Source organism: Mobula hypostoma, chromosome 5 (genome assembly GCF_963921235.1).
Source record: "Mobula hypostoma chromosome 5, sMobHyp1.1, whole genome shotgun sequence".
Taxonomy (NCBI): Eukaryota; Metazoa; Chordata; class Chondrichthyes; order Myliobatiformes; family Myliobatidae; genus Mobula; species Mobula hypostoma.
In genome coordinates, this window is record NC_086101.1 from 33,596,926 (window position 1) to 33,741,104 (window position 144,179).

At 45.5% G+C, this 144,179-nt stretch overlaps 3 protein-coding genes across 7 annotated transcripts; 1 reads left to right on the top strand and 2 right to left on the bottom strand.

The window, feature by feature from the left end:
* Nucleotides 1-20,069: 20,069 nt before the first annotated feature.
* Nucleotides 20,070-27,759, bottom strand: ing1 (inhibitor of growth family, member 1). The gene is made up of 2 exons (XM_063047498.1): nt 27,058-27,759; nt 20,070-21,310 (listed from the first exon to the last, which is right to left on the bottom strand). Exons 1-2 carry the CDS (start codon nt 27,191-27,193, stop codon nt 20,616-20,618), a joined length of 831 nt encoding a protein of 276 aa, XP_062903568.1. The 5' UTR covers nt 27,194-27,759; the 3' UTR covers nt 20,070-20,615.
* Nucleotides 27,760-28,380: 621 nt separating this feature from the next.
* On the top strand, nt 28,381-87,676 carry cars2 (cysteinyl-tRNA synthetase 2, mitochondrial). 4 transcript variants are annotated; one of them, XM_063048331.1, is made up of 15 exons: nt 28,381-28,645; nt 30,974-31,024; nt 35,127-35,244; nt 35,324-35,395; nt 38,745-38,850; nt 41,275-41,358; nt 46,918-47,047; nt 48,810-48,943; nt 54,971-55,038; nt 58,160-58,226; nt 58,316-58,454; nt 59,259-59,382; nt 62,763-62,864; nt 79,508-79,762; nt 87,236-87,676. In XM_063048331.1, the coding sequence occupies exons 1-15, from the start codon at nt 28,428-28,430 to the stop codon at nt 87,302-87,304; spliced, it is 1,737 nt and encodes a 578-aa protein (XP_062904401.1). In that variant the 5' UTR covers nt 28,381-28,427; the 3' UTR covers nt 87,305-87,676. The 4 variants fall into 4 exon arrangements, with proteins under 4 accessions (XP_062904401.1, XP_062904402.1, XP_062904403.1 ...); XM_063048332.1 differs by having other exon boundaries at nt 62,766-62,864; XM_063048334.1 differs by lacking the exons at nt 28,381-28,645; nt 30,974-31,024 and adding an exon at nt 31,031-31,177.
* A 1,884-nt stretch (nt 87,677-89,560) lies between these two features.
* Nucleotides 89,561-100,181, bottom strand: naxd (NAD(P)HX dehydratase). 2 transcript variants are annotated; one of them, XM_063047500.1, is made up of 10 exons: nt 100,107-100,181; nt 99,489-99,639; nt 99,093-99,138; nt 96,703-96,791; nt 96,156-96,264; nt 93,975-94,025; nt 93,058-93,162; nt 91,954-92,074; nt 90,492-90,612; nt 89,561-90,024 (listed from the first exon to the last, which is right to left on the bottom strand). In XM_063047500.1, the coding sequence occupies exons 1-10, from the start codon at nt 100,150-100,152 to the stop codon at nt 89,874-89,876; spliced, it is 990 nt and encodes a 329-aa protein (XP_062903570.1). In that variant the 5' UTR covers nt 100,153-100,181; the 3' UTR covers nt 89,561-89,873. The 2 variants fall into 2 exon arrangements, with proteins under 2 accessions (XP_062903570.1, XP_062903569.1); XM_063047499.1 differs by lacking the exon at nt 100,107-100,181 and adding an exon at nt 99,969-100,086.
* Nucleotides 100,182-144,179: the final 43,998 nt, after the last annotated feature.

Genomic DNA, 144,179 nt, shown 5'->3' on the forward strand with positions numbered 1-144,179 from the left:
GTCTCAAAGCTCACCTACATTGCCGTCACCCCTGAACACCCATCACTCCGTCCTTGGGTGTGCAGCATCACCCTCTCGTCCAATTGTCAGAATCCTTTGTCAATTCACTGGCTCTTTGTCCAATCAAAGCTTCAGTCCTTTCTCCTAAAAGTTCTGTAATCTTCTTTAAATAAATGTTTATCTGGCAATCCTTGCATGAAGTGCCTTGGAATCCCTCAACAGTTGCATAAACGATGGCGTTTGGCATATTGAACCAGTCACAGACAAATCCAGCACCTCACCACCCTCAGAGGGGAGTTATTTCTCCCCATCCCGTCTGACTCCTTAATCTGAGACCCTGGTTCTGGACTCCCTTTTCACGATCAAACATCTTCCCTGCGCCGGATATAAATGTTTCTTTGAATCCAATACTGTGCAAAAGTCTTAGGTATCCACCTTTTCCTTCAAGAACGGGATTTCCCTTCCTCCACCATTGGTGCTGCCCTCACCCTCATCTCCTTTCATTTCCCAAACATCCATACTCACCCCATCTTCCCACCACCCTAACACTGGTAGAGTTCTTGACCTACCACCCCATGAGCCTCAGCACCAACACATCATCCTCCGCAACTTTTACCATTTCTAAAGGGATTCTACCACCAAACATGTCTTTACCTACCCCTCCTCCCTCCAGCTTTCTGCAAGAATCACTCCCTCCGCAATTCCCTTGTCCACCCCACTAATCTCCCTCCTGGCACTTATCCATGCAGGCAACCTAAGTGCTACACTTGCCCATTCACCTCCTCCCTCACCTCTATCCAGGGCCCCAAACAGTCCTTCCAAGTGAGGCAACGTTTCACCAGCGAATCTGCTGCGGTCATCTATTATGTCCAGTACTCCCAATGCTGCCTCTTCTACATTGGAGAGACCCATCATAAATTGGGGGACTGCTTCGTTAAGCTCCTCCGCTCCATCCCCCAAAAGCAGAACTTCCCATTGGCCAAACATTTTAATTTCCATTCCCATTCCTGCTCCAACACGTCAGTCCATGGCCTCCTTTCGTGCCAAGAGGAGGCCACTCTGAAGAGTAGCACCTTATATCCTGTCTGGGGAGTCTCCAACCTAATGGCCTGAATATCGATTTCTCCTTCCAGTAATTTTCCTCTCCCCTCCGCTATTCTTCTATTCCCACTCTGGCCTCTTACCTCTTCTCACCTGCATATCACCTTCCCTTCCTCCTACAGTCACCTCTCCTCTCCTATCAGATTCCTTCCTCTCCAACCTTTTATCTTTCCTACCCACCTGGTTTCATCTATCCTCCTTCACCACCCCCCACATTTTTATTCTGACTTCTTCCCCCTTCCATTCCAGTTCTGATGAAGGGTCTTGGCCTGAAACGTCGACTGTTTCGTCATTTCCGCAGATGCTGCCTGACCTGCTGAGTTCCTCCGGCATTTTGTGTGTGTTACCCTAACTATATGGCCGGCTGGTGGCGTAGTGGCATCCGCACTGGACTTCAAGGCAAGTGGTCCCGGGTTCAAATCCAGCCGGCTCCTCGCACACTTTCCAACCGAGCCTGATTGAGCGTTGAGCTAGCCACACGGCTTCATAAAGCACAAACGCTGAGGAAACAGCAGGGTTGTCGCCTGATGCGCCACAAAACATAGAGAGGATCAACAACTACATATATATAATATATATACACACACACACATACATACATACATATATATCTCGGACTTTTGCACAGTACTGTAGTGTTGTACATTCCCAGCCTCCTCATCTCCTGAACAACAAATTCAGGACCAACCCCACCCCCCACCCCCCCCGTCAGACTTGTTCCATTCTGATAAAAGAGTTTTTTTGATGTGTTCCTGCTCCGGCTCCTTTGGAGTCTCTAACTCTGATCCTGACCTGTGGAATATTTGGGTCCTGCTGTAATCCCTGCTCAGGAACGTGTCAGACCCTTACTCTTCCCTCTCTCTCTCTGATAACCTTGGTACACATCATAGAATCATGGAGCACTACACCACAGAAACAGGCCCTTCAGCCCGTCTAGTCTATGCTGAACTATTATTCTGCTTAGTTCCATCAGCCTGTGCCTGGACTATCCATGGCCCTTCCTCCCATCAACGTACTTGTCAAAATGTCTCTTAAATGGTGAAATGAAACCCACATCTACCACTTCCGCTGGCAGCTCATTCCACACTCTGAGTGAAGAAGTTCCCCCTTGGAGGGGAGGGATCATCGACTCAGGCCTAAGAGGCCAGTGTCAGGCATTTTCATGCCTTACAAAAGGCGCGGGATGAAAGACTGTGTGGCGCGCCTCTCCTCACACAGACATAGAGCAATGTACACAGCACGCTGCCTCAGCTGAGGCTCGAACTGGCGACCTTCAGATCACTAGACGAACGCCTTAACCACTTGGCCACGTGCCCTCGGGTTCCCCTCAAATATTTCACCTTTCGCCTTTAGCCAATGATCTTCATTTCTAGCCTCACCCAATCTCAGTGGAAAAAGCCTGCTTGCATTTACCCTATTAAAACCCCTCATAATTGTGTATACCTCTATCAAATCTCCCCTCATTCCCCTACATGTCAGGGAATAAAGTGCTAACCTATTCAACCTCTCCCTATAACTCGGGTCCTCAAGTCCTGGCAACATCTTTGTAAACTTTCTGAGTATTTCAACCTTATTGATGTATTTCCTGTAAGTAGGTGACCAGACTTGTACACAATACTCCAAATTAGGCCTAATCGATGCCTTCTACAACTTCAGCCTAACATCCCAAAAGTTCTCTTTACAATCCTATCCATCTGTGACACCACTCTTGAGGATTTATCTGTATTCCCAGATCCCTGAGTTCCTTGCACTCCTCATTGCACTACAATTCACTGTGTAAGTCCCATCCTGGTGTGTCCTCCCAAAGTGCAATCCTTCACGCTTGTCTGCATTAAGTATCACCTGCCATTTTTCAGCCCATTTCTCCAGCTGGTCCAGATCCCACTGCAAACTTTGATAGTCTTCCTCGCTGTCCACTGTACCCCCAATCTTAGTGTCATCCTCAATTTTGCTGACCTATCTTACCACATTATAATCCAGATCATTGATATAGATGGCAAAGAACAACGGACACAACACCCATGCCTGCGGCACGCCACTAGACCCAGGCCACCAGTCAGGGAGGCAACCTTCTTCTACCTGTCCCTGGCTTCTCCTGTCAGGCCAATATTGAATCCAATTTACAGAACTACCTCATCCTGAATGCCAAGTGACAGAACCTTCTTGACCAGCCTCCCACACGGGACCTCTTTAAAGGTCTTGCAAAGTCCATGCTGACTCGGCCACTGCCTTTCTTTCATCAACTTCCCTGGTGTTTCCTGGTAAACTTGTTGAAAATTTCTGTAAGATTGGTTAGACATAACCTACCATGCACAAAGCCATGTTGACTATACCTGATTTGGCCCTGTCTGTCGAAATATTAATGTATCCAATATCTTCCAATAAATTACATACTACTGACATCAGGCTCACTGGCCTATACTTCCCTGGCTTATCCTTGGAGGCTTTCCTGAACAACATTAGCTCACCCCACTCACGACGAAGGATGTTTTAAATACCTCTGTGGGACCCCTACAATTTCTGCATTAGCCTCCCACAAGATCCTAGGGGGTACCTTGTCAGGTCCTGGGGATTTATCCACCCTAATTTGTCTCAAGCCTTCTGCTCGGTGATCTGTCATTGGTCCATGACCGCTCTGCCGTTTTGCCTCAATTCTAAAAACTCTGTGTCTGTTCCCGAGTAAATATGGGTGCAAAAATATCTGTTAGAAGTTTGCAAAGATTCGGCATGTCATCTAAAGTTTTGACAAACTTCTATAGATGTATTGTGGGCTGGAATGGAAACCAATGCCCTTGAACGGAAAAACATACAAAAAGTAATGGATATGGACCAGTAAAGCCGTCCCCACCACTGAACATGTCTACATGGAACACTGTCATAGGAAAGCAGTATCTGTCTTCAAGGACCCCCGGTAACCAGATCATGTTCTCGGCTTGCTGCTGCCACCAGGTTCAGGAAAAGTTATTACCCCTGAACCATCATCAGGCTGATGAAACCAGAGGGGTAAATTCCCACAGCTTCACTCACCCCATCACCCAATTGTTCCCATGACCTCTGGACTCACTTTCAGGGACTCTTCATCTCATGTTCTTGATATTATTTATTTATTTATTTATTATTTCCCCATTTTCTTTCTAAGTTTGTATAGTTTGTTGTCTTTTGCACATTGGTTGTTTGTCCATTCTGTTGGATACGGTCTTTCATTGATTCTACTGTGTTTCTTGTATTTACTATGAATGCCCACAAGAAAATGACTCTCAGGGTTGTATATGGTGACTTTGATTATAAATTTACTTTGAAATTTGATCTAAGATCTCTCCCCCATCACTTTCAGGTCCATGTATAGGTGACCACGCTGATCTTTAAGGGGACTCATTTTGTCATTTGGCCCACTGAGTCTGCTCTGCTCATGGCTGGTCCAATTTTCCTCTCAGCCCCAATCTCCTGCCTTCTCCCTGCATCCCTTCATTCCCTGACCAAACAAGAATCTATCAACCTCCATCTTAAATGTAGGTAAAGACCTGGCCTCCCCAGCTGCCTGTGGCAAAGAAATACACAGATTCACCACTCTCTGGCTAAAGAAATTCCTCTTCATTTCCATTCTATAAGGATGACCCTCTGTTTTGAGGTTGTGTCATCTGTACTTAGACTCTCCCACCATGGGAAACATCCTCTCCAAGGCCTTTCACCATTCAATAGGTTTCAATGAGGTCACCCCTCATTCTGAATTCCGATGAATACAGGCCCAAAAGCTCTTCATGTGACAAGACATTCAATCCTGGAATCATTTTTGTGAACCACCTTTTTTTAAATTAGATTATGAGGACACTCAGTCCTCATTTATCGTCATTTAGAAATGCATGTATTAAAAAATGATACAACGTTCCTCTAGAATGATGTCAGAAGAAAACACAGGACAAACGAAGACCAAAACTTACAAAACCACATATTTATAACATATAGTTACAACAGTGCAAAGCAATACCATAATTTGATAAAGAGCAGACCAGGGGCACGGTAAAAAACAAATCTCAAAGTCCCGATAGCCCCATCATCTCACGCAGACGGCAGAAGTGAGAAACTCTCCCTGCCATGAACCTCCAAGTGCCGCCAACTTGCCGATGCAGCACCATTGGAAGCACCCGACCGCAGCAGACTCTGAGTCTGTCCGAAAACTTCGAGCCTCGGACCAGCCCCTCCGACATAGCCTCTCTGAGCACCATCCACTGCCGAGCACTTCGACCTCGCCCCGGCCGCCGAACAACAAGCAAAGCCGGGGACTCGGGGCCTTCCCCTCCGGAGATTCTGGATCACACAGTATCAGCGGCAGCAAAGCAGGCATTTCAGAAGTTTCACCAGATGTTCCTCTGTACTCTCACGTCCGTCTCCATCAAATCAGGATTGTGCACGGCACCCTACTTGACAAATAACAGACATCATCACCGGAGTGGCCGCTGCGAGCTGCGTCGCGCCGCCATCTTCTCCTCCCTTTGAACCCTCTCCAACATCAGCACATTCCTTCTAACAGTTCACAATACTCCAAGTGAGGCCTTACCAGTGCCTTATAAAGCCTCAACATTACATCCTTGCTTTTATATTCTAGTCCTCTTGAAATGAATGCTAACATCCATAAAACCATAAGACATAGGAGCAGAATTAGGCCATTCAGCCCAGCAAGTCTGCTCCGCCATTTCATACAAAATGCTGGTGGAATGCGGCAGGACAGGCAGCATCTCTAGGAAGAGCTACAGTTGACATTTTGGGTCGAGACCCTTTGTCAGGACTAACTGAAAGAAGAGATAGTAAGAGATTTGAAAGTGGGAGGGGGAGGGAGTACCCAAAATAATAGGAGAAGACAGGAGGGGGAGGGATGAAGCCAAGAGCTGGGAAGTTGATTGGCAAAAGGGACACAAGGATGAAGAAGGGGGAGTATCATAGGATGGAAGGCCTTGGAAGAAAGAAAGGGGGAGGGGAGCACTATCTCTTTTTTCTGTTAGTCCTGACGAAGGGTCTTGACCCGAAACGTTGACTGTACTTCTTCCTGGAGATGCTGCCTGGCCTGCTACGTTCACCAGCATTTTGTGTGTGTTGCTTGAATTTCCAGCATCTGCAGATTTTCTCGCGTTTCCGCCATTTCATCATGGCTGATCCCAGATCCCACTCAACCCAATACACTTGCCTCTCGCCATATCTTTTAATGCCTTGACGGATCAGGAAACTATCAACTTCCACTTTAAATATACCCACGGAGTTGGCCTCCACCGCAGTCTCTGGCGGAGCATTCCACAGATTCACTACGCCCTGGCTAAAAAATAAAAATTCCTCCTTACATCTGTTCTATAAGGGTCACCCGTCAATTTTCAGGCTGTGCCCTCTAGTTCTGGGTACCCCCACCAGAGAAAACATCCTCTCCACATCCATAAGACCATAAGACATAGGAACATAATTAGGCCATTTGGCCCATCTAGTCTGCTCTGCCAATCATGGCTGATCCTTTTTTCCCTCCTTGGCCTTCTTCTCATAACCTTTGATGTTCTGTTTAATCAAGAACCTATCAAGTGCTCCCTTAAATACACCCAATGACCTGACCTCCACCCCCTACCTGTGGTAATAAATTCCACAAATTCAGCATCCTCTGGCTAAAGAAATTTCTCTGCATCTGTTTTAAACGGACACCCCTCTATCCTGAGGCTGTGCCATGGTGAAGAAAACATCCTTTGTCCATCTACTCTGTCTAGTCCATTCAACATTTGGTAGGTTTCAATGAGATCCCCCCACACTCTTTTAAATTCCAGTGAGTACAGGCACAAAGCTGCCAAACGATCCTCATATGTTAACCTCTTCATTCCTGGAATCATCCTCGTGAACCTCCTCTGGACTGTCTCTAATGACAACACATCATTTCTGAGATATGGGCCCAAAACTGCTGACAGTACCCCAAGTGTGGCCTGACTAGTGTCTTAGAAAGCCTCAGGGTTATCTCCTTGCTTTTATATTCTATTCCCCTTGAAATAAATGCCAACATTGCATTTACCTTCTTTTACCACAGACTCAACCTGTAAATTAACCTTCCAGGAGTCTTGCATGAGGACTCCTAAGTCCCTCTGCACTTCTGATGTTTGAATTTTCTCCCCATTTAGATAATAGTCTGCACTATTGTTCCTTTTACCAAAATACATTATCATACATTTCCCAACACTATATTCCACATGCCACTTTTTTGCCCATTCTTCCAATTTGTCTAAGTCCTGCTGCAATTTTGTTGCTCCCTCAGCACTACCTACCCCTCTACCTGTCTTCGTTTCATCCTCAAACTTTGCCACACAGCCATCAATTCCATTATCTAAATCACTGACAAACAATGTGAAAAGCAGCAGTCCCAATACAGACCCCCGAGGAACATCACTAGTCACTGACAGCCAACCAGAAAAGACCCCTTTTATTCCCACTCGCTGCCTCCTGTCTTTCAACCATTTCTCTATCCAGGCCAGTATCTTTCCTGTAACACCATAGGGTTTTATCTGGTTAAGCAGCCTCATGTGTGGCACATTATCAAATGCCTTCTGAAAATCCAAGTAACTGACATCCACTGCCTCTCCTTTGTCCACCCAACTGGTTACTTCCTCGAAGAACTAAATAGATTTGTCAGGCAAGATTTCCCTTTTACAGAAACCATGCTGATTTTGACTTATTTTATCATTAGTCTCCAAGTACCCTGAAACCTTATCCTTAATAATAGACTCCAACACTTCCCCAATTACTGAGGTTAGGCAAACACCTATAGTTTCCCTTCTTTTGCCTTCCTCACCACAAATTCAACCTGAAAATTAACCTTTAGGGAATCCTGCACATGGACTCCTAAGTCCCTTTGCACCTCAGATTTTTGAATTTTATTGCCATTTAGGAAACAATCTACCCTTTTATTCCTTCTACTAAAGTGCATGACCACACACTTCCCAACACTGTATTCCATTTGTCAAGTCTTCACCCATTCTCCTAATCTGTTTAAGTCCTTCTGTAGTCTCTCTAGTTCCTCAAAACTGCCTGCCCCTTCACCTATCTTCACATCGTCTGCAAGCTTTGCAACAAGCCATCAATCCCGTCATCCAAGACATTGGCATATTATGTAAAAAGTGGTCCCAACACAGATCCCTGTGGAACACCACTCGTCACCGGCTGCCAATTAGAAAAGGCACCCTTTATTCCCACTCTTTGCCTCCTGCCGCTGCTTTATCCATGCTAGTATCTGTAATACCATGGGCTCTTAACTCATTAAACAGCCTCACGAATGCCTTGTCAAAGGCATTCTGAAAATCCAAGTACATAACATCCACCAAATCTCCTTTGTCTATCCTGCTTGTTATTTCCTCAAAGAATTCCAACAGGTTTGTCAGGCAAGATTTTCCCTTGAGGAAACCATGCTGACTACGGCCTATTTTATCATGTGCCTCCAAGCACCCCGAAATCACCTCCATAACAATTGACTCCAACATCTTCCTAACCACTGAGATCCAACTAACTGGCCTATAATTTCCTTTCTTCTGCCTCTTTCCCTTCTTGAACCGTGGAGTGACACTTGCATTTTTCCAGTCCTCTAGAGAACCATTCCAGAATCTAGTGACTCTTGGAAGCTCGAGTTGCAGAGGGGTGGGAACCAGCATGCCAGACCACAGTGGACGGGTTGTGGAGGCAGATCTTGTTAAGAGCTCAAAGTCAGCAATCAAAAGATTGAGTATGGTGCAACTAATATCCTGAGCTGCGTATATTTTAATGCAAGAAGTATCGTAGGAAAGGCAGGTGAGCTCAGGGAATGGATCAATAGCTGGAATTATGATATTGTAGTCATTAGTGAGACTTGGTTGCAGGATTGGCAGCTCAGTATTCTGAGCTCTGTTGTTTTAGATGCGACAGAGTGGGAGAGATTAAAGGAAGTGTGGCGTTACTAGACAGGCAAAATGTCATGGCAGTTCTCAGTCAGGACAGACTGGAGAACTCGTCTAGTGAGGCATTATGATTGGAACTGAGGAATAAGAATGGTATGACCACATTAACGATGCTATATTACAGACCACTCAACAGTGCGTGGGATTTAGAAGAACAACTCTGTAACGAGATCGCAGACTGTTGCAAGAGACATAAGGTTGTTATAGATTTTAACTTTCCACATATTGACAGGGAATCCCATACAGTAAAAGGACTAGATGGGATAGAGTTTGTCCCAAGCACACCTTTGCCAGAAAACGGCCTGTCCCAATCCACACTTGCCAGTTCTTTTCTGATTCCTTCGAAGTTGGCCTTTGAAGTCCCAACTAGGCAGAGTGCAATACTAGTTCTCCTGTTCAAGAATGAGACAGGGCAGGTGACAGAGGTTTGTGTAGGGGAACACTTTACATCTAGTGATCATATTGCCATTAGTTTCAAAGCAAATATGGAAAAAGTAGGCCTGGTCTGTGGGTTGACATTCTAAATTGAAGAAAGGCCAACTTTGAAGGAATCAAAAAAGAACTGGCAGTGTGGATTGGGACAGACTGTTTACTGGCGAAGGTGCACTTGGTAAGTGGGAGGCCTTCGAAAGTCAAATTTTGAGAGTACAAAGCTGGTATATGCCTGTCAGAATAAAAGGTAAACATAACAGGTTTAGGGAACTTCGATTTTCAAGAGATATTGAGGCTCTGGTTATGAAAAATGGAGGCACATAGCAGGTATAGGCAAGTAGAAACAAATAAGGTGCTTATGGAGTATTAAAAAAATGCAAGAGAACACTTAAGAAATAAATCAGGAGGGCTAAAAGAAGGTATGAAGTTGCCCTAGCAGACAAGGTGAAGGAGAATTCTAAGGGATTCCACAGATATGTTAAGAGCAAAACGATTTGAAGGGCCAAAATTGGTCCTCTGGAAGATCAGAATGGTAATCCATGTGTGGAGCCTAAAGATATTGGGAGATATTAAATGGATTTTTTTGCATCTGTATTTACCCAGGAGATAGTCATACAGTCTATAAAAGTGGGGCAAAGCATTATTGACTTCATGGACCCTATACAGATTATAGAGGAGGTGTTTGCTGTCTTGAGGCAAATTAGGGTGGATAAATCCCCAAGGCTTGACAAGGTGTTCTCTCAAGTCCTGTGGGAGGCAAGTGCAGAAATTGCAGGGGCCCTAGCAGAGATATTTAAATCATCCTTGGCCCAGGCTAGGTATTGGAGGATTGGAGTATAGCTAATGTTGTTCTGTTGTTTAAGAAAGGCTCTAAAAACAAACTAGGAAGTATAGGCCGGTGAGCCTGACATCAGTAGTGAGAAAGTTATTGGAAGGATTTATGAGTACTTGGATAGACATGGAATGATTAAGGATAGTCAGCATGGCTCAGTTACTAAAACCCATCCTAATAGCACTGACTTTGCTTTTGAACCTGCAGTATTGCCATCTCCCCATGATACCAGTTTAATTCCTCCGCAGGCCCAAACTGCTCCAGGTTGTGTTTAGATAGCACCCTAAGGTGGTATAGCAATGTAGCAGGTGGAGCTGTTACCTTACAGATCCCGAGACTTGAGTTTGATCCTGACCTTCTGTACTGTCTGTGTGGAGTTTGTATGTTCCCCCTGTGACGTCTGTACTGTCTGTCTGGAGTTTGTACGTTCCCCCTGTGGTGCTGTGCTGTCTGTGTGGAGTTTGTACGTTCCCCCTGTGACGTCTGTGCTGTCTGTGTGGAGTTTGTACATTCCCCTGTGACACTTGTACTGTCTGTGTGGAGTTTGTACGTTCCCCCTGTGACGTCTGTGCTGTCTGTGTGGAGTTTGTACATTCCCCCTGTGCTGTCTGTGTGGAGTTTGTACGTTCCCCCTGTGACGTCTGTGCTGTCTGTGTGGAGTTTGTACGTTCCCCGGTGACATCTGTGTTGTCTATGTGGAGTTGGTACGTTCCCCCTGTGATGTCTGTGCTGTCTGTGTGGAGTTTGTACGTTCCCCCTGTGACGTCTATGCTGTCTGTGTGGAGTTTGTACATTCCCCTGTGACACTTGTACTGTCTGTGTGGAGTTTGTACGTTCCCCCTGTGATGTCCGTACTGTCTGTGTGGAGTTTGTACGTTCTTCCGGGACATCTGTGCTGTCTGTGTGGAGTTTCTATGTTCCTCCCAGGACATCTGTGCTGTCTGTGTGGAGTTTGTACGTTCCCCCTGTGACGTCTGTGCTGTCTGTGTGGAGAATGTACGTTCCCCCTGTGATGTCTGTGCTGTCTGTGTGGAGTTTGTTCGTTCCCCCTGTGACGTCTGTGCTGTCTGTGTGGAGTTTGTACGTTCCACCGGGATGTCTGTACTGTCTATGTGGAGTTTGTACGTTCTTCCGGGACATCTGTGCTGTCTGTGTGGAGTTTGTTCGTTCCCCCTGTGATGTCTGTGCTGTCTGTGTGGAGTTTGTACGTTTCCCCCTGGGACGTCTGTGCTGTCTGTGTGGAGTTTGTACGTTCCCCCTGTGACGTCTGTACTGTCTGTGTGGAGTTTGTATGTTCCCCCGGGACGTCTGTGCTATCTGTATGGAGTTTGTACGTTCCCCCTGTGACGTCTGTGCTAATTGTGCGGAGTTTGTATGTTCCCCCTGTGACGTCTGTGCTGTCTGTGTGGAGTTTGTTCGTTCCCCCTGTGACGTCTGTGCTGTCTGTGTGGAGTTTGTATGTTCCACCGGGACATCTGTACTGTCTATGTGGAGTTTGTACGTTCCTCCGAGACATCTGTGCTGTCTGTGTGGAGTTTGTACGTTCCCCCTGTGACGTCTGTGCTAATTGTGTGGAGTTTGTACGTTCCCCCTGTGGCGTCTGTGTGGAGTTTATACGTCCCCCTGTGCTGTCTGGGTGGAGTTTGTATGTTCCCCCTGTGATGTCTGTGCTTCCTCACAGAGCTCTGGTCTCCTTCCATATCCCACAGATGTGCACGCTGGTAGGTCAGTGATCTATTGTGAATTGCCTGTAATGTACATGTAAATGTTCAAAGTTCAAAGTAAATTTATTAATGGTGCTGCAGCCACAACCTAGCTCTCAACATCAGTAAGACAAAAGAGCTGATTGTGGACTTCAGGAAGGGTAAGACGAAGGAACACACACCAATCCTCATAGAGGGATCAGAAGTGGAGAGAGTGAGCAGCTTCAAGTTCCTGGGTGTCAAGATCTCTGAGGATCTAACCTGGGCCCAACATATCAGTGTAGTTATAAAGAAGGCAAGACAGCGGCTATACTTTATTAGGAGTTTGAAGAGATTGGGTATGTCAACAAATACACTCAAAAACTTCTATAGTTGTACTGTGGAGAGCATTCCAACAGGCTGCGTCACTGTCTGGTATGGAGGGGCTACAGCACAGGGCCGAAAGAAGCTGCAGAAGGTTGTAAATCTAGTCATCTCCATCTTGGGCACTAGCCTACAAAGTACCAGGACATCCTTAGGGAGTAGTGTCTCAGAAAGGCAGCGTCCATTATTTAGGACCCCCAGCACCCAGGGCATGCCTTTTTCTCACTGTTACCATCAGGTAGGAAGTACAGAAGCCTGAAAGCACACACTCAGTGATTCAGAAACAGCTTCTTCCCCTCTGCCATCCGATTCCTAAATGGACATTGAATCTTTGGACACTGCCTCACTTTTTTTTAAATATACAATATTTCTGTTTTTGCATGTTTTTAAAAATCTATTCAATATATGTAATTGATTTACTTGTTTATTTATTATTATTATGTTTTATTTTATTTTTTTTTCTCTGCTAGATTATGTATTGCATTGAACTGCTGCTACTAATTTGACCTGATTCTGATTCTCATTCTGTATATACCACCATATACTATCCTGAGATTCATTCTGTTGGAGGATTCGCAGACGAACGAAGAGATACAACGGAATAGATGAAAAAATTTGGAGTGAGTTGATGGGAATCTGGTGAGAATAGAGACGGATTGGTGTAAATAGTACCTGAATGTTAACACGAGGAAATCTGCAGATGCTGGAATTTCAAGGAACACACATAAAAGTTGCTGGTGAACGCAGCAGGCCAGGCAGCACCTCTAGGAAGAGGTACAGTCGACGTTTGGGGCCGAGACCCTTCGTCAGGACTAACTGAAAGAAGAGCTAGTAAGAGATTTGAAAGTGGGAGGGGGAGGGGGAGATGCAAAATGATAGGAGAAGACAGGAGGGGGAGGGATGAAGCCAAGAGCTGGACAGGTGATTAGCAAAAGGGATATGAGAGGATCATGGGACAGGAGGCCTAGGGAGAAAGAAAAGGGGGAGGGAGGAAGCCCAGAGGATGAGCACGGGGTATAGTGAGAGGGACAGAGGGAGAAAAAGGAGAGAGAGAAAAAGAATGTGTATATATAAATGTGTGTATATAAATAAATAAATAACAGATGGGGTACGAGGGGGAGGTAGGGCATTAGCAGAAGTTAGAGAAGTCAATGTTCATGCCATCAGGTTGGAGGCTACCCAGATGGAATATAAGGTGTTGTTCCTCCATCCTGAGTGTGGCTTCATCTTCACAGTAGAGGAGGCCGTGGATAGACATATCAGAATGGGAATAGGAAGTGGAATTAAAATGTGTGGCATTGGGAGATCTGCTTTCTCTGGCGGACAGAGCGTAGGTGTTCAGCAAAACGGTCTCCCAGTCTGCGTTGGGTCTCGCCAATATATAGAAGGCCACATCGGGAGCACCGGATGCAGTATATCACCCCAGCCGACTCACAGGTGAAGTGTTGCCTCACCTGGAAGGACTGTCTGGGGCCCTGAATGGTGGTGAGGGAGGAAGTGTAAGGGCATGTGTAGCACTTGTTCCGCTTACAAGGGTAAGTGCCAGGAGGGAGATTGGTGGGGAATGATGGGAGGTACGAATGGACAAGGGAGTCACGTAGGGAGCGATCCCTGTGGAAAGCAGAAAGATGGGGGGAGAGAAAGATGTGTTTGGTGGTGGGATCCCGTTGGAGGTGGCGGAAGTTACGGAGAATTATTTGTTGGATCCAGAGGCTGGTGGGGTGGTAGGTGAGGACAAGGGAAACCCTATTCCTAGTGGGGTGGCGGGAGGATGGAGTGAGAGCAGATGTACGTGAAATGTGCATGAATACTAACCTGAATGTTAGTATGATTTGGATGGGCCGAAGGGGCTGTCCTGTGCCGTATGTCTCTGTGACTCTACTTCTCCTGTGTAGGTTTCACCTTCCCCGCTCTCCTATTCCATCTTGTCAGTTCCCTCGTTATCTGCAACATCTCCCCATCCCTGCAGTCACTGGAGAGTCACCCAGGCAGTGTGGCGGAACGCGGAAACCCGCTGATCTCAGCTGTAGCCCGCAGTCTAACAGAGAGGCAGGCGCTAATCCCAGATTCCGAAACAGACCCAGCCGCACAATACAAGAAGGGGCAACAAGGGCAGAGAACCTAAACCCTGACATCGGCAGAACCCTGGGAACAATCACTGAGACATAACCTGGAAAACCCATTCTCACTTAGATAAAACCGATGTGATTTTATGGAGGAAATTGTGATTGACGATTATTATGTTTTGAGGAACAACCGAGAAGATGGAGAAAGAGTTCAAAAGGCACTTGAGGAGGTCTTCACTGAAGGATGTTCCATTAAACAAGGGCCCACCAGGTAACATCAGCACAGGCAGAGTTTGCAGATGAATTGGATTGATTTTATAACTTACATCCTTCGTACACGTGAGGAGTAAAAATCTTTACGTTACTTCTCAATGTCCAATGTGCAATGATAGTAATTTATAATATTTGTTATGTACAACAGGATAGCCAATATAACATAGAAATACAGTTGTGTTAGCATGAATTAATCAGTCTGATGGCCTGGTGGAAGAAGCTATCCCGGAGCCTGCTGGTCCTGGTTTTTATGCTGCAGTACCATTTCCCGGATGGTAGCAACTGGAACAGTTTGTGATTGGGGTGACTTGGGTCCCCATTGATCCTTTAGGCCTTTTTTACACGCCTGTCTTTGTAAATCTCCTGAATAGTGGGAAGTTCACATCTACAGATGCGCTGGGCTGTCTGTACCACTCTCTGCAAAGTCCTGCGATTGAGGGAGGTACAGTTCCCATACCAGGCAGTGATGCAGCCAGTCAGGATGCTCTCAATTGTGCCCCTGTAGAAAGTTCTTAGAATCTGGGGGGGCCATACCAAACTTCCTCAACCGTCTAAGGTGAAAGAGCTGCCTTTTTCACCACAGAGCAGGAATGTACACACCACGTGAGATCCTCAGTGATGTTTGTGCCGAACTTAAAGCTGTTCACCCTCTCAATACCAGATCCATTGGTGTCAATAGGGGTTAGCCTGTATCCATTCCTCCTGTAGTCCACAACCAGCTCCTTTGTTTTTGTGACATTGAGGGAGAGGTTGTTTTCTTGACACCACTGTGTCAGGGTGATAACTTCTCTGCAGGCTGCCTCATTATTACTTGAAATAAGGCCAATCAACGTAGTAACATCTGCAAAGTTAATTAGCAGATTGGAGCTGTGGGTGGCGACAGCGTCATGGGTGTACAGCGAGTAAAGGAGAGGGCTTAGGACACAGCCCTGGGGGGCTCCTGTGTTGAGGGGCTCCCATGTTGAGACCATAAGATATAAGAGCAGAATTAGGCCATTTGGCCTAATGAGTCTGCTCCCCCATTTCATCATGGCTGATCCAATTTTTCTCTCAGCCCCAATCTCCTTCCTTCTCCCCGTATCCCTTCATGTCCTGACTAACCAAGCTGTACCGGTTGGTAGGGTAATTGGTCATTGTAAATCGTCCTGTGATTAGGCTAGGATTGAATTGGGAGTTGCTGGGCAACACGGCTCGAAGGGCCTGTTCCACGCTGTATCTCAAAAAGTAAATGGAACTGAATTCGCTCATTACCCAAGAATGGGCTGTAGTACTGAAAAAGACCAAGTGGCAAGCCTGGAAATTTGAGTATGCCCCGGTAACCGTGCTAAATGGTTGTGAGTCCATGATTAATTAGCGATTCATGGGCACAGGGCAGAAAACAAACGGTTGATGGAGTGATGAAGGAATGAAAGAGTCAGAAGCTGGATGGAGATTGGTGGAGAGAGGAGGGGTTTGCTTAAAAAAATGTTAAATTGGAAATCAGCTTAGTGAACTCCTATGCCAGCTGAGTGACCTATCTCCCATGGGAAACATCACCCCAAGCAGCCCTGAAGCGGATTAGCGTGGGGCTGCAAGAGGAAGAGAGAGGGGGTCCGGCCATTCGAGGATGATTCATAGCTTGAATGCCCATTTCAAGTTTTAGGGATGAGATGAAAACACCCAGAAATGAGTGTGTTGCCATGGTGAATTCATTTGCAACCATAAGACATTGAAATTAATAGTGCTGTGTGATCTGTGGCCTTTATCAATGGGGTGCTGGCAAACTTCAGTGACATCATCTTCACCACAACACCATGAAGACTGCCGGTAGAAACAAAGGTTTTGACAGAATTGCGGGTGAAAGTGATGGAAGAAAACACCACTCAGTTTTACCAGTACACATGTGCTCCTCCATATTAAAAAGCTGATCCCTTAACCCAAAGGTTCCCAACCCTCTGACCCCTTGGTTAATTGTAAGGTCCATGGCATAAAGGTTGGGAAGCCTTGCCTTAACCCCACTTTGTACTGGGGGTGGGGTGGGCAAGGTGGCCTGAAATCCGTGCTGATTCTGGGAAGGGTGGTGGTGCTGTCCTTGGAGAAAGTGAGTGTGTTTACTGGGCTGTGGATGGCTGAGTGTGATCTTGCTGGGACACAGGGTCCCTAGGATTGGGCCAGGGTGGGCGGTGGACACTGCTTCCCTCAATGGAGGGTCAGGTCAGAAAGTGAGAAGCCAAGTGCAATGTTTCTATTCATTTCAGGAGGACTAGGAGCAAGGATGTTATGCTAGGTTTTATAAAACATTAGTCAGACTACACAGAGTTTTGGGCCCCTTATCTAAGAAAAGATGTGCTGCCATTGGAAAGGGTCCAGAGGAGGTTCACGATGATGATCTCAGGAATGAAAGGGTTAACGTATGGCTCTGGGCTTGTACATGCTGAAGTTCAGAAGAATGGGGGGGGGGGGTTCCCATTGAAACAATCGAGTATTGAAAGACCTGTATAGAGTGGATGCTTCCTATAGTGAGGGAGTCTAGGACCAGAGTGCACAGCCTCGCAATAGAAGGACGTCCCTTTTGAACAGAGATAAGGAATTTCTTTAGCCGCAGGGTGGTGAATTTGTGGAATTCATTGCCACAGACGGCTGTGGAGGGAAAGTCATTGGGTACATTTAAAATGGAGGTTGATAGGTTCTTGATTAGTCAGGGTGTCAAAGGTTGAGGGGAGAAGACAGGAGAATGGAGTTGAGTGGGATACTAAGTCAGCCATAGTGGGATTGCAAAGACTTGATGGATTGAATGGCCTAATTCTGCTCCTATTTCTTATGGTGTCAGTCTGAGTCTGAGGCTCAGTACGTCTAAGTTTCAGTCTTTCAGTCACAGAATAAGGATATTACTCCTCGTCATAAGTGATCACAAGCAGATCCTGAGCAGAGCAGTAGGTGGGAAACTCACCAAAAACTCAAAATAAATGAGCGACAAAAAGGCAGCTAAATAACAAGGACAGTTTGGGGACTTATCAAGTTCGACAAATTCAGTCGTTCACCTGCTGACCCATTTCCTGGACATTTTGGAAATCTCACCAACACGGCTCAGACATCTGATGGATTCGTGGCTGGGGGTTGGGGGTTTGGACAGTTCTGGGATTGTGGACTGAGACAGGACCAGAGGAACAGGACCAGCTGTGACTACTGAAAGGCAGAAATGGCCACTCCTGCTCCTATTTGTCCAGGAAATGGGTCAGCAGGTGAACAAGTTAGTTCCCCACCTGCGAGTCCGCTCAGGATCTGCAGGTAGGACTGGGAGGCCATGCTGATCTGTGATAGAGTTACCTGCAACCATTGGTCATGGAGAACAGGCCCAGAGGGTGTGGAAACAAGGGGCTCAGTCTGGATCCTTGCCAAGGTCAAAGTCAAACTGGTGTTTATTGCCACATGCACAAGCACATGTGTACAGGTAGAATGAAATACTTACTTGCCCCAGCATCACAGGCACATACCACATAGCTGGTGCTCTGATGTTAGAGAAGTCCCTGGAACTGATGCACTGGAGAGTTGGTGTTTGCAGGTTTACTCTTGTCCTCTGGCGAATCTTCATTCATTTCCAGCTCTCAGTCTTTCCCAGTTTTGGCTCACACCAAGTCACAGTACATAGAAGAGTAAAGAGCAGGAACAGGCCCTTTGCCACCCCCCAAGTTGTGCCAAAGTAATTAGCCAACATAACCAACCTGACTGACGCATCTCCCACTGCAGCATAGCTCAATTCAATTTGTTTCCTGGCAGAAAGAGAACGTGAAAGGTGCTCTGTAAGTCCGCTTCTCTTTGGTGCCAAGTCGTGGTCCAGACTCCTTGTCCTTGGACAATGAGATGCATTTAGAGCAACACTCACAACATGCTGGAGGAATGCAGCAGGTCCGTGGAAACAATCAGTCAACGTTTTGGGCCGGAACCCTTCGTCAGGACTGAAGAGGGAAGGGGCAGGGGGCCCTATAAAGAAGGTGGGGGGAGAAGGCTGGTAGGTTCCAGGTGAAAAACCAGTAAGGGGAAAGATAAAGGGGTGGGGAAGGGGAGGCAGGGAGGTGATAGGCAGGAAAGGTGAAGAAGGAATGGGGGGAAACACAATGGGTAGTAGAAGGAGGCGGAACCGTGAGGGAGGTGATAGGCAGCTGGGGGAGGGGGCAGAGTGAAATAGGGATAGGGGAAGGGAGGAGCAGGGAATTACTGGAAGTTGGAGAATTCAATGTTCAAACTTTTTCAGGGTCTTTCCCCTCACAACCAGCATTAATTACCCATCCATAACCGTCTCAGAAATGGCGGGGCTGAGCCACCTGCAGTGCTTCTGCTGTGCCTTTGGGGATGGAGTTGCACAGTTTAGACCCGGAGATGCTGCAGGATGGATGATAATTCTCCCAGTTCAGGATAGGAATGGGACTAGGAGAGGGGCCTGAAGGTGGCGGGCCTGCCCATGGCGGGATCTATGTTGGGTCTGGGAGGGGCTCTCCAAGTAACCTTGGCGAGGAATTGCAGTGTTTTGTAGATGGTATGCACATGGGCACGGTGGGAGAGGCCATGTTTACAATGATGGTGGTTGGGATACCACTTCCAGACATTTGTGACATGGATGGAGTCCATCTCCTTCACTGCACTCGTCCAGGAAAAACCGTCTCAGAAATCCACAAGTGGTCAAGGGTCCGTGGTTTTGAGGATATTGTGCTGCTGTGGATATTTTAATCCTGCAGGTAATTAGTTACTCCTGCACACATACACACACACACATACACAGGCACGCGCTCTCACACACATAGCAAAACACACCCACACATACACAGGCACGCGCTCTCACACACATACACACAGGCACGCGCTCTCACACACATAGCAAAACACACCCACACATACACAGGCACGCGCTCTCACACACATACACACAGGCACGCGCTCTCACACACATAGCAAAACACACCCACACATACACAGGCACGCGCTCTCACACACATAGCAAAACACACACACACACACACACACACAAAAACATTTTAAGATTCAAGATTGTTTAATGCCATTTCCTGTACACAAGTGTAAAGGAAATAATTGTTTTACACAGCCACAACAGTACACGCATCACGTATCTGCACTCGCACACAGCCACACATACACATGGTGAGTAAACTTCTGAAGCTTAGGGGCTTCTCCACACGTCCCTAGTCGTTGCTGAGAACCCAGGCAAAGGGGCGGAGTTTCCCACCACAATCACAGACTGTGGAAGCAAAGTTAACGGGGGTGGGGGGGCAGCCAAGTGCATCAGGACAGCAACTGGGACAGAAAACCACAGGAAGGACAGGTGGGAAGCAGAGAACAGTGGCTGGAGAGCAGAATGAGGCACAAATCACACACACAGCTCCTTCCTTCATCCTTTATAATGTATATCACATCTGTACATGTTTCTGTTAAACAAGTAACAATAAAATTATTTCTTACAATCTGGTTAAACCCCAATACTGTGAATCATACACTATACATGGAAAGTTCCTACCTGTACATTTATACAAACTCTTGAGAAACTAAAAAGGCAGCTATTTCTGATAAATATTTTTAATAAAAACCATTTCCTCTTCTTTATTGTTTTTGTCCAGAGAGAGATGTAGATTTTAAAAAAAGGAAATGACAATTGACATTTTTACAATTTTTTTCAAGAAAGTGTTTTTTTTACAAAACAAAAACTAGTCCAGGCACCGGACAAGAAACATAAAAACCTGGGCTCTTTGAGTCCTCACTGTTACTTGGAAAAAAAACCTAGAAACTGGTCTCCAGAACAAATGCCTTCTTTAGAACACTCCCCACTATCCACTCGGCCAGAGAGAGGGGGACGCGTCAGTAATAAATACACAGGGATCTGTTGCTGTACAGAGCGCAGGCACTGACCCTGGAACTACCTGGTATACGCCCTTTCCTTTTTGGATTTCTCCAGTGCTTTGTCCATGGTCTTCTCATTCTCGCCCCTGCACTTGGGGCAGTACCATTTGCCTTTGGGTTTGTGGTGGAGGCTCACACAGGAGAAGTGGAACCACTCGATGGGACATTCATCATTGTCACAGCCGATCATCTCTCCGTAGGAGACCTGGTTGCACAGGCAGTAGGTGGGCTCGTTGGGATCGATGGGGAGGTCGGTGGGAGAAGCTTCCCTCTCCGCCTTGGCCTTGGACCTCTTCTTCTTCTTGGAGGTCTTTGCCTTCTTCTCCTTGGGCATTCCGGCGCTGGTCTCCTCGTGGTCGTGGTTGCTGGAAGTGATCTCCCGGTTCTCATTGTTGCGCTGCCTCCTGGACCTCTTGGCGCTGGCCTTCTCCGCGGGGGCCGTGCCCTCGCTCCTGGACCTGTCCAGCGAGGACTTGCCATTGGCGTCACTGGCGTCGGCACAGTTCTCGAAGAGCTCCACGTGCCCCTCCACCTGCCGGCTCCGGTTCTCCACCTGCTCCACCATCTGGTTGACGATCTGGATCTTCTCATCGCCCAGCTCCTGGCTGCGGATCAGAGCCCGTTGGATGTAGTGCAGGATGCGCCGGCGCTGCACCACGTCCGTCTCCCGCCGATGCTTCTCGTAGTACTCGTCCAGCTCCTTCAGGATGTCTGGAGGGAGAGGGAGAGGGGGAGGGGGAGAGAGAGATGCGTCACACAGGTGTTGACCTGCCACAATGAGCCTGCGTCGCTACCGTTGTCATGAGGGGAACACGGCCGCCATGTCAGCACAGCAAGATCACACAAACTTCAGTACAACAGCGACCGGGTTCCCCGAGACCCTCCCTCCGTATCACCCCTCCCACACTGTGACCCTCCTTCAGTATCACCCCTCGCACAGTGACCCTCCCTCAGTATCACCCCTACCACAGTGTGACCCTCCCTCAGTATCACCCCTCCCACAGTGTGACCCTCCCTCGGTATCACCCCTCCCACAGTGTGACCCTCCCTCGGTATCACCCCTCGCACAATGTGACCCTCCCTCAGTATCACCCCTCCCACAGTGTGACACTCCCTCAGTATCGCCCCCCCCAGTATCACCCCTCCCACAATATGACCCTCCCTCAGTATCACCCCTCTCACAATGTGACCCTCCCTCAGAGTGACCCTCCTGAAGGCACACACTCAGCGATTCAGGAACAGCTTCTTCCCCTCTGCCATCCAATTCCTAAACGGGCATTGAACCCGTGAACACTAACTCACTTTTTAATATATATTATTTCTGTTTTTGCATGATCAATAATCTATTCAATATATGTATACTGTAATTGATTGATTGATTGATTTTTCTTCTTCTATATATGTATTACATTGAACTGCTGCTGCTGTTAACAAATTTCATGTCACATGCCGGTGATAATATACCTGATTCTGATTCAGTATCACCCCCTCACAATGTGACCCTCCCACAGCTGCCTCACACGCCCCCTGCTTCTCAATACCTTTTTCCTTCAGATTCCCTCCATCTATCAATCACTTACCCCTGTCCCCCAGCCCCCCCCATTTACCACACACCACCTGTCTATCATCTCACACCCTCCTCAGTCCTCCCGTCACTTGCAATCCCTTCTTGCTACTCCCATTCTTCAATCTTTGCTGGCCCCCTCACCTCTCCGCTCTCAGTACTGACACAGGCTCTCCGCCCGAAACATCGGCAATCCCCACCCCCCACTGAGTTCCTCCATCGGACTACACGTTCCAGATTCCAGTAGAGGCAGTCTCTTGTGTCTCCAGAACACATTCCATCTGGTGGAAAGGCCACTGGAGTATTATATAGTGATAGCGCCCAGAGGGAGTTCAAATCCCACGTTATCAGACCTGGAAGCACAGAATTAGTAGAGAAAGAAAGATCTGCTGCCCTCTGAGTCTGGGCTGTCCCTCGGTAAAATCATGACTGATTCTCTGCACCAGAAATCCTCAAATTTATCTTGATGGGCAATAAACACAGTAGGAACAGGCCACTCGGCCCCTCTAATCACTGTTTGATAACACACCTTCAACATTACTCTTCAGCTCCCTCTCCGTCTCAGTTCCTTCCCCTGTCCACTCGATCCACTTCTCTCTCCCAGCTGCTTCATCTCCTCCATCCTGGCTCCCTCCCCCTCTCCCCTCCACCACTGCTTCACTGCGCCCTCCTCATCCCCTCCACCCCATCTCCCTTCATCCATGTTCCTTCTCCCTTACCCTATCTCCTGCACCCCTGCTCCATCCACACCTGAAACCTCCTCCTCTGAACCTCCCCACCCCCACTGCAGATTAAATACTGGGGGTAATCCCTGCCTCCACTTCATTCTCCCACAAATGAATTTCTCTTCTCCTTCTTAACCTGGAGATTCCTTGCTCTGAATCTATGTCCTCCCTTGTCTAGATCTCTCCACCATGGGCAATATCCTCTGAGCACCCACCTTGTCAACCCTCTGAATCCCACGGCTGAGTAAGGGATCCACCCTTCCAGTGAGTAACCCCAACTTCCTTAACTTCTCCTCACGCATCAACCCCTCCATCTCAGTGATCTAGCCAGTCAACTTTCTCCGTACTGCGCAAGTATCTTTCAATACAGTGATTAAATCACTACACAATATCCTTATAATCCATGGACTCACAATCCACAGATCTGAGATGTTATTGAGAGTGGAAATTTAAAAAAATAATACTGCAGATGCAGAAAATCTGGAACAGAAACAGCGAGAGAGTGCTGAAAACACTCAGCGGGTCAGGCTGCATCTGTGGCTTGAGAAACAGGGTCAACATTTCAGGTCTGAGATCCTTCTTTGTCCTGAAACAATGACTCTGTCTCCACCACAGATGCTATCTGACCTACGGACCGTTTCCAGCACTGTCTATTTCAGTTAATGGAACCCTGTGCCAGTGTCCAGCTGGAGTTGGGAACTGGATCACTGAAGGTCAGGAACATGAGAGCCAGGACCGCAGTACTACACCCCTCCGACAAGTTGTAAATATCGATATCAGAGTTGATGGTTGTATGTCATTGTGGTGTGAGTTAACTAGTGGACTTAGTGCTCTTCATATGTTTTTGTTGTCTGTTGGAAGACAAGTGTCCTTATCCCTTACAATTAGCAAGGACTTAGTGCACCAGCGATTTATTTGCAATAAACGTGAACATTCTACTACCCTTCCTAATTACCTGCTGTACCTGTATGCTGATTCTGTGTTTAATATACAGGTTCCTGCACACTGCAACTTTTGCAGTCTCACTCCACCCAAGCAAGTCATTTGTTTTTTCCTAACTCCTTCCCAAGTGGGCATCCTCACATTTTTCCAGACTATACCCACATCCTCCTGCAGGCTTCATGTTAATCCTCACAACCCACAGAATCTCCCTTTTACAACTCCGTACCATCAACAAACTTGTCTTTAGTCCTTTCATCAAAGGGTTAATAAAAATTATACATGATTGAAAGTTGAGCATTGACACCTGTGGTTTCACACAAGGTGTATCTTAAACACTTGTCCAAACTCTTGGTCTGATCTAACTTTTTTTACTGGGCTCTGTCGGGTTTCTTTGCTTTGTGGCTGCCTGTAAGGAGACAAACCTCAAGGTTGTATATAGTATTCATTCTTCGATTGTCAATGTACTTTGAACTTTTTCTATTTGCCTCTGGGTTACACTATGTGTGTGAATAAATTAACTGACATTACACTTTTGTGTAGTTCATTTAGAACGGTATCAAATGCCTTCTAGAAATTCAAATATACTGGCCCTTCTTTGTACATTCCATTTGTTGCCCAAAGAACATCAAGGAAATGGACAGAATCTCCCTTTTACAAAACCACTTTGACCTATTTTTGTTGTATCATTTTCTAAATCCCCTGGAATTTTCTTTAAAGTACGAGGCAAGTTTTTTTTTCCCCCAGAGTGGTGGTGGGACTGGAATGTGCTGCCAGCAATGGTGGTGGAGACAAATAAATAACAAGAGATTAGCTTTATTTGTCACACGTACGTTGAAACACAGAGTGATATGCATCGTTAGTGTCAATGACCAACACAGTCCAAGATGTGCTGGGGGCAGCCCGCAAGTGTTGCCATGCTTCCATTTCCAGTGTACGCCCACAACTTTACTCATCCTTTTCGGAATGTGGGAGGAAGCTGGAGCACCTGCACAAAACACATGGTCACGGGGAGAATGTCCTTACAGACAGCTGCAGGAATTGAACTCAGATCTTACTGCTGGCGTCGTAAAGCGTTACACTAAACGCAGGACAGAGACTCAGACCAGCACGTGGACAAGCAGAGGACAGAGAGATATGGATGTTGTGTAGGCGGATGGGATTAGTCTTGTTAAGAATTTTAGTTCAAAGAAAATCTGCAGATGCTGGAAATCTGAACATCACACACAAAACACTGCAGGATCTCAGCAGGCCAGGCAGCATCTACGGAAAAGAGTAAACGGTCCACGTTTCGGGACGAGACCCTTCATCAGGACTGGAAAAAAAGATGAGAAGTTAGATCAAGGTGAGGAAGAAGTACAAGGTCTTCTAATTTATCTTTTTTTCCCCCTCTCCAGTCCTGATGAAGGGTCTCAGCCTGAAACTTCCACTGTTCATTTTATTCCATAGATGCTACCTGGCCTGCTAAGTTTTGTGTGTGTTGCTAGGAATTTTAATTAATTGTGGCTGAAGGGCATGTACTGTTCTATATTATTAACAAATTCCTGCATCTTCCCAGTGACAGTTCGGCAAAATGGCCTATTGTTTCGTGCTTTTGTTTGCCTGCTTTCTTAAATAGCGACCTTACATTTTCCAATTGAATGGGATCTTTCTGGGATGCAGAAAGTTTCAGGGGAAAACTTCCAGACTCGAGGATGCTGGTGATGAGGTCTGCTCAGCATTTACCTCCTTTAATTTGCTGAGGATTTTCCCTCTGTTGAGATAGGTTTAAGTTCGCCAGTAATGTACTGAGATTTTATGTTGCCTCCATTAAAGACTTTTCAAAACAATTTAAAAACTATGACCTCTCTTTATGGCCCGGCTGTAAACCTCCCCCCCCCCCACGAACATTCCCGAAAGGACTAACGTTTATCTAAGCCACACTTCTCACTGTTTGTATTAGTAACTGGTATATTTATAAATAACCCAGGAGCTACCATCCTCTCCCCGGCCCTCCGGGCTCACTCAGTGGGAGAAAGGACCACCACAAGTAACAAGATTCACGTATCCGGCTGCCCACCTTTGGGAAGGCCGACAGGACCATGGGCCCGGGACCCAGAACCGGGAATAAGAGACAGGAGATAACACGCCGAGGCCAGACAACCAGGTTGTTTGATCTAAGCGAAAAGACCTAAAATGGAGAATAAACAAGAGGCCGGCGAAATACACCCACCAGACTGACGGGCATGGCCTTCGACCAATCATTGTCAAGGTCTGCAAAACAGTAGTCAATGAGAAAGCAGAAACCTTCCCGCGGGGCAACTGATTAGCATATACGTCCTCAAATTGCAATCTTCCCCATGATTGGCATTCAGGTTACCCAATCAAAGGACGCTCCGTTGACCGCGCCCCTGAGCCAATGACTGACGGTTGCAACTGCCTCTCGGATGCGCGCATGGGCCGCCTGCGTTTCCTCTGTGTGCAACTGGGTGACTACAGTGACTGACAACCAATACAACCTATCAAAAGCGAATCGTCTCTCTCAGTGACAGGCACAACTGACAGCCTATCACAAACTCGTGCCGTTCAGTTGACCCCACCTCCTTAAAGATCGGCAGCGTCATCTACTTATCAGGAGACAAGCAGCGACCAACAAGGAAACAAGTGGCAGCCAATGAACATGGAGGAGGTGAGTTTATGCTAATAAGGACAGGACTATAACTAAGGCCGCAGCGAGGCGGCTGCTTAGCGCGGCGGCGCCGCTTGGAAGAAGCTGATTCCGCGCTCTGTGCTCGGACCCGTTGCACACACCCAGCTGCCAAGCCACCCCTTCCTACTGCCCGTTATCCGCAACTCTGCGCACACACCCGCCCCCTCCGATAGGCCCCTTTACCATGGAGCAGTTGCCTCGACGCCGGCCGGGGAACTGGATACAGGAGATGGGTCGAGTAGAGGCTGCGATCGTCGCCTGCCGACACTCTTTCAGCCCCGTTCAAGAAGACTCACTGAGGGAGAGCAGCCTTGGGGTCCCAAGCAGAGAAAAGGGGACCCTTCGGTCTCTTCCCCGCCCGCCCGCTGCCCGGCTCCCAAACCCGGTCGAGCTGTCTGTTCACTACTCTCCTGCGTCGCTGACTGTCAGACATTTATTCCTCTTTCTGCCAAAATGGCTGAGTGCTGGAGCGGCTCTTTTGTTCGGCCCGCCCCAGTGCTGCAGCGGTTTGATGGGAACCGGCTCGCACCCCAGTTCCTACCTTGGTATTTAGCATCGATTTCCCTCATCAGAGAAACGTTCCTCTGAAGATCGAAAGGCAGAGACTCGATTGAATCCAGATAGTCCTCCACATAGTTCACAGCGTGCAGCTGCTCCCCGTTCGCAGGACTCAGCATCTTGCAAGCTACATTTGTTATTTGTTGGGGCAATAGGGGAGGGGAACAGACGGACTTTCCTTGGGCCACACTCGTTCGCTCACACGGTGCAAGCCTCAGCCCCTCACTCTCGCTCACTCCGCCTTTCTCTTTTAGGAAAAAATAAACAAGCAAATTTGAAAAGACACTGCCGGGACAGAGCGAGGCGTGGACTGGAGAGCTCTCCCCTTACATCGGCGAGTGTGGGTACAGCCTCCTTGGCCTCAGTGCCCCTCTACCCCTACACAGTCCGATCCCAATCCCGGGGCTTTGAATCCAACGTGGAAACAGCGAACCCAGTTTGAAACACTTGGGAAACACTCGAGAGGACAGCACGCATGCGCGCCGGCGGTCCTCATTTGCATAGTATTGTGACGTCTCTGAGCGCCCGCCACTGCTCGTGCCCATCTGACAATTGTCTTTCCAACTATTTATTTTAGCTGTCACATTTGGCAGGCACATGTTTCGTAAAGTCCTCTGTCAATTGGGATCCAACGTATGTGTTTTCTATTTATCTCCACCGAAGCTCTTGACAGATGCCGCACTTTAATTAGTGATTGGCAGCACCAAACACCCTATTAGCTGTAACCATTGCCGAGTGAAGGGAAGGATTTCACCAATCGGCAGGCGCAGGCGGCGGGAGCTAGGTCTCATTCGGTCCGCCCACGTAAATAGGAGCCGTCAACAGCCGGTGGTATGGAATACGCATGTCTGTCGCAGTGTCATCTGGGAGCTGGAGTCTCAATAACCCAGCGCTCGCTTTCACCCGGAGTACTTGAGACTACAAGTCCAGCAGGCTGTGCGCCACGAGCGGGACACATTTAAAATGTGCGGGCAGAGAGCCGCGGTTGAAAGGTCATTGCTGTATTTTTCCTCCGATCGTGAGGTAGAGGAAGGGCGCCTCCGTTGCTATGGGAGCTGCCGGTTGCTAGAGTTTTGAAATGTTTTCCCGGGACATGACTGCCGATAACTCATAACTCTCAGTGACACAGACTTCCTTAGAAGGCATCCCCACCTCCTTCCCCTCCGACTTCACACCCTTCCCCCTCACGTCCCTACCCCACAGCCCACTGCTTGTCGCAGCCTCCGTCTGTCAGACAGGCTGATTGACACGCGGTGTGGGCGGGGCTACATGGACACACCCATTTCCGCCGGGTTGCCACGCCTTTTCCCGTTTATTGTTCCGCCCCCGCGCGGCCTGATCCGTGGTAGCGCCATGAGGAGCCTGCTTGGTCGTTGGTGTTGGAGCGCTGCACCTAGGCGTCTGCGGTGCTCCGTGAGCGGAGATCCGGCTCGGAGCTCGCAGCAAGAGCGGCCTGGCTCCTGCGGTCGCGGCGGAGCTGAGGACGGCCACCCGGTCGGCCTGCGAGTCTACAACAGCCGAACGGGCAGCAAGCAGCCTTTGGTGCTGTCGGCCCCTGCGACCGCCTCCTGGTACCGCGCTCTCCGACTCCGGTCGCCCCTCACTACCCCGACAGGACACTCGCTCTGTGCCGCCACTCCCGAGTTGCGGCTCTTCCTTACTGCCCTCCCTCACAATGACACTCCCTCGCTGCCGTCCCTCTCACAAGTGTAGTGCTCCCTCAGGACTGCCCCTCCCACAGTCGGACGGTCCCACAGCACTATAAATAGAGGAGCTTTGGCGCATCTCTCTGGGACTGTAGCCAAGACCACACCGGATGTCATCTGTTCAGTTTTGGTCTCTAGGAAAGGATGTGCATTGGAGGAAGTTCAGGGTGACAAGGTTGATGTTTGAAGGGGGGCTGAGCAGATTGTGGTTATACTTAAGTCTGGAAGAAATAGAGGTAATTTTAGTGAGCCTGACAAGTTTCTGGTGGATGGGTGTTGTTGAAACAATACTTCCTCTTGTCTGGACGTTTTTAACTAGAGACAGATTGTAGAGTAAGCAGTCACCCTTTAAGATAAAAATGAGGTTATTTATTCTCTGAAGATGACGAATCTTTGGAATTTGTCAACTGTGGCACTGAAGCATAGCTTTGCAGAAGATCGCGGTTAAATTCCTGCCACTATCTGCAAGGAGTTTGTATGTTCTCCCTGTGACCATTTGGGTTTTCTCCAGCTGTTGCAGTTTCTTGCCACATTTCAGACACGTACAGGTCTGGGTTGGTAAGTTGTGGGCATGCTATGCTGTTGCCGAAAGCACAGCAATGCTTGTGGGCTGCCCCAAGCACATCCTCGGTCTGTGTTGGTCTTTGATGGAAACAGTGCATTCACTGGATGTTTTGATGTACGTGTGACAAATAATGCTGGTCGGTTATGGTGCAAGTCGAGTCATTGAAAAAAGATCATGGTAGAGACTGACACATTGGGTTTGAAAGAAAAGCGGTAAAGGGAGAGGGTAGGAAATTTCTGTTGAGGCAAAGCTGGATTATTCTTGATTGAATGGCAGAGCAGATATGCAGTGCAGTCTGGCTTTCCCTTGAGTTCTTGTGTTTGCTAAGGGGAAACCAGGCATGTTCTACATTTAATGTTAGAAAGTTCTGGTGTTTCGTAAACAAGATCGCGTCTGGAATGGTTGTGCTATAGTGGACTGTGGACACAAACTAGGAAGAAAAGATTGTATTCCAGGTTGACAGGCTGTGACTTGTGAGCTACTGCTAGTCCAGAAGATGAAATCCATCTTGAGCTGTCTAATTGGGCACAGAATTTTGGTGATGCGAATCAGACGGTGGTAGTGGAGGTTTGCTCATATTGCAGTCCTTTGACCAGGGGTCGGTGCTCAGCATCCAGTTTGTCATATATGTTTGAAAGATTTGTTTGATAATAGGTTGTGGATGAAGTAGTGATGTGGTGGACAGTAAAGAAGGTTACAACTAGAGCTGGATCAGCTGCAAAACTGGTCAAAGTAATGGCAGATGGAATTTAACTCGGACAAAGCTGAAGTGAACTCAAACCAGGGTGGGTGGGGCATAGATAGTAAATACCAGGGCCCTGAGAGTGTTTATAGAACAGAAAGATCTGGGAGAACATGTACGTGCTGAAAGTGGTGACGAAGGCCTGTGGCATGTTTGCGTTCATTGGTCAGGGCACTGAGTTAAAAGCATGCCATTGTACAACTACGAGATGCTGACGGGCCCACACCTGAATGGTCATGAGGATGGATTTTGGAGAATGTTGGACTGAAGGGCTTGAGTTGCAAGGAGAGACTGGATAGACCGGGATTCTTGTATTTGGAGCAGTGGTTCCCAACCTGGGGTTCATGGACCCTTTGCTTAATGGGATTGGCCACGGCAGGAAGTGGGTTGGGAACCCCTGGTCTAGAGTGAAAGAGGTGGAAGAGTAACCCTACAGAGGTTTATAAAATCATGAGGGGTATTGTTAGGGTTAATAGTTACTCTTTTTTTTCCAAACCAGAAAAGTATAAAACTAAAGGGTGTAGATTTATGATGAGCATTTAAAGGAAATTAGTGGGATATTGAATGAGCTGCCAGAGATGGGAGCAGTCACAAAAAGATGTGTAGACAAGCTCACGAATGTGAAAGTTTGAGGGTAGGGGTTCCCAACCTGGCATCTGCAGATGCCTTGGTTAATGGCCGGGGTCCATGGTATGAAAAATGTCCGGAGGATTATGAGCCAAATGGAGGAAAATGGGACCAGCCCAGCTAGGTGTCTTGGTCAGCACGGATGTGTTGGGCTGTTCCCGTGCTGTATAATGCCGGCTGCTGTTTGGTTTGTACTGTTTTGCAAGTTATAAATAGTTAAAAGATTGACAGATCTGATGTCTCATTTTTTATTTGACAGGTACAGCTGTGGGCCAACAGTATATGACCATGCTCACCTTGGACATGCAAGGTAAACACCCACAAAAAAAGTCCCGTTTATAGTGGAAATGCAGATCCTCTGTTTCGGAAATCCAGAAGCACAAACCTGGTGGTCAGGAGATTCACTCCAGATGCTGCAACTCTGAAGTGAAAATCAGTATAAAGAGTCAGTATGGAAGGGAAGGTCAGTGATGCATTGCAGTACAGGAGATTTTCAATGATAGTAACAGGTTTGGAAACTGTGAGTAGAGATGGTGGCATTGTCTGGAATTTGAATTTATTTAATTCTTACATCCATTCCACACCACGAGGGAGTAAAAATCTTTGCGTTATGACAGACGTGAATGTGAGCAACTGTTAAGTTGGATTACTAACAGGCCTCCATACTCGAGCTTCCATCCTGGGCCGTTGTTCCTTCAAAACCTGGTTTACTCTAAAATTTACATTTTCACTTTATCATAAGTAAAAAGCCTTTTCCATTTGAAGAACAGGATGTGTGTAACCAATGTAATGGTCCATTCAGAAAAAGAGCAACAAAATCATCCATACTAATCGTGATCTTAATAAAAATTCAGGAAGCTGTTCGTGATGGGTTGAAAAGGCTGTTGACGAGGCTGGAGTAGCTGATTTGTAAAATGTTATGGATGTTTGATAGAATTGGATGTTTTTGTAAACAGCAGGATGTGGTGAACTGTGAACATGGTGTTAATTTCTCACCTTTGTCTGTACCCTACATATAGAAACGATAAATTAAACCATATACAATATTTACTGTGAATCATTTTACTGTCTTTACAAACATTATATTCTCAAACTTACTGTGAGCTCTGCTGGAATTGTTAATGGTAACAAAAATCTTTTTGTGATATATTTGGGGTTTTTCACAAATCCTGTGTCAGGAAAATGTTGAAAAATACACCAAAAAAAATTCTGTCCCAAGTGAATAGGGCAGGGTGGTATGGGGCTGGGGAATTTATCTGGAAGAATTGAAAATTATGGAGGAGCTGGCATGGGAGGGTGGTTTGAGGCCTGGGATAGATCTGCAATTATCATATTGAATGGTGGAGCAGGTTTGATGGGCTGAATGGCTTACTAATCCTATTGTGTTCTTTAATGGGAAAAAATGCCTTGTGCTATATTCTCATAAATAAAATTTCTATTCCATACAGTATACGAAAATAATTTGAGTTAAATTGCAAACAAAAAAACATACATTTCTGGAGTATCTTTCATAACTGAAGTTCATCCCAAAGTCCTCTGCAGCTCAAAAAGTTGCAAAGTGTAGTCACTTTTGGGTATAATAATGTGCTAATGCTTTGAAAATCTCTTAACAGAGGGTTAAGTTTTGACAGCTGGATTTTGGAGATAGCAGACCGACTGTTCTTCACAATAGTGTTCATAGAATTTTGTACACCTGCCAGCAAGCAGGTGAGGTTATGGTTTAACATCTCATCCTAAAACAGCACCTCCAATCCCTCTGATAGTGGAGGAATCTCTTAGCACTGTCTCTCCAAATGTAAGACATTCTCTATGTTTGTAATAGTTAATTTCTAAGTTATAGAGTCATAGAACACTGCAGAGCAGAAGCAGGCCCTTTGGCCCATCTCGTCCGTGCCGCACTATTATTCTGCCCTGTCCCATCAGCCTGCAACTGCACCCGCACCATACCCCTCCTGTCCATGTACCTGTCCAAATTTCTCTTAAACGTTGAACTCAAACCTGCTCGTTCCACACTCTCACCACCCTCTGAGTGAAGAAAATCCCCCATAAACATTTCACCTTTCACCCTGAGTGCATGACCTCTAGTTCTAGTCTCACCTAACCTCAATGGAAAAAGTCTTCTTGCATTTACCCTATCTATACCCCTGATAATTTTGTACACCTCTATCGAATCTCCCCTCATTCTCCTACACTCAGAGAATAAAGTCCTAACCTAGTCAACCTTTCCCTCAAATACCGGCAACATCCTTGTGAAATTTCTCTGCACTCTTTCCTGTAGATGGGTGACGAGAGCTGCACGCAATACTCCAAATTAGGCCTCACTAACGCCTTACTCAATTCCAACGTAATAAGTGTAAAATCAAACTGATGGAAATTCTCATTTTTGGTTGGTGACCGTTGACATCAGATTAACTTGGACTTTGAGTGCTGTGGATTGACTGGAATGGCTCACTTCAAGCAGCAAGTTACAAACCGTTGTGAGGTTTTGAATTGCTCGCAGTTGTGCTTGTGAGTTTATCAGCAGGAAGCTCAGACTCGGTTTGTGCAGCGTGAGTCAGGATTGACAGCCCAAACTCCGTAGAGTGCTGTGTCCTCCAGGTGGAGCCCCAAGCCTGAATTCAAGCTGACTGCAGTGTTGATATCAAGTAAAATTAATTTTGCTGCAAATGTCATACTAATGCACTGTAGTCTATGCAAGATGTGCTGATAACGAGTTGCTTTTGTTGGTGTAACACTTCCTTGGTACTGCCCTGAAGGGTTGGCCTGGACGTCCGTGCTCGTCTCTGGGAACCTCGGACCTGTGGCCATGACTTGGAGGCAATGCTGCCAGCATAAATTTATTAATTCAAGTAAAGCAGCGACCAATTAATATCATGTCTTTCTCCAAAATATGAGTGAGTTGGAGCAGCAGACTGGGGTTCAATGTCAGTATTGCCTGTTGTTTCACTAGTTTCTACAACACTTGCTAACTAAGCAGTCATTAATCCAGGAGTGTCCTGGATCTGCTTCAACTTGCCTACCTTCACAACAGATCAACAGCAGATGCTTTTTCATTGGCCCTTCACTCAGCTCTGGAGCACCTGGACAGTGAAAGTACGTATGTCAGGATGCTCTTCATTGACTGCAGCTCCACACTTGACACTGTCACCCCCTCAAAACACATCACTAAGCTCAAAGACTGGTCCTGCATCCTCACTGACTGACGCCAGTCAGTATAGATTGGCAACAATATGCCTCAGCACTTGCCATCAGCACAGGTTGTGTGCATAGCCCTCTGCTTTACTCACTTCGTATCTGTGATTGTGTGGCTCAGTTCACCTCCAATCCTATAATATATCTGCTGATGACACCACTGTCATTGACCAAATCAAAGATGGTGACTAATCAGCATATAGCAGGGAGGTTGAAAACCTGGTGGAGAAATGTCACAACAACCTCTCAGTCAATGTTGGCAAATTCAAAGAATTTGAAGCCAAGGGTAGAAGTTAAATCAGCCCTGATCGAATGGTGGAGCAGAATAAATGGGCCAAATGGCCTGGTTCTGTTCCTATGTCTTATGGTCTAAGACAGTAGCCATGAGCCAGTTGCCCTTGGGGGACTGGAGTGGAGAGGGTCAGTAACTTTACATTATTTGACGTTATCATATGGGAGGATCTGTCCTGGGACCAGCATGTAAGTGCCATTACAAAAAAGTGCAGGGGAGAGCCTCGACTTTCTTGAGTTTGTGTAGATTTTGCATATCACTAAGACTTTGACAAACTCCTATAGGTGCACAGTGGGGAGTATACTAACTGGTTGCATTATAGCCTAGTATGCCCGGGAATGGAAATGTGGTGGATGCAGCCCAGTTCATCACAGTCAAACCCCTCCCCACCAGTGAGCACATTTACCTGGCGTGCTCCCACAAGAAAGCAGTATTCTTTGTCAAAGACTCCCACCATCCAGGCCATGCTCTCTTCCTGCGACTACAGTCAGGCAGGAGGTACAGAAGCTTTAGGTCTCTCACTACCAGGTTTTGGAACAGTCATTGTCCAATAAGCTCCCGAAGCAGCATGGATAACTTCATTCACCTCCACCCTAATTAGACGCACTTTCAATGCCTCTATACAACTCGTGTTTTCAGTATATGTATAATTTGTCTTTTGTGCTTTCGTTGTTTGATCTTTATTGCTTTTCATAAATACTATTGTAAGTGTCTTGAAGACTATGTACCAAGCAAACTGCAGTATCTGTAGCAAGTTCTAGCTCCTTGATTGAGCCTAGATTAGTACTCAGATTGAGACCAGATACATGTAGCTCCAGCCAGGTCATTCATGGCACATCCTTGTACACAATGTGAAATTTATTTCATGTACAATTGTACACTAAATGGTTTTAACAACTGCTTCTCAGAGCTGTGCTTTTTTTTTTAGCTCATATGTTAGATTTGACATCATAAGAAGAATATTGACCAACATCTTTGGCGTTGATGTCACCATGGTGATGGTTATCACAGATATTGATGACAAAATAATACAGAGATCTAAGGAGGTAAGTAACTCAAAGAACTTGCATTTAAAATCAATCAATTATAACTCAATGCCTGACTCATATTTTTGTTTGATTGCAGTTGAATATTCCCCCGAAAGTACTTACATCCATTTATGAACAAGATTTCAAACAAGATATGGCAAGCTTAAAGGTAACATTTTATTGCAAGTATAACTCAATGTAGTTTTGGGTAGATGCTGACTCTTCATCGATATTTCTAATTTGAGTTCAAGTTGAGAGGCTAGTAAAGTTGGGAGTATTCAGTTCCAGCAGAGCAGATTATTTGGTGATTCAAAAGGTGTTCAAAATTATAAATTTCTTCAATAGAGTAAATAAAAATAAAGTAATTAAATATATTTATAGCTGTAAAGAATTGTGAAAAGACCAGAGCTTGCTTTGAGGCAGGGGTGCAGTGCTAGCCGGAGCGCGTCCGGCGCATCTTAAGAAAAAAGCTGAAATAAACAAGCTCATCAATTAGGTGCCGCCCAGGGTGATTTGAGTATCTCAGAAACTGCTGATCTGCTGGAAATTTTACACACAACAGACTGGAGTTTACAAAGAATGGTGCCAAAAACAAAAAAACATCCAGCGAGTGGATTTAACGATATGTTTTTGCTCACAGACCAGCCACTCACTGGATTTTTTTTGTTTTTGGCACCATTCTTTGTAAACTGTGCGACAGAGGCCCTTTGAGCCTGGCAACCCTAGCCTAATCACAGAACAATTTATAACAACCAGTGAACCTATCAACCAGTAAGTCTTTGGACTGTGGGAGGAAAGCCAAGCGGTCACAGGGAGAACATATAAACGCAGCTGCTGAAATTGAACCTGGGCCGCTGCTACTGTAAAGCATTATGCTAGCCACTACACTACCGAACCTCTGATAAAGGGTCTTGATCAGAAACTCTTTATTCCTCTCCATAGATGGTGCCTGACCTGCAGAGTTCGTCAAGCATTTTGTGTGTATTACCTAGAGATAATTTACTAAAATTGTTGACAAACCGGAAACTGAATCTGGGATCGAGTGTTCGTACAAAAGGTGGAACATCTTCATGTTTCTTCATGATGCACCATTTGAGGATATCTCTGGAGCTTGTGTGCTCCCTCACTGACCCCTCTCACCTCCGCCAAATGGTGTGGTGGTGTGTTTTTCTTGCTTGAGGTCGGGCACTAAACCTGTACGTGCTCTTCTTGGTGTGGCTACCAGGGCACTATGTAATTGAAGCAAGGCATTTCTTATCTTGTTCTCAGATTGTCTTGCAATGAATCCCAATATAATCCTTGCCGCCTTAATTTCTTGCTGAATCTGCGCATTAATCTTCAGTGATTTGTTTGTAGTGACACCAAGTTTCTCTGGATACCAACAGCTTTCAATCTATCTCCATTTAAAAAAAAAATGCTTTCTATATTTTCAGCTTTAATAGGTGATTTTCCACGTATTCTATCTGATATCATCCCTGGTCATTCAAATAGCCTGGGTGTGCCCGCTTGATGCATTCCCTTTGTAGTGCACATTGCCAAATTGTTTTGTATCATCAGCAAACTTTGGTATCTTATTCTTGATCCCACTATCTAACCAGTGGTTCCCAAATTGGGGTCTACAGACTCCTCAGTTAATGGTAAGAGTCAACGGCATAAAGGTTGGGAACCTCTGCTCTAAATCATTGCGAGTCACCCTCCCCAATTCAGGTTTCCCCCACCATCCGAAGGTAGAGTGTTCCTGTGAAACGGTTCGTAAGCCGGAATGTCGTAAAGCGAAGAAGCAATTACCATTTCTTTATATGGAAAAATTTTGTGAGCATTCACAGACCCAAAAATAACCTACCAAATCATACCAAATAACACATAAAACCTAAAATAACAGTAACATATTGTAAAAGCAGGAATGATATGATAAATACACAGCCTATATAAAGTAGAAATACTTTTCCACAATCATTACTGAACTGTTCTCCGTAGCGAAAGTCTCACGCAAGCGCCGTCGGCAGAAAGTCTCACGCAAGCGCCGTCGGCAGAAAATCTCACGCAAGCGCTGTTGGCAAAAACACAGCGCAAGTGCTCTCCAGTAACCTTTAAGCTATGAAGCTGCCAAATCATACCAAATAACACGTAAAAATACACAGCCGATATAAAGTAGAAATAATGTATGTACAGTGTAGTATCACTTACCAGAATTGGGAAAGCGTGGAACACACTCATGATGGTGTGTTAGACTGAGTCGGAGCTTGGGTGGTGCAGTGGCTCCCACCCTCCGGGCCGCCAACAGATACTGATCCGCGAAGCACGCAGGGGTCCAGCGGTAGCCGGGAGGCGCACAGCACGTCTTTAAGAAAAAAGCCGAAATAAACATGCTAATTAATTAGGTGCTGCCCGACACAAATGTTGGCCCAGATCAGTGCCGATTTCCGACTGCGTTGCCTTTGATCTGGGCCGACAATTACGTGTGGAGTGGCACCTAATTAATTAGCATGTTTATTTCGGCTTTTTTCTTAAAGGTGTGCAGTGTGCCTCCCAGCTACCGCTGCATTCTTTGCGAATCAGTACAGTATCTATCCGGGGCCCGGGTGTTGGAGTGGTGGGATACGGGGGTGTCATCTCATCGTCGATCAGGGCAGGCAGCTCATCTTCTCCTATGACTGCCCGCCTCGATGTCGAAGGTCGAGGTTTGTCATCTGCTGTGGCTGATGTGGAAGGCTTGCTTGACTGCTGAGCCTCGTGCATTTTTCTATCACACAGTTCTTTGTAAGGACTCAACCCATCTTGCAAATATCCCCTAAACCTATGTACCGTTTGAAAATTGATGTCGTACTTTTCTGCAATAATTGCAGCGAAAATCTCATGCAGTTGCTTCATGTTCAGTTCCTGGACGACTTCACTTTCGGTCCGTTCGCTACTGCATTCGGTTTCGATTGTTATCCTTTCCTGTTCCAATTGCATCAGCTCTTCATCTATCAGTTCTTGGTCATGGGATGCCAAAACCTCTTCAACATCATCTTTGTCAGCTTCCACAAGCCAAACTCACTTTGCCCTTGCTTCGTTCACCACGATTGAAACGCTTAATTATGTCTAGTTTTACGCTAAGTGTAACGCCCTTACGAGCTCTTTTAGGCTTTTCCAACACCATAGAACTCATCTTGCAAATGACTGCTCACAGGCATGTGATTAAGCGATACCGTTCCGAATCCGGGGAGAGCTGCTGCTCTGGGTGCGTGCTGCTTTTTTTTCATTACAGTGAAAACACCTTCTGAAAGCAAAAACGGTACTAATGTAGGTCTTTCGTAACAGTGAGGTTTCGTAAAGCGAACGTTCGAAAAGTGGGGGATACCTGTATATGTTTATGACCTCTCTCACCGAATATTTTAAGTCAGTGAACGTATTAGTCTTGCTTGTTTCCCATTGCTCATTCATTGCTATCTGTGCTCGTGAAGGTAATGCTGTGTATTTCTGGTGTGTGTCTTTTAGTTTTCTTTTACTGACCAATATTTTCATTGTTACTGCAGGTTCTTCCACCCACAGTATATATGCGAGTAACAGATAACATTCCCCAGATTGTGAAATTCATAGAGAGAATCATCTGCAATGGCCATGCCTATTCTACCTCCAAAGGTGAATGTGAGGATCAGCTGTCATTTCCAGCATCTGCAGAATCTCGTGTTTGTCATTTTCAGACATGCTTTTATTATACGAAGGATGTCTTAATTTGGAATAGACAATATTTTAATTTCATTAATGAACGTAACTCAAATGAATCTTTACATTGATACTAGACTCTTGGGAATGCCAATCTGATTTGATGTGTTTTGCTCAAATAATGCTTTGCTTATGGTATGGTGGGAAAGTAGTTTAAGGGGATGTAGATTATTATGATGTATGATTCATTTCTGATTCACAATGCTAAGCGCATTGTGATTTGAAAACAGGGTTTAGATAGATAAAAATGTTTAAGATAATAGCACTGCCCATCGTCATAGGTTTAATTTACCCTTTACAGCACACTAATAAATAATAATTTCCAGCATCTGCAGAATCTCTGCTATAATTATTGTGTTCTTGTTTTTGTGGAGGGATTTATTACAGTTGATCAAAATTAATGAAGGGTTTGATTGGAGTAAATGGGAAAAGCCAGGTGTGCTGGTACCCAGAGAGCGCAGATTTCAGATGACTGTCAAATCAAATGGACGGTGATCTTTTTCTGGAGAGTTCCTAGCTTTATCAAATTCCTATTCCAGGAGAGCTCTGTGAAAGAACTAGCACATACACTGTGTGCCTAATGGCCACAGCATGTTGTTCAAGGTGATGTTTCTTTACAACGATATGCATTTAAATATCATTTTGTCAAAGTATTACAGTGACATGCAAAAGTTTGGGCACCTCTGGTCAGAATTTCTGTTACTGTGAATAGTTAAGTTGAGTAGAAGATGAACTGATCTCCAAAAGTCATAAAGTTAAAGATTTCAACATTTTAAGCAAGATTAGTGTATTATTTTTGCTTTGTACAATTTTAGAGTGAAAGAAAGGAAAGGAGCACCATGCAAAAGTTTGGGCACCCCAAGAGATTTGAGCTCTCAGATAACTTTTACCAAGGTCTCAGACCTTAATTAGCTTGTTAGGGCTATGGCTTGTTCACAGTCAAGGAAAGGCCAGGTGGTGCAAATTTCAAAGCTTTATAAATACCCTGACGCCTCAAACCTTGTCCCAATAATCAGCAGCCATGGGCTCCTCTAAGCAGCTGCCTGGCACTCTGAAAATTAAAATAAATGATGCTCACAAAGCAGGAGAAGGCTATAAGAAGATAGCAAAGTATTTTCAGGTAGCCGTTTCCTCAGTTTGTAATGTAATTAAGAAATGGCAGTTAACAGAAACGGTGGAGGTCAAGTTGAGGTCTGGAAGACCAAGAAGACTTTCCGAGAGAACTGCTCATAGGATTGCTAGAAAGGCAAATCAAAACCCCCGTTTGACTGCAAAAGACCTTCAGGAAGATTTAGCTGACTCTGGAGTGGTGATGCATTGTTCTACCATGCAGCGACACCTGCACAATTATGACCTTCATGGAAGAGTCATCAGAAGAAAACCTTTCCTGCGCCCTCACCACAAAATTCAGCATCAGAAGTTTGCAAAGCAACAACTAAACAAGCCTGATACATTTTGGAAACAAGTCCTGTGGACTGATAAAGTTAAAATAGAACTTTTTGGCCGTAATGAGCAAAGGTATTTTTTGGAGGAAAAAGCGTGCAGAATTTCATGAAAAGAACACCTCTCTAACTGTTAAGCACGGGGTCGATCAATCATGCTTTGGGCTTGTGTTGCAGCCAGTGGCACGGGGAACATTTCACTGGTAGAGGGAAGAATGAATTCAATTAAATACCAGCAAATTCTGGAAGGAAACTTCATACCGTCTGTAAAAAAGCTGAAGATGAAAAGAGGATGGCTTCTACAACAGGACAATGATCCTAAACACACCTCAAAATCCACAATGGACTACCTCAAGAGGCGCAAGCTGAAGGTTTTGCCATGGCCCTCACAGTCCCCTGACCTAAACATCATCGAGAATCTGTGGATAGACCTCAAAAGAGCAGTGCATGCAAGATGGCCCAAGAATCTCACAGAACCAGATGCCTTTTGTAAGGAAGAATGGGCAAAAATCCCCCAAGCAAGAATTGAAAGACTCTTAGCTGGCTACAGAATGTGTTTACAAGCCGTGATACTTGCCAAAGGGGGTGTTACTGAGTACTCACCACGCAGGATACCCAAACTTTTGCTTTGGGCCCTTTTCCTTTTTTGTTATTTTGAAACTGTAAAAGATGGAAATGAAAAAAGTAATCTTGCTTAAAATATTAAAGAAATGTGTCATCTTTTGGAAATCAGGTCATCTTTTACTCGCTTACCTATTCACAGTAACAGAAATTGTGACCAGGGGTATCCAAACTTTGGCATGCCACTGTAATTAAGTGACTGCAATACAAGGACTCTCATAACCTCACCAGTTGTGTGATTTCAATTTACTAAGAAAATCACTTGATTTTTTTTCAGGAAATGTGTATTTTGACATCCAATCTATTGGTGATCGTTATGGAAAGTTTGCCAAAGTGTGCGATCAAGTCACTGGAGAATTAGGTATGTATTCATTGCATTTCTCTTCGTTAGGATACCAAAATGGACATAGGCAGCTTAAGAGACTCCTCTCTGTGGTAGAGTAATTTAAATTGGGTGAGGTATGGTGAACCGGAGGCTAGAAAGAGGGAAAGGGCTAGAGTGAGGATTTGGGAAGAGTGGTATGAGGACAGTGTTTCCAATAGAATGAAATGGGAAGGATGAGTTGGTGTTCAGAATTTGAGTGAATGAGTAAAGGTTATTCAGGTACCTGATAACTGAAATAGCTTCACTAAAATGTGAATGCAGTTGCAATGTGGAGGAACTATGGTAAGTAAAGAGAGGTCTGTATCAAGCAGATGTTGACCAAGATGATTAAATGGGGCACAGTTCTCAAAGAATATGTGGATTAACTCTGATGCAAACTGCAAGCTTTGTCCGTTGAATGGAAATGGCTTGCTTCAGTGAAAATCTATTTACAAGCATCTGAGGCAGAAAAAAAAATGGTAGATGATGGAAATCTAACAAGGAAACAGAAATGCTAGAAACTCTCAGCAGATCATGGGGGGGGGGTTGATGCTGAGCATATTTTCTGTTGTTTTTGCTTAATTTGTGGTTGATGTTGGTATTGTTGGCAAAGTCCACATTTACACACATCCTTAGTGACCTGTTGGAAGTTGATAGTGCTACCTTAAAGGTGCTACTATCTATGGTTTGGTTAAGACGTTTCAGGAATTTGACTCAAAGATAATGAAACAACAATATATTTCCAGGGAAGAGGATATTAGGAGAGGTGATCAAAATCGAGGCCAGTGAAGTAGAGGCAGAAAGAATGAGGGAGTGAATTCTGCAGGTGAACAAGTTCCATAACCTGTGAGCATGCTACCCTGGTTATTTAAGGTGGTAGAGGTGGTTGCTTTGTGAGGTGCTATTAGGGGAAGCTTGGTCAATTGCTGTAATATCTCATCTTGATGAGTACTGCAGTCATATTGAGATGAGTGACCTTTTAGTGGAGTAACAAGATTTAGAAGTCTATTTGCTTATAAACTTATGGAAGGATGGTAAAGGACAAAGAAAGGTCTGCAATAGAGTAGAGAACAGGATTGCTATTTTCCAGTTGCTTTTATCTGCAAAATACCTTTTTATGGTCTTATGGTCTAAATTCACAATATGAGGTAATAGATTCCTGCAGGTATCATAGTTGTTTCCTTCTCATTTGGAAATGATAAATGAAAATGAGTGGATTGTTGAACTGTGTTCGTTCTCCACAGTCCGTTAACTTGAATCAGTCAAGGTAGATGTGAAAATAATCTGCTATTAATTTGCTCCAAAAACTAAGACCAGGAGTTGTTGTGCTCCAATCTTTCTTTATTTAAATTTGTGGTAATTCAAAAAGAACTTTAAGCATCATAAACGTACTGTAAAACTGAGCTGGACTTCCCACTTATTTGGCTCATTGGCTGATTTGCACTTTTTTGTCTGCACAGCAAGATGTGTTGAGGCCTTTCGTTGTGTCTAAGTGATGACATTGTTAAAGTGGGTTAGAATAGTTTAGTTCACCGATTTGGACTTTAACCTTGTTATTTTTTGTTGGCTTTGTGCTTTTCTGGGTGCCCCTAGTACCACCTTACCTGCTGCTGCCTCATCTCCTCTCCTGGTGATACAGTAGTGTACCCACTTCCCCTTCTTCTGCCCGGCAGCCCTTTGGCTCTTTACCTTCACCATCCCATTCTTGCTGATGCAGGCTGAAGTATAGCTGTCTGTTTCTAAAGTCATCCTGATGTGTTGCTGACAAAGTAACTTTAAATCTCCTCCCATCTATGTCCTCTAGTTTTGTACTCCCCCACACTGGGAATAAACAATTGTGACCATTTACCTTATCGATGACCCCCTCCTCCCCTAGACTATCAATAATGATGGCTAAGGGTTGACATCATTTTTAAAGTATTATCCCTTAGCCTCCTATACTTCAGGGTAAAAACTCACAGTGTATCCAGCCCCTTCTTATAACTCAAGCCCTCAAGTCCTGGTAACATCCTTGTCAATCTTTGCTCTAGTCTTTCCTGCTTAATGACATCCTTTCTATAGCTGGGTGATCAGAACTATGCAGTACACAGTGCCCCACTCTTTAAGTGCATTCTCACCAATGATATGTGCAGTGGCATCAAGACATCCCATCTCATCTACTCAGAGCCCTCACTGATGAAGGCAAGAGTGCCAAACACCGCCTTCAGCACCCTGCCGTTTTCGGAAACTATGTACACTCTCTAGAGCCCTACCAATTACTATGTGAGTCCTGCTCTAGTTTAATTTGAACACTTACCATTCTTTGGCCCACTTCCTCAGATGAACTATATCCCATTGTAATCTTGGATAACCCTCTTCACTGTCCACTATACCACCATTTTAGTGTTAACATAGAATAGTACAGCACAGTACAGGCCCTTCGGCCCACAATGTTGTGCCGACCCTTAAACCCTGCCTCCCATATAACCCCCCACCTTAAATTCCTCCATATACCTGTCTAGTAGTCTCTTAAATTTCACTAGTGTATCTGCCTCCAGCACTGACTCAGACAGTGCATTCCACGCACCAACTACTCTCTGAGTAAAAAAAACCTTCCGCTGATATCCCCCTTGAACTTCCCACCCTTTACCTTAAAGCCATGTCCTCTGTACTGAGCAGTAATGCCCTGGGGAAGAGGTGCTGGCTGTCCACTCTATCTATTTCTCTTAATATCTTGTACACCTCTATCATGTCTCTTCTCATCCTCCTTCTCTCCAAAGAGTAAAGCCCTAGCTCCCTTAATCTCTGATCATAATGCATACTCTCTAAACCAGGCGGCATCCTGGTAAGTCTCCCCTGTACCCTTTCCAATGCTTCCGCATCCTTCCTATAGTGAGGCGACCAGAACTGGACAAAGTACTTCAAGTGTGGCCTAACCAGAGTTTTATAGCACTGCATCATTACCTCGTGACTCTTAAACTCTATCCTTCGACTTATGAAAGCTAACACCCCATAAGCTTTCTTAACTACCCTATCTACCTGTCAGGCAACTTTCAGGGATCTGTGGACGTGTACTCCCAGATCCCTCTGCTCCTCCACACTACCAAGTATCCTGCCATTTACTTTGTACTCTGCCTTGGAGTTTGTCCTTCCAAAGTGTACCACCTCACACTTCTTCGGGTTGGACTCCATCTGCCACTTTTCAGCCCACTTCTGCGTCCTATCAATATCTCTCTGCAATCTTCGACAATCCTCTACACTATCCACAACACCATCAACCTTTGTGTCATCTGCAAACTTGCCAACCCACCCTTCTACCCCCACATCCAGGTCCTTAATAAAAATCATGAAAAGTAGAGGTCCCAAAACCGATCCTTGTGGGACACCACTAGTCACAACCCTCCAATCCGAATGTACTCCTTCCAGCACTACCCTCTGCCTTCTGCAGGCAAGCCAGTTCTGAATCCACCTGGCCAAACTTCCCTGGATCCCATGCCTTCTGTCTTTCTGAATAAGCCTACCACGTGGAACCTTGTCAAATACCTTACTAAAATTTATATAGATCACATCCACTGCACCACCCTCATCTATATGCCTGGTCACCACCTCAAAGAACTCTATCAGGCTTGTTAGACACGATCTGCCCTTCACAAAGCCATGCTGACTGTCCCTGATCAGACCATGATTCTCTAAATGCCCATAGATTCTATCTCAAAGAATCTTTTCCAACAGCTTTCCCACCATAGACTTAAGGCTCACTGGTCTATAATTACCCAGACTATCCCTACTACCTTTTTTGAACAAGGGGACAACATTTGCCTCCCTCCAATCCTCCGGTACCATTGCTGTGGACAACAAGGACATTAAGTTTCTAGCCAGAGGCTCAGCAATCTCTTCTTTCACCTCGTGGAGCAGCCTGGGGAATATTCCGTCAGGCCCTGGGGACGTATCCGTCCTTATGTATTTCAACAACTCCAACACCACCTCTCCCTTAATATCAACATGCTCCAGAACATCAACCTCACTTATATTGTTAGATCTGGCTTTACTCCATGCACTATACTTGCAGTTCTCGCATGACCTTTATGCTCCTCCACCTCACTATCTGCTCTAACACTGTGGTTCCCCTCCCCCTGCAAATCTAGTTTAAACCCCTCCGGAGCAGCTCTAGCAAACCTTCCCTCAAGGATGTTAGTCCCCCTCCAGTTCAGGTGCAACCCATCCCGTCGGAACAGGTCCCACCTTCCCTGGAACAAGGCCCAATTGTCCAGAAACATGAAGCCCTCCCTCCTGCACCAACTCCTTAGCCACGTATTTAGCTGCATTATCTTCCTATTTCTAGCCTCACTAGCACGTGGCGCGGGTAGCAATCCTGAGATTGCAACCCTGGAGGTCCTGTCCTTCAACTTTGCACCTAACTCCCTAAACTCTCTTTGCAGGACCTCCTCCTCCTTCCTATACACGTCATTGGTCCCCACATGGATCACGACATCTGGCTGCTCACCCTCCTTCCTGAGAATACCGAGAACTTGATCCGAGATGTCACGGACCCTGGTACCAGTGAGACAACAGACCATCCGGGATTCTAGATCTCTCCCACAGAACCTTTTATCTGTACCCCTAACTATGGAATGCCCTATCACTACTGCTCTCTTCTTTTCCCTCCTTCCCTTCTGAGCTGAGGGTCCAGTCTCAGTGCCAGAGACGCGACCACTGCAACTTGTTATCTGCAATCATACTTACTATGCCAGCTACATTCTCATCCAAATCGTAAATATATTTGCCGAACAACAGCGGACCTAGCACCAATTCCCTGCAGCACACCACTGGTCACAGGCCTCCAACAACCCACTGTGACTCCTTCCACAAGGAACTGGTCAATTATGTATCTAATTGGCTGGTCTACTCTAAATCTCATGTAATCTAATTGGTACCAGCCCACCATGGGGTTCGTACAGATTAGATTTAAACACCATCCAGCACACCTTCCTAGTCAACCCTCTTTTTTCAGAAAGCTCAATTGGATTTGTGAGATGCTTTCCTACATGCAAATTACGGACTATCCATAATTAGCCCTTGACTTTCCAATTGTAGATGGAGCTTGTCCCTCAAAGTCCCTTCCTGTAACTTTCCCACCACTTCGGCTCGTTGGCCTGGAGCGCTCTGACTTGAATTTTCAGCTGTTTTTAAATAAAAGTACAATATTAGCCACCATTTAGTCTTTCAGTATGTCACCTGTGGCTAAAGATGAAGCAAGTACATCTGTCAGAACTTAGCGATTTCAAGGCTCAGCAAACAAAACACCACCATCAGCTTCATTTATCAAATAGATGTTTGCCCTTTTGTCTCACTGTGCAATTCTGTTGTCACCCCACATACCACCCCACATTTTCCACCCTGACGCTCTTTTTTTGTGGAAAACAGAAACAGGAAGCTGGGGGAGAACAGTGGACAGGAGAAAATTCCCCACAATGTATAAATGTGTAAATGAGTCATATGGCAAAGACTGGAAAAAGAATGTTCTGCAAATAATGAATTATTTCAATTACCTCTTTTTTTTAAATTTGGCATTTCTAGATGAAAGTGATAAAAGGCACAGCAGGGACTTTGCTTTGTGGAAGACATCAAAACCAGAGGAGCCATTTTGGCCATCCCCATGGGGAAATGGTAGACCTGGCTGGCACATTGAGTGTTCGACAGTTGCAAGGTTAGCTTGGCTTGTACACTTGGATGCTACCCCACAATAGCACAAAGCAGAAATAAAGTTGAAGTCAGGTTTATTTACACTTGCACAAGTACATGTATGCACAGGTGCAGTGAAAAAACTCGCTTGCAGTTGTATCACAGGCACATAGCATCATGCAAGCAGTATTCACGAGAAAAATATTAACATAAATGCTGTGGAACTCAGTGGATCAGGCAGCACCAATGAAAAGAAATGAACAGTTGATCTTTTGGGCTGAGAGCTTTCATGAAGCCTTATAAGATAGATAGATATACTTTATTGATCCCGAGGGAAATTAGGTATTATAATTGTGTATATAAAATATAAAAATTGTGTATAACAAATAACAAAAAATTTTGACCAAAAACTAAAGTCAGTTTCAGTATAAATTGATAAACATGGTCATAGTGTTGCTAAACTAGTGACTACAGTTTGCTGGCTGGTTCAAAAACACAGTGGCTGAAGAGATGTAGCTGTTCTTGAACCTGGTGCTGTGGAACTTAAGGCTTCTGCACGTGAACAAAGACAGTTTCCACTATAACATGTATTTTCCAGTTCGATCATATATCTGTCACTGACAGTACTGCCCTGGGACTTTGGCAACCAGAAACTGGTCACAGTTCAAAAAGGAAAGGAGTGAAATTAAATATTGTGGCTGTCAGAAATTGTTTGGGATAATTTCTGGAGCATAAACTTACACTTCCTGCTTCCAGTTGGGACTTCGCATGCTATCATTCAACAAGTTAAGTTTATGTAACACATTTAGGGCAGCACAATAATTAGTGTAGTGCTGTTTCAGCAGCAGTGATCTGGGTTCAATTCTGCCACTATCTGTAAGGAGTTTCTACATTCTCCCCATGACTGTGTGGGATTTTTCAGAGTACTCTAGTTTTCTCCCACATTCCAAAGATGTATAAGTCAGCAGGACTAATTCATTGATTGAGATGGAGCATGGAGCAGGCCCTTCTGGCCCTTCAAGCTGTGCTGCCCCAGCAATCCACTTTGATCATGGCCAAACTGTGGGACAAATTACAGTGACCAATTATCCTATGGACTGGTATGTCTTTGGACTTTGGGAGGAAATAGGAGCACCTGGAGGAAACCCATGTGGTCATGGAGAGAAGGTACAAACTCCTGACAGGCAATGGTGGGTATTGAACCTTGGTCACCTGTACTGTAAAGTGTTGTAACCACTACGCTACTGTATTGCCCTTAATAGATCCTGTCTGTAACTGAGCAGCACAGGCTAGTTGAACCATTGGGTCCTGTTACCATGATGTATCTCTAAGTAAATCAATCTGATGTACTAAATTGGACTAAAGAATTGCACAGAAGTTATAAATAAAGTTTAACACAGAACCACGTGGATTTTTATTTGCTCTAAGGAGTTTAGAGCTGTTAAAGTGGAGAGGGGAGTTCTGAAGGATCTGAAGCTGTAGCCAACAGTGGAAATCAGATCTATGAGTATAGAATTAGAGTCAAGTCATGGTTTTAAATGGTTGTAAGGCTGGAGGTAGTGGAAGGGATAGGCACATGGAGATACTAGAAAGCATTCATGATTGCTTGGCCATGAGCTTTCTTTTGTGCACACTGAGTTATTATTTCTGTCTGACTTCCTAGTAGGCAAAAGCTGTGCTCATCAATATGCTTTTTGAAGTCTGTATCACAGCATGCTGCTGATTGAGAGAATGATTTTGCATTTTCCAGTGTAGCAGATGGTGAGCTAACAATGTGGCATTTACAGCTCTGTTTTTGGAAATCAACTGGACATCCATTCTGGTGGAATAGACCTGGCCTTTCCCCATCATGAGAACGAGGTTGCTCAGTGTGAGGCTTACCACCAGTGTGAGCAATGGGGAGACTACTTCTTACACTCTGGTATGTACCTGATTGGAAATGCAAAGGCAATTGCTGCTAACTGTGAGTGTGCATTTTTGGTATCTCTTTGGGTATTAGTTCAATATAGGGTGGCTGTTTCCAGTGACACACGGGATCGGTTATTTGGAACTGTGTGCACAATCTTCTAACCTTTCATTTTAATCATGAACTACTTACATTTTTAACATGACTTCCAGTGGATGCATATAATTAGAAAAAAAAATCCTTTATCTTTCTAATGAGTTGACAACTTGAGATGTTATTGTAACCAGCAAACACATGCAGGTATCAGATACCACTGACCCCTCTGGCCTGCAAGCCTATCTGTTTGGATGGTTGCATTTTCAGTTTCTGTTCATGTTTCTTGTTGTAGAAGATCATATATGTATAATTATCATTTGTAAATGGGTCACAGGTTCATATGTTTTGAAGTATATGTGACAAATATAGCTAATCTTGAGATCGTAATCTTCAGCCCATCATATCCATGCCTACCTTTATATCCACCTACACTAATTCCAGCATCTACCAGTTTTAGGACTATATCCTTGTCTATTTAAATGTCTGTTAGGATGCCCCGTAACCATAGTGATTGTATCTGGTTCCACTGACGGCTTTGACAGTACATCTTGGATATCAAACACTCATTGTGTAAAAGAAATATACCCTTCATATCCCCTTTAAACACTTCCCTCTCACCGTAAACCTTTGTCCTCTTGTTTTTGATATTTCCATAATGGCAAAACCAATTGAAATCTAGGCTTCTCGTAATCCTATCTGCTTCTATTAGATCACTGCTCAGCTTCCTTCACTCCAGGGAAAACAAGTCCAGTCTATCCACATTCTTTCCATTAAGAAAGTCCTCCAATCCAGGCAACATCCTGGTGAATTTCCTCTTTACTCTTTGCAGCATTTTCTCAGTGAGTAGAATTGACATCAAGAAGTGTATTGAAACTACTGATATGATGGTCTTCCACACTTTTATGTGTTCAATCCAATAGCAATAAAATGTTTACAGATGTGTGATCTCTAATTTTGTCCAAGTGTTTAAACTTACCTTGATCTACATTTGTATAATAGACAATAGGTGCAGGAGTAGGCCATTTTTTCAGCCCTTCGAGCCAGCACCGCCATTCACTGTGATCATGGCTGATCATCCACAATCAGTACCCTTTTCCTGCCTTCTCCCCATATCCCTTCACTCCGCTATGTTTAAGAGCTCTAACTCTTTTTTGAAAGAATCCAGAGAATTGGCCTCCACTGCCTTCTGAGACAGAGCATTCCACAGAACCACAACCCTCTGTGTGAAAAAGTTTTTCCTCAACTCTGTTCTGAATGGTCTACCCCTTATTCTTAAACTGTGGCCTCTGATTCTGGACTCCCCCAACATCGGGAACATGTTTCCTGCCTCTAGCGTGTCTAATCCCTTAATAATCTTGTGTTTCAATCAGATCCCCTCTCATCCTTCTAAATTCCAGTGTATACAAGCCTAGTCACTCCAATCTTTCAACATATGACAGTCTCGCCACCCCGGGAATTAACCTCGTGAACCTATGCTGCACGCCCTCAATAGCTAGAATGTCCTTCCTCAAATTTGGAGACCAAAACTGTACACAATACTCCAGGTGTGGTCTCACCAGGACCCTGTACAACTGCAGAAGGACCTCTTTGCTCCTATACTCAACTCCCCTTGTTATGAAGGCCAACATGCCATTAGCTTTCTTCACTGCCTGCTGTACCTGCATGCTTGCTTTCAGTGACTGATGATGAACAAGGACACCTAGAACTCATTGTACTTCCCCTTTTCCTAACTTGACACCATTCAGATAGTAATCTGCCTTCCTGTTCTTGCCACCAAAGTGGATAACCTCACATTTATCCACATTAAACTGCATCTGCCCACTCACCCAACCTGTTCAAGTCACCCTGCATTCTCATAACATCCTTCTCACATTTCACACTGCCACCCAGCTTTGTGTCATCTGCAAATTTGCTAATGTTACTGTTAATCCCTTCATCTAAATCATTAATGTATATTGTAAATAGCTGCGGTCCCAGCACCGAGCCTTGCGGTACCCCACTAGTCACTGCCTGCCATTCTGAAAAAGACCCATTAATCCCTACTCTTTGTTTCCTGTCTGCCAACGGATTTTTTTCCATCCATGTCAATACCCTACCCCCAATACCATTTGCTCTAATTTTGCCCACTAACCTCCTATGTGGGACCTTACCAAAGGCTTTCTGGAAGTCCAGGTACACTACATCCACTGGATTTCCCATATCCATTTTCATAGAAAATGAAGGTCTCGGCCCGAAACGTCAACTGTACTTCCTATAGATGCTGCCTGGCCCACTGCGTTCCACCAGCATTTTGTGTGTGTTGCCCCATTTTATTTATTCATTCAGTTTATAGCACTTTTATATCTGGATTTAATCTGGGGGAAAAAGATACCACAAATTGTTTCACTTGTGCTGAATTGTTTTTCCCACAGTTCATTTACCTTTGCTTGCTTGTCAGTGATTGGAAAGGATCCTTAGAAAATCAAGAAGTAACATTGGGGGTGAAGAAACAAGATGGAGTAGAAGATATTGGTAGTTGTATATACTGTAGGTTCTCAAACATAAAGAATGCAAGGCACGGTATAGATCAGAAAAGTAGAGTTTTATATAAGCTTGAAAGCGTGCAGAGAACACTTACAAGGACAAAGTAAGGAGGCATGAGATCCAAGGGGACATTGCTTTGTGGATCCAGAACTGGCTTGCCCACAGAAGGCAAAGAGTGGTTGTAGACAGGTCATATTCTGCATGGAGGTCGGTGACCAGTGTTGTGCTTCAGGGATCTGTTCTGGGACCCTTACTCTTCGTGATTTTTATAAGTGACCTGGATGAGGAAGTGGAGGGATGGGTTAGTAAGTTTGCTGATGACACAAAGGTTGGAGGTGTTGTGGATAATGTGGAGGGCTGTCAGAGGTTACAGCGGTACATAGATAGGATGCAAGTCTGGGCTGAGAAGTGGCAGATGGAGTTCAACCCAGTTAAGTGTGAAATGGTTCATTTTGGTAGGTCAAATGTGATGGCAGAATATAGTATTAATTCTCTTGGCATTGTGGAGGATCAGAGGGATCTTGGGGTCCAAGTCCATAGGACACTCAAAGCAGCTGTGCAGGTTGACTCTGTGATTTAGAAGGCATATGGTGTATTGGCCTTCATTAATCGTGGAATTGAATTTAGGAGCCGAGAGGCAATGTTGCAGCTATATAGGACCCAGGTCAGACCACACTTGGAGCACTGTGCTCAGTTCTGGTCGCCTCACTATAGGAAGGATGTGGAAGCTATAGAAAGGGTGCAGAAGAGACTTACAAAGATGTTGCCTGGATTGGGGAGCATGCCTCATGAAAATAGGTTGAGTGAACTTGGCCTTTTCTCCTTGGAGCGACGGAGGATGAGAGGTGACCTGATAGAGATGTATAAGCTGATGAGAGGCATTGATCATGTAGATAGTCAGAGGCTTTTTCCCAGGGCTGAAATGGTTGCCACAAGAGGGCACAGGTTTAAGGTGCTGGGGAGTAGGTACAGAGGAGATGTCAGAGGTAAGTTTTTTACGCAGAAAGTGGTGAGTGCGTGGAATGGGCTGACGGCAGCAGTGGTGGAGGCGGATACAGTAGGGTCTTTTAAGAGACTTTTGGATAGGTACATGGAGCTTAGAAAAACAGAGCTTTGGGTAAGCCTAATAATTTCTAAGGTAGGGACATGTTTGGCACAACTTTGTGCGCCAAAGGGCCTGTATTGTGCTGTAGGGTTTCTGTTTCTAAATGTTGGAGCTTGAGGATCTGAGCTTTGGGAAAGGTTGAACAGCTTAACAATTTATTCCCTGGAGCATAGGATAATAAGGGAACACCTTAGAGGTGCACGAAATTGAGAGGTATGGATAAGATAAATACCTGCAGGCTTTCCCCTTGAGGTTGTGTGAGATTAAAACTAGAACTAAGGTCATAGGTTTGGGTGAACCTGAGGGGAGTGTCTTCACTCAGAGGGTGATGCAAGTGTGGAATAAGCAGCCAGTGGACATGGTAGTTATAGGTTCAATTGCAATGTTTTAGAGAAGTTAGATACGTGGATGAGCAGATATAGAGGGCTCTGGTTTAGGTATGGGTAGATGGGAGTACGCAGAAGAATGGGTTCCCATAGACTACATGGGATGAAGGGCCCTTTTCTGTGCTTTAGTGCTCTATGACTATTAGAGCTGATGTGACAAACGTAATATTTTTATATCTACATATTAACTGAGCAGACTGAATTAACTACATGACATGAGTGTGAATTAATGGTGTGTAAGAGATGGTTTTCTAGATCAGTACGTTGATCAATCAGTTTTGGAAGAATTGTGTAATGGAAAAAAGTTAATCATCTGAGAGACCTTTGAGAAAGTATTATATTACATTAGAATTTTATACAAAGATTGAAAGTAATTTTTAGTTCAATCCAAGACCAGTGTCTTAAATCTAAACAAAGGAAAATATGAAGTCATGAGGCATGAGTGAATTGGTAAGTTAGAATGCTGCGTTAAAGTAAATGAGCATAAGCTATATTCAAAGATTTAACATTTACAACAAATGTATCCCTTTTAATGCACAAAATGGCAGGAAAAGGTGAGGCCGTAGCTTGTGTGAGAACATGGAGATAATAGATCAAAGGCAAGGGCTGGTAATGTCAAAAGAGCAATAATGCTAAGTGTAGAAGAGAAATTGTACAATTCAACAAGGAAGAACCAAGGAATGGGAAAGTACATCATGTTTAAGGTATAAGAACCATTGCCAGGGATGTGGAGTCAGATTCATTTGCATCATTCAGAAGGGAACCAAGGGAAAGAACTTGCCGAGCAGTGGAGAAAGGCTGAGGGAATGGGATAAACTGGATTGTTTTTGCATAGAGCTGGTACAAACTCAATGGGCCAAATGACCGCCTCTGTGTTGGGACATCAGATCAATACTTCCGTTTTACTCAGCTTGCTTCAAATATCAGTGCAAATAAATGATCTGAATGTAAACGCTGCACATTGGCCTTTGATGTGAGAGGAGTTTGCGACAATTTTTTAACAGTATACAGGCTGTTGTGTGTCAGTTTGGTTCCCTTGCCTAGGAAAGAATATAGCAGCACTGGGGACAGTCCAGAGGGGATTTACCAGGTCAATTTCAAAGATGAGGGTTGTCCTATCAGAAGAGACTAGACAGTTTGGTTCTGTATTCCTTGGAGTTTAGAAGAATGAGATGTGACTTTGATCAAATATATAAGATCCTAAGGAGACTTGACAGGGTAGATGTTGGAATGTTTTCATTAGTGGGAGAGGCACAGACTAGCTGATGTAGCTGCAGAATAAGGCTCCAGTGGTTTAAAACTGAAGTATGTAGACATTTTTTCTGAGGATAGTGTCCCCAAAGGTGGTGGAGGCCAAATCATTAGATGTATTTAAGTTGGCGCTAGCTAAATAGTTGAAACATCAACGAAGTTGAGAGTTTTAAATGACCTTCATGCTGGAACTGGCTTGGGACCAAGGGCAGATCAGCCATGATACTAAATGGCGAGTTAGTTGAGTGGTTGCGTGGTCTACTCCTATTTTCTTGTGGTCTTGCTTCTGAATCTTATATTATCTAAAGTTTTTGTAATACTCTTTAGAAATTATCCCATCCCATGGTGGATTTCACATCAGGTTCACTGTGTATGGTCATCCATTCCACAACATAATATGTTCTCTCAAGTATTTCTTCTAATCCTTCCTGCTGTCCATTGAGCATTTAAAATTGGATTGGGCCTTAGTGTTGGCTGTCTTTGACAGTATATTTTTTAAAAATGGATTATAAAGAATCAGCCCTTTCTCAACCCTTTCCCTCTGATGTTCAAGGAAAAAGGAATAGTGTAAATTTAGTAGTGTAACAGTACCATTTGTGATCCATTCTGGTTGCCTTGACTCCAGCTACCTGATTTGGAAAAGAAATTAGCTCTATTGTGTGCATGTTCCTTTTATTTTAGGACATTTGCATTTGAAAGGAAGTGAAGAAAAAATGTCAAAATCTTTGAAAAACTACATCACAATAAAGGTAATGGTGCAGTCCTATCCTCAAACCCTACCATCTATTCCTTGTTTAGAAACAAAGTACTTTTTTCCCCAATTAGAGTAATGAAACCCCATGATTTATGAATATCTCTCAAAGTAGATATTGCCCTGCTCTCACCAGGTCTATTCCACAACTGTTGATTACTTCACAATACACTTGATTCTTTGCAGATTAGGGGAGTGGGAGAGGTGCAATACAAGATGTTACATCATGTCAATGAAGGGGCTCAGTCATCCAGCTCATTGTATATCAAGCAGTAGTAAGTCAAGGCAGCTGGACTTGCCGTGTTGTCTAGAAGACGTTTCGCCACTCACCGGAAGGAGCCCCTCGGATGAGTGGTGAAACATCTTCTAGACAACACAGCAAGTCCAGTTGTCTTGATTTACTATTGCTTGATATCCCAAGAACATCAAATGCTATTGTTTTTACTGTGGATGTCTGTCATACATAGTTATCTTACCATCATCGAATCATGCTCATCAAATTAAAGAACGTGATTGCACTGCAGAGGGTGCAGTGGAGATTTGCCAGGCATTGCCTGGGATAATTTAGCTAGAAAGAGAGATTAGAAAAGTATTTTCCTTGAAACTGAGAGGGCTGAGGGTGACCTGATTGAGTTATACATTATAAGGAAGGGTATGGATAAGGTAGTTAGAATCTTACCCTTTGATATGTATAACCAGAGGATTGAGGTTTAAAGTAAGGCTATGTCCACACTGCGCCGGATAATTTTGAAAACGCCGGTTTTGAGTAAAAATGACAGGCGTCCACACTAAGCGTTTTTCAAAATATCTCCGTCCATGTTAGGCGGATATTTGGGCGAATCTCCTCCTACTGGGCGCGCGCAGGACACACAGAAAACAAGCAAAGAGGAATTGGTGTACTTAGTGCGGGTTTGTCCAGTTACAGACTAGAGAAACTTTAAAGGAATTGCTCTTGGCTCTCGCGCAGGAGGACTGAAAACTTATGAAAAAACGAATACTGGAGCATATGGAGGCAACCAACAGGGAGTCCACGGACAGTATGACCCAGCTGACGATGAACATTGAAAAACTGACTAACTCTGTTGCATTAATAAAGCACCTTGTTAAATGTATAGAATGTCTGCATCAGCGTTATCTTGTATTTCCATACAATGTTACATTAGGCTGTTACACATCTATTGTCGGAGAAGTACTTGCATAAGTAGGTAAACCACCTTCATACAAGCAAGGACAGAAAACAGGGCGAAGTGAGTGTACTTATTTATTCAGTAAGCTATGGGTCAAAGTATTTGGTGAGTACATTTCTAACCCTTCTGGCTTCAGTCTTGTCCGTCTGTTCTGAAATTGTTAGGTGGTGGCGTTCAAGCAAACAACGAACATCTGTTCCGGCACGTCATGACAGCGTTTTTAAATAGTCAAAAAAGCTCACTTTACAATTTAACTCTCTCACGCCGTTCACACCGACTGCGCGTTATAACAGCTTGCGCAGTACCAAGCAAAAGCAGAAAAAAGCATTGTTGTTGTGGTGTTGTCATGACAACGTTTTTAAATCTCTCCGTTTACCCCGTACACACTACGCCGGATATTAAGCGTTTTCAGATTTATTCACTCTGGAGAGTGTTTTCGAAAATCTCCGTTTTCGGGGGCTGAAAACGCCGGCTCAGTGTGAACAGGAGGGCAAAACGAAGAGAAAAAGCTTCGTTTTCAGAATTATCCGGCATAGTGCGGACGTACCCTAAGAGGTCTATTTAGAGGGATTTCATGAATAAATTTTTGTCCAGAAGATTCAAAGCTTGCTGCCTGAAGGAGACTGGGTGGAGTGCTGGAAAATAGGGTTAGTAGATGGTTGGCACAGTGGTCTTAGAGACCTAGTTCTGAACTGTGTGGTTTTATAAAGGTAACACACTTCTTTAAGGTCACTCATGGATAATTGAGAAGTCCTGCTAAGTCAAGTCACCAAGTCAGGTAAACAACTGGTAACAATAAATGAGAGAAACATCTTTTGTGAGCTGCCTTTTACCCAGGCTCTGTGCCCAAGCCCCTCCATCTTTAGGATTGACCATTCACATTGCCATTTCCTGGCGATAGAGGCATTTCTCTGAGTGTGTGTGTGCGTGCTGGGTAATGAATTCCCAATTTCATTAAGACTGGGAACTCTACCCTAAATCTGGTGCATTTGAAAATTTAATTTGGAGGTTGCATAGATTGAATTTTGCAATTGCTGGTGGTTTGTAATATAAGATGCTTTGTTTAATTCAAGTAGTTGTGCTAAGATGAACTAGTTCATCTGCTCTGTTAAATTAATACCTTCATGACTGAATGAATGTTTAAAAGTCATCTTATAGCCCCTAGAGCCTTTACTCTAGTGATGTTGTCCTGGTTTTATAGGTCCTCATCCCTACAAACACCCCCCACCCCCACCCAACATACAACCTCAATCTCCATAATAGAGAGTTGAGAACGTGGTGCCAATGGCTGAGGGGTTGGGTATTGTGGGTACTCCAAACTACATGCCAGGTAGAACCCTACTCTCGCAACACTTTGCAAAACAAGGGACAGGTAGGAGGACCATACCCATCGCAAACTGAAACGTGGTTATTAAGAATGGAAAGCTCTCTACCCTGCTTGATTGGGCACTGTGAATGGTCCTCAAGCCAGCCCTTAGGCTCATCAAGCATTTGGAGCTGCTGCAGGTAAAGGGAGTGATCAGCAGAACATTAATACCTGTGCCACAGTTTGGCTAGGATGATTGCTGGCACGCTGCGTTTCTCTCCATGAGAAAGGAGCCTAGGATAGCCAACCCACAATAGAAAATAGAATAGCCAATGTGTCCTGCTGTCATCTTTCCAGAATTAAGCATAATCCTAGGTACAAAATAAAGCTAAGAGGTAGCTATTTAGGTATTTGAAATACCAAAGATGTACTTGATGAATTTATTGGCTACTGTAAATTACCTGTAGTATAATGGATGTCAGGAGAATGGAGGGTGGTGGGGGGGGGGGAGATTGTTGAGATGCAAGACAGAAATAGAATGATTTGATGTGGGTGTTTTTTTTTAACTTAATTGTACCTTTAATGCCTCAAATGGCAATGTTCCATTTCCTTTGATTGTTTGCCAGGAGTTCTTGGAAAAATTCACTGCAGATCAGTTCCGAATGTTTTGCCTTCTGTCAAAATACAGATCAGGTCAGACTTCCTGAACTTTTAGAAGTTTGAATAACAGTGCTGATACGTGATGTGAACCTTGCTGAATCTGTATTGCCTTTGAATTGTAGCGGTGGAATTCAGTGATGCCAGCATGATGCAAGCTGGAAACCTTCTCCACTCCATTGCAGCTTTTATTCACGACGCCTCTGCTTACATGAGAGGGCAACTGATCTGCTCGTCAGTTGATGAAACCTTGTTATGGGAAAGGTACGTAGAAACAAGCAGCATGTAAAGAATGCTCATTTGGACACAGAACACTGTAAATCACATCACACCAATAAACTTGGTTAAAGTGTAGAAATTGTGGATAATACTCATATCATCTTGAGTGTAGAGTAAATATTAGCCAGAACTTTCCTCCTTTTCAGGTGATGCCATGGGATTTTCTACATTCACATTGTTTCGTGTCTCATCTGAAACACGTGATGGTGTAGGATGCCCACTGTGCTCTCCTTGTGAGGAGCACAAGGTTCCTCACTCTCTTCTCCCCCACCCCCCCACCCCTTCCACTGACAGCATTGTGCCCCTTCTGTATTGAACCTCTGACAGTGCACGTTCATTCAGTACTTGCGAGAGAATAGAACTGTCTCTCCAGTGTGCAGCACTGCCTCGCTGCATTTGAAGATCCTTGGTTTAGATCTTGCGCTCGGGTTTTGGAGTGGGATTAACCCGCACCTTTTGACTAGTGAAAGTACTACCCACAGAATCATTTGTCCTGCCCAGTGTTGTGATCGCTTCAGCATTTCCATTGAGATTTAGGATGTAGCCTCTGTAACCAACCAGGGTGAGGGGAGGGGCAGGTGTAGTGTGATCTGGTGCTCACCACTGGGGGGTCATGTACTCTTGAGTGACTGAATTGTCATCCACAGTAGCATCAGGTATTTTCATTAACTATCATTTTTTTTTATGATGCCTTAGATGTCATATCTCAAGGAAATATTGATTTTTTTTCCTTTCGTGCACGTCTTTCAAAGGTTAAATTGCTCTTTGCTTTCTTTGTTTTACATCCAGGTTAAATGCAACTAAAGCCGATGTGAAGGCTGCCTTCGCTGATGATTTTGACACCCCAGGGGCTACTGATTCAATTATAAATCTTATTCACCATGGCAACAGACAGCTTCAAACTGTTTCCAAGGTAACCTATTAGAATTTTGTGCGTTGGGAGTGCATTATTCAGAGTAATGCCATGATGAGTGTATTACGTTTTATGAAAGCATTATTGTTTGTTGAGATGAGGTGGTGGCTTGTGCTGCGATGGTGTCAGCGTTCCCCTGGGATGTGCCACAGAGACTCTCACACGTTAAGTTTTATTGTGCATCCTAACCCAAGATTACGAATTACTTTTCAAAATTAAAGGCCGTTTTTGGCTGAATGTGATTTGACTAAGGAATGCTGCAATAATCCGATGTTCTCCTCAGTGATATTGACTGTGGGGTGAATACCAGCAGGGGACTAGGGAAGAAATCCTGTGCTCTCCATTGATGTTGTGTCATGAGAACTACACCTGCTGGAGAAAGTAGGCAACCTCAGTTTAACACCTTTTCCATAAGACAATGCTTCTGATGGTGCAATACTTATTTAGTGCTGACCCTTTGACAGTGCCTCATCCTCTCAGCCCTGCTCTGTTAACACTGCTGCACTCCATGTACTGACTACCCAGTAGTATTATGATTATGAAGACACGCAGTCCCCTTTTATTGTCATTTAGTAATGCATGCATTAAGAAATGATAAAATATTTTTCCAGAACGATATCACTAAAAACACATGACAAACAGACTTTAAAAACTAACAAAAACCACATAATTATAATGTATAGTTACGACAGTGCGAAGCAATACCGTAATTTGATAAGAACAGACCATGGCACAGTAAAAGTCTCAAAGTCTCTTGAAAGTTCCGTCATCTCACGTAGACGGTAAACCTTCAGCGCTGCCAACTTGCTGGTGCAGCATCCCAGAAGCATCCAACCACAGTACGACTCTCAGTCCGTCCGAAAAACTCTGAGCCTCTGACCACCTATTCGACACCGAGCACCATCTCTGCCGAGCGTTTCAACCCCGCCCCGGCAAGAGGCAATATGCAAAGCCTTGTATTTGGGGCCTTCGTCTCCAGAGATTCTCGATCGCGCAGTAGCAGCGGCAGTGAAGCAGGCATTTCAGAAGTTACTCCAGATGTTCCTCTGCGCTTCTCACGGCTGTCTCCATCAAATCCGGATTGTGCACAGCCCCTAGTTACACATATGATATCATTCGGAACGGCCGCGCGCGCTGCGTCACGCCGCCATCTCCTCCTCCCTCCTCACTTGGGAGTGTACAGCACTTCGTCAGTACTGCCTCTCTGTTTATACTTCACTCCTTAGGTGCCACGCTTCAGTTATTCCAGTTCTGTAAAAATCATACAGTAATTTACTTTGTTCTTGGATAAAGTGGAGAAGGAGCATTTGGGATGGTATTGATCATCATATACCAAGGCATTGATAGTATGTGCCATGTGCAAATGGCAAAAAGAGTGCATCACCTCACAATCTACCCTGGCTGACTTGTCTGTGTAAAAGTTTGCCGCATTGGCTTCATTGGTTTCTCAAAAACCCACAAAACCAGAACAGAAACAAGTTATACTTTTTCCCTGGGGACTGCTGAGGAAAAAGAGATCGGTACAGCTGCCTAATTCACCCTCATTTTCATGCCTTATATTTCTATATATCTGTTTCTTTTTAGATATATTTATCCACTTTTGAAAACGGAACCAGATTCAGATTTGTTTATCACATGTACATTGAAACATACAATGAACTGCATCATTTCCGTTAACAATTAACACAACTTCAGCATGTGTTGGGACAGCCTGCAAGTGTCACCTCACATTCTGGTAACAACATAACATGCCCACCATGTTCGGCAGAGCCACACAAGCAGAATAACTGTAGTTCTTTGTAAGTCATTTGTGTTTTAATAAACTACAACATTTTTTAAGAAGAATCATTCCCTCCTTTCATGATCATCAGTAGATATTACTGCAGGTTGTGTAGACAGTTCTGAGGGAATAGAAACACTGGAAGAACTCAACCAGTCAACCAGCATCAGCAGAAAGAGAAACCAGTCAATATTCCAGGTCGAAGCTCTCATCAGAATAGCTCATCCTTCAGTACAGAGCTGGCTAGTTTCTATTTCAACTGATGTTATTGGTCTGGTTTTCTTGCAACATTTTCAATTTTTGTTTCAGATTCCAGTAGGCTCAAGGACAGCTTTTAGCCCTCTATTATAAGACTATTGAATGGCTCTCTAGTGCAATAAGGAGGGCTTTTGACGTCACATTCTACATCGTTATAGTCTTGTGCTTATTGTTTACCTGCTCTGCACATTCATGGTAGCTGTTACACTTTATTCTGCGTCGTGTTATTGTTTAACTTTGTGCTGCCTCAGTGGATGGTTATAATGAATTGATGGAATGAATGGTGTGGAAGGCAGTTTTTTTTTACTCTACTGATGTGAGAATAATAAACCAATTTACCAGACTCCAGTGTTTGATGTATGATCCGATGCTGAGTGAAAGCTGCACTGTCAGTGGTGATGTGAAATGGGATGTTAAATCAAGGCTCTCTGTTTTCCCCTTAGGAAAATATAAATGACCATTATTACATAATTTTAAAAAACTTTAGAATCCTGAGAACTGTGGGTTGTTCTGGGATCCTTTCTCAGTGATAACATGTTTTAAATCCTTAATTATCCATCTACAACATCCTTGGTGATTACAAATTAGAAGTATTTATTTAAGATCTCACCTTTGTCACCTGGTTCCCCACACAGTTTGCCATTTTGGTTCCTATTGTGTTCTACTCTTGGCCTTAATACAGCACAGAAACAGGAAGCTCATTTCTGTAAAGTGCTGAGTTGTTTCTGCAACTCTGAAGTTTCCTTAGATAAACTTCCACAGGCCCTGGAGGTGAGGCAGAAGATCAGCTATGATCCTGATGAAAGGTGCTGCAGTCTTGAAGAGCTGAATAGCTTCTTCAGCTCCTGTTCTGAAGTTCATATTTTAGGAGAGAAGGGTCTCTCATGTTAGCAGAGATTCAAAGTCAAAGTTGATTTTTTTGTCACATGAAGAAGTACAGCAGCAGTGCTCTGTAGAAGAATGAGAGGTGATCTTATGTGGTTCAACGGTGCTGTTGCAGGGATGAAGTTCCCCTGGGTAACATGCCTAGAGACCGACTGGGTATCAGAATGGAGTATGGCACTCATTACTGAGAAATTTCTTCATCCAAAGGCTCTGAAACCTTTTGAACTTATTTACTCAATAGAGTTGTAGAGACTCGCGTACTGACTCGATTCAGTATGGTGATTGATGTTAAGGGATTTTGATATTAAGGGAATACAGGAAAACAAGTACAGAGAAATGGTATTGAGGTTAAAGTTCAGCTGTGATCTTATTGATAGGCAGAGCAGGCACGAGGGGGTAAGTGGCCTGCTGCTTGACATTTTTATGTTGTGTATAAATATCTGCCTTTTATTTACAGCAGGAAAGAGATTACCCTCGGAGTCCTGCTGTGTTCGGTGCAATTATTACTTATATCAAACAATTCCTGGATGATGTTGGTATTTCTCTTGATGATGATCAGGTGAGTAAACTTTAAATGGTTTATGTTTCTTTTCAGAGTTGATTTCGCCTTTGTACAACATCAGTTATGGTGAAAGTTAACAAAGATGAATACCTTCCAAAGTTACACTTTACGAAAGATAGTCTGTGCAATAAGTTTCAGCAGTGAGCACACACTAAATATTGAATATTGAGGATTTGTGCGTGGAAGGTCATGTTTGACAAATCTTATTGAATTTTTTGAAGAGGTTACTAGGAAAGTTGACAAGGGTAAAGCAGTGGATGTTGTCTATAGGTTTCCCCCACCATCCGAAGGTAGAGCGTTCCTATGAAACGGTTCGTAAGCCGAAATGTCGTAAAGTGAAGAAGCAATTACCATTTATTTATATGGGAAAATTTTGTGAGCGTTCACAGACCCAAAAATAACCTACCAAATAATGCCAAATAACATATAAAACTTAAAATAACAGTAACATGTAATAAAAGCAGGAATGATATGATAAATACATAGCCTATATAAAGTAGAAATACTTATCCACAATCATTGCCGGCACAGATCTCCGTAGCGAAAATCTCACGCAAGCGCCGTCGGCAGAAAATCTCACGCAAGTGCTGTTGGCAAAAACAGGGCGCAAGCGCTCTCCAGTAATCTCTAAACTACGAAGCTGCCAAATCATACCAAATAACATGTAAAAATACACAGCCGATATAAAGTAGAAATAATGTATGTACAGTGTAGTATCACTTACTGGAATCAGGACAGTGCAGAGCACACTGATGGTGGTGTGTTAGACTGAGTCGTTGCAGACTGGGTGGTGCAGTGGCCCTCATCCTCCGGGCCACCGACCAATACATTGCTGTGAAGCACGCAGGGGTCCAACAGTAGCCGGGACGCACCCAGCACATCTTTAAGAAAAAGGCCAAAATAAACATGCTAATAAATTTACGTGCTGCCTGACACGTAATTGTCGGCCCAGATCAGTGCTGATTGCCGATTGCATCGCCTCTGATCTGGGCGGACAATTACGTGTGGGGCGGCACCTAATTAATCAGCATGTTTATTTCGGCTTTTTTCTTAAAGATCTGCTGTGTGCCTCCCGGCTACTGCTGCATTCTCCACGAATCGGTACAGTATCTGTCTGGGGCTCGGGGGTTGGGGTGGTGGGACATGGGGGTGTCATCTCATCGTCGATCAGGGCAGGCAGCTCATCTTCTCCTATGACTGCCCGCCTCGATGTCGAAGGTCGAGGTTCGTCGACTGCTGTGGAAGGCTTGCTTGACTGCTGAGTCTCGCGCATTTTTCTATCATGCAGTTCTTTGTAAGGACTCAAAGAATCTTGCAAATATCCCCAAAACCTACGTACCCTTTCAAAATTAAAGTCGTACTTTATCATTACTCATTCGGTTTCGATTGTTATCTTTTCCTCTTCCAATTGCATCAGCTCTTCATCTATCAGTTCTTGGTCATGGGATGCCAAAACCTCTTCAACATCATCTTCGTCAACTTCCACAAGGCAAACTCATTTTGTCCTTGCTTCGTTCACCACGATCGAAACGCTTAATTATGTCTAGTTTTACGCTAAGTGTAACAACCACCCTTACGCGCTCTTTCAGGCTTTTCTGACACCATAGAACTCATCTTGCAAACAACTGCTCACAGGCTCGTGTTAAAGCAATGCTGGCGAGAATGCCGTTCCGAATCCAGGAAGAGCGGCTGCTCGGGGTGGGCGCTGATTTTTTTCGCGCGTTGAATTTTTTTCGCAACAATGAAAACAGGGTGCTAATGAAAGCGAAAACAGGGTGCTAATGTAGGTCTTTCGTAACAGTGAGGTTTCGTAAAGCGAACGTTCGAAAAGCAGGGGACGCCTGTATATGGACTTCAGTAAGGCCTTTGACAAGGTTCCACATGGAAGGTTAGTTAGGAAGGTTCAGTCGTTAGGTATTAATATTGAAGTAGTAAAATGGATTCAGCAGTGGCTGGATGGGAAACGCCAGAGAGTAATGGTGGATAACTGTTTGTCAGATTGGAGGCCGGTGTCTAGTGGTGTGCCTCAGGGATCTGTACTTTGTTCACACTGGGGGGGGCCCTCTAACACAGGGTGAAGATAGAGGATATCCCTCTAAGCTGAGGCAGGTGAGTGCTCAGGCCTTACTGTTGGAAGTCGGGGAAATTTTTCAAATGTTCTGTGTTCAAAAATGCCTAGGTTTTGGTTTTGTGTTTGGGTTTACTGTTGAGAAAGGATTGCTTACTGTTTGTTTAGAAAGGGAGAGTGTTTTTTTTCTACTAGAGAAAAACGCAAGTTGAACCTGTAAAAATAATTTCTTATAATGTTAATGGGGTTTTGAATCCAATTAAGAGAAATAAGATTATGCCTAAATTGAAAAAAGAGAGGGCACAAATAGCTTTCCTTCAGGAAACGCACATGAGCTGATCCGAACATGCAAAATTAAAAAGAATGGGCTTTAAGCATGTATTTCATTCATCATATAAACTGAGCCACAAAAGAGGAGTAGCTACTTTAATAGCAAGTGCTCTTAACTATGAACATATTTCAGAGACTAAAGACAAGGATGGACGATTTGTAAAGATCACAGGAAGAATAGAAGGTACTGAGATAACATTGCTGAATGTTTATGCTCCAACATGTAGTGAATGGTCATTCTATAGGCACATTTTTGACCTAAGGACCAGCTCTCAGGGGGTAGTAATCTGCGGAGAGGATTTTAATATTAGGTTAAACCCTGCATTAGATTCTTCAGGAACAGTTATTCAGAACAAACCTCTGACTAGGAAAGTGAAATCATTGATGGAGGAGTTGGGAATAATAGATGTGTGGAGGGAATTACACCCCACTAGTAAAGACTATACATACTACTCTTCCCCCTCATTTAACTTATTCAAGGATAGATTTTTTTTATATATTTAACATAGATTCAAGATAAAAGAGTGTAACGTTGCAACTATTGATTTATCGGTTCATTGCCCAGTCTCTATGTGTCTAATTCTGGAAAGGAAAATGAGGTAAACACTCTGGAGGTTAAATTCACATATACTCAATGATTCGAAAGTAATGGAGAGATTAAGGGGAGAAATCAAAAGAATACCTAGACCTTAATGACATGGGAGAAACATCACCAGTGATCTTGTGGGATACATTGAAAGCTGTACTGAGATGAAAAATTATTTCTATTACTACTCACATGAAAAAATTTAAAGCACAAAAATTAGCAGACCTTCAAGGAAAATTAAAACAACCTCAAGTCGTAGATAGCAATAAAATGAATTCTAATTTAAAACAGGATAAATGGCCTCCAAGTCTTTTTGAATTTAATAGACTTGGAGGCCATTTATTCAACATTCCCATATGATGTAATTTGACCTTTTCCAAACTTATTCTATTTCTTTTTAATATATGTTGAGAGGAACGGCACTAATGGTTCTTTTTTTTTAATGTTACATAACAGCCCATGTCTTTTTTTAGTTTAGTTGGTTAACACTGTTTAGGCTAGTTTTTCTTTTGTGGTACATTTCTATATATTTTTTTTCGTTTCTCATGATTTTTTTTTCTTTTTTTTGTATATTATGTTTGTATCCTGTATGATTGGGAGGTTAAATACCCATGTGTCAACTGGGTTTATACTTAACTATGTTAATCATAACAATGTAATCCCAATAACTTTATATCAGTACTATGGTATATGTATCATTATGAACCAATAAAAAGATTGAAGAAGAAAGAAAGGAAAACAGGAAATTAAGAAATTGCAAAGTGAAATTAATTATATTTACACATTGGAAACTCGAAGAAATTTTCTTTACCTGAGACAAAAGAATTATGAAGTAGGAGGTAAATCAGCTAAATTATTAGCATATAAGTTACGTAAACAACAAGCAGACAATACAATCCATAAAATAAAGAATCCAAAAACAAAGCTTGTTGAGAGTACAATATGGAAAATTCAAGAGAGTTTTGAAATATATTATCGAGAGCTGTACTCTCAACCCCAGGCCTCCAATGAGTCCCATATAGACACATTTCTGAATTCTTTAGAACTACCCAAGCTCTCAGATTTACAAAATGAGTGCCTATTAGAACTAGTAACTGTCAAAAATCTGAATGTGGCCATCTCTAGATTAAAGGCTGGAAAATCTTCAGGTTCTGATGGGTTTACTTCAGAGTGGTACAAATCGCTGAAGTCACAGTTGGCTCCATTATTACTTAACACCTTTAATTGGATCTTACAGAGAGGAGAAATTCCACCTTCCTGGAGAGAGCCGATTATCTCAGTTATTCCTAAAGAGGGAAATATAAACTAGAATGTGGTAATTACTGGCCATCAGTGTCCTTACTTTGGATTATAAATTATTGGGACATCTATATTAGCTCGTAGACTGGAAAAGCTTCTACCTGGCCTCGTCCACTTAGACCAGACTGGATTCATCCAACAAAGACAAACTCAGGACAACATAAGGAGAACTTTACACATACTAGAACAGGTTACTAAGAACGGTAGATGCTGAGAAAGCTTCTGATTCAGTTAGATGGGTACTCCTATATAAAGTGTAAGGAAGATTTGGCTTTCAAGAAAAGTTTATTAAGGTAATCCAGACTTTATATAACAGCCTTACAGCTTGAATTAAGATAAGCAGGGACCTCTCTGACTCTTTTATTTTAGAGAGAAGAACAAGACAGGGATGCCCAATTTTCCCTCTCCTCTTTGCACTATATATTGAACCTCTTGCCCAACTAATAAGACAGAGCGAAATTGTAAAAGGTATCAAGGTGGCAGGGATTGAACAGAAGGTGGTGTTATTCGCAGATGACATCTTGGTGTATTTGAGTGAACCAGAAAAATCATTCATAGGATTGTTTACACTGTTGGATGAGTTCAGGAAAATATCAGGTTATAAAATTAATGTAAAGAAAATGCAGGTTATGTCCCTAAACTATACAGCATCTAATAAAACTACAGCGTACATACGATCTTAAGTGGGAAGCTAAATCATTAAAATATTTAGGAATAACCCTGCCAAAAGGGCTTTCAACGTTGTCACAGATAAACTATGGGCCATTAATTTCAAAGATAAAAGCAGATATACATAGATGGAATCTTATCCCTTTTTTAAGTCTAAATTCAAGGATAAATACCATAAAAATGAATATTCTCCTTTGGTTACATTTTCCCAGACTTTACCTGTGGAGGTAGACGATAATCAATTTAGGGAATGGGACAAATGGATTTCCGGCTTTATCTGGCAAGGAAAGAAACTTGGAATCCAATTTAGCACTTTACTGTTAGGAAAGGAAGGAGGTGGTATGGCACATCCTTGCTTGAGAAACTATTTTTATGCTTCACAGATAACCCCTCTGTTATATTGGTGTAATGGGGAATACAAGGCTAGATGGAAGGAAATAGAATTTGGATTGATTGACAGTTTTCCTGTACAGGCCTCAATTGCAGACAAAGGATTGATGGCACAATTGGAAAAGATTAAAAACAGCTGGATAAATCTCACACTAAAAGTATGGCAGAAAGTGGTTAGTTCATGTGGAATCTACAACATGTTAAAACTTTTCAGATAGTGTGCTTATGATACCAAATTCCTTCCCAGCAGAGGAGATAAAAGATTTGAACTATGGATAAAGAAAGGTCTTGATAAAGAAAGGATAAAGAAAACCTACCTCTCATTCACACACACAGGTGCATTACAAAGTTTTCAATCCTTGCAGGATAAATACGGCTTAGAACACAATGATTTTTTTAGGTGCCTTCAAGTACGACATTACTTTAACCAGAGTTATAGATACACAGACTTATCAACAGCAGAATTAGAATTTTTCAAGATTCTGAAATTGGCTTACAGCTTAATACCAAGTAAATCAAGTTCCCGATTATATAATGCCCTCTCTCATGCCAAAAATGAAAACACATTGTGTATTAAAGAGAAGTGGGAGAAAGAAGCGGGGTTGGTACTTTCAGAGGAGGCTTGGGGGAAAATATGTAGCTTCCAGTGGTCTTCAACTAACTCTTTGGAAAAAACATTGCTGGAAGAATATTATAAGATACTTCAAGACCCCACGCCAGGAGAAATATAAAGACAGAAATGTGGCATGTTGGAGAAGGTGTGGCTCCAAGGAGGCAAATCACTTTCATATTTTTTGGGATTGTCCTAAATTAAGTTTATATTGGAAAGATATACACAGAACATTAGTTAAGGTATTTAAAACTCAGATACCTCTGAATTTGGCGACTCTCTATTTGAGGCATGTATTGTTTTTGGAGTAGAAGAAAGATATAAAGCTGTTGCAGGCCCTTTTAGCAGCAAGTAAGAAATCAATCACCAGAAAGTGGCTAAATCCAACATCACCTACATTAGAAGATTGGCATGAAATTATTTTGGAAATATTTAAAATGGAAAAGTTGACTTACTCTCTGAGAATTCAAAAAGAAAAATTTTATCAAATTAAGAATAAATGGATTGAATTTATAACCCCAATGCGTGCAGACTTTAGATGACTCTCCTTAAGGTTCCTACTGATTTCCTCATCAATATAGTTATAGTGTTAAAGTAGGCTCCCTTGGTTAGAATGTTCACTGTTTTATTTATGGAAAACATGGAATTAATACAAGTAAAGGAAAAGATTGGGAAAAAATTAAAATGAAGTAAATAAGTACACAGGGTTTGGATAAGTATATCTGTGGGTAGGAGCAAACATGAAAGTGTACTTGTGAATGTATAAACATATACAGATTTATACATATAAAAACCTTTTCCATTTTTTTTATGTATGTTAAGAAAAAGTTTGTGTAATACTTGTGAATACCTTTCCCAAATTAAAAAAAAAGAACTGAAGATCTGTCTTCTGGAATATAGGCCATAGGTGTGAGGTCATCCCAACACAGTAAATGGCACTGAAGAACTGAAAATCTGATTTCTGGAATATAGACTTATTAAAACCTCAGGAATATATTCATTCACCAGAATGAACATTACTCTTTGCACTGTCTTTTTCTCAGTACTGGAGAATTAAGAACTAGATCTTGTGCGTTTAAAGGGAGAAATTCAACAGGAATCTAAGGGGCAACATTTTTCAGACAGAAGGTGTGTATATGGAACAAGCTGCCGGGGGGAAAGTTGAGGCAGATATAATAACATTTAAAAGAGACTTGGATAGGAAAGGGTTAGAGGTATCTGACTCAACGTGGCAAATAGGACTGCCTTGGATGGGAACCTTGGTCAGTGTGGACGGGATGGGTTGAAGGGCCTGTTTCCCCGCTGTATGATACTGTGATCTGAGAATGTTTGATAACTGCTATCTTATTGCAAGGCCTGCCCTATGGGTCAGTATGTGCCTCGCACTGACAGGGCAACCCTCCCCCCTAGACTGACCCTCCCACAGAGTTCCCGCTCAATCCCCTAGGCTGACCGTGGTTAGGCGGCACTCCCCCTAGAACAGCCTCGTTTCAGCCCCTACTAATGTCACACAGCCTGCATACACCCCTCACCTTGTGTACAAACATCACAGTGTGATAATGACCAGATCTGCTCATGAAAGTAGGGGAATGTAGATGAATGTATGATCTAGTGATCATAATTCCAATAGTTTCATGATAATTATGGAGAAGAATAGGCCTCGTCCCAAGGTTGAGATTCTAAATTGGAGTAAGGCCGATTTTGATGCAATTAGAAGGAATCTGGCAGGTGTTGATTAAGATAGGATGTTTCTGGCAGAGATGCTTACTAAGTTGATGAGGTGTGAAAATGGGCTGGAACATGGCAGATAGAATTTAATGTAGACAAGTGTGAGTCCTTGCACTCTGGAAGGACAAATCGGAGAATGGTAGGGCACTGAAGTATGTTTATAGAACAAAAGGACCTGAGAATACAGATCCATAATTCCTCGTGAGTAGTATTAGAGGGAGGTGGGGTCATAAAGAGCTTCTAGCACGTTGGCCTTCATAAATCAGGGCATGTGTATGGGGGACGTTATTTTGAAGTTGTAAAAGAAACTGTTGAGACCAAATTTGAAGTGTTGTGGTCATCTACATACAGGAAAGATTGAAAGTGTGCAGAGAAAATTATAAGGATATTGCCAGGACTGGAGAATCTGAGTTATAGGGAAAGGTTGAATAGGTTAAGATTTTATTCCTTGGAGCGCAGGAGAATGAGGGGAGATCTTATAGAAGTATACAAAATTGTGAGGGGTAGAATAGGGAAAAAGCTTGCAGCCTTTTCTCCCTCATGTTGGGTGAGACTAGAACAAAAGGTCATAGGTTTACAGTAAAGGTGAAATATTTAAGGGGAGTGCAATGTGGACCTTTTTCCACTCTGGGTAGTATGAATGTTTAACGAGCTGCCAGCTAAACTGGTAGGTGTGAGTTCAACTGTAATATTTAAGAGATTTGGATAGGTTGATGGATGAGAGAAGTATGGAGGGCTACGGTCTAGATGCAGGTAGATTGGACTAGGCTGGCATGAACTAGTTGGGCCAAAGTGTCTTTCTCTGTTATAATGCTCTATAACTCTTTGACTAGATGATGTAGGCTGAGTGTGAATTAGATCATTGTGGAGTTTGGATGCTCATCTTTCAAATAGTTCAAGTTCAAAATAAAGTTATTGTCAAAGCAGATGAATGTTACCATATATCACTGAGATTCATTTTCTTGCAAACATTTACTGGAAAATAAAACAGAAGAGTTTTACAAAAAAAAATACATAAACAAAAACTGACAAATGACCAATGTGCAAAAGAAGGCAGACTGCAAATAAAAAAAAACTGAGAACATGAGTTGTAAAGAGTCCTTGGTAGTGAGTCTGGAGGTTGTAGAAACTATACAGAGTAATGGTGAATGAAGTTATCGGCACTAGTTCCTGAGCCTGAAGGTTGTAAAGTAATAACTGTTAGTCAGCGTGGTGTGGGACCTGCCTCCTGCCCAACGGTAATGGCAATAAGATGGCATGGCTTGGATGGTGGGGATGTTTGATGGTGGATTCTGTTTTCTTGTGGCAGTGCTCCATGTAAAAGTGCTCAGTAGTGGGGAGTGCTTTGCTTGTGATGGACTGGGCTGCGTCCAGAAGTTTCTGTAGCTTTTTCCACTCCTGGGCATGGTGTTTCCATACCAGGTCATGATGCATGGATGGTCTCCACTGTGAATCTACAGTATACAAGTTTGTAACAAACAACAGGAATTCTGCAGATGCTGGAAATTCAAGCAACACACATCAAAATTGCTGGTGAACGCAGCAGGCCAGGCAGCATCTCTAGGAAGAGGTGCAGTCGACGTTTCAGGCCGAGACCCTTCGTCAGGACTAACTGAAGGAAGAGTGAGTAAGAGATTTGAAAGTTTGAAACCATCTCTCACTGCTCCCCATCTGTAATTTCTTCAGCTCTTCAACTTTTCGATCATTTTGGATCTCCCCCTCCCCCTCCAACTTTCAAATCTCTTACTCACTCTTCCTTCAGTTAGTCCTGACGAAGGGTCTCGGCCTGAAACGTCGACTGTACCTCTTCCTAGAGATGCTGCCTGGCCTGCTGCGTTCACCAGCAACTTTGATGTGTGTTGTATACAAGTTTGTCCAAGTTTTTGGTGACATGCTGAATCTACACAAACTTCTAAGAAAGTGAAGGCACTGATATGCCTTCTTTGTGATGGCACTTGTGTATCATCCTTTGGTATGTTAATGCCAAGGTATTTAAAGTTACTGACCCTCTCCACCTCTGTTCCCCTAATGAAGATTGTTTCTTGGATCTCTGGCTTCTCCCGTAGTCAATAATCAGCTCTTGAGTTCTGCTGACTTTGAGTAAGAGGTGGTTGTTGTGGAACTACTACAACCAGATTTTCAGTCTCCCTCCCATATACCGATTCATCACCACCTTTGATTCAGCCAGCAACAGTGATCGTCAGCAAACCTAAATGTGGCCATGTTTGTATCCACCCGAGAGGATAGAAACGGTTTCAGTTTAACATCCGAAGTTGACTTCTGTTCTGGTAGCAAGTCATTTCATGGTGTGCATTGACTAAACAAGGACATCTGATCTGCCTTCAACATTTGCAGAGTATTTCAGATTCTCATATCTTCATTATTCTATGTTCTGTTGTGTGTTTATAAAAAAAAACCCAAAATCCACCAGATGTAACAGGTACACCAACCTAGTACTGAATACAGTGTTTTAGATGAAGGGCGAGGCAGCTGTAGTGTGAACGAAGCAGAGTTAATCTTTTTTGGCCTCTGGCTGAGAAGAAACATGCCAGAAATATACAAGATCACCAATTACTTTGTTTTCCCAAAAGAACCTAGCAACCAGAACATGGAGCCATTATTCTCCTTCACGCGTCTCTCATGAGCTAGTGAGCATTAACACTGTACCCGTCAGTAGTTTGGCGAGGAATGTGTGAGTTGTTTCCTGTGTTTAGAGGAGTTTGGGCTGTTGGAGTCAGTGATGTCAGAGGCCATTGACCAGATCAGCTGGGCATCTGGGTTGGGAGCTGCTAGTGATCTTGCTGAGTATAGTTTTGAAGTGAAAGCCTCCCAGCAGATGATCTAGCTCTCAATTCTGACTGCTTAGCATTCTCCCTGAGAACTACTGCAGCTGTGTGTGGGTGTAATGTTATGTTGCATTGCATTGTGTTCCACTGAAGAGCTGCACCAGGGCATAGAGGGTGAGATGGGCAAGCAGCTGATGACAGCATGTTCATTCAGTAGAAAACCATGTGTCCTTTAATTTCTAATCATTTTAATTCAGCAAAATACTTTCTCTGGAAGTGTTCTGAAGCAGTTTAGAAACAAATGTGTAAAACAGTTATGGCCCAAACAAAGCTATAATCACAAGGACTTGAATTTATTTAGATGGTTTTAACGTAATGGTAGCATGGATGTTTAGAGATCCTCACCATCCAAGATGTGCTGTCTTCTCATTACTATCATCAGGGAGGGGAGATGGGTCTGAACACTCACGCTCTGTGATTCAGCTTTTCCCCTCCCACCAACAGGTTTCCGAACAATCCACAAACCTATGAGCACTACCTTGCTTATTCCTCTTTTGCACTATTATTTATTTATTTTGTAACTTGGAGTAATTTTTTATGACTTGCACTGTACTGCTGCCACAAAACAACAAATTGCACAATTATTGTCTCGGTGATAATAAACCTGATTCTGATTCTCATGTTACATCAGCAAAAGATATTTAAAGTGCAGCTGGCAGGAAGTGAGAAGGTAAGATCTAGAGAGGGAATTCTGAGGTTAAGGTGTCGGTGAAGGGACAGGTGCTTGATGGAACATAGCCATTGTTATAGTTGGTAAAGGTCACAGAGACAGTGAAGGGCTGGCCCTTGAGCAGTTTGAAGTGTAGCCTAATCAGAGCATTGTGTGTAGGTCACTGAGTCGGGACTAATGTGCACATGGGGCTTGGTGCATCTCAGGGCACAGAGAATGGCAAAAGTGGATGACTTCAGCGCAGTGGAGAATGGAAGCGGGGAAGCCAACTAAAGATGTGGTGGGAATAGTGACTTTCAGCAGCAACTGAGTGGAGAAAGGCCTTGTTATAGAGCTGTAAGTATGCAGTCTTCATAAAGGTGCAAAACTTGTAGTCTGCCACTGCGACCTGGGTCAGGTTTAACTGCAAGGCTGTGAACAGTCTGGTTCAGTTTTGGACACAGGCAGAGAAAGCGGTGAAGCTGGTAACTGTTATTTTGGAGTTGATTTATATTACTACCAACATTTGGAGTTCTGATTTACTACAATGAATTAAATGCATCATTTGGACTGGGAGTAAGTTCAGTGAAGTGTGATATTAGAATGTGTTGAGACCCAGCGTGCAGCATCAGTTATAACTCACTGATATGTGTATTTAATTGTTTTCAGCAGCCTAATACATGTGGAAAAGCTCTACTATTTTTATAATGTACTTGATAATTTCCCTGGCGCAGGCAGTCCTTTCTTAGTCATAACTTTGGCTTGCTTTCTTCCCATTTCTGTCCTGCTTGTATCCTTTTGCACCCTCATTTTTTCTGTTCACCTGTTAGTTTGGCCTGCCTTTCAGTGTTCTACCACTCTTTCTCTTCTACACCAGGCATGTAAGCAAACCACTTGTGTATTCTGACAATAGTTTACACAGCATTTGTTGTAAACATTTGCTGTTTTCTGAGACATTCAGGGGTTGACATTTCTGAGCATTTGGAAAGCCATGGCTTAACTGGGGACAGTCAGCATGCTCCATGCAGGGCAAGTCAAGTCTTAGAAACTTGATTGAATTGTTCAAAGAGGTGATGGAAGTAGAGTTGTGGATTTTGTCTACATGGATTTTAGTAAGGCATTTAACAAGGTTCCCCATAAGAGCCTCATCCAGAAGATTAATATGCAAGAGACTCAATGAATTGGTCATTTGGATTCAGAATTGGCTTACCCATAGGAGACAGGGTAGTAGTCAATGGGGCTTGTTGTGGCTGCCGACTGTCAGTAGTGTTCGGCAGGGATCTATACTGGGACCTCTGCTATTGTGATATATGTAAATGACCTGGATGAAAATGTAGATGGGTGATTTATGTAAATTTGCAGATGATTAAAGATGGCTGATGTGGATAGTGTAGAAGACTGGAAGGATATGGCAGGATATAGATCAGTCGTAAACATTTGGTAGAGAAACGGCAGATGGAATTTAACACAGCCAAATGTGAAGTGCTGCACTTTGGGATATCAAATGGAAAGACACAGTACACTGTTAATACAAGATCTTTAAACAGGGATGTGCAGGACATAGTCCAAGTCCATAGCCCCCTGAAAGTGACTATGCAGGTTGATACGGTGGTAAAGAAGGTACTTGCTGCCTTTACTATCCTATTACTTGCCTTTCATTAGTCAAGGAATTGAGTTCGTAAGTTGAAGTTCTGTTAAGCTTTATGAAACTCTAGATAGTCTACATCTACAGTTTTGCATTCGGGTATGTCTGCACCATTAATATGAAGGATGTTGCGGCTTTGGGGAGGATGCAGAAGAGGTTTACCAGGATGCTGCCTGGATTAGAGGGCATGTACTATAAGAGGTTGAACAAACTTGGGTTGTTTTCTCTGCAGCAGCAGACGCTGAGGGGACACCTGATAGAGGTTTACTTACGAGAGGTAGTGGTAGGGCAAATATGTAGCATCTTTTCACGGGATTGAAGTGTCTAATACCAGAGGGCAGGCATTTTAGATGAGGGGTGTTCAAAGGAGATGTGTAGGGCAAGTTCTTTACACAGAAAATGGTCGGTGCCTGGGGCACCTGTAATAGAGACATTCAACAGACACATTAATGTGCAGCAAATAGAAGCATAAGGACTTTGTTTATGCAGAAGAGTTTAGTTTTGTTGGGTATTTGGTTATTAATTTAGTTTGGCACAACACTGTGAGCCAAAGACCCTGTTCCTGTGTTGTACTGACAGAGCATCAGAGTGGCAGTTCATTGATAACTTTTTATTGGACAAAGGTGTATGGAGCCAGGATGGAAGATGGAGTTGATTTGTGATCCGGTGGGGCTGACTGTCTACCATCTGTTCTGTCATCCCAAATAACTGTTGTAGGCTTTGAAGGAAGTTGCAGCTGTTGAAGCCTGAGTGGTTGATGTAGATAACTGAACAAAATCAAGTTGTTTGACCATGTTTGTTTTTATTTTGTAAGTATGAGTGTAATCTCTGGGATGTGAACTTTTAGGACAGCTGATGTGCAGGCTTTGTAATACTCACAACAAATTATTTATCAACTAAACATAATCCTGGGGAATATATGGCAGGTCAGGTAGCATCTGTGCAGAGAGAAGCAGAATTAAGGTTTCAGGTCAGTAACCCTTCACAGCTCGGGGAAAAAAAAACACCTTGCTTCTTTGAGATGAAAGGTTATTGACTTGAAACATTGATTTCTCTCCACAGACACTACTTAACTGACTGTGTATCTCCAGCATTTTCTTTGTTTATTTCTTTGCCTTTCAAATGTCTGTGCTATTTTGGGGATATTTCTTTGAAGTCATAACTGAACTAGGACCACACTGGCTTTAAAATAGACGGGTGTTGCTTCAGCTCTTCCCAAGAATGGCCAGAATTTAACTTCTGCCTGAACAAGGACCAGGACCTGGACCTGCTGCAATTTGATTGCCACTGTCATTGGCTTTCCACTCAGCTTTGGACCACCTAGACAGCAGCAGAATATAGATCAGGCTGCTGTTTATCAACTGCAGCTCAGGATTCAACACCATCATCCCCTCAGTTCTAACAACCAAAGTTCAAAATCTGGATTTCTGGACCTCCTTCTGCAACTGGATCCTTGACTTATTGGGAGACCAGTCATTGCAGATCAGTAATAATATCTCCTCCTCAGCTGGTTGAGTAGTGTCACAACAGCCTTGTACTCAACATCAGCAAGTCCAAGGAACTGACTGTAGACTTCAGGAAGAGAAAGTGGACAGAACACGTGCCAGTCCTCATTGAGGGGTAAGTTCCTAGGTATCAATATTTCAGAGGATCTGTCCTGGACCCAACATGTTGATGCAGTCATGACGAAGGCATGCCAGTGGCTCTACCTCATTAGGAGTGAGGAGATTTGGTATGTTATCAAACACTTACAAATTTCTATAGATATATTGTACCTTGGCAAGCATTCTGAATGGTTGCATTGCTAATGAACATATGGAGGTGCTAATGGACAGGATCAAAAGAGGCTGTAGTGGGTTGTAGACTTGGGCACAATTCTTCCTGCCATCCATCATGAAGGAGTCGCACCATTGGGATATGCTTTCTTCTCATTACAGTCATCAGAGAGGAGGGACAGGAGCCTGAAAGTTCACACTCAACAGTTGATAACCGCCTTCTTCCATCGGATTCCTGAACAGTCCATGAACACTACCTATTTACTCCTTTACTTTGAACCATTTATATATATAAAAATTTATTAAAATATTTACATCTTTGCACCGTACTGGTGCAAAACAAATTTCCCACCATACATCTGTGATGATAAACCTTATTTTGATTCTGCCTTCCCTCTCCTCCTTGGTGCCCCTGCTGTAATACTTTCTCTGTTCTGAGTGAATGAGATAAACAATCGTGTTTACTGGGAACCCTTGAAGCAGCAGAGTTGGACAGGAAGCCTATTCTTCCTTTAGCCTGCTCTCCTTTCCATTAATCACGAGTCTTACTCCTGTGATGATTGTTAATGGGATAACCTGGTAGCGTGGCGGAATGACTGACTACTATGTTCAGCAAAGCATGAAAAATAATTCTCCCATGTTTTCTGTTTATTGATGAGCAGACCCTGACTTCTGTATTCTTACTACAGTGCACTGTCCTAAATCAAGATTTACTTGAGTGTTCTCCACAATACCTGTCAGATAATATACATAGCATTTAAATAACTGAGCAGATTTCTGAGTGATAGAGATTCGAGGTGTCATGCAGGAATCAGGGTTATAGGTATCTGTGAACAAGCTGTGGCCCACCCAGCCTCCCATCACTGTAACATCATCCTGCTCTCCTCTCCTCTATCCCATCTCTTCTTGCTTTCCATTTGCTGACTGTCAAAGAGCGGTGCTTGTTTGGCGTCAGCCTGTGAGCCTACTACAGATTTATAAAAACACACTCCAATTAAGTTTCCGGTGTTCCTATCAGTTGGGTACATCTGTGCCCTGTCACATTGGGCTTTCAGCATGGCAGCAGTGGGTGGGGAGTGGAAATGCCATGGCACAGGGAAGCCTCCTTCAGCTGATGCCAGCAACAGCAATGTAGATTGGACATGTCCCATTTGTTTATTTCCTTCATTAGCTGAGAAAGGATTTAGTGAAGATTTTAAAATTCAAGAGAGAAATACGAAAGATGTTCCTATCTCCTGTCCATTCAGTTCCAGGGGTGAGACATTTGGAAATACTTGAGGCTGTTGAAAAACTGGAACGTTGTTTACAAGTTGGATCAGGTTCTGAAAAATACTCGGTGGTCACTTTATTAGACGCCTGCTAGTTAATGCAAATATCTAATCAGCCAATCATGTAGAAGCAAGTCAGTGCATATAAACATCACAGGCATGGTCAGTAGGTTCAGCCGTGACTTTGATCATGGAATAATTGTTGGTGCCAGGCGGGGTGGTTTGAGTATCTCAGAAGCTGCTGATCTCTTGGGATTTTCAGGTACCACAGTCTCTGGAGATTACAGGGAATGGTGCAAAAAACAACAAGAAAAAACATCCAGTGAGTGCTGTTTCTGTGGGGGGAGAAATGCCTTGTTAATGAGAGAGGTTAGAAGACATTGGCCAGACTGGTTCAAGCTGACAGAAAGGCAACAGTACCTGAAATAACCACGTACTACAACAGTGGTGTGTAGAAGAGCATCTCGAAATGCCCAATGCATCAAATTTTGAAGTGGGTGGGCTACAGCTGCAGAAGACCACATTGGGTTCCACTCCTGTATCTAATAAAGTGTCCGAGTGTATAAAAAGGGCTCAAATATTGGTATCATTCAGAGACCTAGTTGATGGGACCAAAGTAGCAGATATGTGATGAGCTGAATGGCTACTGTAGCTTCTGTTGTCAGTTTTCTTCCCTTCCTCACGTGGCTGCTGTAACCATAGATTAATTAAGCACACATAGTGTACGTAGAGTATCTTCCCGCTGCCATTTTCCTTGGTTGTCTCCTTGTATTTCAGCTACTGACAGCAGACAGATCTTCAGCCACCCTTCGCACTGTTGCCGAGCAGTTGGTAGCTTTTCGCCAGGAGGTCAGGAACTACGCTCTAGCAGTGGATGAGCAAGAGGCAAGCTGCGGAGGCAGAGAACTGAGCAGGGAAGAGGGAGAGCGACAGAGGGAGCGTAGGAGGCAGCTGAAGATTGAGCGACAGCCTCTCCTGAGAGCCTGTGACTCACTGCGGAAGGATCTCAGTGCCATTGGAATCAACATAAAGGTGAGTGAGAGATGGGTGGGCACAGCAGGGTTTCGCTGAAAAGGAGCAGGAAAAAAAAACTGCCTAATAATATCTGTCGTCCTGGGTACCTCCTACCCATTTCCCTCTTTCCCATCAATGATCTGGCTGGAACTAAAAAGAAAAAGCATTTCCCAGAACTATGGACTTTAGCAAGGCCTTTGACGAAGTTCTGCATGGGAGGCTGATCTAGAAAGTTAGAAGTGAATTTATTATTGAAGTACATATGCTACCATATACTATCGTGGGATTCATTTTCTTGCAGGCATTTACAGGGAAAAAAAATGCAGTAGAATTTTCTGAAAAACTATATGTAAACAAAGGCTGACAGACAACTGATCTCTTTATCGCTAACTGCCGACGGGACATCAACCGTCTCGACTTCACCGCACCTTGTCCCCATTCCAACCTCACTCCTTCGGAACGCTGTGCTCTCCACTCCCTCTGCACTAATCCTAACATTATTATTAAACCCGCCGATAAGGGGGGTGCTGTTGTAGTCTGGCGTACTGACCTCTACCTTGCCAAGGCACAGCGACAACTCGCAGATACCTCCTCTTATTTACCCCTCGATCGTGACCCCACTAAGGAGCACCAGGCCATTGTCTCCCACACCATCACTGACTTTATCCGCTCAGGGGATCTCCCATCCACTGCTACCAACCTTATAGTTCCCACACCTCACACTTCCCGTTTCTACCTCCTACCCAAGATCCACAAACCTGCCTGTCCTGGCCGACCTATTGTCTCAGCTTGCTCCTGCCCCACCGAACTCGTTTCTGCATACCTCAACACGGTTTTATCCCCCCTTGTTCAATCCCTTCCTACCTATGTTCGTGACACTTCTCGCGCTCTTAAACTTTTCGATGATTTTACCATGGATGTCCAGTCCCTATATACTTCCATCCCCCACCAGGAAGGTCTCAAAGCTCTCTGCTTCTTTTTGGATTCCAGACCTAATCAGTTCCCCTCTACCACCACTCTGCTCCGTCTAGCGGAATTAGTCCTTACTCTTAATAATTTCTCCTTTCGCTCCTCCCACTTCCTCCAAACTAAAGGTGTAGCTATGGGCACCCGTATGGGTCCCAGCTATGCCTGCCTTTTTGTTGGGTTTGTGGAACAATCTATGTTCCGTGCCTATTCTGGTATCTGTCCCCCACTTTTCCTTCGCTACATCGACGACTGCATTGGCGCTGCTTCCCGCATGCATGCTGAGCTCATTGACTTTATTAACTTTGCCTCCAACTTTCACCCTGCCCTCAAGTTTACCTGGTCCATTTCCGACACCTCCCTCCCCTTTCTAGATCTTTCTGTCTCTGTCTCTGGAGACAGCTTATCCACTGATGTCTACTATAAGCCTACTGACTCTCACAGCTATCTGGACTATTCCTCTTCTCACCCTGTCTCTTGCAAAAACGCCATCCCCTTCTCGCAATTCCTCCGTCTCCGCCGCATCTGCTCTCAGGATGAGGCTTTTCATTCTAGGACGAGGGAGATGTCTTCCTTTTTTTAAAGAAAGGGGCTTCCCTTGCTCCACTATCAACTCTGTTCTTAAACGCATCTCCCCTATTTCACGTACATCTGCTCTCACTCCATCCTCCCACCACCCCACTAGGAATAGGGTTCCCCTGGTCCTCACCTACCACCCCACCAGCCTCCGGGTCCAACATATTATTCTCCGTAACTTCCGCCACCTCCAACGGGATCCCACCACTAAGCACATCTTTCCCTCTCCCTCTCTCTCTGCATTCCGCAGGGATCGCTCCCTACGCAACTCCCTTGTCCATTCGTCCCCCCCAATCCCTCCCCACTGATCTCCCTCCTGGCACTTATCCGTGTAAGCGGAACAAGTGCTACACATGCCCTTACACTTCCTCCCTTACCACCATTCAGGACCCCAAACAGTCCTTCCAGGTGAGGCAACACTTCACCTGTGAGTCGGCTGGGGTGATATACTGCGTCCGGTGCTCCCGATGTGGCCTTTTATATATTGATGAGACCCAACGCAGACTGGGAGACCGCTTTGCTGAACACCTACGCTCTGTCCACCAGAGAAAGCAGGATCTCCCAGTGGCCACACATTTTAATTCCACATCCCATTCCCATTCTGACATGTCTATCCACGGCCTCCTCTACTGTAAAGATGAAGCCACACTCAGGTTGGAGGAACAACACCTTATATTCCGTCTGGGTAGCCTCCAACCTGATGGCATGAACATCGACTTCTCTAACTTCCGCCAATGCCCCACCTCCCCCTCGTACCCCATCTGTTACTTATTTTTATACACACATTCTTTCTCTCACTCTCCTTTTTCTCCCTCTGTCCCTCTGAATATACCCCTTGCCCATCCTCTGGGTCCACCCCCCCCCTTGTCTTTCTTCCCGGACCTCCTGTCCCATGATCCTCTCATATCCCTTTTGCCTATCACCTGTCCAGCTCTTGGCTCCATCTCTCCCTTTCCTGTCTTCTCCTATCATTTTGGATCTCCTCCTCCCCCTCCAACTTTCAAATCCCTTACTCTTCTTTCAGTTAGTCCTGATGAAGGGTCTCGGCCTGAAACGTCGACTGTACCTCTTCCTAGAGATGCTGCCTGGCCTGCTGCGTTCACCAGCCACTTTGATGAGTGTTGCTTGAATTTCCAGCATCTGCAGAATTCCTGTTGTTTGCGTTTTTAAACTGGATTCAACATTGGCTTATCAGAAGTCAGAGAGTGGTAGAAGATGGTTGCCTCTGACTGGAGGTCTGTGACTAGTAGTGTGCTGCAGGAATCAGTACTGGGTCCATTAGTTATCATCTATATTAATGATTTAGATGACAGTCTTGTAAACTGGATCAGTAAATTTGTGGACGACACCAAGATTGGGGGCGTAGTGGGCAATAAGGAAAGCTATAAAAGCTTGCAGAAGCATCTGGACCAGCTGGAGAAATGGTATATGGAGTTTAATGCAGACAATTGTGCGATGGTGCACTTTGGGGGACAAACCGAGCGAGACTTAAACAGTGAAAGGGAGGGCCCTGAGACGTGTGGCAGAACAGAAGGACCTGGGACCACAGAATCCTAATTCCTTGAAAGTGGCATCACAGGTAGACTGGGTCATAGAGAGCTTTTGGCACGTTGACCTTCAAAAATCAGGGCTTTCAGTACAGTAGTTGAGATGCTACGTTGAAGTTGTGTAAGACACTGGTGAGGCTGAATTTGGAGTATTCTGCATTTCTGACCACCTACCTACAGGAATGATAATCAATAAAGAGTTGTTGGAACTTAAGGGCCTGCATTATAGGAAAAGGCTGAATAGGTTGAGTTAAATCCCTGGAGTGCTGGAGAATGAGGGCATATCTAATGGAGGTATAGATAGGGTGAATGGATTCAGGCTTTTCCCCCTGGGGTTGGAAGAAACTAGAACCAGAGGACATGGGTTTAGGGTGAAAGCTGAAATATCTAAGGGGAATTTAAAGGGGAGCTTCTACACTCAGCGGGTGGTGAGATTGTTGAACAAGCTGCCCACAGAAGTGGTAGGTGCAGGGTCAGTTGTAACATTTAAGAGAAATTTGGATAGTTGGATAGAGGGGCTTGCAGGGATATGATCTGGTGTAGGTAGATGGGACTAGTCAGAATACCAGGAATGCATGGGCTAGATGGGCAGAACGGCCTGTTTCTATGCTGTAGTGCTCTATGACTCAAGTAGATTAGATTAAGTGCATGGGCTTACACAGAGAAGAGTGAACAGATGGAGGTAGTCAAGATGTTAACAGGAATTGGGCAAAGAGAAGCTATTTCCTGTGGAATGTGTGCAGAACAAGGGCAATGTTAAACTTGGAGCTCAGACATTCAGGGCTTTCCTTTATAGGATAGAAATCTGAAGCTCCCTCCTCAAAAAGTTGATGACGCTGGGGATCAGTTAAAAATGCCAGTGCTGAGGTTGAGAGATTTTTGCTGAGCTGGGGTGTTAGTAGTTCCAGAACAGTGGTAGATGGAAGGGGGGTGAAGATGCAGGTGGACTGTGACCTCACTGGAACAGGCAAGAGAGACTAGATGAAACCGACCTATTCCAAAGCTGTGAACTTGCCTTAAATAGAGACGTTTAAGTATACCAAAACAACTCGGAGTACCTCGCACAGGAGGGCTGCAACAGGAAGTGAATTTAAAACAAAGATGATGGTGAAAAGGTAAACTAAACACATGAAAGACTGGGAATTTCCAAGTGGTCAGATGGGGTCTGACTCTTTCTGAAACTATTTTCCACTCATGCTGCTTGACCTGTTGAGTATTTCTGCATTTTCTGTTGGAAGTAACTGTAGCCCTGATGAACAAAACCTCTGTGGTTTGTGATAGATGAGCCACAGTAGTCACACACACACTGCAAACCGTATCACATGCTGCTGACACTTTCTTTAACACTGAACTAGCCAGCGTTGAGTGGCCCATGTCTGCCCTCTGCTGCTCAAAGAATGGATTGCAGCATACCATGCTGCTGTTTACCGACGGGATGAACTCAGAGTAACTCTCTTCCAAAGGGCTGCCTCTCCTAGTCGGAGAAATCTGTGCTTTTATATGTCTGGATTTGGCATGGTTAAGAAGACTAATCTCTTCCAGAAAAGCTTTATTTCTGGATTTTGACCAGAAACCTCAACCACCCCTCTGCCTCCACAGATGCTACCTGACCCACTGTTTCTCCAGCAGTTTTGCTCCTCAGCATCTGCATCTTGCCTTTCTGTCATTCTTTCATGTGTATTTTGTTAAATTAACAATGAACTAGAAGTCAGATAGTTTATTAAAAGCAATTTGCCAGAACATGAAACTTGTGGAATATTCATTTCAAAAGCTGTCACTGGAAGCCGCTTTAAACAGCATATGATGTGTGAGTGTCATCCTGGGAGTATTTACTGAAGGAGTAAGCAGACGTTCAAGCTGGAATTCTTTTTTATTTTAGCCTGAGGCACTTAACTTTTCAAAATTCGTTCTGTGAAATTCTGTGTTTGAAGATTGTGTTTAAACCATGCAGTTTTATACCGCTAGTATATTTTGGGTATTAGCTGGCTGGTGGTGTAGTGACATCAACACCAGACTTCTAGGCGAGTTGTCCCAGGTTCGAATCTGACCGGCTTTCCATCCGTGCTGGATTGAACTTTGAGTTAGCAACTCGGCCTTTTTAAAAAAAAAAACGAGGCTGCCACCCGATGTGCCACAAGGCATGGATAGATAGTTAAGATAATAATAGTTAATATTAATAGTTTAGATTAACATTCGGGAGGAAGTAAGGATATGCAAAGAGAAAATTGATTCCAAATGACAGGTACAGTGTTTGCAGGTGATATAAAAAGCAGCTTTTCTAGTGTTGAGGATCATAGCTGCCCTTTATGTACGTTCAGTCAACAGTAATCTTCACAATATTTGCATATTTGGCTAAGATGGCACTGAACTGAGAAGTCCATTGAGGTAGTGGTTTAGACAGTTGCTTGTTTAGGTTTGTCGAGATGGTTTTGGGGAAAAGCATTGGGAGTTTGGGAAATGTTAGGGTTTAGGGAAAGGGATGAAGGGGAGTTAAAGGTTAGTCCAGGTCAGAGTGCTCAATGCTCAAAGGACAATGATCCCTATGGACGGATATCAGGCTGGTAGGTGCTGTGAATGAAGACCAGTGATTCCTGTGGTGAAATACCAAGGTTAGCAGCACCATGCCTGAGGGCTGATGCCCTTCAGGTCAGTGAATCCCTGGACTGGAGGTCCATGAAGGCAGGAGACACAAGAGCTGGTGACCCATCAGCTTAGCAAGTCCTGGGGTTGGAGGTTTGGACATTGGGGTCTGTGATGGGTGAGTTCTGGGGTCTGTACTGAAGTTGGGAAGTCAGGCACAATGGTTGAATCCTGGGTCAGCATGTCTGGAAGTCAGAGGCTCAATATCTATGAGTTTGCAAGTCTACTGGGGATGTTGGAGGCTGGAGAACCGGAGGCAGCATGGCTGCATAGTGTTTTTGAGGTGCACTCTTCCAGAGAGTTTTGTTTACACTCCTGTCTTGTGCTTTATGGATGCTGGAAAGAACTTGGCTGTTCAGAAATTTAAATTCCTTGGTTGTTCTGCCAAGGGTAGAACTTTCCTCTGGATCTGTGGTTCAGGTCTTTGGTAGGACCAGGTAGAAACCTCGGGTTATTTAATGAATCTCAAACTGAAATCAACTTTCACTGAGCTCAGTTTCACATATTCCCAATGACTGTGTAAGGGCAGTGGAGTACATTGGCTGCTGACAGTGCCCTATGAAATGTGGTCATGAGTGGTGACACTTGCATTGTTTGCCCTCTTGGGACAGTGGGTGAGGCTGGGTGCTGTTACCATTAGGATTGGGAGTGGACCGGTTTCACCAATGGAAGACTGATGGAATAACCAAGTCTGAGCCAGAACCTCAATGGGTATCTAGGGGAAGCCTAGAGCCAGACTGGCAGAGTTGAGGGAACTTTCTGGAGTATGAGAATCAAGGTCAAAGTAGAGTTTATTGTCGGCTAAGTACATGTATACACAGGTGCAATGGAAATCTTACTTGCAACAGCGTCACAGACACACAGCATCATATAAGTAGCTTCCTTAAAAAGTCATAAATTATACATAACATTTTACAAGAAAACAAAATAAAAATCTTGACTTAGAGCAAAGTGGTCAAATTGTTTATAGTGTTGCTAAACTGTAGTGACTTGTGGTTTTGCCAGTTAGTTCAAGAACTGAATGGTTGAAGGGAAGTAGCCTTCCCTTCTTGAACCTGGTGGTGAGGGGCTTGAGGCTTCAGTACCTTCTGCTTGATGTGGCTATGAGATGGCATGGCCTAGATAATGTGGATTTTGGATGATAGATGTGCCCTCTGGAGGGGAGGAGTGTGCCTGTAACGTATTGGGCTGAGTCCTCTACCCTGCAGCTTCTTGCGTTTCTACACATTCAAATTGTTGTACCAGACCATGATGCAACCAGTCAGGATACTTATAAATAGGACTTATTAATGCACAATTCATTTGTAGATTTAATTCTTACTTTCTAGAGTTATTGGGAGTTGTATGTACCACTGTGTTTTACACTAGTCCGGAGAAATGTCTCATTTGACTCCGTACATGTATTTGGTTAAATTGACAATAAACTTGACAATCTGTATGTGTTTGTTAGTGTTCACTGATAACCCATACTCCCTGAGAAACTAGACACTAGTGTGCCACCCTTATGGTTGCATCGGTGTTCACGGTACAGGACAGAATTTAAAGCTGCTGACCATCACCAATTCACCAGTGTAAACTGGTACATGTTCATCCTCCTTCCTCTTCCCAAAGTCAACAATTAGCTCTTCAGTTTTGCTGGTGTTGAGCAAGAAGGCCTGGTGTCCTGTCTCCTGATTCATCACTTGAGATGCTTCATGTGACATGATTTGATCTGTTACAGTACCCCAGAACACACTGTAAACCTTCTTATTGCTTTTCACAGGATAGAGGGATGACTTCATCTTGGGAGATGACCCCGCAACTCGCCAACAGAAACACAGGTGAAACCTGACCACTGACATCTGACCGTAGCGAGACAATGTCGCATAGTGGTCTCTGGATGTTTTTTTTATCCTGCTGTGAACGGATCAGCTGAACTCACCATTAGCCACACAATGACGGGCTGAGCCAGAGGACTGATTCAAGATGATTGCTATCCCAGAACTATAAGCATAAGTTTTCCTAGTCTGAAGCTGGTCTGCAGAGGCTCTGCAAGTTGAAACACTTTGCCAAGCACACTGCTGTCAGGGAAGGAATATTTCCAACCAGGGAACGAACCATCATTGTCATTCAGCGAGACTGTAGAAAGCTCTGTGATCATTGTGGTGCTGTGCATCAATGTATTCATCACTAATAAAAAGAAAGTAATCTTTGAATATGACAAGCTGTGATTAATTCATAGACTGAAGATTTGTACTTGTATAAAGATGCAGCTATTTCTGCGTGTGGCCATCAGGAGTGCCTCAGTCACTGCCGCATTTACCCCAACCCTGCAGTCAAGTTGTCAATCTCTGCTGATAGAGAAAGGGGAGTGAGGTGGAAGAAACTTTTAAACTCTTGTGAAAAGTGATATATAAAATCATGAGGGGCATGGATAAGGTGAATGGTCAGCCTTCCTGGGTAGGGGAATCCATAACTGGAAGGCAACATTGTAGCATAGCAGTTAACGTAACACTATTACAAACCAATAACCACTGATTCCCTTTTCTGCTTGTGACTGCATGGTTTCCTCTGGGTGCTCCAGTTTCCTCCCACATTCCAAAGACGTGTGAGTGGTGGACATGCTTTGCTGCTGCCAGGATACATATGGGCAGCCCAGCAAGACTCATTTCACTGTTTCAATGCACACATGACAAATAAAGCTAATTGAGGATCCATACATTTCCATTTTGCTCAATAATACAAAGTACTAACTTGTAAACAATTTTATTTTTAGTATCTTATGGCGTAGGATTTTGGAATCAGTTATTTTCATGTGCAGCCTAAGGCATAGAAGTTAATTCAGTTTAACATGTGATTAGTTATAAGCTATAGTAGTGTATATTGAACTGGCAGTAGAAGCAGGTACAATTCTGATGATTAAAAGACAGTTGGACAGTCATGTGGAGGAGGGGGGATCTGGGCTAAACACAGGCTGATGCAACTAGCTTGGATAGACATCCGGGTTAGCAACAGTGAGTTAGTTTCTATGCTGTATGTCTTGACATTTTACATTTTCTTGTTCATCTAACATTCAGTAGCAACACTGCACATTCACGGGGTAAGTAAATGTGTTTATTTTAAGCATGGCGCTGAGATGAGTCTGTTGTCGGATTTTACTCACGTTGTCATTGTGTCTGCCCTGCCAGTGAGACACTACATCACGGGCAAAACCCAGCACCACGGAATGGGTTCTGTGCATTACTTCCACAGTTTGCAGTTAGCAGTTTGAAGAAAAGGTACAGTAGGTGGTCTCTTCAGTGGAACCCGGTGTTTCCACTGTTCATATTTGTAAAGCTGTTCTCATCTTCAAGGGAGCTCTGCTCTCTGACTACATTCTGAATCCAGCTGACATCTGTTTCCTGGGCAACATGCACTCAATATTTTGCTAAGCAGGAATGACAGGAGAACTACAAGTCCATTCATCCTATAATCTAATGAATGTGTGTCTTACGCTAGTTCAGGAGTGTAGAGGGAGGGAGGGAGCAGCAGGTAGGGCAGTAGGGCAAGGGTGACTGGAAACAGCAACAGTCAGGTCTTTTTAAACTTTGCCAGTTGTGATTGGCACTGAGCTTCATGAAAGAACAGTGTAAATAGATTTAGTATTAAAGGGAATTGGATAAATATAGGAAAGAGTATGAACAACAGGAGGATATCAGAGGGGCCCTGGGCTCAGTGGCACAAGTCGTCCCAGGTCAAGAACTGTATGCTACCAAAAGAGTGAAGAGGCAAAGCCTCTTCCTGCAGCAACTAGAAATCTGGGCAGGAGTTAGTGTTCAAGCGCGGTCTGGATGGTTTTCTGATTTCAGTGAATATAAAGTTGAAAATCACTGCTAGTGAGAAAACTGGTTATATTATTGCAAATGACAACCAGGTAATGTTTATAGTCATACAGAATTGCAATGGGCCCTTCAGCCAATCTAGGCTAACTCCCCTGTAACTTGCCTAAATGCCTTGTGTCTGAGTCTACATTAGTTGGTCGAAGTATCTCACTCTTGTTCAGAACCGTAGGGCCTCAGTTTTACTCCCTTCCCCCAAAGAACAACTCTTCAAACCATCGTAGTGTCAAAGCACAAGTGAGGTAAACTTTTTATTTAGAAAACAAATTTGTCCAGTAAATCAGCCCAAGGAAAGAAACTTACAGCAGTATGATTTAGAATGTTGGATATCTCTTCCCCTGAACTATACCAGTCACCTCTGTCCCTGTCCAATAGAAGATTGCAATCCATGGTAACCACAGCTCAAACAGCACCCATCAGCCTCTGGTTAAATCTTCAGAAAAATAAACTGAACTCTACCCCATTACTTCATGGAAACTGTTGCAGGGTGTGAGCAATTGGCCCAACTGGCCTTCTGGTGCAACTTGAAACTGCTGCCTCTCATCAGCTCTCAAAGAGTTTGTGGAAGGCGGTGGCGATCTCTTCAATCATGTCTGATGTAGACATCGAGCGGCGGTGTTTCTGGAATGCCTGGTAGTTGCACTGCCTCGTCAGCGCGCACGCTCCAAATGAAGCAATGAGGGTGGGGTTTAACCTGGAAATGGTGGGGGTGTGGAGAAAGGAGATGCTGTTCAACAGGTGAGGGTTGTGGCAATGAATTCTCTGCTCAGATCGTTCTTGTACTGACCAACCATACCCCAGTCTCCTACTACCCTACAAGATTTAAACTCCAGCCTTTTCTCCTGAATCTGATCCCCACTATTTGTGAATATGTCCCAGATGACAGCTCACTGTTTAAAAACAACCCCTCCCCACCAAACCACGGTCTTTCGCTCATCCATTTCACCCATCCTGGCCGCTGTTCCTCTTACAGCTGGAATGGTTCGTTTTCCCCATTGCCCTCTATTTCCAGCCAGTAAATCACCCACTCAATCCAAGCCCAAGTCAGGTACGAATAAAATTGCTGGGAGTTTATGGTGTTCTACACTACTGACTTATAACACACTATTAATACCCAGCAGTGGCTGTATCAATCAGATTCTGGACATTGCACGTTCTTACCCATTAGTTTTGTCCGTCCCAGCAGAAAATGCCCAGTGGGCCAGCACGCCCAGGGATCCAGACAGAAGGTCTCCCTGACCACCACACCTCCGGCCACTGCCCTCCAGGGAACACTCCAGCACTGCAACGGCAAGGGGGCTCTGGTTAGGCTCATCTTCAGGGCAGTGCTGTTTCAATAACCTGATTAGGTTTTAAACCCCTACGGGCACGTGGGCAATGACCAATACTTAATGGAAATAGGTTCCCAACATGTGATCTACAAAACCGTCTGACCAGATAAGACAGTGTTTTATACTGTGTTCATATGGACAAATGTCCAAGGTATTTGGTAACATACAAGCTGGAGGAACTCAGCAGGTCAGGCAGTGTCTATGGTGGGAAATAAACAGTCAACATTTCAGATCAAGACTTGAAGGGAAGGGGGAATATCTTCTATTGCCACGAGTCCAAACTCAGGTTGGAAGAGCACCACCTTGTATTCCATCTGGGTAGCCTCCAACCTGATGAAACTTGACCTACCCACCACCTCCCTCTGGTTCCCCTCCTACTTCCCCTTTATTCCATGTTCCATTGTCTCCTATTACTCCTTTTTCTTCAGTCCTTTACCTCTCCCCTCCCAGCTTGTCACATCTTCCCCCACCCACCCACCTTCCCTTCATCTGTTCTCACCCATCAACTTGTACTCTTTCCCCTCCACCCACCTTCTTCTGGCCTCTGCCCCCTTCCTTTCCAATCCTGAAAGAGGGACTTGGCCTGAAATGTCCACTGTTTATTCCCCGAGCGCCCCCCCCCCCCCCCGCTTGATGCTGCCTGACCTGCTGGATTCCAACAGCACTTTGTGTGTGTGTGTTGCTCAAGATTAACAAGCATTTGCAGACTCTCTCGTGTCTCAGATATTTGGTGTTTACCATGTCATTTCCCGGCAGGGCAGGTTGAACGAATTGAAAAGTTGTCCCTCACAGTGGGTAGAATGTGGCAGCCAGTACCGCAGGAGGGGGAACGTGGCAGTCACTAGCGCAGGAGGGGGAAACTAGAGAAATGGAACGAGAGAAAGGGTGTGGGAGGTGGACTCTGTTTCCCAGAGCATCACTGCTATTGCACTGTCAGACATGGCTGGGCCCCATCTCTGGTCCTAAATGAGTTACTGTGGAACTCAGACTGTCTGAATTTATACAGCTTTGTTCACACTTCCAGGGGACCCATCAGAAACGTGTGCACCTCTGACCCCTGCCCACAGACACCACCCCCACCATTGAAACCTGATGCTGGACATCAGCCAGGACAAACTTATCCGCAGCTGTGGCACCAACACTCAGGCATGTTCTGTTCTCAGTCTCTAACGGAGGAAGTCGAGACCTGTCAGAGGCTGAAACTGGGACAGTGCAGAGATCAGAGTGCAGGATAAATCCCGGATGCACAAGCCAGTGAGCCCTGTGTAAGATGTTTCTGCAATGAAGCCTACCTGTTGTTCCATCTGATATCAGATCTATCTTCCCTTTCTGGACAATGGTGACATTGCCAAGGGCTTGGCTGAGTTGGAGCAGTGTCCCTTGATAATCCTTCGCATCCACAGGGCTCTTCAACTAAACAAAGAGAACCACTGTCCTCAGAGAGCTCACAGAACTTTGGATATCAATCACATTAATCTCGCCCAACCCTCACTAACCCAATTAGACCTTGTCTGAGCATTTGGATATTTTCCTCAAACCAGACTCAACCATTGCCATAAAATACACGGACACACGGATAGATGAAACTCCTTAAGGATCAAGGATCGAGAACAGAGTTGCTCCTTGCTCAGTATGGTCGACTCAACCCTGACAGAGCCCCCTCAGTTTTGGGCTATAGGCCAGAGTCTAGGGTGTCCACGCCCTCCCCCATGCACCCACATTTTGCTTCTCAAATGTCCAGACATTGTTGCAAAATCTTGCCGAGTCCGCTGCTGTCGGGGAGAGTGCCCCAGATGACAGCTGCTCGATTCACTGTGCCTTTGTTTACTGATCCTCTGCAAGAGACGACCAAATCAGAGTCAGGTCTATTATCACCTGCGTAGGGGAGAGAGGAGGGAACGTCGACTCAGACCAGGACAGGCCTGCGTCGGGCATCTTCATGCCTTACAAGGTGCAGATTGGAAGTCTGTGCGGGGTGCCACTGCTCACACAGACACTGGAGCAATGTGTGATTCAGTGCCTTGCTCAAAGACACAAACACGCTGCCACAGCTCAGGCTCGAACTAGTGACCTTCAGGTCACTAGACGAATGCCTTAACCACTTGGCCACGTGCCCAACATAAGTCATGATATTTGTTGTTTTTCGGCAGTAGTATGATGCAAGATACAAAATTTACAATAAATAAATAATGCAAAAAAGTAGCAAAGTAGTGTCCATGGACCATTCAAAACACGATTGCAGAAGGGAACTAAAATGTTGAGTGTGGCTTGTACCTCGTTCTCAAAGGGGGTAAATCACATTAAGGCAGAGCCAGACACGACACTGTCCAAGTTTAACACAATTCCAGTTCAACACACTGAAGGTTCCATACTGCTCGGCAAAGTCAGAGACTCACCACCGCCTGGTACAGTCTGCCAAACTCGACAACGTTCGGCGTCAGGATGGCCCTGGTGTATCCTTGGATCAGTGACAGATCTTGTACGACAACCCACAGTCCGTCCTGGAAGGCAGAGGACCCAGAACACAGGAGTTACAGCAAACAGAGAGATCAGCACAAGGAAATCCACTCAATGTGCCATCTCCTGCAGAAGCTGGAGTTCATTCGCAGGGTGCGGGTGTCCTGCCAATGCCCCATTTATTGTCCCTGGGAGGAAGATGAGGCAGTCATGCCACTGGGGCTGAAAGGGATAGGGGACAGTCTGATACTGGCTTGATTTTAAGTTCCCCAGTTGTCAAACCCACGTCCCTGGCTCAGTGTGAGGTTTCCTCGAGGAGCAGGACCGAGGGAGTCCTGTACTCTTGGTGGGTGAAACACTAAACTGGCCAGCGGCTGATAAAAATCCCTCTGAAAGAGAGGACAGTATGGCCCAAACCTGATGTATCCCCAACCAGTACTGAATCTGGTAGCTGTTTTTTTTTAATTTTAAAGATTTATTTTAGAGATACAGCACTGTAACAGGCTCTTCTGGCCCAATTACCTCCATGTAACCAATTAGCCTACTAACCAACCCATACATCTCTGAAATGAGAGGGGAACTGGAGCACTCGGAAGAAACCAATGAAGTCACAGGGAGAACATACCAACTCCTGACAGACAGCAGTGGAATTGAACCCGTTTCTGAGGCTGCAGGGTTTAAGACTCTCTGGCACTGACTAACCACCAAAGCAGCTCACTGGCCATGAAACAGCATGTCCCGAGGTGATGTTACACAGGAAACAGTTGTTGGTTGCCCACTCCGCTGTACATCAGGATGCCTGGAAACTATTTCCCCCACCCTTTCCTCATAACCCTCGATGTCCAGAGGTACTCACGGCATCGATCACCAGTGGCATTCCCTGGGCTCTGCTCTGACGGATTATTTCCTGCAGGGAAAGTAATACACATTCAGTAACCCACACCAGGGCAGCTTCCTCCCACACACTGCCCACAGCAGTGTGGGCACGTGGCCAAGTGGTTAAGGCACTGGACTAGCAACCTGAAGGTTGTGAGTTCGAGCCCCAGCTAAGGCAACGTCCTTGAGCAAGGCACTTAACCACACATTGCTCTGCGACAACACTGGTGCCAAGCTGTATGGGTCCTAATGCCCTTCCCTTGGACAACATTGGTGGCGTGGAAAGGGGAGACTTGCAGCATGGGCAACTGCTGGTCTTCCATTCAACCTTTCCCAGGCCTGCGCCCTGGAGAGAGAAGACTAATGGATGCCCACAGCACAGAAACAGGCCACTGTTCCTGCTCCACAACAGCCCCCTCCCACCCTTCCCCATTACTCCTGTGCTCATCCAGCTTTTCCCTTAATCCTGTCGCTGCTCCTTGTCTTGACCCCTCTCTTGTGTGAGCAAGTTCGACGTTCTCTCCATCCCCTTTCTCCTGTCAGATTTGCAACATTCTGATACCGAGGGAGCATTTTGATTTAAGATTCACTGAATATTTCCATGTGAAAATGTCACATTTAGGCCATGTGGAACGATGCTGATCTCCATGTGGATCTCCCAGATCTCAGCCTGGATAGGAGCTGGTGGCAATGAGGGCCTTACAAGACAGGCCTCCAGGCCTGACGTCACCAAACTTGTTCCCACCCGGACACTGAGGCATATGGCATACTCTCCATTAGATTAAGGCATCCGTTAGTCTTGCGAGACCATGGATCTGCGCCTGGAAAGTCTTCTCTCTCCAGGGTGCAGGCCTGGGCAAGGTTGTATGGAAGACCAGCAGTTGCCCATGCTGCAAGTCTGCCCTCTCTACGACACCAATGTTGTCCAAGGCAAGGGCAAGGGCCGATACAGCTTGGCACCAGTGTCGTCGCAGAGCAATGTGTGGTTATGCGCCTTGTTCAAGGACACAACTCTCCATTATTGAATTCAAGAGTCAGCAAGTTATGTTGCAGCTTTAAAACTCTGGTTAGGCTGCATCTGGAGTATTTCATTTAGTCCTGGTCACTTGACTGTAGGAAGGGTGTGGAGGTTTTGGAGAGGGTGCAGAAGAGGCTCACTGGGATGCTGCCTGGATTAGAAGGATAAGCTATAGGAAGGGTGGACAAACACGAGTTGAGTTCGCAGGGGGTGAGGAGAGACTCGACAGAGGTTTATAAATTTATGAGAGACATAGATAGAGTAGATAGCTAGCATCTTTTCCCCAGGTTGTAGCGTATAGAACCAGAAGGCTGCATCCTAGGTGCGAGGAGGTAGGTGTACCGGAGATGTGTGGTGCAAGTTCCTTTTTGTTTTAAATACACAGAGGTGGGTGCCTGGAATGCATTACCATGGTGGTGGGGGGAGGCCAAAAGAAGCATTCAAGCAACTGTTGGATAGAAGCACGGATGTGCAGAGAATGGAGGGACATGGACATAGTGTGGACAGAAGGGATCGACTTAGTTAGGCATTTGATTATAATTGTAATCCACTACAGGAAAGACGTGGATGCTTTAGAGAGGGTGTAGAGAGTGTTTACCAGGATGCTGCCCGGATTGGAGAGCATTTTAATGAGGAGAGGTTGAGTGAGCTCGTGCTTGGAGCAAAGAAGATGAGAGATGACAAGATGATAAGAGGCAGAGTGGAGAGCCAACAGCTTTCTCCCGCTATGGAGCTGATAGCCCGCCTGGCAACCATCCCAAATTCCAGATAGCAGGAAGGGCAGCTGACTGGAAAACCCAAGAATAACACCCCCATTTGTTGTCAGTAGAAGTGTGGGGAACTGAAAGTGGAGCAGGAAAGAAGAGTTGTACCAAGACAGATCTTATCCAGTGATGGAGAAGACCGAGCAGAGTGGCTGGTTCCTACTCGCACTGCCCCAGCACAAGGGCCGATACAGACCAGTCAATCCCTCCCTCCCTCCCTGCCCCAGGCTCCACATTCAGGGACAGGTGGTGCCTGCACCTTCCTGTGGTTGGGCTCACGCCCGTGACGTCTGCCCGGCATTAAGCGTAGTGAGATTCTGACCCAGTGGGTGTCCCACACACACCTCACAGACAGAGCCGCTCCCGTTCGCACACTGACCTTGGTATTCTGCAGCACCTTCTCTTCCCTGCCCAGCCCTGGGCCGATCACCATGGAGTGTAGGGCCGGGAACCACTTCCGCACCTCCTCCGCTGCCGTCTGACCATCCCTACCGACAGACCACCTCCATCACCGCTCCGTTCCACCGTCCGTTTCCCTCTCCACCCCACTCCCCCCACCCCTCCCTCTGCCCTGCTCCAGCAACGCACCCTTCCACTGTCCCCCCACATGCACTCACCTCTACTACCCCTCCCTCCAACCCCACCACCCCCTTCTACCGCTCCCAGACCTCACCCCCTCCCGCACCTCCCTGCACTGCTTCTCCCAAACGTTCTCACCACCGGCCCCATCGCCCCTCCCTCCTTCCACCCACACACTAGTACCCCTTCCACCCTCACCCAGAATCTCCGCTCCCCTGCCTCTGGCCCACCTCCACCCTCACGTTCCTGTCATCCCCACCACACCGGAACATTCACCCATCCCTGTGCGTACTCTCTTCCCCACCATCCCCCACCCACAGGCAGTCCAGGGCGCGGTCCTGACTCACAGTACTGGGTGAACGATGATGTTGGGACTGTAGGATTTAATGGCCGGGGCAGCGTCCACGGTGCAGAACACGTGCGAGAGGTCAGCGCCCTGCAACAAGGAGAGTCAGATGATAGGGCACACATTCCCCCCCCCCATAAACTCGTCTTTCCCCATACACAGAGACACCCCTCCCCTGTTGCACCTGGGTAGGTCAAATGTAAACAGACAGTACACTATCGAAGGCAAGACCCTTATCAGTGTTGGTGAGCAGAGGGATGATGGAGCCCTCAGTTGATCGGGTGGTTAAGAAGGCATGTGGTATGCTTGCCCTTATTAGTGGAGACACAGAGTTCAAATGTCAGGAAGTTATGTTGCAGCTTTATAAACCTCTAGTTGGGCTGCCTCTGCTGTATTCCATTCAGTTAAGATCATCCCATGATAGGAAGGATGTTGAGGCTTTGGGAGGGTGCACAAGAGGTTCTCCAGCACGCTATGTGGACTAGACGCCATGTGCTGTAATGAGAGGTTAGACAAACTCGGGTCGTTTTCTCGGGAGTAGAAGAGGCCGAGGGGAGATCTGAAAGGTTGTGACAGGCACACAGTCTCATTCTCCCAGGGTTGAAATGTCTGATACCAGACAGCATACATTTACGATGAGAGGTGGTAATTTCAAAGGAGATGTGAAGGGAAGTGTTTTATTAAAAAAACACGGAACAGTGGGTGCCTGGAATGTGCTGCCTGAGGTGGTGGTAGAGGAAGAAACGTCAAGGACTTTTCAGAGATGTTTAGAGCGGTGCACGTATTGTGGAACAGGGAATGATATGCACATTGTGCAGTCAGAAAGGATTAGTTCGGTTGACCATTTGATTACTAATTTATTTGGTTCAGCATAGCTTTGTGGGTGAAGAGCCTGTTCCTGTACTGTTCTATGTTCTAACATGGACACACACCCTCTTCCCCACGTCCACTTACACACCATCCACCACACACACACCCTTCTCCACACACAAACACAACACGCTTTCTCCCCTCACGCACAGAAATGCTGCACACCTCTCCCCACCCCCCCAACACACACACACGCACGCGGACATGGGCATACCCCTCCCAACGCATCTCCCTCCCCACACAGGCGGACACAGACCCACCCCTCCCCAGACAAGGACACACACCTCTCTACCCCACTTTCCCACGCACAGAACCCCACTCCTCCCCATTCAGAGAGCCGCAACAGTCTCACACTGCCCAGCCCATACTATAGATTGGGAGGGGTGGGGGGGGGGTCTGTGAGCCTGACAGTTGCTCTCCCCCACCCCCAAAACCAAGAGTCGCCTCTGGGGGCCCTCTGATGAACATGATACAAGGAGTGGAATGCACACCCCCAGCTGCTGCTGAACCAGGTACTTTGTCACTCGGGTGCCAAGGGGACCTGTACAACAAAATGTGGTGCGGCGAGATAGAGATAGAGATACACACACACACACTGGGGTTTGTCAAGGGAAATCTAGATAGGAGCAGGACAATTCTAGTGTGCCACTATAGAAAACTGCATCTACTTCTGGTCCTCTGGCACCAGCAAGCATGTAAATGTCACAGAGGGGTTGGAGAATTCCCATGCCTGGGCTAAACCGGAGAAGCTGGAGAAATTGTTTCCATGGATGAGGAACTGATACCCAGAGACGGTGATTTAAGAGAGGGAGGGATTAAAGGGCAGAAGGGAAAGTGTTTGCAAAAACCACTGCATGTGTTCTGCATCTGCAGGAATGGAACCTCCTTCATGGAAGTGAACCCATGGAAGGGTGGGAATGGGAAGCTGGCGGCCCTGTGATGCACTGAAAAAGTCATGATTATTACAGCTCTGACCACCAACATCTTACAACTGCCCAGGGTACAATACAAGCCCGAAAGAGTCTGCACCATAAATAAGTCGGCAGGTAAGAGTGTGTGGGTGTCTTTCTCTCTGCCTCCATCCCAGTCTGATCCAGGCTCTGCCAAACCTCGAGAGACAGGGGTTTGTAAATCATAAACACAAGAGATTCTGCAGGTGCTGGAAATCCAGAGCAACACACACAAAATAGCCGAGGAACTCAGTGGGTCAGGCAGCATCTACGGACTGGCGAAGGAGTCTTGGCCCGAAACATCGACTGTTTATTCATTTCCATAGGTGCTGCCTGACCTGCTGGGTATCGTAGATGCTGGAGGAACTCAGTCAACTGAGCAGCATCAAATACAGGGTCGGGTCTCAGCTGAAAACATCAACCATGCCCCCGCATCCACAGATGACCAGATACCTGTAACACTGCCATAAACCCTGGAGCACACAGCTACAAGGACGACAAACCCAACGCGAGCTCTGACACTTTAACAAACAGCTTCAGCAGCACCTGTCAGTCTCTGAGGGACACCCACCACTTTAAGGCTGGTGATTGCAGCAAAGTAGGGCGCTCCAGTGTATCTGCAGTAGGTGGAAGAAAATGTGGTCAGAATTCATCGTAGCTCTGAAAGAAACATTACCCAAGCCTCCTGATTAATATTTCTATCACCTACAGTTTCACTCCGGAAGTTTAGAATTGGACGTGCCTGTAAAGAGCCATCACATCCACAAGGCCTGGCTCCCCCTCACAGACTGCCAGGGTCCGTCACTCACTCGGAACACCCCTGCCCCAGCCCGTGGTCTGCCCCGAGTTCGGAGTTGTCAGACCAGCTCTGCACTGCACACCTAGGGGATCTGACTCAAACAATTGAGACTTCCAAAGGCTTCATCCAACACCAACAACCAAGAGAGCGGAGCTTTTCTGCACGTACTCACGAGAACCTCCGACCACTCCAATCTTCCCATCCTGTCCTTTATGCTTGTCTGCGACTAGTGGTGGAACGATATTCCTGACCAGCTGAAGGTTTCTCTCCATGCTCGCAGCAGGCCTGTGGCTGTGGAAGGTGAAGGCTCTGTGCAGAACTGGGAAAAACAACATGGACACAGTCAGTCGCCGAGTGATCCGGCACCTCCCCGATCATCAACCCCAACCTCAGCTGCAGAAAGGAGCACAAAATACAGGTGACCATGCTGTGCGCCGCCGGCGCCGCGCAGATTCCGAGGGAACCTCACACCGCATCGTGCAGTGTCTTTGGTGAGTCCCAAACGACAGGCGGATAGGTGCACACACTGGGCGGGGAGTCCGGCCTGGATCCGCCTGGCGCACCACCAGTGCCGTTTGTGGGACCTTGCTGTGCGCAGGCGACAACAGAGCGGCATCAGTTTCCTCGCCGCCCTGGACCCAGCTTTACCTTCAGTCCACAGACAGCACAGCGCGGCCGCGAAGGAGACTAAGGCAACAGTGGCTCCACGGAGGGTAGCCCCGCCCCCGACTCCCACTCCAACCCCGCTCCCACTCCGAGCGGCCATCCCCCGGTCCCCGCCCTTACCCGCTGCGCGGAGCCCGGCCACCGCCAGCTGTTCACAACGATACATCGGAAGCCCGCGGCTAACCAATCACGTGCATTCATTGTCAACCAATCACACACTGCCGATCCCAGCCAATCAGATGTATCCACCGTCAGCCAATCACTCCAGTATGACGTCACAAGCAGGTGTTGCCCGGAGACGAAACCTGGGCAACGGACCAAACAGTTTAGTGGGCAGGGAGGGAGGGAGGGAGGTGTGAGGGGTAGGGGAGGGAGAGATTGCTGTTGAGAGGAAGGAAGGTTGAGAGCGAGAGGGAGGTGGGGACGGGGATGGGGTGAGGGAGAACAGAAGGAGGTGTTGGGAAAGGGAATGGCGGAGCAGAGGGAGAGCTGGAATATGGATGGGTAGGATGAGGATGGGGAGTGGAGGGGCAGGAGGCGGGAGGAAAGGGTGGCATAGCAGTTTGCACAGCACTATTACAGCTTGGGGCGGCAGAGTTTGAAGTTTAATTCAGGGCGCCCTCTGTACTTCCCATCAATACATCGATTTCCTCGAGGCGTTTTTGTTTTCTCCCACATTCCAAAGATGTACCGGTTTGTAGATAAATTGGTCGTTGTAAATTGTCGTGTGATTAGGCGAGGGTTAAAATCAGTGGGTAGCTGGGTGGAGGGGCCTATTCTATGCTGTATCTCTAAATAAAAAGTAAGTATGGGGAGAGTGGTGATGGAGAGTGGATGAGAGAACAGAGGAAGGAGACAGGAGAGGGGATCGAGGTGGAGGAGGACTGGAGGGATGGGGAGGGGCTTCTCTCACTGTGGCCAGATTGTTGGGCCGGTACATGGGGCACAGACAGAATCAGGCTCAGGGACACGAAGCAGGGGATAGGCTGCCAACCAGTACTGTGCTGCAGAGACCTGCAGCGCATCCCACTCATAGTTAAATATTCAGAGCTGTGATGGCCAAAGTTTTTTTTCCACAGGCGACCCACTTTGGCCAGATGGTGAGCATGTGAGCTGATGGCAGCAATTCACCAGAGATCATGACCCATCCAGCCTGCACTTTGAATGCCATTGGTTTAGAGAACTGAAGCAAATGTGCTGAAGGGAAGTTTGTAGAAATAGGTTGGGTGGGGGAGTTGTGAGGATACAAACAGTTTTCACAGCAAATTGATGGGTTAGCAAATAGAGAATTATGGTCACATTAGAAGTGGATAATCATTAAATGGCAGAAGATGCTGCCCTGAAGATCTGTGGGCTCTCACACATGAGACAAAGTGATGATGAAGGGTAGTGATTTTACTTCAAAAGGTTTGGAGTATGAAGTAGGGAAGTCTTTTTGCAGCTATTCAAGGCACTGATGAGACCACATCGAGAAGATCATATATGTTTTGGTCCCCTTATTTCAGGAAAGATTATCAGTGGAGCAACAAGCTGATTCCTTATTTTTTTGCACCATTTGCTTATTTCTGTCATTTTTAGTAACTTTGAATCTTTGTGTGGCTGCCGCAAAACAACAAATTTCATGCCATTCAGCTTGATGATGATAATTCTGTCTCTGGAGGTAGTTCCAAGGGTCTGTGAGATGATTCTGGTCTGTGGAGGCTAATGAGGAAAGGGTCACACAAAGGGATTGATGTGTAAAAGCACATAGAGTTATAGACAAACATGGATTGGGGATTGGTGGGCAAAAGAAAACTAAGATCTGTCTGGGATTGTCAGCTGGGATCAGAGAAATAAGGCAGGTTCTGGAGCCTGGGGCCCAGCTACTTACAATCAGTATCACAGATATGTCAGAGGAAAGCCAAGCTCTCTGTTTCCAAGTCTGGTGATGACAGAGAACCAAGTGAGGATTGGAAGTAATGTGAGGCTGGGAAAAGGCTTCAGAGGATTATGGACGAGCTCATCCCTAAACTGGATAGAGTTCTGAGAAGATCTCTGAAGATACTGCCAGGACTGAAGGGTGGGGTTGACTGGGCTGGGTCATTACTCCTTGAGAATGGATGCAAACTTGCTACCAGCATTTTTGTCCATAATATGTAAAGAATATTCCTTCCTCGCTGTAGTCAATGTAGGTGCTGCTCAAGTATATGTGCCCACTGCTCTAATCCCTCTACACTCTACAAGTTAACTGATGATGCAACTGCGACCTCCCAATAAGATGGCGGCGCGCTCATACGCAGCGGCTTCTCTGGGTCCAAGCAAAGTTGTAATTGTTCATCCTTTATGTGTTTTTTATGTATTAAGACACCAAGTATTGCAAGTCTACCGCACGAGCGAGTTGCTTTATTGCGGTGAAGCGGGCCTTGTTACGCACCGTATTACAGCCTGCTTCAACCACCCAGGGAAGAGCGTGAGCAAGGTGGTGCACAGAGATGACATGCGGTCCAACAAATGAGTGTCTTGGACATTTTTATTGTGATCGCAAGACCCTGTCGGACATTGGTAATGTAGAATACAGTGAGTCCAATTCACTGGTTCATTGGCGAGACTGACGGCGGAGAGTTGGGTGGCCTCGGTTGTGGCGCAGACCGGGCCCTCGTGCCTCAGGGAAGGAGACGCAGGAGGTGGCTGTGTGCCGATGGATTCCACGTTGGATTGGGGGCCCGTCGGTGCTGCTCTGTAGTGTTTACTCCTATTGGGTTCATCTGCAACTGCACTTGTGTGTGGGATGAGGAATGCACCAGGCTTGTCCTTGAAGAAATGTGGCTCCGGGACATCGATCTACAGGCGATGGCACTCAGGGACTAGGGCTATATTGTTATTTTTTTATATTATTATTATTTTATGTAACTGTGTTTTTCTGCTGTTGTAATTACATGTGCTGTATGTGGTCTGTGTGACTGTTGGTACTGTGTTTTGCACGTTGGCACCGGAGGAACAGTGTTTCATTTGACTCTATTCTTGTGTATGATCGAATGGCAATCAAACTTGGGCTGGCTGGCAGATCTCAGATGGTGATCAGGAGGCGTACAGGAGTGAGATAGATCAGCTGGTTGAGTGGAGTTGCAACAACTACCTTGCACTCACTGTTGGGATGACTGTGGACTTCAGAAAGGGGGAAATGGGTGAACACACAGCAGTCCTCCTCGAGGGGTCAGTGGCGGAAAGGGAGAGCAGCCTCAAATTCCTGGCTGTCAATATCTCAGAAAGTCTATCCTGGGCCCAACATAGTGATGCAAGAACAAAGGAGGTGTGCCTGTTCATTAGGAGTCTAAGGAGATTTCGTCGGTCACTAAGGACTCTCACAAGTATGTCCAGAGAGCATTCTGACCAGTGGCACCACTACCTGGAGGCTCCAGTCCACAAGATTGAAAAAGGCTGAAGAAGGTTACAGACTTAGCCAGCTCCATTATGGGCGCTCGTCTCCCCACCATCAAGGACATCTTCAGAAGGAGAAGGTGGCATCCATCATCCAGGACATGCCCTCCTCTCATTACTGCCACCAGGCGGAGGTACATCAGCCTGAAGGTGCACACTCAGTGAGCTTCTCCTCTGCCATCAGATTTCTGAATGGTCCATAAACTCATGAACACTATCTCACTATTTTGTTCTGTTTTTGCACTATTTATTTATTTTAGGGGTGTATGGGGTGGTTAGGTCCTGACTAGATATAAGGAAATGCCAATAGTGATTATATAGCTTCTCCCACCCAAGACAACTCTGTCTTCACGTAGGACTTAGGTCCAGGTGCACCCTGTCTCGCTGAAGGAGCTCTGTCTATGGTGAGTGTCTGGCGCCAGAAAAATAACCAGACCAATGGTGGTGGTGTCACCTAAAATCACCGAAGTCTTTGACAGCAGGAAGATGGATTCCAGGCTTTGGTGGAGGATTGTCTTTGTACAACAATAGCAAAGGTTGGGTGACATCTAGTGTATGATTCCCAACTGAGAACACCAGTAGAGGTCAAATGCTCTAGTTTGATGAGCACCGCGGCAACAACAAACCACTGTTGAAATTTCTGCCTGATCAATCATGGAAAGAAACAAAAGAAGGAGACCAGACAACAGCGTGAATGGGGTTGACTCTAATCAACAGAACAACACCTCGCTCGGTCGGGGTAGTCATGGGCTGCAGGTGACACCAGACCGTCATCCAGAGACTGTAAGCATAGGGAAAGGATAAGGGTAGCAACATGGGACATCCGTCCACTTTACCAGAAAGGAAAGTTGGACAACACATTAAATGAAATGAAAAGGTTGGAAGTTGATATCTTAGGCCTGTCAGAAGTTAGATGGACCGACAGTCCTCTGATAGTTCTCTGATAATGTATTCTGGAGGTCAACAGCATATGTATGGAGTTGGAATTACTTTAAACAAACAAACAAGTATCAACATGTCTTATGAGATATTGGGCGATATCCAATCAGCTGCTTTTAGTTGAATTAAAGAGTCACCCTTTCAACATTAGCATAATCCAAGCCTACGCGCCAACAAATGATGTGGATGAAGAGGATATCAACAAGTTTTATGAAGATCTCGACAGTGCTTATGAGCAATGTAAATCTCAGGATATAAAACTAGTCATGGGAGATTCTAACTCCAAAGTTGGACAGGAAAGGGTTGATAACATCAGAGGACCCTTTGGATTAGGGGAGAAAAATGAAAATAGGGAAAGGTTTACTGATTGGTGTGTCAGAAACAACCAAGTGATCACCAATACTTGGTATAAAAACCATCCACGTAGATTGTGTACTTGGATTAGCCCTGGAGATAGAACAAGGAATCAAATAGATTTCATTACCATCAATGAACGCCTTAGAAATAATAACACAACTTCTAAAGCCTACCCAGGAGCAGACTGTGATTCAGATCACCACCCAGTAATAGCTACCATTAAGACAAAATTAAAGAAACTGAAAGGTGGAAAAAAGGGAAAGAAGTATATGTTGGGAGAACTTAAAAAAGATAGCATACTTAAGCAACAATTCAAGACAGCTGTAGAAGAACACCTCAAGGAAAACGTAACAACACCTATTTGGGACAGATTTAAATATGGTATACAGCAATCAGCAGAGGAAATAATCCCAGTACAAGAAATCCAAAACACCAACAAGGGGTGGATAACCCAGCAAATTCTAGATCTGATGGAATGAGGGAGGTTAGTGAAGAATAATGAAGTGCAATACAGAGAGCTAGACAGACAGACCAGACAATTGTGCAATATTGCAAAGGAAGAATGGCTGAATGAAGAATGCAATGAAGTAGAAGGCCATATTAACAACAGCAAAGAAATGCACAAGAAAATTAAGGAAATAACTGGAATTAAGAAAACCTCCTCTACAGGATGCATAAGATCAGCAGACGGATCCATACTAACAGATCCAGATAAAGTATGTGAGAGGCGGATTCAGTATATAGAGCAGATGTTTGAGGATAATAGAGGGGAGCCCCCAGATATTAAATACCCTAATTCTGGCCCACCTATTACCAAAGAAGAAATAACTAAAGCAATGAAACATGGTAAAGCCACTGGACCTGATGAAATTTCAGTGGAAATGATACAAGCCCTAGAAGATCTGGGCATAGATATTCTTTTTGAACTGTTTAATGGCATATATGAGTCTGGTGTATTGCCTGACGATCTCTTGGAATCAGTATTTAGAACTCTGCCAAAAATTGCTGGAACTATTGACTGCGAAAATTATAGAACAATCAGTCTTATGAGTCACATAATAAAGATTTTGTTGAGAATTGTTCTGAGTCAAATTAGAAACAAGGCCAGAAACTTCTAAACCACAATATGGGATTATTGAGGATAGAGGAACTAGGAACGCAATATTCATACTACGAATACTTTCAGAAAGGGCAATTGGATATCAAAATGATGTCTTTTTATGTTTTATTGATTTTACTAAAGCATTTGACAAAGTGCAACATGAAAAATTATTTCAAATTCTCGCTAAGCTAAACAGTCGGAAAGGACCAACGACTGCTTCAAAATTTACATTGGAACCAAACGGCGGCAGTAAAAATTGATGATAATATAAGCAGTTGGACTAAAATTCAAAGAGGAGTTAGACAGGGATGCGTTGCCTCACCGGAATTGTTTAACATCTATAGTGAAATGATTCTCAGAGAAATAGAAGGCCTAGATGGGATAAAAATTGGAGGTGTTAACATCAACAATATAAGATATGCAGATGGTACCACTCTAATAGCAAGTGCAGCAGAAGACCTACAAATCCTCCAAGACAAAGTAGTACAAACAAGTGCAGATTTTGGTCTAGCCGTTAATTGTAAAAAAACCAAATGTATGGTAATATCAAAACAGCAGGATACTCTGTTACGTACCCCGTAACTGGGTTGCCAAACCAGCAGAAATGGATCACTCAGTTGGAGTCTGGAGTACTAGAACTAAGAAAGTTTTATTAAAGAAACAAGCAACACAGTAATCGAAAGGATAATAAATGCAACAATTCAACAATGATAACCACACATGTGCACAGAATTAAGATAACAGCATCAATCAAGCTCTATCGTTGTCTAGGGGTAAATGACCAATTTCAAAATGACTCAAAGTTCAGTTCGCAGTAATCGTTGCCATGGCGATGGACAAGGTGGGGGAAGAGAGACAGAGAGAACAACTCATCATTCAGCACAGCTTCACTCACAGACCAGCGAGATTGCTCACGAGCAACTTTTGGGCGGGTCCTTGGTGATGTCACCTGAGGTCACCGACTGTGACCCCTCCTCCAGATGCGGTCGATCCTCTGCAGTGAACCCGGCACCCAGGCAAGGGCGGACACACACCGGGTTCCCGCTGATCGTACCTTTCCACCCTGGTCGTTGTCTGATACTTCTCACCCACTCGTGAGAAGCGTACCGCTTCCAGGGTCTCGTTACCTCGGGTGGCGTGTGTCCCTGTCTTAGCGAACCTGTCCCTTTTTATCCCCCTGCTGGGGTATCGCCTGTCCATCACTTCAAACAGTTCAGGGTTCAAAGGGGGGAGCCGCTCCAGACAGCTCTTCCTCCCACATCCCCTCATTACACATCCCCAGACATTGTTCCTTATCTCTCCTTCCCCTGAGGGCAGGTGGCAGACCAACTGCTGATGCCACTGATGCTAGCCCAGGCCAGCAAACATCTTAATTTTATGTGTATTCTCGTAACACTTCCCCCCTTTAAGGATTTTTACCGGGAGGTAAAAATTACAAACATGACTACATTATCTGATACATACACAATATACATCTTTAACAGTTATTTAGCTAATACAGAGAATTTGAAGCTGTCAACACCTTGACAGACAGTCATCACATTTTCTGTTCCTTTTACACGTGTTATTAATAATCCCTTAGACCAGGCTCCAACTCAGCAAACTTCATTGTGGCCAAAAACACTGATGAATTGCGACCAGTGTAACCTCTCATTTGGTTTTGTCCCGGACCACGATAACAAGGGTCGTCCCATTCCGACTCAGTTTTCTCTCGCAAGGGCTTAGTAGGAGGGGGACGGGTATTGACCGCAGAGTTATTGCAAAACTTCCTGCAGTACCCCACCATCTCCAAGAGCCTTCTGAGGGCCCTCTTGTCTGTCGGGGTTGGGAGGTCAGCGATAGCCTGCACTGTAGCTTGCATCACTGCCAGCTGCCCCTGTGTCACCACAATTCCCAGGTAAGTGACTCTCGTGTGGCCGAATTCATTTTTTTCAAGGTTCACTATCAAACTGGCTTCAGACAGCCGTGTTAAATTGCCAATACACACCTCTGTGTTCATCAGCCCTTTAGTCACTGAATTACTCGAAAAATATGGGTGTTGTTTACTTGGCTGCCCTATTGTAACCACAATCACCCAACGTCCCAGTTCTTTGCATTTCCTCGGGACAATCAAACACATGGGTGCGAGTCGTTTAATTACTCCTTCGGGGATTAAGGGAGAGACCTTATCAGTAGACCTGGCCAAAACAATAGCCTTCTCCCATCTGACCGATCCCATCCTAATCTTTTCAAAATGGTTTTTTTCCTCTTAGCAGGGGGCCCCTAGCTTCATTGATTTCCACGCTAACACCGACTAGGTTTGTTAGCATATCAAAAGCCGGTGACCGTCTCAGTTCGCGTCGGTCATGATCAATAACATTTTTCCCCCTGGGCAGCCGGTAACTCTCTTTCATGATTCCACCAACTGTTTCCTCCAGCACCGCAAAATGTCCACCGGGGGGTACCTCGTGGGCCATGTTAAAAACCTCATCCCCATAACTCTTTTGCACCACCCCCCACTCCTCATCTGCGGATACTGTCCTTGATTTCCCTTTCTTCCTTAGCACCTCCTCATCCGCACAATAGCTTGTCAAGGCTGTGTCAGAGAGAGCGGTCTCGGCAAAAACCATCAGCCCCTCGTCTCGCTCCTGCGTCTGCACAAATTCTTTCCTGGCTACTGCTACGTCCGTCCCAGCTCCCTCACTACCTCTTATCTCACTACACCCTGTCTCATACAAGGTTGGCAGAAATGTTTCAGCCAAATTCACCATCGCGGGCGGGGCCTCCATGCTGGCAGGCTGACCCGTCAATCCCACGACTGGGAACACGATTCCTCCGGCGATGTCATTACCGAGCAAGACTTCCACGTCTTTCATCGGTAATTCGGACCTCACCCCGATCGTGACTAGTCCAGAGACCAGGTTGCTCTGTAAATGTATCTGGTGCAAAGGGACTGACTCTGTCCCTTCCCCAACACCTTTGACCTCTACCTCCCCAGTCTGGGTCTCTGAGCTAAACTCTAATACACTCTTCAATATCAATGACTGACACGCTCCCGTGTCTCTCCAGATCCGCACTGGAACTGGTTTTAACCTCTCCTTCACTGACACCAGTCCGGCCGAGATAAACCTCTCGCGCCCTTCCTGGACTTTTTCCAGACCTGTCCTTCCCTAGCGGTTCGCTTAACAGCTCGATACAGCCATTCAAAATTTCCGCTTTTCCTTTCCCGTCTCCTTCCTTGGGGCAAAGCACCTGGACGCAAAGTGTCCGACTTTCCCACAATTATAACAGACGACCCCAGGAGACTTCCGACCAGACTGCTCCCGGTCTACCTTATCCTTTTCACTAGTCCCCGGCTTACTTTCTGACTTTTCCGGCGGACTCTCCCCGCCGTCCTGACTACCCTTCTGGTAGCCTTTACTCGGGGCAACCTTCATTTTATGCGTCAACGCATACTCATCCGCTAACTTAGCAGTTGCGGCTAACGTGGCTGCCTCTTTCTCATCGAGGTAGGGTCTCATACCCTCAGGGACACAACCTTTAAACTGCTCAATCAGAACCAGTTGCAGCAGTCTGTCGTAATCCCCCTCTACCCCTTTCGAGGCGCACCAACGCTCACAATATGTTTGCATCTCACGAGCAAACTCCAAATACGTGCGGTCCCACCGCTTCCTCGCATTCCGGAACCTCTGCCGGTATGCCTCCGGGACCAACTCATAAATCCTGAGGATGGCCTCTTTCACCACCTCATACCTCTGGGCATCTTCCGCGGATAAAGCTGAGTAAGCTTGTTGGGCCTTCCCTTTCAGTACACTCTGAAGTAAAACAACCCACTTATCCCTCGGCCAGTCCTGACTTATAGCTACTTTTTCGAAGTGGAGAAAGTACCGATCCACATCGGTATCGTCAAAAGGGGGAACCAGCCTTACCTCCTGGGTCGCCCGGAACCCTCCACCTTGGTTCGGCACGAGCCCCTGCTCGGCCCTTATCTTTAACTTCTCCAGCTCAAATTCCCTTTCCCTCTGTTTCTCCTCTCTCTCCAACTGTCTTTCTCTCTCTTTCCTTTCTACCTCTTTCTCTCTCTCCCGCCTTTCTAACTCTTTCTCTCTCTCCCGCCTTTCTAACTCTCTCTCTTTCTCCCGCCTTTCTAACTCTCTCTCTTTCTCCCGCCTTTCTAACTCTCTCTCCTGCCTTTGTAACTGCTTCTCTTCGTGTTCTAACTGCCGTACCCGGAACTCGTGCTCGAGTCTCAGTTTTTCAAGCTGTACCTGTACCGCGTCTCCAGCAGGTTTTTCAATAGACACCTCCCCCAGCTCACCTTGGGGAAACACACCTTTAGATACATAGTGCTCTACAATAGCTCTGTGTATCTCCTCTCTCCTCATTGTCGACTTCACCTTAGCAAGATTCACCCGTTTGGCCACAGCTATCAATTCCGATTTCCTGGCATCCTCTAATGCCTCCAAGGTCGGCGCCTTTATAAATTCCTCAACCTCCATTTCTGCTGTTTGTCTTTTCTTTCTTTCGGGAATTTTAACCCAATCAATTTACTCCGTCCCAAATTTAGCGTTCAAAATCGCGGACGAGAACCCCACTTATGTTACGTACCCCGTAACTGGGTTGCCAAACCAGCAGAAATGGATCACTCAGTTGGAGTCTGGAGTACTAGAACTAAGAAAGTTTTATTAAAGAAACAAGCAACACAGTAATCGAAAGGATAATAAATGCAACAATTCAACAATGATAACCACACATGTGCACAGAATTAAGATAACAGCATCAATCAAGCTCTATCGTTGTCTAGGGGTAAATGACCAATTTCAAAATGACTCAAAGTTCAGTTCGCAGTAATCGTTGCCATGGCGATGGACAAGGTGGGGGAAGAGAGACAGAGAGAACAACTCATCATTCAGCACAGCTTCACTCACAGACCAGCGAGATTGCTCACGAGCAACTTTTGGGCGGGTCCTTGGTGATGTCACCTGAGGTCACCGACTGTGACCCCTCCTCCAGATGCGGTCGATCCTCTGCAGTGAACCCGGCACCCAGGCAAGGGCGGACACACACCGGGTTCCCGCTGATCGTACCTTTCCACCCTGGTCGTTGTCTGATACTTCTCACCCACTTGTGAGAAGCGTACCGCTTCCAGGGTCTCGTTACCTCGGGTGGCGTGTGTGTCGTCTTAGCGAACCTGTCCCTTTTTATCCCCCTGCTGGGGTATCGCCTGTCCATCACTTCAAACAGTTCAGGGTTCAAAGGGGGGAGCCGCTCCAGACAGCTCTTCCTCCCACATCCCCTCATTACACATCCCCAGACATTGTTCCTTATCTCTCCTTCCCCTGAGGGCAGGTGGCAGACCAACTGCTGATGCCACTGATGCTAGCCCAGGCCAGCAAACATCTTAATTTTATGTGTATTCTCGTAACAACTCCCAATTGCCAATTGTACATCAGTAACCAAGAGATTGGACAAAAGACCAGCTTTAATTACCTTGGTAGCTTTATATTACAAGATGCTAGAAGTAAAGTAGAAATAAAAAGAAGAATTACCATTGCCAAAACCAACTTCCAAAAAATGAAACCCATTTTTACCAACAGACACATTTCTATGACAACAAAGCTTACGCTACTAAAATGTTACATTTGGTCAATCTTGCTGTATGCTTCCGAAACATGGTCTATAACACCAGAACTCCAAAGAAACTTGAAGCAAAAGAAATGTGGTTTCTTAAAAGAATGCTGAAAATATCATATAGAGATAGGGTAACTAAATGAGACAGTACTCCAACATGCCCATACAAAAAGATCTTTAATGACAACATTAACTGAGAGGAAACTTAAATTCCTGGGCCATGTCATCAGAAAGGGAGAAATAGAATGCCTTACATTACAAGATCATATGCCTGGGAAATGCGGAAGAGGAAGGCAAAGAAGAAAATATGTGGACACTGTGAAAGAACTAACAGATCTAAGTGTGCGAGATATCATTGATGCTGCGTGGGATTGTTCAATGTGGAAAGCCATGATCACCCAAGCGTGTAACATGCAAGGCACATGAAGAAGAAGATTTATTTTAATATATTCTTATTGTAATGTTTAGTAATCTTTTATGTGTTGCACCGTACAGTGCTACAAAACAAATTTCACAACTCATGTCAGTGATAATAAACCAGAATCTATGTAATAAGTATATATTTATTATTACATATATAAACAGCAGAGATCCCATCACTGATCCCTGTGGAAAACTGGTCACAGACCACCAGAGAGAATAGCACCCCTCAAGTTATTTTCAAACCCGACCTACCAGTCTCCTTGGATCCCATGTGCGTTAATCTTCAGAAGGTTACAATTTGTGCCTAAGGGCTCTTCTATGAGTTATTGATGCACAATATCGGCTCCAGTTCATCAATGTGCCTGCCCTGCCCACCATTCCACGGTTCCCACTGCACCGCTAGTGTCCTGTGCAGGGAATTCAGTGATGGTGCGATAGTACAGTAGGTAAATCAACAACCCCACTCCTATGTCCAGAATCCTAATGGAAATGGTAAAAGGTACACAGAGCTGTATCACGTCTTCTTCTGCCAGCTGGATCCGTCAAACGCAAACCTGTTTTTATTTTCTGCCTACAGAGCTCAAAATCATGGGGAGGTGACCACTGCCTCCTGCTGACTTAGTGTCACCTGCAGGAGGACCAGAGCTTGGTCGAGATAGGGAAAGTGAGCATGAAAGCGCTGATCCCAAAAAACAATAGGGAACACAAGGGGACTCTGCAGGATGGAAACCCCTCTACGATTCCTTAATACATCAATTAACACTCACAACACGCTGGAGGAACTCAGCAGGTCGGGCAGCATCCGTGGAAACGATGAGTCGACGTTTCGGGCTGGAACCCTTCATCAGGACTGAAGAGGGAAGGGGCAGAGGCCCTATAAAGAAGGTGAGGGGAGGGTGGGAAGGACTCTATTTTAGTAGCCTAAGCCTTGTTGTCATAGAAATGAGTCTGTTGGTATAACTGGGTTTCATTTTTTGGAAGTTGGTTTTGGCAACGGTAATTCTTCTTTTTATTTCTACTTTACTTCTGGCACCTTGTGATATAAAGCTACCAAGGTAATTAAAGCTGGTCTTTTGTTCTATCTCTTGGAAGGTGAGTATCACAAAGTTCTTCACCCTCAAGAGGGGTTCAGAGGAAAATGCCCAACTTCTGGTAAGGTGGCAGTGTTTTCAGATGCAGCGGCCTCCTGGGGGCCAACCAAAGGTATTTTTGTCTTCTTTAAGCATCTTTTTTATGATTGCAAGACAATGCTGGACAGTAAGAACTTCAAGTACTGCAGGTCTGCCCTGTTGGTGAGCTGTTCATTGGTGGAGAAACAGGCACTGCCATCTAATGTGCATAAACAGCACTCGCAAAAGGAATCGCAATTACAGAGTGACGTAAATAGAGATCTGCAGGCTGAACTGGATTGTTTAAAGCAGAGTACTCCAGACGTATTTGGTTGAAGGCGGAAGCCTAGCAGGTGGCGGTAATGCACCTTAAAGCTGGTTTGCCAACCGCCATTGAACAAGAACAAGAAGAAGAAGAAGAGGAGGAACAGGAGGACCTGGTTTGGTGTGGACCCTATTATGGCCTGCTACAGGAAGGCATCGGAGTCGGTGGCACTAAAGCAGTGGGCAGTCTAGCAGAGTGATTGTCTTGGATGCTTCTCTTGCAATCTTAAGAACCTGTTGGACATCGGTAATGTAAAATGCTACAGGTCTGTTTCCCTTGCTTATTGGAAATATAGGCAGCGGAGGGGTTGCGTGGCCTCGGTTGTAGCAAGGACTAGGCTTCAAGCCGAGGGCTTGCCTTTTGCATTAATCCAGGAGAGAAGACCCTGGAGGCGGTGCAGTACAGCATTCATGCTGGGTTAGGAACTGGCTGCTCCTGTAAGTGCTGACATCTAGTGTTTGATTGGTGGAAGGACAAGTTGGATTGAATACATGCACACGTACGTTTGCCTATGTGCTGCTGAGAACTGCTTGTCCTGTCATTAACGCTCATGCACCAACAATTTACAGTACATGTCACTCAGGAAACTGGCTATAAATATTTTTTGTGAAACCATTTGCTTGCTATCTTATATGTGCTTTGTGCTGTGCATGACTGTTGATACTCTGTTTTGCACCTTGGCCCTGGATAAACATTGTTTCATTTGGCTGTATCGTTGGTATTCATGTATGGTTGAATGACAATTAAATTTGAACCTGAACCTGAAGTTGAATTTGAAAAATGCAGAAGACTAGAGGCTGGTTGAGGGATAGAAAAAGTGAGCATGAAACTGCTGACCCCAGAACACTCTGACAAACTTGAGAGGACCTTGCAGGATGGAGAATCGTCAGATCCTTCAGTGATCCCCTGGTGCTTCAGTGAAAGGCAATCAAACTGAGTCCAGCAAGTTCTTCATCCTCAACAATGAACAGAAAGCAAAAGAGGTTCAGAGGGTAATGGCCAACTGCAGAATCTAGTCCACCTGTGGTCGATGGGAGGTGGAGACCAAGCGGGTAAAGAACCTTGTGCTCCTCCAAGAGAGTTTTTCAATTCATAGACCACTCTTCCACTCTTCCAACAGACTGCCGGAGGGAGATCTGTGACCCACAGCATTACTGAGGTCAAGTGGGGGCAAATCTCAGCTTTCTTCCAGTGTCATCTCACCCCAGTGATGACCAGCATAAGTTTGGGGAATAACTCCTCAACTTTTAGCAGGGACTTGAACAGAATTTAACATATTCAGGAGACCGGCCAGTTCTGATGTCTGGTCACACACCTTCATTCTCCAGTGGTGCTGAATAACCTGAGTTTTTCCAACATTCTCTGGGTTTTTTTCAGCTTCTATTTATGTGGTGTCATTGGGGGAATGAACCATCTGATTGTCCTTCACAGGGGTGAGTTCTGACAGGAACCTTCTGAACCTCTGAAAAGGCTTTGATGAACAAGCTCATCATTAAACTGGGTAGAGTTCTGAAAGGATTTATGAGGATGCTGCCAGGACCAGCAGGCTTGATCTATAGGGAGAGTTTGACGAGGCTAGGTCTTTATTCCTTGGAATGTAGGAGAATGAGTCTGCAAACTTACTTTCATCCAAATCATAAAAACATTTCTTCCTCTCTGACAATCAACATAGGTGTACCTCAAGGATATGTGATTAGCTGACTGATCTACTCTGCACTCCTGACTGAGTGGCTGGGCACAGCTCAAACACCATGTGTATATTTGCATACAAGAATGAGTTATATCAACTGGTTGGGTGGTGTCAGAAGAATAACCTTACACTCAACATCAGCAAGAGCAAGGAATTGATTGTGGCCTTCAGGAAGGGGAAATTGGGAGAACACAAAACAGTTTATTGTAATATATAGTAATATTTTATGTATTTCACTGCACTGCTGCTGTAAAACAAATTTCATAACGTTAGTGATAATAAATATGATTCTGATTTTGATATATCACATATAAACAGCAGAGGTCCTCATCACAGATCACTGTGCAAAACTAGTGGTCACTGACCTCCAGTCACAGTAGCACACCTGTCTTCCATGCCAAGCCATTTTCAAATTCATTCTACCAATTCTCCAGGATCCTTCTGCTCCTTGCATTGGGCTTTTCTGAGTGCTCTTGATGTACAGTCTCTGCCCCAGCTTGTCACTGTCTCTGATCTGGCTGGCTGTTTGCCACCGCTCCCACTGCACTGCAAGTGTCCTTTCCGGTTGTTCTGTGCAGAGAATTAAATGGTGGTAGAACAATGCAGCAGAGAGCTGCATGACGTATACTTGTGCCAACCCCGTCTGCCCAGAGCTGAATGGATTTTTTGTGCCCACAGAACACTGCTAAATCCACCAAAATCATGAGGATGAGATCACTGCCTCCTGCTGACTTAATGTCACCTACAGAAAGACCAGAGTTTAGCTGAAGGATAGAGAAAGTGAGCATGAAACTGCTGACCCCAGGAAACACTGAGGAACTCAAGAAAACCTTGCAGGGTGGGGAACCATCAGATCCCACTTTGATTCCCAGATGCTTCAGTGGGAAGTAATCAAGTTGAGTACAAGAAGTTCTTCATCCTTAACCAGGAACAGAAAGCAATAGAGTTTCAGAGAACTTAAAAATGCAGAATCTGATCCACTTCTGCTCAACAGGAGTGGATGTGGAGGTGGAGACCAAGTGATAAGGATCCTTGTACTCTTTGAAGAGGATTTTTTAATTGATATTCTACTCTTCCAACAGGTGCACAGAGGGAGCTCTGTTATCCATAGCCTCAAGGAGAAGGAAGACTCAGTAAGGTCCTTGACTCATGAAGGATCTCAAACATTCTGTGCTGGCCTGGAGGAGTTAAAGGCCACGGGCAGCAGGGCCTCACAGAGCCTCTTGGCCTCTGATGTGGAGGCTTTAAAAGGGAGCGAGCGAGAGAGACTGGGCCAGTTGGCATGGTCAGTCTGAATTAAGTAAGACCAGGCAGTGCAGCCACTCAAGTTGTACTGGGCTCTGTGGCATGGTGGGCTTAGAGCTGCTGGAAATGCTCAGCACCATGCCTCCAGCTGGCAGCTTGTCAGAATCCAAGGCTGGTCTGGGACAGATGATTCACCTGGACCAGACCAGTTTGGTACCTGGCTGAAAAATCTCTGATAAAACCTGTATTGCTTGGGGATACAGTACAAGGGGGTGGCCATGTCTGATCTTTTTGGAATAAAAGGCTTCTGACAAGATCCATGAAAATGATGGATATGCTACTCCTGTCACAGACCTCAGAAGTCAACATTAATAGGCAGAAAATGTAAACTTCCCATTAGGTCTTGAGTGGGCAAGGCTGCCTCTTCTTCTCTGTCTGTTTCCATCAGGTGGACTATGAGGAGAAGAGAAATGGAGAGAGATCAATTTCTAATTGACTTGGACCAACTTGCCAACAGCCCAAGATCTCGTCTTGCCCAGATCCTCTGCAAGAACTATCTTGTGTTAAAATTCATGCACAGGGATCTTGCACTCCTCAGATTGGAAGCAAGTCTAGTTATTCTCAACCCTGAATGAGTACCTATAAGATAAATCATATCTTATTTTTAATATATTTAAATAAGATTTATATCTTACACTGTAAAGTAGCGGTTAGCATAATACTCTACAGCACCAGCTGCATGATCAGTCCCTGCCCACTGTCTGTAAGGAGTTTGTACGTTATCTCCGTGACTCCATGGGTTTCCCCGAATGCCCCAGTTTCCTCCCACATTCCAAAGACATGCAGGTCAGGGTTAGTGAAGTTGGCTTGCCATGTTGGTGCTGGAAACAGGGCGACACTTGTGGGCTGCCCCGAGCACATCCTCAGGCTGTGTTGCTCGTTGAGACAAACAAGCTCATAGGGATGGTTTTGGGATCACTGCGGGAAGTAGTGAAAATGGCCCAGTCCATTGTGGGTAAAGTCCTCTGCACCATTGTGCCTATCTACACGGAGCCTTGTTGTAGGAAAGCAGTGTTCATAATCCGGGCCCCTTTCTTTTCTTGCTGCTGCCAATGGGCAGGAGGTTCGGGAGCCTCAGGACTCACACCACCAGGTTCAGGAACAGTTCTTATCCCTCAACCATCAGGCTCTTGAACCAGAGGGAATAACTTTGCTCAACTTCGCTTGCCCCATCATTAAAATGTTCTCACAACCCAAGGACTCACTTTCAAGGACTCTTCATTTCATTTTCTTGATATTTATTGCCTGTTTATTTAGTATTATTATTTCTTACTTTTTGTATTTGCACAGATTGTTGTCTTTTCCACACTGGTTGAATGCCCAAGTGGGTGCAGTCTTTCATTGATTCTATTATGGTTATTATTCTATTATGGATTTATTGAATATGCCCACAAGAAAATAAACCTCAGGGTTGTATATGGTGACATGTACTTTATGTACCTTGATAATAAATTTATTCTGAACTTTGATTTTTTGAACTTTGAATTAGGGGTCGGGTTAGGGGTTAGGGATAGGGACGTGGGGGAGTTAAAGGTTAGACTAGGATCCAGGTCAGAGTGCTCTGCAGTCGAAGGACAGTGATCCTGTGGACAGATGTCAGGTCAGCAGGCACTGAGGATGAAGAACATATTTACATCTCATTGAAACCTATCTAATATTGAAGGGCCTAGATTGAGTGGACGTGGAGAGGATGTTTCCTATAATGGGTGAGTCTAGGATCAGAGGGCACAACCTCAGAATAGAGGGATGTCCATAGAGTAATTTCTTTAGTCAGAGGGTAGTGAATTGGTGAATCTGTGGAATTCATTGCCACTGACTGCTGTGGAGGCCAAGTACACTTAAATTTGAGGTTGATAGGTTCTTGTTTAGTCAGGGCATCAAATGTTACAGGGAGAAGGCAGGAGAATGGCATTGAGACTAATAAATTAGCCATGGTGGAATGGCAGAGCAGACTCAATAGGCCGAATGGCCTAATTCTGTTGAAAACCAGCGAGGATGAGGGCTGGTAAAGCATTTACCCCCCCCCACAAGGTTAGCAAGTCACCCCAGGTCAGTCAGTACAGGTAGGTGGACAGTGACTCCCCAGGTCGGCAAGTCCTGGGGTCGGAGATCTGGTCGAGTCTGATATTTAAAGCACAAAGTTCAATGTCCTGTGAATGATAACGAAGGTCAAAAACTAGAGTTGGTTAATCTGGAGTTTGAGGCCCAGTTGATGCTGAAGGTCGAAGATCAAAGCTGGTGTGTATGGAAGTCAACGGCCCAATGTCATGCATCTGGGCCAGGAATGACGACCCCCCCATGTTGGCAAACCTGGAGGTCAGAGGTTCATGTGAGTCCGGAGGCAGCCTGTCCTGGGGTTGGAGGCCGATCAGTGTGTATGTAAGTGGGCGGGTGGTAGGAAGGAATGGAATCTGTTATTGTTATTGTTCTGCTGTGCCTTGTGGACATGCTGTGTTGGCACCGGAATATGGATGTGTTGTTTGTTAATGAAAATGGCACATGTTTTGATGTCATCATCGTCATCATAATTATCATTATGTGCTGTCTTATATGACAAGGGCGATGATGGTCCAGTCTTTTCAGCATGATTTGTGTTGGCAATTGTTTCTACAGAAGTGGTTTGCCGTTGCCTCTTATTCAGTCTTTACAAGATGGGTGAACCCAGCCATTATCAATGCTGTTCAGAGATTGACTGCCTGGCGTCAGTGGTCACATGACCAGGGCGTGAGATATGCACTATCTGCTCACTGACCATCCACCACTTGCTCCCGTGGCTTCACCTGGCCCTGATGGTGGGTGGGAGGGGTGCTGGGGGGAGGGCCAGGTAGGTGCTTTACTTTGCCCAAGAGTGACCTATAAACTAGTGGAGGGAAAGAGCACTTTACACCTCTTTTGGTAGAGACGTATCTCCACCCTGCCACCCCAAGCTTCAATGTAAATATGATAAATAAAATTGAATCTGAGTCTGATTTGTAGCAGCAAGAAAATCGTCCACATTATTTGTGATAAATCTGGCAGTGCCTTTATTCTTTCTGATTAAAAGGATGCATGTGGTCACAGGCATTCCTAGTCATGATGCATCAATTAGGATGCATTCTACGGTGATCTGTAGTTGTGGGATTATACACTGTACCTCAGGAAAGCATCTAAATCTTGCCCAGAGTCTAAGAATGAATATAACTTCATCTCTCAAACTGTGTTAGGTTAGGCCAGGACTGGGATACCACCCAGCCAAGTGTGGGATGGTCAGTACAATCCCGCCTGGGTGTTTCAGAAGGCATATGGCGTGTTGGTCTTCATTAGTCGGGAAACTGAGCTGAAAAGCTGCTAGGTAATGTTGTAGCTCCAGACTACATTACCTAGTTAGACTACACAGTTAATCCACGCTTGGAATATTGTATTCAGTTCAAAAGCCGCTGGGTAATGTTGTAGCTCCATACTACAATATTACCTAGTTAGAGTACACAGTTAATCCACGCTTGGAATATTGTATTCAGTTCTGGTCGCTTCATTATTGGAAGGATGTGGAAGGTTTAGAGAGGGTGCAGAGAAGATTTACCAGGATGCTGCCTCGATTAGAGAGCATGTTTTATGAGGAGAGGTTGAGTGAGCTTAGGGCAGATACATTGGGACACTTAAGAGACTTTTAAATAGGCAGATGGGTGACAGAAAAATGGAGGGCTATGTGGAGGGATGGGTACCGTTAGATGGATCTTAGAGTATGTTAAGGAGCTGGCACCGCATCATGGGCTGAAGGGCCTGGACTGTGCTGCAATGTTCCATGAATCAACCAAGCACAGGACCGATTTACCGACTGCATCACTTTATTGGAACAGTACACTGTGAGATGGTTTCCACACAATATACAAACGGCCCGTCGTGCCCGATATGACACTTAAAAGTGTTTTAATGGATGGATCTATTTATTTATTTAGAGATACAGCACGGAACAGCCCTTCTGGCCTTTTGAGCCAAGCCACCAGCAACCCCGATTTAATCCCAGCCTAATCACGGAATGATTTACAGTGACCAATTAACCCACCAACCAGTTCTTTGGTCTGTGGGAGGAAACCCATGTGGCACAGGGAGAATGTGCAAACTTTCTTAGCAGAGAACTCTGAACTCTGACACGCTGAACTCTAATGGCATAGCGTAAACCGCTATGTTTCTGTCGAATGTGGAAGGGCTGGGGTGCTGGGATGGACACAACCCCTATATTCCAGTAGGCCAGGGACCCAGAGGTTTCTGATGAGGTACCATCGCAACCACCCACAAACGCAGGAATTCACGTACCTGATGCAGTGTTTGGTCGTCATCTGTTCTCTCCAAATACAGCTTGGGGTGTCAGAATTCAGAGTTCAATTCCAACATCATCTGTAAGGAGTCTGTACATCCTCCCCATGGAATGTGTGGGTTTCCTCTGGGTGCTCCGGTTTCTTCCCATTGTCCAAAGACCTATCAGTTAGTAGGGTAATTGGTCATTGTAAATTGTTCCCTGTGATTAGGATTGGGTTAAATCGGTGTGTAGCTGCTTGAAGATCTGGAAGGGTCTGATCTGGGGTGTATCTCTAAATAAACAATAAAGAATCCCAAATCAGCTCCATTATCTGTGCTTGTCTTTCTTCTTCAGTAGTTTATGGCATTTTAGCCTGAGGGTTCGAAAGGATTATTTCCATTCAACCTGTGGCAATGATAGCAAACAGAACCAGTATCGCAGCTTCCGTGACAACTGATATCCTTCCGTCGGAGGAGAAAATGGACCTCAATTAACTGAAAATTAGAGATAGAATGTGCTTGTGTACTTTCTTGGAGCCTCACAGCAGGGATACAGGAGCAATACAGCAGGATACAGGCCATTCGGCCCAACCAGTCACACTGACCAAGCCTTCGGCCTGTATCCCTCAGGGTTGTGGCCCCCCACGTAACTATCCTCGTGCTTCACAAAATTGCAAATGCTGCACTTCAAACTGAAACACCTACTACTATAGGGATGATCCATTCTGCAGACACACAACCTTTATTGCTCTAGCATTTAAATTTTACTTTCCCTTCTGTTCCCTTTCTGACTACCCTCTCATCCCTTCTCTTCATCTCCCTCAGGTTCCCTCCTTCCCTTTCTCCCAGTGTCCACTCTTCTCCCCTATCAGATTCCTTCTTCATTCCTTTACTTCTTCCACCTACCACCTGCCAGCTTCTTACTTCATCCCTCTTCCCCACCCACCCACCTTCCCCCTCACCTGGTCTCACCTATCACCTCCCAGCTTCTTACTTCATCCCCCTTGCCCACCCACCCACCTTCCCCCTCACCTGGTCTCACCTATCACCTCCCAGCTTCTTACTTCATCCCCCTTGCCCACCCACCCACCTTCCCCCTCACCTGGTCTCACCTATCACCTCCCAGCTTCTTACTTCATTCCCCTTGCCCACCCACCCACCTTCCCCCTCACCTGGTCTCACCTATCACCTCCCAGCTTCTTACTTCATTCCCCTTGCCCACCCACCCACCTTCCCCCTCACCTGTTCTCACCTATCACCTGCCAGCTTGTATCCTTCCCCTCCCCACACCTTCTTATTCTGGCTTCTGCCCCCTTCCCTTCCAGTCCTGAAAAAGGGTCTCTGTCCGAAACATCAACTGTTTATTCCCCACCTCCCCCCATAGATGCTGCCTGTCCTGCTGAGTTCCTCCAGCATTTTGTGTGCTTTTTATTTTTTTTAACTGTTGGGTTTATTACAAAAGTCTTTAAAAATAGAAATTGAGCTAAGAGTCTGGAGAAATGCTTAGCACTTGCTGTCTATTTATTTGAATGATGGTCGCATTACTGGAAGCAAGTTACAGTACTTTGCCACTCTGAACAAATTTCCAGTTTTACACCCTAAGAAATACTCCAAGACAATTGTCTGCACTTAAAATAGAATCAGAATCAGAATCACATTTAATATCACTGACATGTCATTTTGCAGCAGCAGTGCAGTGCAATAACGAACTATAAATGATAATAAGGAAATTACTATAACATACGATCAGGAGTGTGGAATGGGCTGCCAGCACAGGTGGTGCGTGCGAGCTCGATTTCAATGTTTGGATGGGTACGTGGATGGGAGGGGTAGGGAGGGCTGTGGTCCAGGTGCAGGTCGATGGGACTAAGCAGCGTAAATGGGCTGGATGCAGACTAGATGGGCCGAAGGTCCTGTTTGTGTTCTGTACTTTTCTATGACTCTAAGAAATATTGTAAAGATTAAATTAAATAAGTGGTGCAAAAATATTGAGGTTGTGTTTGTGGCTTGGTTCATTGTCCATTCAGAAATCCGGTGATAGAGGGAAAGAAGCTGTTCAAAAACTTTCAGTGTGTGTCTTCAGGCTCCTTTACACCCTCTCTGATGGTAGCAATGAGAAGTGAGCATCTTCTGGGTCCTGAAGGACGGATGCTGCCTTTTAGCAGGAAAGCAGAGAGTCTTGAGCGTGCACTGATACATTCCCAAGAGCAGCCACACTGAGGTAAGTTCACAACAGCGGCCAGCCAGGAGGTTCTGCTCCAGGTCCAGTTCTGATTCCGGCACCAGCAGAATGCCCAATGAGGAACAAGCTTCAGACCGAGAGTAAAAGACAAAATCTATTTGCGCTGCTGGAGAGGGAGGGTCGGACTGGTTGAGGAAGCCCTTCAATTATTGTAGTAGTGTGCAACCACGGGACCACATGCGTGACAACAGCCCTATAGGTGGTGTGTAAGTGGTGGGGGCGCTAAGGTAAAGGTCACAGTAATAAAAGAAACACAATAAGATAGATAAGATAGATTACTTTATTGATCCCGAGGGAAATTGGGTTTTGTTACAGCCGCACCAACCAAGAATAGAGCATAAATATAGCAATACAAGAACCACAAACAATCAAACAACAAAATGCAAACTATGCCAGATGGAAAAAAGTCCAGGACCAGTCTATTGGCTCAGGGTGTCTGACCCTCCATGGGAGGAGCTGCACGTTTGATGGCCACAGGCAGGAACGACCTCCCGTGCCGCCAAGTGTTGTATCACGGTGGAATGTGGCCGAAGTCCGACAGTAAAAAGTTCAATATCCAGTCTGCAAACACCTTCCTCGATCGTAATATGACCCGGAGGAAGAGGAGTCAGTAGAACATGTAGTTCTGAGTTGCAGGAAGTATGGGATACAGAGAGAGATGATGAGAAATAAATTAAGGGAGTTGGGGGTGCAGAAATTCACATTAAAAGGGTTGCTGGGCATGGGTGAGAGAGCACAAGTCCGGGTATTTTTAGCGTTTTTAAGGGGTACAGGGGTTTTTTATAGAATATGACGAATAAACAGGAATAGGATACTAGGATGGTCAAAGATGGGAGGGTGAAGTGTAGGTTTGTGTGTGTGTGTGATTGGGTGAAGGGATTTAGAATGTATGTCTAGTGCACATTCTGGAGCAGAGGGTGGCGGTAATGCACCATTCAGCTGGATGCCAACCGCCGTAAAACAAGATACAGACAGACAGACAGACAATATGACCCGGATTGCACCACCTGTTGTTAACCAGAACAGAAAGCACCTAACTCCTTTATGCTTGCCGCTCCTAGTGCACTTCCGGTCAGCCGGAACGGTCTGGAAGCCGTCCATGGAGAAATTTTGATCGGGTATGTCCTCGTGCAGCCCCGTTCCAGTGAAACACATAACACTGCACTCCCGAAATGTTCTCTGACTCCTGGCTAGCGCCGTGAACTCGTCCATTTTATTACCCACCGAACTCCTCTTCTCCATAAGTCTCTGCTGTCTCGACCCGGTCCTCTTTCCTCGACTTTGTGATCCCCCTCTGTGTGTTTTCCTCCAGATTTCAGCAGGGGTGTCCGCCGCTCTGCTCGCTAAACCGGCCGGCATTAGCGCAAGCAGCTGGTCCCTGGAATGAACAATGCGACCTTGCTTCTGTCCCGCGTGTCGGGATGTAACCATTTCCAGCGCTAAAAACCCAAATAAAACTTTCTCTACCAGCATGTTAGAGAGGGTGCAGCTTCAACGTGTTACTGTGGAAAAAAATACAAAAAATAACGTAAGTTAAAAAGTATATAAAAATATAAAAAGTGTGTAAAAATACATAAGATAGCTAATATACATAGATTGGTTGTTTGCCCATAAAGTGACAGGAGGGTCTATACATAAGGTGACTCTGACAGGAAATGATAAAGTCGTGGTGGTTGGGGATGTGGAGGGGTGTGTTAGTGGGCGGAGGTGTTGATCGGGCTTAAGGCTTGGGAAAAGTAACTGCTTATGAGTCTGGCAGTCCTGGTGTTGATGCTACCGTAGCCTCTCTGATGGGAGTGGGACAAACAGTCCATGAGCAGGGTGGGTGGGATCCTTCATGATGTTACTGGCCTTTTCCTGGTACCTTTGTGATAGTGGATAGGCTCAAGCAGGTGATACGTTGGGCCCACGACTTTGAATGTGAGAAATAAAAGACATTGCATAATTTATTCTTGTAACTAACTTTTATTATGAATAAAGTTTATTTTGATTAAAAGATTCCTCTTGCTGCACCCTGTTCTAATGATGTTTTAACTACATAATTGGCCAGGGTGAGACGTGTGCTGTGGTGCGTAACTGGAGTGCAGCTTTGCTGTTAACACTGAGAGCGTTGGCAGAGAACATGCAGAAGAAGTATGTGGTATGTACGAGACAAACCAAGCTGATCTGATGGTTTAGATTTATTTCAGCCCATGCAGGGGAGCTAGAGGAATTCAGCAGGTCCGGCCCTGTCTCAACCCGAAACATCGACTGTCCACTTCCCCCCATAGATGCAGCTGCTCTGCTAGGTCCCTCTCTCTTGCCTCTTCTCTCCCCCTCACCTGCTGCCCCCCTCATCGTCCACTCTCCTCTCCTATCAGATTCCTTCTTCTTCTTCTTCAGCCCTTTACCCCTTCCACCTATCACCTGCCAGCTTGTACACCCTTCCCTTCCCCCACCTTCTTATTCTGACTTAGAAACATAGAAAATAGGTGCAGGAGTAGGCCATTCGGCCCTTCAAGCCTGCACCGCCATTTATTATGATCATGGCTGATCATCCAACTCAGAACCCCGCCCCAGCCTTCCCTCCATACCCCCTGACCCCTGTAGCCACAAGGGCCATATCTAACTCCCTCTTAAACATAGCCAATGAACCGGCCTCAACTGTTTGCTGTGGCAGAGAATTCCACAGATTCACCACTCTCTGTGTGAAGAAGTTTTTCCTAATCTCGGTCCTAAAAGGCTTCCCTTCTATCCTCAAACTGTGACCCCTCGTTCTGGACTTCCCCACCATCGGGAACAATCTTCCTGCATCTAGCCTGTCCAATCCCTTTAGGATCTTATACGTTTCAATCAGATCCCCCCTCAATCTTCTAAATTCCAATGAGTACAAGCCCAGTTCATCCAGTCTTTCTTCATATGGAAGTCCTGCCATCCCAGGAATCAATCTGGTGAACCTTCTTTGTACTCCCTCTATGGCAAAGATGTCTTTCCTCAGATTAGGGGACCAAAACTGCACACAATACTCCAGGTGTGGTCTCACCAAGGCCTTGTACAACTGCAGTAGTACCTCCCTGCTCCTGTACTCGAATCCTCTCACTATAAATGCCAGCATACCATTCGCCTTTTTCACCGCCTGCTGTACCTGCATGCCCACTTTCAATGACTGGTGTATAATGACACCCAGGTCTCGTTGCACCTCCCCTTTTCCTAATCGGCCACCATTCAGATAATAATCTGTTTTCCTATTTTTGCCACCAAAGTGGATAACTTCACATTTATCCACATCAAATTGCATCTGCCATGAGTTTGCCCACTCACCCAACCTATCCAAGTCACCCTGCATCCTCTTAGCATCCTCCTCACTGCTAACACTGCCACCCAGCTTCGTGTCATCCGCAAACTTGGAGATGCTGCATTTAATTCCCTCATCCAAGTCATTAATATATATTGTAAACAACTGGGGTCCCAGCACTGAGCCTTGCGGTACCCCACTAGTCACCGCCTGCCATTCTGAAAAGGTCCCGTTTATTCCCACTCTTTGCTTCCTGTCTGCTAACCAATTCTCCACCCACACCAATACCTTACCCCCAATACCGTGTGCTTTAAGTTTGCACACTAATCTCCTGTGTGGGACCTTGTCAAAAGCCTTTTGAAAATCCAAATATACCACATCCACTGGTTCTCCCCTATCCACTCTACTAGTTACATCCTCAAAAAATTCTATGAGATTCGTCAGACATGATTTTCCTTTCACAAATCCATGCTGACTTTGTCCGATCATTTCACCGCTTTCCAAATTCTCACCCCCTTCCTTCCCAGTCCCGATGAAGCTTCTCGGCCTGAAACGTCGACTGCTTATTCCCCTCCATAAGTGCTGCTTGACCTGCTGAGTTCTTCCAGAATCCAGCTTGAGCAGTCTCTCATGGCTCTGAAAGATATAAACAGCAGATGACCAGAGCGATTGGTAAATTTAGCAAATGAGCCTTGGGAGAGTTGGAACATAGAACAAGTGCATAATTGAATCATGTTGCTGATTAAGTGAGATGCAAGATTATCAATGGTTTGGGAAAGACCTTATGACATAGGAGGAGAATTAGGCCAGTTGGCCCATTGAATCTGCTTCGCCATTCAATCTTGACTGATTTATTTTCCCTCTCAACCTCATTCCTCTGCCTTGTCCCTGCAACCTTTGATACCTTTAATAATCAAGAACCTATCAACCTCTGTTTTAAGTATAACTAATGACTTGGCCTCCACAGCCATCTGTGACAATGAGTTCCACAGATTCACCACACCCTGGCTAAAGAAAATCCTTCTCATCTCTGTTCTAAAGGGACATCCTTCTATTCTGAGGCTGTACGCTCTGGTCCTCGACTGCCCCACTATTGGAAACATCCTCTCCACGACCATTCTGTCAAGGTCTTTCAATATTTGATAGATTTTGATAAGATTCCCCTCCCTCCTCTTCTAAATTCCAGATATTACGAGCCTGGAGCCTTCAAATGCTCATCATACCTTAACCCTTTCATTCCTGGAATCATTCTTGTGAACCTTTTCTGAACTCTCTCCAATGCCAACAATTCTTTTCTTAGATAGTGGAGATTACGGGTTCAATTACAGCATTTAAGAGATATTTGAATAAGTAATTAAGAGGTTAAAGAAAAAAGGTTCTGCAGATGCTGGAAATCCAGAGCAACACTCACAAAATGCTAGAGGAACCCAGCAGGTCAGGCAGCATCTCCGGAAATGAATTAACAGCTGATGATTTGGGCCGAGACCTTTCATCAGGAGATTAAGATGAGCTTTATTTGTCACGTGAACTTTGAAACATACAGTGAAATGTGTCATTTGTGTTAACGACCGGGGATGTACTGGGGACAGCCCCCAGGTGTCGCCACGCTTCCTATGCCAACATGGCATGCCCACAAATTACCTGAACCCATACGACTTTGGAACGTGGGATGTAACCGGAGCTCCTGGAGGAAACTCCTTGCAGACAGTGGCGGGAATCGAACCCCAATTGGTGATTGCAGCCACTGTAAAGCCTTGGGCTAACCACAGTGCTACCGTGACACCCACCAGAACATGGATGCGAGGGGTATGGAGGGGCTGCGGTGAATTGGGTTCCCTGATGCTCCAGTGGGAAGTAATCGAGGTGAGTACAAGAAGTTCTTCATCTTCAATGATGAACAGGAAGCTAGAGAGGATCATATTGATATGGCCAACTTAAGTATGCAGAATCTATACTATCCATGGCCAATGGGAGCCCATGTGGAGGTGGAGACCAACTGGGCTCCTCCAAGAGCACTTTTCGATCAATAGTCCATTCTTCCGACAGATTCACAGATTCTTAAGGAAAAGGATGGCTCAGGAAGGTCCTTGATTCATTAAGGATCTCGGCTCCTTCTATGCCGCCTGGGTGAGTTAAAGGCCAGTAGCATCACAGCCTCACAGAACCTCTTGGTCCCTAATACAGAGATTTCAATAATGGCAAGAAGGAAAGACTGGACCAGAAGACGTGGTCAGGGTCAGATAAGACTGTGTGGTGCTGACATTCGAGTGGCACGCGGCTCTGTGGCACAGAGGGCCCAGGGCTGTTGGAAACGCTCAGCACCATGCTTCCAACTGGCAGCTTGTCAGAGTCCATCATTCACAAGCAGAACGCAGGTGGTGAGATGGTGGGTATCAGGAATAGATGGCCCACCTCGTGGTCAATATGAAGAACAAGATTCTGTCCCAGGCTATTCTGGGATGGGTGATTCACCTGGACAAGACCAGTTTTGTACCCGGCTGGAAAATCTCTGGAAAACCTGCACTGCTTGGGGATACAGTCCTCATGTACGGTACAAAGGGGTGTCTGTGCTTGGCCTGTTTGGAACAGAGGGCTTTCGACAGAATACATGAAAACAATGGACATATTTGAAAGAGAACCTTTATATAACCCCTGTCACAGACCGCAGAAGTCCACATTAACTGTTAGAAAATGTAAAATTGCCCATTCAGTCTCGAGTGGGCAAGGCTGCCCTTTCGTCTCCATTTGTTTTGTATTGAACCTATTCCTGAATCCATCAGGCAGGACACAGCACTACAGAGGCCGAATGGGGATAAACCTCAGTCACCTCACCCACTGTCCCACTGGCACCCAGCAAAGGTTCGGGGAACAGCTCCTCAACTTCCGGCTGGGTCTGGAACAGAATTTAACAGCTTCAGGAAACTGACCAACTCTAGTGTTGGGGGCATCTCATGGATTTGTGATTAGCCGACTGCAGTCCTGACTGTGTGGCTAGGCACAGCTCAACCACCATTTAACATAGAACAGTACAGCACAGGAACTAAAATCCTATAGCCTACAATCTTGTTGCCGAACCAGCTAAAAACCAAATCAAGAACACCCAAATACTAATTCCCCCTACCCACACAATGTCCACATCCCTCCATCTTCCTCACATCCATGTGCCTATTTCAACGTCTCTTAAAAGCTTCTAACGTATTTGCCCCTACCTCGATATCAGGCAGTGCATTCAAGGCATCCACCACTCTGAGTAAAAAACTTACCACTCACTCGCCCTCGGACACTCACTCGCCCCTGAACCTGCCCCCTCACACCTTCAATGCATGTCAATAGACAATAGACAATAGGTGCAGGAGTGGGCCATTCGGCCCTTCGAGCCTGCATCGCCATTCACTGTGATCATGGCTGATCATCCACAATCAGTACCCCGTTCCTGTCTTATCCCCATAACCTTTGATTCCGCTATCTTTAAGAGCTCTATCCATCTCTTTCTTAAAGCATCCAGAGACTTGGCCTCCACAGCCTTCTGGGGCAGAGCATTCCATATATCCACCACTCTCTGGGTGAAAAAGTTTTTCCTCAACTCCGTTCTAAATGGCCTACCCCTTATTCTTAAACTGTGGTCTCTGGTTCTGGACTCACCCATCAGCGGGAACATGCTTCCTGCCTCTAGCGTGTCCAATCCCTTAATAATCTTAAATGTTTCAATAAGATCCCCTCTCAGCCTTCTAAATTCCAGAGTATACAAGCCCAGTCGCTCCAACCTTTTGATATATGACAATCCCGCAATCCCGGGAATTAACCTTGTGAACCTACGCTGCACTCACTCAATAGCAAGAATGACCTTCCTCAAATTTGGAGACCAAAACTGCACACAGTACTCCAGGTGTGGTCTCACCAGGGCCCTGTACTGCTGCAGAAGGACCTCTTTGCTCTTATACTCAATTCCCCTTGTTATGAAGGCCAGCATGCCATTAGCTTTCTTCACTGCCTGCTGTACTTGCATGCTTGCTTTCAGTGACTGATGTACAAGAACACCTAGATCTCGTTGTGCTTCCCCTTTTTCTAACTTGACTCCATTTAGATAATAATCTTCCTTCCTGTTCTTACCACCAAAGTGGCTAACCTCACATTTATCCACATTAAACTGTATCTGCCCACTCACCCAGCCTGTCCAAGTCACCCTGCATTCTCATAACATCCTCCTCACATTTCACACTGCCACCCAGCTTTGTGTCATCGGCAAATTTGTTAATGTTACTTTTAATTCCCTCATCTAAGTCATTAATATATATTGTAAACAGCTGCGGTCCCAGCACTGAACCCTGCGGTACCCCACTGGTCACCGCCTGCCATTCTGAAAGGGACCCGTTAATCGCTACTCTTTGTTTTCTGTCAGCCAGCCAATTTTTAATCCATGTCAGTACTCTGCCCCCAATACCATGTGCCCTAATTTTGCCCACTAATCTCCTATGTGGGACTTTATCAAAGGCTTTCTGAAAGTCCAGGTACACTACATCCACTGGCTCTCCCTTGTCCATTTTCATAGTTACATCCTCAAAAAATTCCAGAAGATTAGTCAAGCACGATTTCCCCTTCGTAAATCCATGCGGATTCGGACCAATCCTGTTACTGCTATCCAGACGTGTCGTAATTTCATCTTTTATAATTGACTCCAGCATCTATCCCACCACCGACGTCAGGCTAACCGGTCTATACTTCCCTGTTTTCTCTCTTCCTCCCTTCTTGAAGAGAGGGACAACATCGGCCACCCTCCAATCCACAGGAACTGATCCTGAATCTATAGAACACTGGAAAATGATTACTGATGCACCCACAATTTCTAAAGCCACCTCCTTAAGTACCCTGGGATGCAGACCATCAGGTCCTGGGGACTTATCGGCCTTCAGACCCAACAGTCTATCCAACACCATTTCCTGCCTAATCGAAATTTCCTTCAGTTCATCCATTACCCTAGGTCCTTTGGCCACTATTATATCTGGGAGATTGTTTGTGTCTTCCCTAGTGAAGACAGATCCAAAGTACCTGTTCAACTCATCTGCCATTTCCTTGTTCCCCATAATAAATTCACCCGTTTCTGTCTTCAAGGGCCTAATTTTGGTCTGAACAATTTTTTTCCTTTTCACATACCTAAAGAAGCTTTTACAATCCTCCTTTATATTCTTGGCTAGTTTACCTTTGTACCTCATTTTTTCTCCACGTATTGCCTTTTTAGTTACCTTCTGTTGCTTTAAAAGTTTCCCAATCCTCCGGCTTCCCACTCGTCTTTGCTATATTATATTTCTTCTCTTTTATTTTTATACTGTCCATTACTTCCCTTGTCAGCCACAGCCTCCCCTTACTCCCCTTAGGATCTTTCTTCCTCTTTGGAATGAACTGATCCTGCACCTTCCGCATTACTCCCAGAAACACTTGCCATTGCTGTTCCACTGTCATCCCTGCTAGGGAATTGTTCCATTGAACTTTGGCCAGCTCCTCCCTCATAGCACCGTAGTTCCCTTTGTTCAACTGTAATACTGAGACTTCCGAGATTCCCTTCTCCCTCTCAAATTGTAGATTAAAATTTATCATATTATGGACACTACCGCCTAATGGCTCCTTTACCTCGAGGTCCCCTGATCAAATCCGGTTCATTGCACAACACTAAATCTAGAATTGCATTCTCTCTGGTAGGCTCCAGTACAAGCTGTTCTAAGAATCCATCTCGGAGGGACTCCACAAACTCCCTTTCTTGGGGTCCAGTTCCAACCTGATTCCTCCAGTCTACCTGCACGTTGAAGTCCCCCATAACAGCTGTAGCATTACCTTTGTGACATGCCAATTTTAACTCTTGATTCAACTTACACCCTACATCCAGACTATTGTTTGGGGGCCTGTACATAACTCCCATTAGGGTCTTTCTATCCTTAGAATTTCTCAGTTCTATCCATACTGACTCTACGTCTCCTGATTCTATGTCCCCCCTCGCAAGGGACTGAATATCATTCCTCACCAACAGAGCCACCCCACCCCCTCTGCCCATCAGTCTGTCCTTTCGATAGGACGTATACGTTTGAATATTCATTTTCCAGGCCCTGTCCACTTGAAGCCCTGTCTCTGTTATTCCTACAACATCATCCTTACCAATTTCCAACTGAGCCTCAAGCTCGTCCACTTTATTTCTTATACTCCGTGCATTCATATACAATACTTTTAATTCATTACTCCCCTCACCTCCCATATCAATTCCTATTTCACTTGGCCATACTGTACGATCCCTTCTTGAGCTTTGTGCTCTGTTGATTCTGCTGTCATTCTTAACTTTTCTTATTCTCACTTTCCCTTTATCTCCATCCTTATGTTTCCAGTTCGTCCCCTCTCCCCACTACTTAGTTTAAACACACCCGTGTTGCAGAGGCAAACCTGCCAGCCAGAATGCTGGTGCCCCGCTTATTAAGGTGCAACCCGTCCCTTTTGCACAATTCATCCTTACCCCGAAACATACCCCAATGGTCCAAGAATGTAAATCCTTGCTTCCTGCACCAGTTCCTCAGCCACACATTCAGATCCATTATCTCCCTGTTCTTGCCCACTCCAGCACGGGGAACTGAAGCAAACCGGAGATAACCACCCTGGAAGTCCTGCTTTTCAGCCTTCTTCCGAGTTCTCTGAAGTCGCGCTGTAGAACGTCTTTCCTCTTCTTCCCCACGTCATTTGTGCCGACATGCACCACCACTTCCGGATGTTCACCTTCACTCTTGAGGATTCCCTGAAATCGGTCTGTGACATCCTGGATCCCGGCACCAGGGAGGCAACACACCATCCTTAAATCTCGCCTGCTGCCACGGAAACCCCTTTCTGTACCTCTCACTATGGAGTCCCCTACTACCATGGCTCTGCCTGACGTCTGTCTCCTCAGCTTTGCCTCAGCGTCAATTGTTGACTCGCAGACCCGTCCGCCTCTGAGACTGGCACTGTCTTCTGTCCCGACAGCTTCCAAGAGAGAGAACCTGTTTACGAGAGGCACATCTCCCGGGGTCTCCTGTACTTCAAGCATCCTTTCCTTGCTCATCATCGTCCCCCTTCTCTCTTCCGGTATCCTCGGTGTAACGACCTCACTGTAGGTCCTGTCCAGAAAACTCTCGTTCTCCCGGATTAACCTAACATCATCCAGTTGCCTCTCCAGTGCTGCAACACGGTCCTTCAGAAGCTGAATCTGGACACATTTTCCACAGGTGTAGGATCCAGAGGCACCATCAGTGTCCCTGACCTCCCACATCATGCACGCATCACACTGAATCATCCTAGCGGTCATCTCTTCACCACTTCTCACCCTGTCCAACTGTGGCGTAGTCTCCCCTCTCAGCCTCCTCGCCGAAGACTCTTGAGCCAAAGACTTGCACTTTTCTCACAAGACACTTCCCTTGACAAGGCCGCACCCCTAGAGCAAACCTTGTTTATATTAGCTGATAATTTGAGTCATTAGCTTCACCTGCCTCGCCTCCTCCGACCTGAAAGGTCTGCCCTCAGGTATTAGACATTTCAACCCTGGGAAACAGATACTCCCTGTCTGTTTTATCTATGCCTTTCATAACCTTATTAATTTCTATCCGATATCTCCCCAGCCTCCGAAACTCCAGAGTAAACAACCCAGGTTTATCCAGCATCTCCAAAGCCTCAGTGTCCTTCCTATAGTGGGGCAACCAGCACTGTATGTAATACTTCAGATGCGGCCTTAGCAGAGTTTTATAAAGTTGCAACATAAGCTCTTCGCTTTTGAACCCAATGCCTCAATTAATAAAAGCAAGCATTCCATAAGCCTTCTTATCATCTTAGCAACCTGAGTAGCCACTTTCAAGGAGCTATGAATTTGGATCCCAAGATCTCTCGGCTCAGCAACACTGTTAAGGATCTTGCCCTTAACAGTGTACTGCCTCCTTGCGTTTGCCCTGCCAAGGGGTAACACCTCACATTTATCTGGGTTCGAGTACATCTGCCATCCCTCTGCTCAGATCTGCAATGGATCTATATCATGCTGTTCTCTTTGCCGGTCTTCTGCACTATCCACAACTCCACCAATCTTGCTATCATCCACAAATTTATTAATCCACCCACCTACATTTTCATCCAGGTCATTTATATACACCACAAACAGCAGAGGTCCCAGCACAGATCCCTATGGAACTCCATTACCTCCAGCTTGAATAAATCCTTTCAACCATTACCCTCTTTCTCCTATGCGCAAGCCAGTTCTAATTCTAACCAGCCAATTCACCACAGACCCAATGCATCTTAATCTTCTGGATTAGTCTCCCATGATGGACTTTGCCTTACTAAAATCCAAGTAGACAACGTCTGCCTCCCTATCCTCATCAATCTCTCTTGTTACCTTGTCAAAAAAATTAAGTTAGTAAGACACGGCCTACTCTGCACAATGCCATGCTGGCTCTCCCTAATTAGGCCAAATGCTCATATATCTTATACCTAAGAATTTACTCCAGCAATTTTTCTACAACTGACATGCAACTCACCTGTTCTGGTTCCAGGGATTTAACCTTTTCTCTTCTTAAATAGAGGTACAACATTAGCCACTCATCAGTGTTCTGGGGCCTCGGCTGTGCCTAGAGAGGATCTGAAAGATATTGGTCTTGGCCCCACAATCTTGTCTCTTCCCTCCTCAATAACCTGGGGTTAAATCCCCTCAGACTCTGGAAGCTTATCCACCTTAATACTCAATAGTGGGCCCAACACTTCCTCTTCCTTGACTTCTAAAAGCCCTAACATATTTATATATTCAGCAATGATCTCCTGGTCCTCCATATCTTTTTTCTGAGTAAATCATGAAGCTAAATACTCATTAAGTACCTCACTCCCATTCTCCACATCCAAGCAAGTGTTCCCCCTTTAGTCCTTGAGTGCTCCTACCTTCTCCTAGTTATCCTCTTGCTCTTGATGTATGTACAAAATGCCTTGGGATTCATCTTAATCCTACTTGCCAAGGACTTCTCGTGGCCCCTCCTGGCTTTCCTAATTCCCTTCTTTAGTTATTTTCTGGTTTCTTCATACTCCTACTGTGCTTTGTTTGATCCTGACTGCCAAAGCTTTACATACTCTTCCTTTTTCTTCTTGACTAAATTCATCACCTCTTTGGACATCCAACTCTCTCTTATCTTTCCATCACTGTCCTTCCTTCTCACAGGAACATATCTTTCCTGTACTCTGTGCAATTGATCTTTAAACACTCTTCCCATGTCTGACGTGGACTTGCCTTGAAAAAAAGGTGTTCCCAATGAACTCTTCTGAGTTCCTGTCAAATGCCCTCAAAAACGCCCTCAGAAGATGGCAACACGACACAGCGCGCGTAACCTCTCCGGTGAAATGATATCGTGTTTGTTAAATAAGGCACCGTGCACAATTCTGATTTGATGGAGACAGCTGTGAGAACACGGAGGAACATCTGGATTAACTTCTGAAATGCCTAGTTCACTGCCGCTGCCACTGTGCGATCGAGAATTTCCGGAGGGAAGGCCCCAAAATCCACGGCTTTGCCTGCTGCTGGCGGCCGGGGATGGGGTTGAAGTGCTTGGCAGAGATGGTGCTCGGTGCTCGGTGTCAGAGAGCTGGTTGGAGGCTCGAAGTTTTCGGACAACTCAGACTGTGGTCGGGTGTGGCAGGGAGAGTTTTCTTCCTTCTCCTGTCTGCGTGAGATGTGGGACTTTCGAGAGACTTTGAACTTTTTACCATGCGAAATGGCCTGTTCTTCATCAAGTTACGGTATTGCTTGCACTGTTGTAACTATATGTTATAATTATGTGTTTTTTGTTAGTTTTTCAGTCTTGGTTTGTCCTGTGTTTCTGTGATATCACACCGGAGGAATATTGCATCATTTCTTAATGCATGCATTACTAAATGACAATAAAAGAGGACTGTGCGTCCTCATAATCTAATCTAAATTGCCCTAATAATCCAATTTAAAACTCTCCCGCAATGGCTACACCTATCTTTATCTATAGCCATCCTGAAAGATGACACTGCTGTTGCTGGCAGAACCTCAAATGATGACCAAGATGCATACGTGAGTGAGATAGATCAGCTGGTTGAGTGGTTTCACAAGAAGAAACCTGGCACACAGCTTCAGCAAGACCAAGGAATTGATTGTGGACTTCAGGAAGGGGTCAGCAATGGAAAGGGTGAGTGGTTTCAAGTTCCTAGGAATCAACATCTCAGAAGATATATCAACATCTCAGAAGATATATATATCTGAATTAGGCATTACAGCAGCTATATTCCATGAGGAATTTAAGGAGATTTGGTATGTCTCCAAAGACTAACAAATTTCTGCAGATGTACCGTGAAGAGCGTTCTAACTGGTGCATCACCGCCTGGTCTGGAGGCTCCAATGCCCAGGGTCAAAAGAGGCTGCAGACGGTTGTAGAATCAGCCATCTCCATGATGTGCACATGGCTCCCCACCATCAAGGGCATCTTCAGAAGATGGTGCCTCAAGAAGGTGGCATCTATTGTCCAGGACATGCCCTCTTCTCTTTACTGCCTTCACGGAAGTGGGACACTCAATGTTTAGGATGATCTTCTTCCCCTCTTCCTAAAGATTTCTGAATGGTCCATGAACCCATGAACACTATCTCACTATTTTGCTCTGTTTTTGCACTTTTTAATGTTCTTATTGTAATATATAGTAATCTTTTTATGTATTGGACTGTATAGCTGTTGGAAAACAAGTTTCACAACTTATGTCAGTGATAATGTGATTCTGATTCGGATATATTGCAGACCCCAGCAAAGGCCCCTGTGGAAAACTACTGGTCATAGACCTCCAGTCAAAATAGCACACCTCGGTCTTCAATGGCCAAGCCATTTTCAAATCCATTCTTTCTATTCTCCATGGATCCCACGTGTCTTAATCTTCAGAAGATTACTTTCTGCTTTTCTGTGTGCTCCCGATGCTGAGTCTCTGGCCCCGCCCATCACACGCCTGCCCTGGCTGACTGTTTACCACAGCTCCCACTGTGCTGTAAGTGTCCTTTCTGGTTGTTCTGGGCAGGTAATTCAAAGGTGGTGTGACAATGGAGCAGGTATGTCAACAAAATCTCTCCTATATCCAGAATCCTGGAATAATAACAGGTGTGTGTGTGTGTGTGTGTGTGTGTGTGTGCGCGCGCGTGTGTGTGTGTGTTTGAGTGAGTATGTGTGTGTAAGTGCGCGCACGTGCCTTTAACTCCTGGTGGAGTCGTCGGGGCTCCGTCATGACAAGGCTTTTGGTATGCTCATCATACGGCATGTCTTGGGCATCTGAAACCTGGCAGAGCCCATCCCTCTCCAGTACACACAGATGTATCACACACAAAATGGTGGAGGAACTCAGCAGGCCAGGCAGCATCTAAGAAAAGAGTACAGTCGATGTTTCAGCCCGAAACATTGACTGTGAGCCCTGCCGAAGGGTTTCAGTCGGAAACGTTGACTGTGGAGTCCCGCCGAAGGGTTTCAGTCGGAAACGTTGACTGTGAGTCCTGCTGAAGGGTTTCAGTCGGAAACGTTGACTGTGAGCCCCTGCCGAAGGGTTTTGGCCCAAAGCGTTGACTGTGAGCCCTGCCGAAGGGTTTCAGTCGGAAACGTTGACTGTGGAGTCCCGCCGAAGGGTTTCAGTCGGAAACGTTGACTGTGAGCCCTGCCGAAGGGTTTCAGTCGGAAACGTTGACTGTGAGTCCCGCCGAAGGGTTTCAGTCGGAAACGTTGACTGTGGAGTCCCGCCGAAGGGTTTCAGTCGGAAACGTTGACTGTGAGCCCTGCCGAAGGGTTTCAGTCGGAAACGTTGACTGTGAGTCCCGCCGAAGGGTTTCAGTCGGAAACGTTGACTGTGAGTCCTGCCGAAGGGTTTCAGTCGGAAACGTTGACTGTGAGCCCTGCCGAAGGGTTTCAGTCGGAAACGTTGACTGTGAGCCCTGCCGAAGGGTTTCAGTCGGAAACGTTGACTGTGAGTCCTGCCGAAGAGTTTCAGTTGGAAACGTTGACTGTGAGCCCTGCCGAAGGGTTTCAGTCGGAAACGTTGACTGTGAGTCCCGCCGAAGGGTTTCAGTCGGAAACGTTGACTGTGAGTCCTGCCGAAGGGTTTCAGTCGGAAACGTTGACTGTGGAGTCCCGCCGAAGGGTTTCAGTCGGAAACGTTGACTGTGAGTCCCGCCGAAGGGTTTCAGTCGGAAACGTTGACTGTGAGTCCTGCCGAAGGGTTTCAGTCGGAAACGTTGACTGTGGAGTCCCGCCGAAGGGTTTCAGTCGGAAACGTTGACTGTGAGCCCTGCCGAAGGGTTTCAGTCGGAAACGTTGACTGTGAGTCCCGCCGAAGGGTTTCAGTTGGAAACGTTGACTGTGAGTCCTGCCGAAGGGTTTCAGTCGGAAACGTTGACTGTGAGCCCTGCCGAAGGGTTTCAGTCGGAAACGTTGACTGTGAGCCCTGCCGAAGGGTTTCAGTCGGAAACGTTGACTGTGAGTCCTGCCGAAGAGTTTCAGTTGGAAACGTTGACTGTGAGCCCTGCCGAAGGGTTTCAGTCGGAAACGTTGACTGTGAGTCCCGCCAAAGGGTTTCAGTCAGAAACGCTGACTGTGGAGTCCCGCCAAAGGGTTTCAGTCGGAAACATTGACTGTGAGTCCTGCCGAAGGGTTTTGGCCCAAAGCGTTGACTGTGAGCCCTGCCGAAGGGTTTCAGTCGGAAACGTTGACTGTCAGTCCCGCCGAAGGGTTTCAGTCGGAAACGTTGACTGTCAGTCCCGCCGAAGGGTTTCAGTCGGAAACGTTGACTGTCAGTCCCGCCGAAGGGTTTCAGTCGGAAACGTTGACTGTGAGCCCCGCCGAAGGGTTTCAGTCGGAAACGTTGACTGTCAGTCCCGCCGAAGTGTTTCAGTCGGAAACGTTGACTGTGAGCCCCGCCGAAGGGTTTCAGTCGGAAACGTTGACTGTCAGTCCCGCCGAAGTGTTTCAGTCGGAAACGTTGACTGTAAGTCCCGCCGAAGGGTTTCAATCGGAAACATTGACTGTAAGTCCCATCGAAGGGTTTCGGTCGGAAACGTTGACTGTGAGTCCTGCTGAAGGGTTTCAGTCGGAAACGTTGACTGTGAGTCCTGCCGAAGGGTTTCAGTCGGAAACGTTGACTGTGAGCCCTGCCGAAGGGTTTCAGTCGGAAACGTTGACTGTGAGTCCCGCCGAAGGGTTTCAGTCAGAAACGTTGACTGTGGAGTCCCGCCGAAGGGTTTCAGTCTGAAACATTGACTGTGAGTCCCGCCGAAGGGTCTCAGTCGGAAACGTTGACTGTGAGTCCTGCCGAAGGGTTTTGGCCCAAAGCGTTGACTGTGAGCCCTGCCGAAGGGTTTCAGTCGGAAACGTTGACTGTGAGTCCCGCCGAAGGGTTTCAGTCGAAAACGTTGACTGTGAGTCCCACTGAAGGGTTTCAGTCGGAAACATTGACTGTGAGCCCCGCCGAAGGGTTTCAGTCGGAAACGTTGACTGTGAGTCCCGCCGAAGGGTTTCAGTCGGAAACGTTGACTGTCAGTCCCGCCGAAGGGTTTCAGTCGGAAACGTTGACTGTCAGTCCCGCCGAAGGGTTTCAGTCGGAAACGTTGACTGTCAGTCCCGCCGAAGGGTTTCAGTCGGAAACGTTGACTGTCAGTCCCGCCGAAGGGTTTCAGTCGGAAACGTTGACTGTGAGTCCCGCCGAAGGGTTTCAGTCGGAAACGTTGACTGTCAGTCCCGCCGAAGGGTTTCAGTTGGAAACGTTGACTGTGAGTCCTGCCGAAGGGTTTCAGTCGGAAACGTTGACTGTGAGCCCTGCCGAAGGGTTTCAGTCGGAAACGTTGACTGTGAGCCCTGCCGAAGGGTTTCAGTCGGAAACGTTGACTGTGAGTCCTGCCGAAGGGTTTCAGTTGGAAACGTTGACTGTGAGCCCTGCCGAAGGGTTTCAGTCGGAAACGTTGACTGTGAGTCCCGCCGAAGGGTTTCAGTCAGAAACGCTGACTGTGGAGTCCCGCCGAAGGGTTTCAGTCTGAAACATTGACTGGGTTCTCAGTCGGAAACGTTGACTGTGAGTCCTGCCGAAGGGTTTTGGCCCAAAGCGTTGACTGTGAGCCCTGCCGAAAGGTTGTTTCCCGCCGAAGGGTTTCGGAAGGGTTTCACGGTTGACTGTCAGTCGGAAACGTTGAGTCCCGCCGAAGGGTTTCAGTCGGAAACGTTGACTGTCGGAAACGTTGACTGTCAGTCCCGCCGAAGGGTTTCAGTCGGAAACGTTGACTGTCAGTCCCGCCGAAGGGTTTCAGTCGGAAACGTTGACTGTGAGCCCCGCCGAAGGGTTTCAGTCGGAAACGTTGACTGTCAGTCCCGCCGAAGTGTTTCAGTCGGAAACGTTGACTGTGAGCCCCACCGAAGGGTTTCAGTTGGAAACGTTGACTGTCAGTCCCGCCGAAGTGTTTCAGTCGGAAACGTTGACTGTAAGTCCCGCCGAAGGGTTTCAATCGGAAACATTGACTGTAAGTCCCATCGAAGGGTTTCGGTCGGAAACGTTGACTGTGAGTCCTGCTGAAGGGTTTCAGTCGGAAACGTTGACTGTGAGTCCTGCCGAAGGGTTTCAGTCGGAAACGTTGACTGTGAGCCCTGCCGAAGGGTTTCAGTCGGAAACGTTGACTGTGAGTCCCGCCGAAGGGTTTCAGTCGGAAACGTTGACTGTGGAGTCCCGCCGAAGGGTTTCAGTCTGAAACATTGACTGTGAGTCCCGCCGAAGGGTCTCAGTCGGAAACGTTGACTGTGAGTCCTGCCGAAGGGTTTTGGCCCAAAGCGTTGACTGTGAGCCCTGCCGAAGGGTTTCAGTCGGAAACATTGACTGTGAGTCCCGCCGAAGGGTTTCAGTCGGAAACGTTGACTGTGAGCCCCGCCGAAGGGTTTCAGTCGGAAACGTTGACTGTGAGTCCCGCCGAAGGGTTTCAGTCGGAAACGTTGACTGTGAGTCCCGCCGAAGGGTTTCAGTCGGAAACGTTGACTGTCAGTCCCGCCGAAGGGTTTCAGTCGGAAACGTTGACTGTCAGTCCCGCCGAAGGGTTTCAGTCGGAAACGTTGACTGTCAGTCCCGCCGAAGGGTTTCAGTCGGAAACGTTGACTGTAAGTCCCGCCGAAGGGTTTCAGTCGGAAACGTTGACTGTCAGTCCCGCCGAAGGGTTTCAGTCGGAAACGTTGACTGTCAGTCCCGCCGAAGGGTTTCAGTCGGAAACGTTGACTGTGAGTCCCGCCGAAGGGTTTCAGTCGGAAACGTTGACTGTCAGTCCCGCCGAAGGGTTTCAGTCGGAAACGTTGACTGTGAGCCCCGCCGAAGGGTTTCAATCGGAAACATTGACTGTAAGTCCCATCGAAGGGTTTCGGTCGGAAACGTTGACTGTGAGTCCTGCCGAAGGGTTTCAGTCGGAAACGTTGACTGTGAGTCCCGCCGAAGGGTTTCAGTCGGAAACGTTGACTGTGAGTCCCTGCCGAAGGGTTTCAGTCGGAAACGTTGACTGTCAGTCCCGCCGAAGGGTTTCAGTCGGAAACGTTGACTGTGAGTCCCGCCGAAGGGTTTCAGTCGGAAACGTTGACTGTGAGTCCCGCCGAAGGGTCTCAGTCGGAAACGTTGACTGTGAGTCCTGCCGAAGGGTTTTGGCCCAAAGCGTTGACTGTGAGCCCTGCCGAAGGGTTTCAGTCGGAAACATTGACTGTGAGTCCCGCCGAAGGGTTTCAGTCGGAAACGTTGACTGTGAGCCCCGCCGAAGGGTTTCAGTCGGAAACATTGACTGTGAGTCCCGCCGAAGGGTTTCAGTCGGAAACGTTGACTGTGAGCCCCGCCGAAGGGTTTCAGTCGGAAACGTTGACTGTGAGTCCCGCCGAAGGGTTTCAGTCGGAAACGTTGACTGTCAGTCCTGCCGAAGGGTTTTGGCCCAAAGCGTTGACTGTGAGCCCTGCCGAAGGGTTTCAGTCAGAAACATTGACTGTAGTCCCGCCGAAGGGTTTCAGTCGGAAACGTTGACTGTGAGTCCCGCCGAAGGGTTTCAGTCGGAAACGTTGACTGTCAGTCCCGCCGAAGGGTTTCAGTCGGAAACGTTGACTGTCAGTCCCGCCGAAGGGTTTCAGTCGGAAACGTTGACTGTCAGTCCCGCCGAAGGGTTTCAGTCGGAAACGTTGACTGTGAGCCCTGCTGAAGGGTTTCAGTCGGAAACGTTGACTGTCAGTTCCGCCGAAGGGTTTCAGTCGGAAACGTTGACTGTAAGTCCCGCCGAAGGGTTTCAATCGGAAACATTGACTGTAAGTCCCGCCGAAGGGTTTCAGTCGGAAACGTTGACTGTAAGTCCCGCCGAAGGGTTTCAATCGGAAACATTGACTGTAAGTCCCATCGAAGGGTTTCGGTCGGAAACGTTGACTGTGAGCCCTGCCGAAGGGTTTCAGTTGGAAACATTGACTGTAAGTCCCGCCGAAGGGTTTCGGTCGGAAACGTTGACTGTAAGTCCCGCCGAAGGGTTTCGGTCGGAAACGTTGACTGTCAGTCCCGCCGAAGGGTTTCAATCGGAAACATTGACTGTAAGTCCCATCGAAGGGTTTCGGTCGGAAACGTTGACTGTGAGCCCTGCCGAAGGGTTTCAGTCGGAAACGTTGACTGTAAGTCCCGCCGAAGGGTTTCGGTCGGAAACGTTGACTGTAAGTCCCGCCGAAGGGTTTCAATCGGAAACATTGACTGTAAGTCCCATCGAAGGGTTTCGGTCGGAAACGTTGACTGTGAGCCCTGCCGAAGGGTTTCAGTCGGAAACGTTGACTGTAAGTCCCATCGAAGGGTTTCGGTCGGAAACGTTGACTGTAAGTCCCGCCGAAGGGTTTCGGTCGGAAACGTTGACTGTCAGTCCCGCCGAAGGGTTTCGGTCGGAAACGTTGACTGTAAGTCCCGCCGAAGGGTTTCGGTCCAAGACGTGAACATACTCTTTTCCTAGATGCTGCCTGACATTTTGTGTGTGTTGCTCGGATTTCCAGCATCTGTGGATTTTCTCCTGTCGGAGATGTACATCGTCTTCTGCCAGCTTGCTTCATCCAGCACAGAACGGATTTTTTGTTTTGCGTCCACAAAACTCTGTTAAATCTACCAAAATCATGGGGACATGACAACTGCCTCTTGCTGACTTAATGTCATCTGGAGGAGACCAAAAGTTAGTCGAGGGATAGAGAGAGTGAGAATGACACTGCTGACCCCAGAGAGCACTGAGGAACTTGAGGGACCTTGCAGGATGGAGAACCATCAGATCCCTATACGGTTCCCTGATGCCCCAGGGAGAGGCGATCAAGGTGAATATAAGAAGCTGTTCATCCTCAACAATGAACAGAAAGCAAGAGAGGTTCAGAGCGAGATGGCCATCTTAAAAATGCAGAATCTATTCCATTTGTGGTCAACAGGAGTGGACGTGGAGCTGGAGACCAAATGGTAAAGTGCCTTTGACTCTGCCATGAGCATCTTGTCAACTGATAGTCTACTCTTCCAACAGATTCACAGAGGGAGCTCTGTGATCCACAGTCTTAAGGAAATGGATGGCCTGTGAGGTTCTTGACTCATTAAGGGTCTCAGATCCTTCTATACCGCCGTGGATGAGTTTTTAAAAAAGCACAGCCTTGCAGAACATTTTGATTTTTAAAGAGGAGGTTTTAAATGACAATGAGCAAGAGAGGCTGGACCAGTTGACGTGGTCAGTCCGAAACAGTTAACAGTAGAGTTGTGCTAGCACTAGAGTTGTACTTTCTCTGTGGCATAGAGATCTCAGGGCTGCTGGAAATGCCCAGCACCAAGCTCCCAGCTGGCAGCTTGTCAGAATCCATGAATAAGGCCATCATTCACAAGCTGAAGTGGGAGCGTGTGGACACCAGGTATAGGTGACCCACCTCATGATCAATATGAACAAAGAGACTCTGTCCAAGACTGGTCAGGGTGAATCACCCAGATCAGACCAGTTTGTTACGTGGCTGGAATATCTCTGAAAAAGTTGGACTGCTCATGTAAAGTACAAGGGGGGGCGGTGATGTCCATTCTGTTTGGAACAGAAGACTTTCAATTTGATACATGAAAGT

Coding starts and splice junctions, on each gene's coding strand:
- naxd (XM_063047499.1), bottom strand. CDS start 100,086: ATGGCCGCTCGGAGTGGGAGCGGGGTTGGAGTGGGAGTCGGGGGCGGG. Junction 94,026..96,155: donor AGGTGCTGCAGAATACCAAG/GTCAGTGTGCGA, acceptor CTTTCCCTGCAG/GAAATAATCCGTCAGAGCAG. Junction 90,613..91,953: donor GATATCAGATGGAACAACAG/GTAGGCTTCATT, acceptor TTGCCGTTGCAG/TGCTGGAGTGTTCCCTGGAG.
- cars2 (XM_063048331.1), top strand. CDS start 28,428: ATGAGGAGCCTGCTTGGTCGTTGGTGTTGGAGCGCTGCACCTAGGCGT. Junction 35,396..38,744: donor AAGATATGGCAAGCTTAAAG/GTAACATTTTAT, acceptor TTGTTACTGCAG/GTTCTTCCACCCACAGTATA. Junction 48,944..54,970: donor AGACTACTTCTTACACTCTG/GTATGTACCTGA, acceptor CTTTTATTTTAG/GACATTTGCATTTGAAAGGA.
- ing1 (XM_063047498.1), bottom strand. CDS start 27,193: ATGCTGAGTCCTGCGAACGGGGAGCAGCTGCACGCTGTGAACTATGTG. Junction 21,311..27,057: donor AATCGATGCTAAATACCAAG/GTAGGAACTGGG, acceptor CTCTCCCTCCAG/ACATCCTGAAGGAGCTGGAC.